The sequence below is a fragment of the Colossoma macropomum genome, unplaced genomic scaffold, assembly GCF_904425465.1.
Source record: "Colossoma macropomum unplaced genomic scaffold, Colossoma_macropomum, whole genome shotgun sequence".
NCBI classification, from domain to species: domain Eukaryota; kingdom Metazoa; phylum Chordata; class Actinopteri; order Characiformes; family Serrasalmidae; genus Colossoma; species Colossoma macropomum.
In genome coordinates this window covers 17,280,063-17,424,241 of record NW_023494796.1, presented here as the reverse complement: position 1 = coordinate 17,424,241, position 144,179 = coordinate 17,280,063, and the positions used below count along the sequence as shown (strand labels likewise).

The window sequence follows — 144,179 nt, the reverse complement described above, 5'->3', positions numbered from 1 at the left end:
TCAAAAAAGCATTTGAAAATGCATTGCACGTTCGGCTTTGTTTCCATTAGACGTGTTAACAGATGAATCTTAATTAAATAAAGATGTTTAGTTTTTATCATTTCTTTTTTTTAGGTTTTTCTTCTATCCCTAACGTCTCTCTGTTCAGAGAGTGATTCAGACACAGCAAATGTAGTTAATCAGAAGTTTGCTTCTTCAGTTGCTACAAGGCTAATCTAGCGAACTAGTAATATAAACTCATAGCAGACCAGTTAGCATTGTTGTGATGGAAAGAATCGTCACAGATTAGAGACGAAAATAGGTCATCACATACAGCCTGCTAAATTCAGCCCACTTGCTTTAGGGTTAGTTCACATGGCCGTCTTTCTGTTAGCAAACTGTTAGCAAACTGCATGTTTTTAAATAATCACATATTTGCCTCCAGTTACATTAAATTGTTAGGAAATCTTCAACAGATCCACTTATGTCGTTTCTGACACTGTATGACATACAGTTATCTATACAAATGGACAAAAGGCGGCCATTTTCAGGCCTGAATTTGGTCAAGCAGAGAGAGAAACCATGTAAGCAAGTTTATTTTGAGATTACATAACTCGATGATGGGAAAAGCGGACATAATTCCACTGTTGTGATGTATTAATGATTGTCGCCAGTAAACTGAAGTAAGCTGAAGGGCAAAGCTCTCATTGATGCAAGCAATGCTGGATGAAAGCACCAAATGTTTCTCGACAAAAATATCAAGCTCAACCAGGTCAACCAGCATGATCATGCGTGGAGGCCAGCTAAACCAGCACCAGATCAGCATAAACCATTGCATAAACCAGCTGGTGCAGTTTTGTTCTGTTTTGTTTTCAACAGAAAAGCTGGCTGCCAGCTACTAGTAGTTTTTAGCTTTGTTACAGACATCTGTCCATTTTCATAGACAACAACATGCTGTTGTCACTATATTAGCAAGTCTATTTGAGGTTACTTAACAACTGGTTGAGATAAACGTGTGTTGATTTAACCATGAAGTTTACACGATGGTAATTGGTGAGGTACAAGCTTCCATTTTGTTAGCTACATTAGCCTTGTAGCTTCAGTGCAAAACTATAGAAGCTAACTTCAGATACCAAACATGTCTTAGCTGATTGACTACCTTTGGGGTGAAAGGAAAAATTTATGAAAAAGATTTTGGTTTTCACCCAACTATTTCTTTAAACACTTTCAAATCATGACTTAGCCTAATGCAGATTAATGGCTGATTGGCTAAACTATAAAGCAAAACATGAACTCTTTGTCAAGAAAGATCTGTTGGACCTTTCTTGTTCATCTAACAGGGATGAATCTGAAATGCTCAGAGAAATATGTGCTCAAGGTGCTCTTGACTGTCTATAAGCTAAGGGGCCAGTGACTCTGGTGCTCTGATAAGAGAAGAGGTGAAATATAGTTCATACAGTAAGCTTAACCTTTCCATGACACCAGGGAATGTACACCTTTACATGTCTAAATATTTGCATAGCAAAAAGAGCATTACACTCTCCGAACGACCTCGCACCCCACGTAAAGGGAAAACAGCTAAACAGTATACCTACCAGTACTTGGTAACTAGTGTAGATGTACACTATATAGACAAAAGTGTTGGGACACACCTCCTAATGGATTAATTCAGGTGTTTCAGCCACACCCTTTGCTAACAGGTGGATACAATGAAGCACATAGCCTTGCAGTTTCGATAGACAAACACTGGAAGTAGGATGGGTCATACTGATGAGCTCAGTGCCTTTAAACATGCCTCTGTTATAGGGTGCTACCTCTGCCTCAGTCTGTGAAATTTCTGTCCTGCTAGATCTGCAACTGTAAGTGATATCATTGTGAAATGGAAATATCTAGGAGCAACATCAGCTTAGCCACAAAGCAGTAGACCACACAAACTCACAGAGTGGGGCTGCTGAGTGCCAGGAGAACGTTACCTGCCTGACAACATTGCGCCAACTGTAAAGTTTGGTGGAGGAGGGATAATGCTATGGGGTTGTTTTTCAGGGGTTGGCCTAGGCCAGGGGTTGGCAACCCAAATGTTAAGCAGAGCCATTTTGTTCTTTCAGCAAAAATCAAACCACCTTGGGAGCCACAACACTTTGTCCATTTTACCATCTTGGCTGTAAATATGTCTCAGTATGTGCTAATGTGCTGGTATAGGCTAACTAATTTAATATACGGAACAAAACGCAGATGTACTTTGCTCTGCTTTAAGTTTTAGCTCAGCTATAGCTGCTTTTCCCAGATCTCCAGCAGGAAACTTTTCCAAAAGTAGAATAGTTTCTTGTAAAATGTCTCTCAATGTTCATTTTTTTTATGAGGCTGAGGTTAACTTCTCAGTTCCATCTTAAATGGTGCCTAAGGCACTATACTGCTGCACCACTTACAGGTGGAACAGGCAAATTTAAACCAGAAGCTGACTTAAGCTTCATGACGTTTTAGTATTAGATTTTTAGTTTCTTGTTGCAGATTAAACATATAAATGCAAATAAGTTCATTCGTCTCTAAAATTATCAGCTTAAGTCTTTTTCCTTACCTTTTCGTTAGCTACTAGCTAGGCAAGATTGTCTGCGTTGCTATGGTGACTAGCAGTCTGCACGCCAACCTTCAGGGTTAAAGATATAAAATACATTAATTCCAACGTTTAAGACCTAAAAATCGAATTTTGCTGTGGAGTCGCAACAGGACTGTAAAAGAGCCATATGTTGGCCTAGGCCTCTTAGCTACCCCTGGCCTAGGCCTCTTAGCTACCCGTGGACAATTGTATGCTTCCAACTTTGTGGGAACAGTTTGGGGAAGGCCCTCTTCTATTCCATATTAACACATAATTTAAGATGACTAAAGATTATATCATTCAATGTGAGTGTTGAAACACCTCGCAGAGTGTTTACTCTGCGGAACATTTAACCCCATCATAACCCATAAGTAAGTCCCAACTTTGGGCTTGTTTGATTAACTAGAAAGTGAAGTGCCTGATTTGGACATGAGCTGTAAATCCAGATGGTACCAAATTGAGTCAGAATTCTACCCTTATCTACCAATTTTGCTTCTAAATTTAAATTTCAGGTTTCACAAACATCAAAATCTTGTTTAAATCAATACGAATTTGCAAATGCTTCTGTGAGAGTGAGAGAGCGAGAGATATTGCTGCATCTAAAAGCTGCCAGGTTACAATGACCCCAGACTGTGCATTCAGTGGTTAAGCTAACATTATTTGTGCTGCTTTATCAGTAAGTTTTATTTGTTTTTGTGGCTCATTAGTTGATCAGTCGAGGATGATCCGTGGACCTATATGCCAGAGTCGCTTGTTACCTCTTATAAGTATGTTTAAAGTTTATGTGTAAATCTTTATTTACTGTATTGGACCTTGTTCTCCTTTCATGACCTGACCTCTGAGGTCACAGGCCACTTGCAAGGTGGGCCAAATAGATTCATTTATTTTTCTTTTGTCTGTACTTTTTCATCCAGTTGTTGATTCTCACTCAGGATTATGAGAGATGCATGACAGCAATATAGTATACCATAGTGTGATGCTATGCTATGCTTGGTTCATTACACAAAGCTTTTCACAGTTGAGTAGTGACAGTAGTGACACCTGGTGGCTAAATGCATGAAGTGGAGCTATTAATTCACTGTAAATGTTGCAGTGGGGCTTTAGGCTAAAATGGTCCTCCTCTGTCATTTCTAGTGCTCGGGTTAGTTGTTTTAATTGTATACCTAGATACTGGACCTAAGTGGGCTTTGTAAAAAGTGACGTCAGAGTTTAACCCCTCAAAATCCCAGGCTTTTAACATCCTAAGGATTATTATTCAGTAACTACAGGGACTTCAGTCCAAACTGGTTGACCTATTCTTAGGTTATAGAAATGTGTAATAAAACAAGGTGTTTTGATGTACATCGTAGAGCAATGCAACTTACTTGAATTTCTTCACAGTTATGGTGATGGGAACCAGAGGGTGTGACTTCTACAGTGCAAATATAGCCAGTTTACTAACTAACCAAAGCCACCAGTGAACCTGAGGTTTTATATAGAGTCTTGATAGTAAAATAGTGGATCTGTAACCTTTCTTTGGGGACTATTTTGCCCTACAATGCCCTGTATGTACCTCTCTGTCATGAAATAAGTTTAGAATACGTGTTTTAAGTTAAAACCATATGTCAAAACTTTTGTACAACAATGCCTCGGACACCAAGCAGTGTATTTGTAAACCATTTCATGTAATAACTTGCTGTCAGGAAACTTTGAGAGGCATTAAACTCTTCAGATGTCTGGTTCCTATCATCACCACTGTGACCGGTTGGAGCCCATCAAACCACTTTGAATGACTTGAAATGACTTGAAAGGGTGTATAAACTGGACACGTTGATAAATGTTGATTGTTCCTGACATCTTGTGGTTAACCTCTGCTATTGCAAGTTGTATCTTTTTCTCCATGCAAATCAGTTGCTCTGGCTGCTGAGCAGAGACCAGGTTTGTCGTTTCTGCTCAAATAGTTAATACAAGGTTTGGGACAGAATGAATGCTGGTCCAACATGAGATGGTAGTTTACAGCTTGGATTGTATGTTAGCAAAGAGCAATCATTGACAATGATCACATGACTATTAATAGTGTAGTTACACAATAACATTACATATAATCAAGTTTCATATGGATTACAGTAGCACAGCTTATATAAGTACACTTCCTCAGTTTTTACTCATGGAATGATGTATCTTTTGACATCATATATGTAATAGGGTGATGGTCATGACATGTGCTGTTCATTCTGATTGTAACATGAGGTGTGTAATTAGCTACATCATCAGAATATATACACAGCATCTACTGACTTTCATAACATTCAGCCGGCTGTAGGCCCACGCTTGTGTTGTGACATTGAAAGCTAACCAAAGTTCTGGCTTTAAACCATTCGGTAATGTTTAGCCTCCTGATACAATCTGAAAAGTCCTGTTGGAAAAATAGCAGTTTGCCTTAATACATGTGTAATTACATAAGCATGTGGTACTATAATTTATTAAGATACAAAAAATTACATGAGTAAAACTGAAGATTTTGTATTTACCTGTATATTTACAAAAGCAATACCACTGTAATCCATCTGTAACAGTGAATACATAACCAGTAGTTACGTTGTTGTTACATGTATTGTTAATATGTAACTACACAGGTATTAAGGACACTTAATATCATATCCTTTTTTCTGAATTTAAATGGTACAAACATAAATAATTAAAGATATTGTTGCTAAATAAGCTGCAACGGTCTCATGCAGGATTGCATATCCTGTCTTGATGGCCCTTTTACAAACTTTCAGTTTCTTTCGGAGGACCACAGTAGATAAGCCTCGGGGCTTCACTGTGTTTTAACTTGTTGATAGATGAAAGGACAGTGTTCATGCAATTATGTATAATTTATTTAATTTAATCTATTTAAAGGAATGGTTTTGTGAAAAAAATGGATATACATAGTTTCTTCCTTACCCCAGATATAGTCGATCAACTTGACCTTTTTAGTGTACAAGTTTTTGCTTCTTTAGTTCAGTGCTGGTTATACGAGGCTAACATTGCTAACACTAGAAGTTAGTAGTCACCAAAAAGGTTTCTATGAATACATCCCCAGAACTCCCCTCAACCCGCTCAAAACAATGCACAAAAACACAACAGTCTGTGGTTGATTATTCTATGCATCAGTCAAATGGCCTTTCCTGTCAGAGTAGGCGATTCTTGGCCATATTAAGTGACAAAATGAGCCGGAATCTCTGATAATAGGCAAAAGTCTGGCCTGCAAGACTAACAACAAAGGACTTTAACTTGATTCAGTTGTGTGTGTCAGTTTTACAGTACTGTGTGAAAGTCTGAGACCACCCTTCATTTAATTTTGTGTCAAATCAGCTATTAAGTATGTTACACATTTTCAGAGAAGATTAGATATAAGACTGGCACATGGAAGAGGAAAGTTAAAGTGAAAAAGCAGGAGTTTTCAGAACTGCAGTTTTAAAAAAGAATTAAAAGGCACTCGTAATAACTGTGCAAGACCTGTTAGACCACCAAAATTGTCCCCCTCAGATAAACAGCACTTAAAGCTTTCATCTTTGAGAGAGAGGAGAAAATCAAGGTGCTTCAGATCAGAACAAATCTACAGGTGTTTCTGTCCATCTGAAAGTCTGAAAGGATGTGTGGCTATCAAGAAGACATCACTGAGAAAAGGAGAGAAACACAAAAAGTACATTTGCGAAAAAAAACAAAGAAGCTGCTGGTGTTCTCAAACAATGGACTGACCACCCCAGAGTCCAGACCTGAATGTGTTTTGGATTACTTTGATTGTAAGAAACAGAAAATGCAACCAACTTCTAAGACTGAACTTTGGAGGTGTGGGAAAATATCGAACCCAGTCCCTTCTTGCTTTGAGGCGATGTAATTGTACAGTGTGTTTTGATTTTTTTTCTATGACACTGTAAAAGGAATAATTCTACTGTGACTGGAAAATAGATAAGTGAAAGGTGGTCTCTGGTGTTTCACAGTGTTCCTTATTAATAAAATATATTGTAAATTTACAAAATGCCTGTCTTTGTGTTGACTTTTGGAAATGTTTATGCTGAGGTGATAGATTTTATGATCGTTTTCACTGTTCAAAGTAATTTAATTCACATTCTTATTTCTATTCAGGCAGCTTGAGCTGGGTGTGGGCCAACATCAGGAGGTGTCTGTTCTTTTCTTTGTGCTGATCCGCATTGAACAACAGTGATTCAAAAAAGAGACTGTTGGCTCAAATCCATGACCACATAGAGGAGCATGACCACTGCAAAGGCCAGTACTGCCCCACTCTTTCATACAATTGCATACACACACACACGCATACTATCTAAGGATTTTACAAGAAAAAAAGCTTCTTTTTTTTTCTCTCATTCTTTTTGTCTGAATAGCAAAGAGAAAATGTTTGTGCCGTGTTGTAAACCTATACAGCCTCCTCACAGTACACAGTCTCAAACTCATTCACAGTTGGCCAGATCAGTCCACCCTCCAATTCACTGACCAATAACAGAAGAAAAAACCTTCTGTCTTTTTGCAAATAGTCATACGCAGACCAGCACTTCATATTTTTCTGCTCTCTCTCTCTCTCTTTCTCTCTCTCTCTCTCTCTCTCTCTCTTTCTCTCTCTCTCCTTGTTTTCACATTCATTTTATCAGCTCCACTTACCATAACATATAGGACCGCTTTGTAGTTCTACAATAACAGACTGTGGTCCATCTGTTTCTCTGCATACTTTGTTAGCCCCCTTTTACCCTGTTCTTCAATGGTCAGCACCCATAGAGACAGGACCACCACAGAGCTTGCATTATTTGGGTGGTGGATCATTCTCAGCATTGCAGTGACACTGAAGTGGTGGTGAAGTGTTGGTGTTTGTTGCACCGATATAAGTGGACCAGACACAGCAGTATATATGTGTATATATGTGTATATACATATGTACATATATATACACATATGCAAAGCTCCAAGTTTGTCTTGCACTTGTGGACGTACACTGTACATGTACAAAGTATGTCCTTTGAATAACTTTCCTGTGTCATCTAAATGACCAATGTATTTCTCCAAAATTCTGGCTTTACAGTGAAAACTGGGCAGTCCTACTCATGGGTAACACTTACATAAGTATCCTCCTCACCAATCACAAGGCTGATTTCCCTGGTATGTTAAGTGGTTTCAAACATATACTGTATGTTCTGACATTGTATACAGTGTATATATGTATATAAATGTATATAATGCATAATTTAAGCAGGGTTTGCTGTGCTACAGGTTAGTAAAGACTTGTTGCTAAACCTTTACTAACCTTGTCTTTGTTAATACAAAATTTCTGTTAGTCCTCCTCTAGCCCTTCTCCAGTCGTCAGTTTCTGACCACAGAGTTGCTCTTGGCTGGATATTCTTGGGTGGTGGGCCGCTCTCTACTTGGCATTGACACTGACGTGTAAAAAATTCCAGCAACACCACTGTGTCTGATACACTTATACCAGCACCATCACAGACACTACCATACGACTACAGTGTCAGCATTGCTGCTGTGCTGTGAATGATCCATCACAGATAATATCTGGACAACATTGGTGCTGTGGTCAGAAACTGACCAGTGATTAATGGTTTAGAGCCATGATTACCGACCCAGGTGCTAGAGATGTGCCCTCCTGCAGAGTACAGTTCCAGCCCCAATCTGCCAAAACTGCTCCAGGTATTTCAACTTCTTGAGAGGTCATTGATTGGCTGATCAGATGCATTAGTTTTAGGTGGGTATGTTAGATGTAGATTGGAACCATTGGAACTAATCTCTGCAGGACAGTGGATGTCCAGGAGGAGGCTTGTTGAGCACTGGTTTAGTGAGAGCTGATAAATTGTGCAGGAACAGATGTCTTGCATTGTGTAATCGTAGATCTATATAGTGGAGACATAAAGGGGATGAAGCATATAAATTGATTTCTCTTTTTTTGTGACATCACAAAGAACAGAGAGTAAACTTTAAGCTCTGAGTAAGTTTGGCTGGGAAAACAACAATGGTAGACTTCAGTAAACTCGAGTTTTGAACTCCAGCCTGTCCATGTTCCCTTGCAGTCTCTATCTTTCTGCCAAAGACTGTGGTGGTGATCCACGCCAAAGTAACTTTACTATGGTGTTAGCTTGGAGAGATCATTTGGACAGGGATATCAGAGACTTTCAGTGGTCATTCTGATAAGCAAAACCTCACATAAAAAAATCCAGTAAATGCTATTATTTTACATAGATTATATGTTTTTATGCAGATACATATTTCAGTAGTGAATTCTCTTAGTGTTATTAAATGACTAGCTTTGTCCATTTTTATGGGGTATACGATCCCTGTTGAGGGGTACCTAGGTTTTCAAAAGGTTGTAATGCAAATAAGAATGATGATTTGAAATAATGTATTAAAGACTGAGCAGATAGTCAAATATTGTGCCAATTTGTGTGACAGTGCTAGCTTAAAAGTCATGCAAATGTACACCTTTGACATGTTTAAAGCATTTGTTTTGGCCAAAAGATGTTGAATATGTGGTTTTAACAATTGTTCAAAAATATGACGGTGAAAAGTTTGTGTAAAAGCTGCTCCTCTGAGCAAAGATACGTATATGAACATGAGGCTGAGTATGCAGAATATTTAATTGTTAAATGCTGTGATGTTATGACTCTTGGTAATCATATAGACAGTGTTTCCTCAGAATATCCTGTCTTCTGTTTGAGTCCTCAGGCTTTGAATGGCTGGTTCATGATTCTTCTGACTTTCTCCATCCATTTTGTTGCTGGCCGTCCTCTTCCTATTTTATGTAACTGCTTTCCAATGAATTGGTTTATCTCATAATGTGTCTAAAATAGAGCACTTCACTTTAGTTATGTAGACTTTGAGTGAGAAGTGAGGCTCGACTTGCTGAAGGATCCATGTCTTGTCTACTTTGTCATCCAAGGTACTCTCTCTCTTTGCCAGCACCAGTTCAAATTAGTCAGTGTTTGTCCGCTTCTTGACCAGCTTTCACATCCATAAAGAACCACAGAGAAGACAATTTGAAGACCTTTTCATCCTCATTCTGTCAAGTGCCAATTTGTGTTGTATTTCTTGACTGCTGGATCTGTTTATGTTAATAATTGATTCAAGTAATCAGCAGCTGTCTACCATGTCAGTGGTAAAGTGGTCTTTACTGGTGTCATAACCTTTGTTTTCATCGTATTAAGCTGAAGTTCTATCTTTAACTTATAAGGGCCTTCAGATCTTCTTGACTTTCCACTATGAGTATTGCGTCGTCTATAAATCAAAGGTGAACATTAGAGAGATATATTGAAGGAAGCTTTGGTCTGTTGGGTTAACAAAGTCCTTTAGCCTATGTTTAGCCTTTAGCATAGCAGTCCGCGAGCTGCTTCTGTGTCCTCTGGCACTGCCTTCAGCATGGCTTCTGTGAGCCAGCTGCATTAGACAACGCCGTGGTCCAAGGTCTGGTGTTTGCATTCAGCCAGGAATCAAGAACTGGTGCTTGTAGCATAAAGGATTGTAATATTCACCAAACTACATTAGTGTCTGACGCACAGAGATGTAAGCGATACTGCATGGGAAGCACATAAGAGACAAAAAACTTGAGAAATTTGGAAGTAAACACTTTTAGCACCATTTTTTGCCAAGTCTGAGAAGCTTCTGTATGCTTATGCGAACCCTCCACATGTTATTTATATATTTATATACTGTTCAGTTCTGTTTTTACTAATTATAATAGTAGTATATATGTAATATATATTCTAACAAGTAGATCAGTCCCTGGTATTGGCATATCCCGACTGGCTTCAAAGCTGGCTACCATTAGCAATCGCTAGCTAAATAGCAGCTTCTAACCTGAAAAAGCCTACATTTTAGATGAACAGTTAGCAATATTGCCATTTTTTAACTAATATTCTGCTATTCACTTAAGAGGTCTAAAGGCTCCTTTAAATACAGTCTTAAAAAAGATGGTTCTTTAAGGGTGCTTTATTAAAGCAAATTGTTCTATATAGAACCAATAACACTCTTTTCATGATCAAGGGGTTCTTTGAATCATTAAAGAGTTCCTCAGATTGATGGAGAATGTGCTATAAATGTTTCTATATAGAACCTTTTTGAAAAGGGTTCTATAAAGCACCAAAAATTGTTCGTCTATTGTTACAGTGTGAAGCCTTTACGAAAAGGGTTCTATACAGAACCATAGAAAACACACTGTGCATCAATCTGAAGAGTTCTTTCACCATGCAAAGGGTTCTTTGAGTGTTCATGGTTTTATATAGAACCATTTTCTATTCTAAAGAACCCTTGAAGAACCTGTGAAGGCCTCAAAGCCAAGTGAATAAACCCTGTACACAGCTTCATGTTGAGCTTGAGCACATGGGGAAAACACATATTTTGATTGTTTTCCCAGCAATACTGATGTAGATAGAACCTCCTAACACCAACGTAGCTGTTTTTAAAAATGAACATTTACTATTTAAACCTTGTACAATTGTTTGTTCCTTGCCACAGCATCAATAATCAGCTCTAATTTGCATAACTCATGTGCACTCATATTTGATAAAGATATTTGATAGAAGTTCATGAGCCCATGACATATTGATTATCTACTTGAGTTCTTTTTTTTTTTATTATCCTGTGTACAATATAAGTGATGTCTCTTGTTCCTCTCTCTTTTCTAAATCCTGTTTACACATTTGTCACTCTTTTATTGTAAGTTGCAGGATATGCTTAAAGTGTCATCAAATGAGCTGTTCTATAATAGCAAAACCCTCGGAGGTTTTTTTTTCTTACAGTAAAAAATCTAATCATATAAAAGCTGGTAAGGTGTTTTGATGTGCATAGTATAGACTTGCACATTCTTTGGGCAGTGATTAGGCAAACTCACGCGTTCTACCGTGACTGTAAATCCTCTTTACTTTGTCACTGCCAGTAAAATGAATAGTGACAAATGACTCAGGGCCATCAAACATTGAAATTGTACCAGAGTCCGTCTGTGAGTGTGACTGTGTGACCTGTGGGTGGGTGGTTTGTGTGTGTACTTGTGTGCTTTAGAGGACATTTGTTGTTCTCTCTGAGAGAAGAAACATGTGTAATCATTAACTCAGACTTCAGTAAAGAACAGCTTGTAAGCTTGTGTAGCAATAATGCAGAGTATTGAGCAAAGTCATTGTAAACTGCTTTGGGACAATTTAAGTGCGTTAAGTCCAATTTCAGTGGTGCACCTTTAAAGTGGTAGTTAGGTAATAAATAAATAAAAAATAAATAATCGAATAAATGAATAAATGAATGAATGAATGAATGAATGAATTAATGTACACAATGTTCCCCTGATCCCAAAACAGCCAAGCTATGTTTAATGCTTTGCTTCATCAGTTTTGCACTGGAGTCACAAAGTTAATGTGGCTAACAAGTACTAGAATCTTCTAGCCCAACCAATTAGCACTGTACTAACTGCATACATAGATAATCACACCCTTGCCTCAAACTGTGATGAGTTATGAAGTCATAGACTTGCTTATGTGGTTTCACATGACACTTTGTGACATATCTATAAAAATGGACAGACATATGTAGCATAGCTAAAAGCTGTAGCAGCAGCTTGATTTTTTTTGATGACAATATTTTATACAGTCTCAGAAACCACACTGTGAATCTAATCGAACTGTCTAACTGAAGAAGGACAATGCAAAATACATATAGTTTTGTTGGGTAAATTGTCTGGGTTTGATTTGATTGGTCAAGACCATGTAAAAATAAAGGTGTCAATAAAATAAATAAAGGGTTCTTCGGAGTGATGCCGTAGAAGAACCACTTTTAGTTCTCTGAAGAACCTTTCAACCTTTCTTTAAAGAGTAAATGGAATGCATGAATGTGGAGCACCGTATATACATAATATAAAGGTTCTGCAGCAGTTGAGTTTAGTTTTTTCTAGAAATGTGCGCCCAAGAGCCACTATGTCATTTGTTCATGTATGTAGGCCCCATCACCTAAATGATGTTTTGAAGTGACCTTAACATCAGGGTAATATCAGGGTCTCTTGGGTCATTTTCTGCTGAGTCTATGGGTTAATTTTTTGTTGAAGTTTTGGTAAGGACTATGAGTCATGCTGTGAGTAAGAGGGCGGTCTTTTTTTGTTGCAGTTTGTGATGGAATGGTGTGTTTGCATAGCGAACCGTTATCTCCATCCCTGCACAGGACCTTGATCGGATAAATATCCTGCAGGAGCAGTGGTCACTCACACTAAAGGAGCACCACCGTGACTGCCGGATCAAAATGATCACTTTCTCGCAAACGGTCGCCTCTGTTCTGTTTCTGTGTGCGTTAACAACAGCGGTAAGCAATAACTTCTATTGAAAAAAAGTGTTGCTTTTTACTTGTTCGATGTATGGTTCTATGTAAAAGTTTGAACGCTTCCAGTTCAATTAGATTTTCTCAGTGAAAATAAGTTAACGCTTGATCTACAGGGAAAACACTTAAATATGGCATTTTATTACAAATATTATTGCACAGTTTCTGTATATTTAAGGAGTTTAACATGAATGAATACAGAAACAATTAAATATAAAATGTGCTGAACCTTTTACACAGTTTAAACACTATGTTTTATCTTTCTTCCAATATGGTAAAACTTATTTTATTTTAAAACTTCTTTTTAGTTAATTAACAAAACATGTCATTTGATCAGGGGTGCCTAAAGTTTTGCATACGACTGTAGATTAGGTTCACATGCATCCAATAATTGTATTGATGTAATATTGTAATATATTTAATTCATGTGAACATTTAAAAGGTATACATTTGGAATATATATATATATATATAGTGATTGTGTAATTAGAACTAGGGATCCACTGATATGGGAACTGGGGGCTGATGCTGATATGATATTTTTCATGTACATTTCTGTACTGATACTGATAGATAAACATTTATAAAATGTAGAAATTGGGATTAAATCCACAAATAGATCAGTGTTGCAGAGGAATGTAACATTTATTTTTCTATGATTATAAATATGTCAAAATCAATAAAATGCACATCCTTTAGCACAAGTAGTTTAGCGTCACCTAATCTTTCTGTTTTTTTTTCCAGAGTACAATAAACGCATCATTAAATGTTGGTTTGAAATGTTGGTCAAATCTAAACATCTGTCCAATGCTGATCATTTTTAAGTGATTAGTCACTGACACTGATATGATTTTGATATGCAGGTGCATCCCAAATCGAAGATAACATTTTGTTATCAAATTATTCTTAAGTCTGAATACGCTTGAATGTCCTTAGTGAAGATTTTTATCATTTTATGTTATACAGCAAAGGGGAGACTACTCATTACCTCCAGAGGCCTGTACCCCAAGTGATGGCTTCGTAAGTACAAGTATATTACAGTTACAACCAATTAATTGCCATTCGCTTTTTATGATATGCATATTTATGCTATTTATGTTACAGATGATTTCAACTATATAAAGCCAGTTACTTTGCAGATGAATGTACAAAACAATTTAGTATGCTAGTCCTGTGCAACCTCACAGTTTTAATGTAATGAGTATTAAGCTAGCACACTGTATATAAAAATAAAGAAATGTCCAGAATGATGGATGGAGCTGTAGATGTTTCCAAAATGACAGAGAAAACTGGATAATATTGAGAATTAAGTTCTAATAAAATTAAAATCCAAAATATGTTTGGATCCAACATTAATCATATTTTAAAACTGGTGATCAGATCATAGACAGTCTTGATAATTGATAATTACAGTTGATTATTTTATCATTGAATATCTTGTAACATGCAATAAAGCACCTAAAGTTATATGCTATCTAGTATATAGTATTTAAATCTGCGTTAAATTAGTTATTATTGAACATAGAATAACAAAAAATAGTATATAATGAGTGATTTTAAGCTTTTAACAATGCTGAAAGCAAATGCCCTGAAACCTCAAACTCTTCAAGCAATGCTAAGATGATTCTGGCTTTTCCTTCAGGGCAAATACTGTCCCACCACATGCGGGGTAGCAGATTATCTTCAAAAGTACAAACCTGGGGTGGTGAAGGACCTGAACGATATGGAAGAGCTTCTGCTGGATATTGCCAACCTCACTAAAGGAGCTCAGGACAGGGTGGTCTACCTCAGAGACTCTGAGACACAGGCTCAAAAGGTCACGCCAGGTACACCTTGTCCTCCATATCTCTGTTCCACAGAATATACAGGAAACTGGCCACGTAGGTTTAGTGGAATGTCCAGTCTGAGGGTTTACTGTATGAAATGTATTGGCTTCAGAATTCTAGAGTTATTTTGTGAAGTTTCTGTATAGTGTTAATAATTGCATTAATATGGAGGAGCTGATTTGAAAGCATGATCGCTACCTATCTCAGAACAGAGAGCAGATGTGTTTGACTAGTGGCTAGAATATAGTTAGTGCTTATATAGTGAAGTACATTCAAATAAATCCACTCTGTTTCTTTCTGTAAATGAATCTCTCCCAGATACACACATTCAGAAATCGAGAAGCATGCTGGATGACGTGGTTCGCTTTGAGAAAAGCATTCTAGCTCAGGAGGAGCAAATATAGTAAGTATCTTGCTGTACATTTGCATAGAAGTGTGACACGAAATTTAAAATTGATGATAGATGCTTTTTAAAGCAATCCAAACTGAATTACCTAATACACATGCAGTGTTTGCTATCCATTTAAAAAAAAAACATTTTTAGTTATAACTTAGAAATGATAATAATTATTATGAATTTTAATATGTTGGTGACAACAGGTGACAACATTTTGCAGTTTTAGCTCACTTTTAACATGCAGTCCACATTATTTGTTTTTACTTATTTATTTAATGTAATTTATGTACTTGAGGGTAACTAGTTGTTAGCTTCAGTGTGACAGTCTTTTTATTTGCAATGTTGAAGGCTCACTTTGTGTGCTTTTCTCACATTTTTATTTATTCCTTTATTCATTCAGTATCCTGCAGTCCACCCTGGCAGCCAACGACAAGCGAATGCTGGAGCTGAAACAGCTGGCTCTTCAGCTGGACCAGAAGTGCAAGATGCCATGCAAGGACACGGTGGAGATCCAGCCCATCACAGGCAAAGGTAGCGAAAACATCCAGCTTGTTTAGTTCAACTCGTTAGCTACGCTGTAAAAAACAGAGGTTGCTAAATGCTTCTTGAATGAACATATGGTTCTAGTCTTTAATTGTTTAATTATGTGAAGGTACTTTGAAGAGGTTCTTCACAAAATGGTTCTCTAAAGAGCCATCCACTGGAAACTAAAAGTGGTTCTTCTATGGCCCCTAAGAACATTTTCAGCACTTTCATTTCTTAAGAGTGTATGACACGTATCACTTTTCTTACTCAGACTGCCAGGATGTTGCAAACAAGGGTGGCAAAGTCAGTGGCCTGTACTACGTCCAGCCTGCTAGAGCGCCCTCACCCTTCCTTGTCTATTGTGAGATTGATAGCTTCGGCCGTGGATGGACAGTGCTGCAGAGGGTATGGAGAGCACTTTCATTGAAAATATGAACGCTTTAAAAATTCTGATTGGAAATTTGTCCAGGTAGACACAAAAATTTGCAAGCTGATGTGGCCACAATAATAGAAACATGTTTAATATTTACACATTATATTTACAAATAACCGCGTACTTCAGTACATTGATAAGAATATTGCTGCTGTGGTGATTGTGGTGGTCCCTGCCTGCCAAGCTGGTCTGCCCTGATGTCATCCAATCAGGTTATTTCCTTAAGCAATAGACTCTGAGACCTTGTTTCATAAAGTTGCATTAGGAAACTTCAACCAATGGAACAACATCTGTAATTCCAGGAGGACCAGCCCAGCAGGGGGGGCTACCATGATCACCACATCATCACATTAGCAATCACAGTGGTTTGATTTGATGCAGTTATTTTGCTGTCTGATTGAACCGGTTTGTTGAAGGGAAAAAGAAAAGAATGTTCTCCAAGGCAAGTGGCCACTCTGTAGCTAAAGGCTCTGCACTTCTACTGGTCAAAATGTGAAAATCTCAGCTGCCCTTTTCATCGTAGGAACATTTTCTGATAAATCGACCAATAGAAATGGCCCAGAATTACTTGCAATAAAATCCTATGACTGTTAAGACAGTTTTGTTATGACAGTGCAGGTCCATGAGCCAACTTTCCGTGTGTTTTCCAGAGACGTGATGGCTCCGTCAGCTTCAACAGAGACTGGGCTCCGTACAAAGAAGGCTTCGGCTATCTCTCACCTGACGACAGCACTGAGTTCTGGCTGGGCAATGAGAAGATACACCTGCTGTCCGTTCAGTCTTCTGTCCCCTACGTGCTCAGGATAGAGATGGTGGACTGGGAAGGCATGAAAAAGTAAGGCGTCATGGGAAATGTGGTTATATGACTGACAAAGAGCTGCTAGTTCACTTTGTCAGGCTTTCTAGATAGCATTACATTGTATTGGGATTTGGTCTCGAAGCTCAACTTCAATGAACTTCATGGGGAATTCCACAGATTTCACAAAATGTCTGCATAATTCAGTGGTTGAGATGTAAACAAAGTCATTTAGGGTGTTTTGATGTGAAGCGATTCATTCTAGAGAAACTTACAAACTCAGATTTCTTTACAGTGCTAGTGATAGGAACCAGAGGTCATAATGTGTACAACACAAATGTAGCCATTTTATTTACTGTCAAAAACAACCAGTGAACCTACACGTCTTCTGAGAGTTTATATGTAATATTGATGGCGGTAAAATAGTGGTAAAAGTTAGGAGCGATCTTTTCCGTCTCTTAAGGTTACCATTTTACAGATAAAAATGTTTGTTATGACGGTGATGTATCAGTTATAGTAGGATTCAGAAGCCATGCAGGACTTTTCATCAATGCAAACAAACCTCTGAAAATGAGAATAAATCAATTACAAATGGACATCAATGCCCATAAATGGATGCTTATACAATTATAGAGCCTTTGTTATCATTACATACCTAATGAATCTTTTAATGTTTCTCATTTCCACAGATATGCTGACTACGCAATGTTCAAAGTAGGCCCAGAGGCAGACAAGTACCGTCTGACTTACGCATATTATTTCGGAGGTGATGCTGGAGATGCTTTCGATGGGTTTGACTTTGGTGACGACGCAAGCGACAAGGTCCACACTTCCCATAATGGCATGCAGTTCAGTACAGCTGACCAAGACAATGACAAGTACCATGGAAACTGCGCTAAGCAGGACGGCTCTGGGTGGTGGATGAACCGTTGCCATGCTGCCCACCTGAATGGAAAATATTACAAGGGTAAGAATTCGCAAAGACGTCTAGTGACGAGAACTTTAGAAATGAAAATGGAAGTTTTGAAATTGAGTCAAGTGGTCCGATGGCTCCCATTGCTCGTAAGCAGAAAGTCCTACACGAGAGTCCTTCCTTCAAACAAGTTCCCATAGCAAGCAGTTAGCTTTAGCTAAGACATACTTTGTTAGCCTGCTAAGTATCTCGGATATAAAAGTAGATGTTAAAGAGAATGAATTTGAAGTTTCAATTGCTGAATTAATTTGATATATTCATTCAAACCTTTTAACGAAAGGCTTGAATCCTGTTTGAATATCCACCTCGTTTTCCACATTATTCCATATGATGATTTCACATTATATTGTCTGAAATTCAGAGCTCAAAGTCAGGACTCAAAGCCCATCTATTCTCATTTTTATGAATAGTATTGCTCTTTTTTACAGGCACATTTATTTTTCTATATATTTGTCATCACTATCATTAATGCTAATTTTAGAAATGCGCAGCATGTCATGAAGCTGGCTTGTAACTATCGTTTAGCAAGTTGGAGATTCCCCACAAGGGGCAACATTAGCGGTCAAAACTCCTTAATATCCTTAATATCTTTTATGTATGTGTAAAGCACTTTGAACTGCCTCAGTGTACACCCTTTAAAATGTTTCTTCAAGGGTTCTTCAGTGAAGGCAATGGTCATATATAGAACCGTGAGCACGTTTGAAAGCATTAATACTACAAGTCATTTTGGAACCCTTTTTGCTAAAAGTGGTACAAAAGGTGATATAAATAAAATAGCCTTGTCCTGCCTATATGCTAAACTAGTCTGCTAGCTTTCTTGCATTATTAGCAAGTAAGTAATATCTCTAATACTTAGTAGGTAAGTGATGTCTTCTCTTAATGCTCCACAGGTGGTAAGTACACCGCGAAGGACGCTGGTCAGCACGGTTTCGACAACGGTATCATCTGGGCCACGTGGCACACCCGCTGGTACTCTTTGAAGCAGACCACCATGAAGATCATTCCTATCAACAGAATCACAGCTGGTGGCCAGCAGGGCGGTGTCGACAGCTTCGGCAAAGGAGACTTCCCGAGCCCTTAGACACACAACAGTTTCTCCTCTGAATTCATGGTTTTGATGGAAAAACCATTGGTGAATTAAAGGTGTAAAACATCTGTGACAGTTTTACTGTCAGTGTCTGTGTTTCGCATCTCTAATCTGATGCAGAGTTTTACATGAATTCTATTTTTTGGATCATAGATATTCCAGAAGTCATGTGTCTTGTATTACAGGTCACATGACCTTGTTTTACCCAGTCGCACAATGGCTAGCTAAAGTTTTCTCACTGGAAATTTGTTAGTTGATCAAACTATTCAGTTTTCAAATTGTTTAGTTTATTAAGGTGCTCAAATAACCACAAATAAACCCTTCCACCTTTTGTAATGAAAGAGTTGTGTGTGTTTGTACTACGTTAATGGACAACATACAGTCATACAGTAATAACTTTAGGTTCATGGGTCATTCAAACGCATGACGGTCTAAAAGAAAAGAATATGTATTTCATTAGAAATTGATGAAATCAAGGTTTTTTGGGCATTAAAAAACTAGCACAAAGAAATGGCTTTTTTCCTTATGTATATAAAAAATCCTTTGCTTGCTGATCTGTTGAATCCAGTGTCAGAGACATGCCATGTATGTGTGCTTGTTTGATGACGTGTTTGTCCTGCCAGTCCTGTGTGGGTGTATTTGCTTCTGCATGGGTGGTCAATAAGTCAACATTGCCACACTTTTCTCTGATAGTATGTTACCATGAGATGGTCCAGGCCATGGATCTGACCCTGATGTTCAACATCGGGGGAGGATTTCTTAATCACAGCCTAGACTTGGGCCGACCCACCGATCAATAGACAGTTAACACTGAGTCAGCAGTTTTAAGGCAGAATCACAGACAACATGCCTCCAAAGTGTCCCTGCTTGCATTCAATTGCAGGAACTTCAGTCCAAATGCAGCGTATTTACACACTTTTCACCATCACCCCAAATGAAGGTTGCTTCTTTAGTTTGGCTCTGGAGCTACCAGGCTAAAGTAGCTGACAAGTAATGCAAGCTTGCAGCTGCAAAGTTAACATTGCACAAATTGCATGCCTAAATATAATAACCTCAAACAACACTGAGTTGTTATTTAATCTGATTCTACAACTTAAGACCAGTTTTGTAGGTTCAGTGGTGCATCTTTAAAGGTATATTTAGTCAAGCAGCCAAGACATGTTTGGTTCTTTGGTTTTCTAATGGAGCTATGAGGCTAATTTCGCTGGTAAACAAGCTGTAAACAATGTTAGCAAAGTCTGAATTTTATCAGTACTTTTGCTCATTTTATAGGTAAAAGTATATCATATACGGTCAAAAAACACATAAACAAGTTACTTAGAGAGGAAGTCTAAGCATTCAGTTTGCACAATGCTAAATAATGATTAAAACCCTCCATCAGTTATTAGCTACATTGGTCTTGTAGCTCCAGTGCAAACATATCTTGGCTGACTGACTAAATATTGTTTTAATGGTGCACTGCAGAACCTACAACTGTGGACTCTAATTGTATATTCAGATCAACAACTCAGTGTGGTTTGAACCAAGTGCAGGATTATTTAGGTGTGAAATTTGCGCAATAGTAACCAAGCAACTATAAGCTTACGTTACTTGTTAGCTACTTTAGCCTTGTAGCTCCAGAACAAAACTAAAGAAAGCAGGGTAGTTCAGCAGGGTAGTTCATTCCACACTGCTCTAACATAGGAGCAATCTTCACAGTATGGTGAGTTTTACAAAACGTTAATAATTGATCTTCTGAAATTTTTGACCAACAGTTTGACTGTAACCTGTTTGTGCTTGGATATTTTATAAAACAACATTTCTTAGACTGATGGAACTTGGAAAAATGGAACTTAGAAAAATGACCATAACAAATAAAAAGGAATAAAAAAATATATTTATTACCCCACTAGGTGGCACAATTTCACGTGTTTTGATCTCTTCCTTAATAATGACATATCAGTCCCTAAAAACACAGCATTGATTTGAAATGGTGTTCTTCATACCTGTTTGTTTATAAATCGATGTCAGTGCTACATGTCAAATGAGTCCCTTTGTTTAGTTTCTGTTCATTCAATAACATGTAAGTACAAGAATAATGGCAGGACGTAGTTACTGGCAGGAACTAGTTACCAGAGATGGCACGATACCACTTGAGTATTTGCCAGTACCGATGATTTTTCTTTAAAAGCTACTTGCCTTTAAATTGAGCTATTTATGAGCTAAATACACAGCTAACATCACATCACACAATGTGAATGGGGCTATTTCAGGCTAGAATTCCTACAGATTTGGATCAGATTCATTCTTTTTTTCTTTTGATATCCCATCCAGCATTTTTTTGTTGATAATGACCTGATACCAATACCCATCAATACCAATGTGTCATCTGTACTCATTACTATACAAAGGTTTGGCCACCACTCATCACATTACTGTTGATTTTTTAAGTGAAAATCATTAATCATTAATATAATCAATTTATCATTAATATATAGCATTTAATAAACTGAAAATATAACATAAAATGTGGCATGTGCAAAAGTTTCTCTAATATGATCAATTCCGGCTCTAAAAAGAAATTGTGCTCTAAAATGTGCAAAAAAAACACCATATTCACAAGGGTATTCCAGCCTATAACTAGCATTTAATATGTTATTTATGGTGTTATGCAGTATCCTGTAGTGCAACACTGCATGTCTCAGCCTCATCAGTTTGACGGAATTCACAATTTTGTATTCTTTTTGTGTTTTCAGCCATCATGTTCTCTCATTAAATTACCCAATAAAGAAATGCCGACTGCTCATGTAGCCAATGATGTAGATGCTAATAAATACACACATGATATTCAGCTTCAGCAGTTTAATGGCAATCTGTCTTCCTTCTTCATTGGCCAGCCAGCAGAAAAAAAAACTTTTTTCTCCCACCTTCAAGACGCATCATCAGAAGGGATTTTCTACTCTTTAAACTGGAAAATCTTGCTCTAGGGACTACTGCGGCTCCACTGTAGGAAGCAAGCAGGCATGTTTACAACAAGTGATGAAATGGTTACATTAATCACTTTGGCCAAAGTGTCCTTTTAAGTTTGTTCTCTCTCTGTTTTCTGTGTTTGCTCATTTGCAAGTTTAAAAAATGAACAATATATACGGTAGAATAAATGTTAGGTTGTTCATGAAAGTAGAAATTAATCCCTGTAGGTCAATAAGGACACTATAATGAGTTTACAAAAAGTATAAAACTACCAAAACAAAAAAAGGTACAGTTATTTTACAGCTGTTGATTTGTGTGTTACGGCCCTTGGCTGAACACTGACTGGTCACTCTTGACAGCTGGATTAACTTTCTCCGCTTGTGCCCTAGGGATTAGCTCTCAATCCCACCTTTAATCTCTTCACTAAAGGCCTATGTTTTCTGAGCTCTGATTGTAGAAGCTCAGTGTTCATGCTGGAGGAGGATGTCTCTGTCCAGAATGTAACCTCTGGATGTAAAACTAACCTGACTAGCCCAAGTTTTACATTGTTTTATTGTTTTGGAATACGTCTGTCTTGCTTCAGCGGTGAGTGCTGATCATGACACTAATTGAGGAGGGACCTTCATGCTCAGTCACTGTTCTCAGGTAAACTGAAGGTTGTTGTTTTTGCTGTCTTCCAACCTCTCGTTATCTGTTAAAATTAAACAGGCCGTGCCTTTAAGACTGATATATGTAAAGGAGCTCTCTTCTGATTGGCAGATTTTGTTGTCTTTTGTTCAGAAAGCACTTCATGCTTTCAGAACACTCTTTACTTTAGTATGAATGGGAGGAGCTAAACTGATTTAGGCTGAATAGGTGGATATATGTAAACTTATCATGATGTTGCTGGGCAACCATATTTTATTGTTAATGAACTGCTTGGTGGACAAGCTTTAAAGAATGAGCCAAAAACCCATTCAGCCTATGAGAGATTGTAGTGTGCTATTGTTCAGACAGGTTTTTGTCAAAATATCTACATTTGGAATGCATAATTCATTTAAATTGTATATGTCTGTGAAAGGTTAGACAAGTCTGGGTGTAGTTTTTATGTATTAGAGATGGGATTTTTTTCTTCTTAGGAATATAGTGTTGTTAGATTTTTAGGAATAAAATTGATTGACAGGCTTCAGCTGTTTTATGATTGCTAGCTAGCCCAGTTAGCGTTGTAACCAACCCCAATATCTACTGTAGCATGGCTGAAGTTACTCCAAGGGATTTGCAGAGAACATTTACCCTGTTGCCATTTCCATGATCACAGACTGGCCGCTTCTTTAAGTTCACTTCCTTGTTTCTACACTCATTGTCCAATTTATGGGCTCCACTGACCTTAAACGTGCACTCTGTAGATCTACAATTACAGACTGTAGTCCATCTGCATACTTTGTTACCCCCTTTAATTCTGTTTTTCAATGGTCAAGACCCCCACAGGACCAGACAGAGCAGGTATTATTTGCGTGGTGGATCATTCTCAGCACTGCGGTAACACTGATGTGGTGGTGGCGTTTTAGTGTGTGTTGCGCTGGTATGAGTGGATCAGACAGAGCAGTGCTGCTACAACGGTAGAATGACACATTTGTGGGTGGAGCATGGATACATCAATTGTTTATTGCTTAACCATGGAAAGTCAGTGTGCAAAATACCCCCTGGTATTCGGGGGGTCCCATGTTGGCTGGCTGCTAACTCCCTCAGTGGCAACGACAGTAGCTTCAGTGGCAACAAAATGTTTAACAATTATTCTTTTGGAAGTGCTCTTTTCTAGATTGGTAATGCAATTTTCTTTGGTTTGATAAATAACTGTAACTCTATTCATTGATCTCTTGGGAAATTTTTCAGATTTACTAATATGCTGCAGCATATTGTAAAGTTTTTCAGAGGTATCCCGGGCATAGTTACAGTTGCTAGGCTAAGAAGGACCAATTGGGTGAGCAAATTTACTACAGCAAAACATCATGAGTTTATTTTCAGCGATTCAGCATCCTGAACCCCCTGGGATTCCCTGTATTTCACACCTTGGGTAAAATCACTGTAATACATCATCTTGGGTGTCTTATTGCTTTATTTACTAATTATACAAGCAAAACAAGTGAAAGTTAGCATCGACACATCACCTCCACTGCAGTGTCCATTGAAGGCTGCTAGCCGGATTAGAGTTGAGGTCAGAAGTGGCTGGTGATTAGAGTTAAGAAGCTAACTGCAGATTTGTAGAGTGGGTGAAAGTTCTTCTTCTCAGAAAAGACCCAGCTGTTGATACACTGACTGTCTGCCCCTGATTAATGTCAACACATACGCATGTGCACACAATATACTGCATACCTTGACCAAAAAAAAATAGCAGAACATTAAGCTTTTAAAGGTCATAACAAAAAATCATTAAACAAATAGAGAAAGTAACTTAATATGGGAGATTTTTTTTTCTTTTGATTTCTTTAAATGTTGAAGTTTTGTGTGTAAATTTCCAGACGCTTTACAGAAAGACGAATCAGTATTTTCCACTCAGCACTGATGGCTTCAAGCAGTTGAAAAACATTGCTGAGCCAGTTTGTATTTAATGTGAGACCAAATATTGTCTACAGGGTTTAAATCTGGACTCTGACCAGACCAAAACCATCAGAAAAAAAACATTATATTTTGGGCTTGGCCATTTTTTTTTGCCCAGGAGTGTCCACTCTCTGGACTCAAGTCAGTCGTACATACATCATTGCATGTACATGCACTGGCCACTTTAACATAAAACTACCTTATAGATATAGGTAACTTCACTGAATGTGTTTGGGATTACTTCAGAAAATGCTAAACTAATTTTTAAGACTGAATTTTGGAGATGTCGAAAAATATCCCTGCAGATTTTTTTTGAGAAACTGAAGGAGGGTTTCCTTTAAAGAATGGAAGCTGTAATAAAGGTAAAGAGTGGACACACTAAATACTGAAGTATCTGATATTATATTTAGTCATTGAGGCTTCTGTATAATTTTCTGGCAAATATATGTCAATATATGTTAATATCTGAGGCTGAAAAATGCATATCTTGTACTTAATGGCTGTTCTGACAGGAAAGGAAATAAATGAATGGTTATTCTAGAACCTTTGATCGGTACTGTATGCACAATTTATCAGCCAGTCTCCAAACCTTTCATTGTTGGTTTCTGACCACAGGACTTCTGTTGTACAGATATTATTTGTGTAGTGGATTATTCTCATCCTATTATACCTGGACATCAGTCCTGTCATCAGAAACTGACCGTTGATGAAGGACTAGAGGATGGCAAAAAATAATTGCTCCAACAGATTGGCTACAGCCTCTTAACTGCACATGAGCAAGGTGCAGCTACAGTGGGTTTCTAATAAAGTGGCCTGCTGGTTAATTGCCTCTGTGCTGTCTTTTGTATTTACTGCAACTGTCTACATTTTCAGATTTCTCAGTGATGAAACTGGATTCTGAGAAGGATCTTCTGTCAAATACTTGACATCATAACACTTCAACGTTTCATGACATTGGAATCAACATGGGGTAAGAAGAAAACTTTTTATTTACAGAAGGCTTTTTAACCCTGAAGGGATGTGGTGCATTTTTAGGTAAATATCTGTTGTGCACCAGATGCTGTCAGACGAGCACCAGATAGTATGTGGTGCACACTAGATTGCATGGTGTACATCTCACATGCTAAACATGCTAAATTTTGCTTTTCAATAATGAAGTTGATATATTAATAAGAAATCCTTTTTATTTATTTTTATGGATTGAGCTTGGTAGATAGATAGAACTGTATTGAATTAATGGTGTTTGCTTCTGTTTACAATTAACCCCACCTGTGGAGGAAGTCTGAGAGGTTTTTTTGGACTTTTGGATCTTATCTTTACTTCCACAGTTCCCCTTGACTGCCATTTCCTAATGACATTGCAGACAGTAGATATTGAGAGCTGGAAACAGTTTGATATCTATTTCTAGCCTTCCCATGCTCTGTTGGCATCAATTAGCTTCATTTTCAGATCCTCAGCCAGCTGCTCAGAGGGGTCCATGGTTGCTGAGTGTGAGCACAATGTTTGAGAAGTCAGTCTTGAAGTGAGACTTCAAGGGCGTTCAAAGTTTTATATATATATATATATATATATATATATATATATATATATGTGTGTGTGTGTGTGTGTGTGTGTGTGTATACATAGTACAGCTCTCTTGATTAATAAAGAAGTTAGTGTTTCAGCCTGGATGTGTTTTGAATGCGCTCATTTACATCTATCACATCTATCACATCTATTACATCAACACTGTTTAATTTCAAGGGATGAAGTTGTGTAAAAATGAATTACAACTGTTTTTGGTATATAAATCCACATAAATATCAGGGAAAAATAATTCAGTTTTGTTGTTGTTAAAAGTTCTCAGTGTAACACTTGCTTATGTGAAACTAGTAAGGAGCGAAAGAAAGAAAGAAAAGGACAGAATAACACTCGGTGCCGTCATGCGTGCTGCAAATGCTTCATTTCCAGTCCAGCAAGCTTCTCAAAGGCTGGAAATGCGACTCCTTTATGTGATTATCCTTGCCAATAATGAAAATGGGTGTGAGTGGGGGGGGTACAGGCTGCACCCGCTGCTAGTTTTCTGTCAGTATCAAAGAAAATCCGGATTTAAAAAGGAATGCAAATAACTTTTCTTCTTGTTTCGTTTCCCCTCCTCTGAGGGTTTTCATGCGGCTGATGCATAATGGATTGTCGGCATGGCAACCATCTCCCCAAGGTTAGGGGGCAGGCCACTGAAGAGTTGCCATGGTAACTGGGAGATCAACCCCCCCACACTCAAATTTGTCCAGGGACCTTAGGTGCCCAATCAAGTCTAAAGGCACAGATTTGATCACTTCATATTTGACAGTATAGGTGCCCCTAGTTCTACTGTACTGAGATAATATAGTGAATTTACACTGATATACAGTGTTGCATGAACGGTGTTAAATTATGCGGAAAGTGGAATTAACATTTACAGTATTTATAGTGTTAAACTACACTAACATATAGTTAGTATTGAGGTTTTAAGTAACTTTTACATTTACAGTGTTACAATTATAGACCAATCAGAACAAAACCTCCGACATGTTTCCTCATCGTACAATTGAATTGTTGGGCATGAATTATTGTGGTGACCTAAACTCCTGAATTAAAGGGGAATTCCACCAATTTTTCAAAATTACTGAATAATTCAGTCCTTGAAATGTAAGCTGATTCATTCAGAGTGGTATGACATAAAATGGTTAATTTTAGAGAAACTTACAGACTCTGATCTCTTTACAGTGGTGGTGATAGGAACCAGGGGTCACAATGTCTACAACACAAACATAGCCATTTTATTTAAAATCCACCAGTTAACCTGCACATTCTATTCTAAGTTTTTAGATGTAATGCTGATGATGGTAAAATAGTCATAATTCTGAAAAAATAAGTCTTCTTTGCAGACTATTTTGCCTCACAACGCCCTGCGTGTACACTTCTGTCATGAATGGATTAAAATAAGTGGATTAAAATACAGTTCATGCCAAAACTTTATTACAAAAATATCAAACGATGTGTCAGATATCAGGCAGCGTATGTCTAGCCATTTCATGTAATAACTTTCTGTGAGGGAGCTTTTAGAGGTGGACGGCTGGATCCCATTAGCATCACTGTAGACAATTCTGACACAGCGAGTTTTTCTAGAACGGAGCATTTCAGACTCTGAATGACTCTGTTTACATCTTAACCATTCAATTATGTAGAATTTGTGAAAGATTGGTGGATCTCCCCTTTAAGTTTATGTTAGGCTACTGTTTACTTCGGATATGTAGCTCACTTTGGCAAGTTGGTAACAGAATAATAGTCATTGTTCTATAATAATGTCTCCCTGTTTTATTTTTGTTTTAGTTTATTTCACAATTTACATAATTCATATAAATAATTCACAAAATCTGCCTCAATCAATGTTTGAAAGCCGCCGGGAATCGCTTTCTGTTTTCCACCCGCATTTCGACAAAACAAGCTTCTCTGCGCTCGGATTGGCTGGTGATATCCCGCCACTTGCACTAGGATTGGCTAATTTAGAGGACTGCTTGTGAGCTGGAACTACTAGCCAATCGTAGTGCGGTGGCGGGATGCGATCAGCCAATCGTAGTGCGGTGGCGGGATGCGATCAGCCAATCAGAGTGCATGGGAGGCGGGATTAGTCGGAAAACGGGTGGGAAAAACACAACTAAACCCGTCCGCGTGCAGTGGAGCAAACCAAGTTGCCTGCAGGGACAGGGGCCGGGCATCAGAGCCCGGTAACGCCGACAGCTGATCACGCACATCACAGCTTTGGGTTCTCAGGAAAACAGTAAGTGATAATTTTAGACTTTATCGTCTTATTTCTACGATGACATTTGAAGAAGATGAAGATGGTTCTTATTTAAGATATCCTTTACAGACAAATTGTTACCTATATTGGTCTGAGTACAGGTGCAGTAGTTTGGGCTGCGTTCAAAGCCTGCTGTACACACTATAGTAGTGAATGTGCTACCTAGGAATGGTGGAGACTATTTAGGACGGTCCTATGCGATTTTGGACGCAGCCAAGGAGTTGCCATACTCCTCTAGTGTTGAGTTGACCTACACTGTTGAAGCTGAGGACTTGATAATAATTAAATACTACAGACTTCGGCTTTGTATGTGTGAATTCAATGCTGTAGATGTTTGTTCAACACTGTTTCAGCCTAATTGTAGGTGTTAATTCAACACCGTGTTAAAGGGGCACTCCGGCCAAAATAAAAAATATAACCATCGACATCTTCTGTAAACATGGTAACTTACCTCGAACAGTCTAGGAGAGCCCCCTTCTGATGATGTATCGTGAAGGTGGCAGGAACTTTTAAAAAAAAGTACAACTGATTTGATTTTTTTTTTTTTTATTTCGTTAGCTGGTGAATGCAGAAGGAAGCCAGATAGCTGCAGCATTACAGTTTGAAAGCTAAATTGGAGCCATGTAACTATTAAATGTTTTAAAATCTTCATTACAGTGGAGAAAATGAAATACAGGATCACCATTTTCTTAAATATTTTGTTTGACAACTGAGGTTTTAATTCATGTCTTGTTGCTTTAAACACTGGAGATTTTGGTGTGATTATCTTCATACTTAGCATATATTCAGAACCCTTGTGCTTGACTTGATGTATTTATAGTGCTGAGTGGCCTAGATATTCTCTTATCATCAGCTCTTGATGTAGGCTGTCCTTTGAATTGGAACCTGTGTAATGTTGCTTGTGGAAATATTACAGTGTGGACATGTAATATCAGTACTCCGGTAACTCAGTGTTTTAGTCACAGATTGAAAATCAGCTTGTTTTAGTGCAAACTTGGATTTCTAACTGTGCATAGCAAGTATATACATAAGATATAATCACTTTTATCACCCCGGCTTGGAAAATGTCTCTTAATGCATAAATGGTTTTGCTATACAAAAAGGTATGGAAGTAGTTTTATTGATAAAGTCATCAAATGGGAATGTAAAAAGTGATGTGAGAATGACACTGTCCAGTGTGTCCAATAGCAGTGTACTCATTTAGATTGCAGTTTGCAGACCCATCTCAGATTGCAGTTTGATTGTTGCCTGCTGTTGCCATATGGCAACGATGATATTTTATCTTGTTATATAAAACCTCTAGCATATAAACAGGTTTTAATTATAAAAAAGTAATTGTAACTTCCCACAAATTGTGTTTACAGGTTTTTTTCTTGGAGTTGTTTTATAAATATTGAATTGTACACACAATTTTAAAGGACTAAATGCTAGACTTCCACATGTGATGTGTGTGTGTGTGGAAAAATAAGGTACTGACTACCAGGAGGAAGGCATTCAATCGTAGGGGTAAAAGCATACAGATTTACACATAAAGCCTTCAGTTTCACAAAAGAAGTGATAAAAAGTGACTATTGTGTTGTAGTCAGGCGAAAATTCAAAGAACGTTATTGTTGCCGTATGGCAACAGCATTAAATAAAAATTCTAATGGTTCAGTGTTGCACCGATACCAATACTACATCAGTATCCACGCTGATACTGGCATTTAAATACAGTGTGGCTATCGGCAATACAGAATACACATACCAGGAAGCAAATTCTGATGTGCGTGCGCAGCAGTAGATGGAGTTCAGCTGAAGCAAACAACGTGTCGTGATCATGGCTTAAGGCTAGAATCCTAAACAAGACTGTTAATTATAGGCAACACATGTTTGGTTACTTCTGACTGGTCTAAGTAAATTTATAGGCACCTATCGAGTAGGTTAGATAGATTTAGTGTCGATGTTGGTACTCGGCATAAGCAAAACACTGAGGACCAGGTATTGGTACCGGTATATAAAGGGGAAGAGTGGTATCAGTGCATCCCTAAAACAGTTTAAAAATCACCATATAGCTTTTCATAGCCTTTTTAAAATGTAGCAGTGCTGATTTGCTGATCCACTTTGTACGTTCCAACTTGGTCGCAAACTTAAGAGAAACTAAATATCTTGATATGTATCATGTATTGTGAAGTATCATGATGTTTGCCATATCACCCACCCGTTCATGGCTACCATTCATGCTATTCATATAGAGGACGTTAGATATGAGCGCACGATTGGTAAGGAGATCATTATGAGTGTAATCTAATGTAATGGACGTGATCTATCAGGTTCATCGTAGGACTATCAGAACTGACGTCTCTAATGAAAAACACGTCTATGAAACCGCCCACCAGGCTGTAATTTGCTGACTCACTCTAGGGAATTGTCTTGATCTATTCAAACAATGATTGCCTGTGTCACTGACTTGATGAATTAGGCAGCATCTCCAGACATTCCTGACAGATGTTCCTTGATGTTCCTTGACCTTGAAGAACATCATGACCTGTAATTGTCTTCTGCTGACCTATCATGAATAATTCCCTTCAAATGCTTAAATCAAAGAATCAAACATACACAATTTTGTCCTTACAGCAAATGCAGTCGATCAGACACGTTTGGGGTTTGACGTTTGCTTCTTTAGTTTAATGCTGTAGCTGTAAGGTTAATGTAGCAAAAGAAGCCAATTTTAAGCACCAAACGTTACTTGGCTGATCGGCTACGTTAGGGGAAGGGCAAAGTTATGAAAACTATTGCTTTAAAGACAAATTCCACCAAAATTCAATGCATAATTGAATGGTTGAGATGTAAACAGAGTCTTCAGAGTGGTTTGGTGACAAATGGTTTGTTGGTGAAAGGAACTGGGGTCAAGATATTAACAACACAATATAGCCATTTTATTTCACATTTGCTATATGTTTCTGAGAGGGAGATTTTAGAGACACTAAACTCTTCAGACATTTGGTTCCCATCACCACCGGTATGTTTCTCTGGAAACACTCAAATTAATGACTTTGTTTACACCTCAGTGATTGTATTATGCAGAAATTTAGAAAAATAAGTGGAATTCCTCATTAAGATTGGTATTTGGATAAGCGGTGGTGGTCTGCAGCATGACCTATTCAGAGCCTTTAAAATGGCTGAACGCACCATTTAACATGTCATCAGGTTGGCGTGTTGATGGGGGACGCTGTATGTGGTAATTGATTTTGTTTTGGCGGGGGGCCTGGTGGCTTTTAAGGTTAAGTGTATGTAAATTGAGATTGGGCCATTATAAATGATGAGTTTGACCTGAATGTTGTAGGCCCATTAATACCTCACGTGCCTGTCTGGTCTGGTTTCATGTTTCAGACCAGAAGAAGGGTTTAAAGAACTACTCCTATGTTTTCAATGTAATTTCTAAATTTAATGTACCGTTAGCGTTAAACCTTACATTTTTCATATGGCTTTTATTGTTGACATTGTTTGATATGGTCCTTCATCTTGATAACAGCATTCAGCAGAAGCTCTGACATCTTAATACTGTACTGTGCAAAACTCTCCCATTACAGCATCAAATATTCACCATACACTGCTAGTCAGCTTCTATAAATAACCATATAAAAGCATAGCATAGTGCAGCTTCCAGAGCTGCTTTAAAAATGCAGTGGATGCGTCCTTAAGGCTGTTTTCTTCTTTACATAAGAACCCACCCAGTGGCATTGGGCCCACTCTTGTAAATCTTCCTGTACTTTCTCTGCAGAATCGGAAGTGCATTAGTAATGCATGCGGTGCAGTGTTTTACACTGCAGCGTAAGAGGAAGGAAAGCACTTAGCAGCTTAGGCTTGGTGGATCTATATGGAAGAGAAGTAGCTAAATGATCATGCCGCTTTTTTCACTGATCACTATGAAAGGGCACATCATGGAAAAATTCACTCACTTTTTTCTTTTTAGTACAGTTTAAAAATAATTTTGTGGTGTGTTACCTTTCACTCCTTAATCCATACCGTCCATACATGGCATTTAAGCTGCAAAAATGTCATGTGTTGAATTAATTGTTTTAGTTACGTCACAAAAAAACAACACGTTTAGATACTCTGGCCTACAGTAGTTTAGCTTCATCCATTCAGAGTTAAGTTATAAGAAGTCTTTCAGCCCAGACTGCTTTCTGAACAAGGCACAGTACAGGACAGCCATAACAGCGCTCATCTACAGTGCTGTGCAGACGTCAGAGACCACCCACCATCCAGGTTGTTACCAGTGTAAAGTTCAAAAGCCACTGTCTGCCATGGCATAGGTAGATCTGTGAAGGCACCATTAACACTGAAACATACATGTTTTGGAGCAACATATGCTGCCTTCTAGACAACATCCTCTTCAGGGGGCCTCCATACTTATTTCAGCATGACAACGCCAAACCACATTCTGCATGTGTTACAACAGCAGCAACTGCCTGCAGTCCAGACCTGTCTCCAATTGAAAACGTGTGGCACAGCCTGTATAGCAAAGTATGACAATGAAGGTCCCATGCAGTTGTATAGCTGAAGGCTTGTATAATGGAAGAATGGCAAAAAATTCTGCTTTCAAAACTTCAGTGGTGGCTTCAGGAAAGGAAACATTATACAGTGGTAAACATGCTCCTGTCCCAACTTTTTTGGAATTAACTTTGTATTCCATAATCAAATTCCTAAAAAAATTAACTAAGTAGTACTACAATAACTGAATCGAACGTTGAGATTGATGCATTGAATAATTTCCTAAAGAATTGTATGTATGTGTGTGTGTGTGTGTGTGTGTGTGTGTGTGTGTGTGTGTGTGTGTGTATGAAATGCTTGCACATGTTGGAGTTGTAGTCACTCTGCAGTTGACGATGCAGCATGAATGGTTGTTTAGGCTTTGCAAACTATTGCTCATTCTTATTGATTTACTATAGGCTGCAAACGCTTGTGACCTGTTGAGCCCAGAGGCCTTGAGGCTAAGCAGGCACGTGGTTTCTAGTAACCAGTGATGTGATATGAATCAATAGGCAGTTAATTTGATTGGTTGGCACCCTTCCAGTCAAAGAGCGGATGTGCAGGACTCCTGATGACCAACCAATGCCCGAATCTGTCAATAATCTGTATATGGCTGTAACTTTCCCATGCTGACTTTTTGGCTTTACAGCCATGGGTCTGAAACTTTTCAGTGGTGTTCTTTCTGCACCGACCACGAGAGGGTGCTGAAGTTTTACTCAGTGCTGGATATTCTGCTCTATAATCTACAGTCTAGCTCTTTATGTAAATTGACATACTAGGCTTCTATAAAGTGCAATTCCACCAACTTTTGACATATTTTTGAGTTTTTCAGTATAATTCAGTAAACAGAGTCATTCAGAGTGATTTGGTGTGAAATGGTTCATTGTAGAGACTCAGAATTCTTTATAGTGGTGGTGATAGGAACCAGGGGTTGCAATGTCTACAACACAAATATAGCCATACTATTTACTATCCAAAACCACCAGTTAGCCCTCACAGGTCTTCTGAGTTTTATATGGAATGTTGATGGTAAAATAGTTTTAAATCTGAAACAATATATTTTCTTTGCAGACTATTTTGCCTCAAAATGTCCTGCAAGGGCCCCTCCACCATGAATGTGTTTAAAAATGTGTTTTAGGTCAGAAAGGTTTGAGGGTTTTAGGTCTTGGGCATCAGGCAGAGTATTTGTAACAGTTTTGTGCAAAAGCTATATGTATAGTAGCTTTTAGAGGCATTAAACAAAGCCATTAAAAAGGTGAGGACCTCTTAAATCTAGTGGATGTATCTTATATCTCAGTTTGGGTTTGTTGTATGAACAATCTAAGATTATTTGACTTATTTCTATCTTTTCATAGTTTTCATAGTTTTATCTTATGAAATTGCCAGATAATTTTGCTTTTTTCAAGAAATAGTGCTTCAAATATGAACATATCTGCCAGCAGAATAAGACAATTTCACTGCATGAAATTACTTAAAGTAAGTCAAAAATTATAGAAATAAATAATCTTAGTACTTTCATAGAACATTCTTCTTAAAATGGAAGTTTGGAGAAGCTTTTAGTATGTTTTAGTAAGATTCATGTATGTTCACTGGTGGTTTTGCAGAGTAAAAAAAATGTTTGCATTGTAGACATTGTGACTTCTGGTTCCTATCACCACCACTGTAAAGAAATCTGAGTCTGTACATTTCTCTACAATAAGCCATTTCACATTAAACCACTCTGGATGACTTTTTTTATGCCAAACTGATTGACTTTAGAAAATTTAGAAAAGTTAGTGGAATTCTCTTTAAAGTTATATACATTATATTTTTTCATTCAGTGATTATCAGCATTTCTAAATGTGGCACAACAGTTATTCTTGTCTGTTTGGTCCATAATCTCCATGGCACACAAGCAAAGTTCCTCTTATTCTCTTCACATCAGCCTAGGAAAAAGTTATTAATCTCTCTCTCTCTCTCTCTCTCTCTCTCTGTCTCTGTCTCTCTCTCTCTCTGTCTCTCTCTCTCTCTGTCTCTCTCTCTCTCTCTCTCTCTCTCTCTCTCTCTCTCATTTCCTTAACTATTCTCTCAGTCATCATGCATGCACAATCACAAGAACAGTACACTAAGCTTCTAGAGGAACAGGACGTTTGGGAAGGAAATCCTTCATCAGCTGTAAAACAAGCAAAGTGCTTCTGAAGCTTTCATAGGTGTATCAGTTTATACTCAAATTACAAGATGTAAAAAAGCAGCGCCTTCATTCCAGGAGGCTTCAACGTTGCAAGAGTTTCTTCTTCTGTATGTTTTCATTGCTTCCAAAGCATTAACGGTGATGCCATTAAAGGGCCTATAATTTACATTTATGTTGCATTTTATTGTTTTATCTACCAAATCAATTATTTGTCAACCTCTCTATATCATTTAGATTTATACAGACTCCATAGAACACCCAGCATTACAGGGTGACTCACAGCAGTGCATGCACCATATTTCTCCTCATTAATTCTACTTTCAGTTTTAACAAGAAAATCTTACATAGTGCTGCTTTAACTAAACCTGTAGATATTCTGTAACTAGTACATTTGGGATGTGTGTGTCACGTCTGTAGAATATTAGTGGAGCCTCCTTTAAAAAACAACCATCCTGGAGGATTCTGAAGTTTGTCATTATTTGTGAGATTAAGACCCCCATGGGCCCCTGAGTGCTCTAAGGCCCACGTAACCTCCTACTATCACTAGAGGCATCCACAATTCATGCGTGCACGCGTACACGTTATGAACATCGACTGCAACTGGTATGTTGTAATAGTAAATTAAGAATGGCCCAAACAGTCCTGGGTCCTGGGTTAAATCATATTGCCATGGTGAGCATTAAAAAGTTTATGGACCTTTTATCTTACCTTTGATGACTTTGTGTGTTAAGTAACACATTTGCTTTGACAGTTTCAGTGAAAGATCATGGTTAAGTACCAAATTTGCAAACCACTTATGCAGGAACTTTTTAACACAATCTTTGTTTTTGGCTAACACATACCCTTCCCTGTCAGTATGTGAAGTGATAGTGTGCTGCTAAAGTTTTGCTGAGGTAAGAGCTGTGTTATGTAGCACATTGCTGTGAGTGCTTGTCAGTAAATCATGTAACTTTTCCTGATTAGATATGTTTTTGCTCTACCAGCATGGCTGTACTGGTAGACAAGCATACCAGCATCCAAAAGACAACATATCCTGGTTTGCCAGAGATCAGCATAATAACTATCCAATGCTGCTGACCATCATACCAGCATCCAAAACATGACATATGCTGGTTTTGGTGGTGACCGGCATACTAACTTCCATTGCTACAGACAAACTGGTTTTACTAGTAGGTAAGCTGGTCACCGGCAAAACCAGCATATGTGGTGTTCTGGATGCTAGTATGCTGTTCATATCATATTATAAACCAGCACCAGACCCTAATAAACCAGCTTACACAAGCATGGTACATGTTGGTATATTCTGTTTTTTCAGCAGGGATATATACTTCCATTGCTGCTGACCAGCATCCAAAACACATGTCCTGGTTTTGCTGGTGACCAGCCACGCTGGTCGATGCTGGTTTTTCTAGCAGGTTAAAGATCTCTTGATCCAAACTGATTGGATTGTGTTCCTGAAGGAAATCTGAAAGCTGTAAATCTCTCTCTTTCCTTCTCTCCACTTCCTGTTTCTCTGATGATGGTGCCCTTCGGGGATTCCTGCGTCACTGAATCACTGTTTACAATGCACGCAACTCTGGGCCTGTATCTCAGCAGTCTGCTAACAGGCTGAGGGCGGCTTGAGCTTTGGGCTCAAGAAGAGGGAATTGTCTTTTAAAGAGTTTGTTGTTCACTGTTATTGCCTTGTAATGATGCTAGTTCTTGTAATATGGTTAGGTTTGACAGAAAGATCAGTCATTTGCTCTTTATTTCATTGTTTTCAGTATTGTTCCTCTGTTTGTGTCTGTATGTACGTAAAGCTCCAGAGGCCTGATGATAACTCCAGGACGATTATTCAGTTTCCCACACTGCCTCAGTATGACTCAGCAAATCTTGTCTGTTTGATAATGCTGAGGGATTTGAATCAGAACACTGCTTCTGTAGTTCACCCAGCTCACCGTTTAAACAAGTGTCAAGCATTGTCATCATTGTGAAGAGAAGCTACATGTCACTGTTTTATCTTTTCTTGAGATGCTGGAGACTCTGGAAAAGAGCAGAGACTTGCAAGTGGCCCTAAAGACTAAGTTAAAGGGACATTCCAGACTAAAACTTGTATTTAAAATGTTAGTTTTTATGTTATGCAATGTTCAGTAGAGCAGCGTTCTGTATCCCTCATTTAACAGAATTTGCGGTTTTGTGTTTTCTTCCATCAGTGTTTTCTCACTACAATACCCAGCATGCATGCAAACCTCCAATCCCCTACAGTGATAATGAAATCAAGTGATGTACCACTAACGTAGAGGCTCATAAATACAGATGTGATATTTAGCTTCCTAGCAGTAACATTTAACTACCTAGCCTTCTTTGTGCATTAGCCTTAGAAGGGTGTTTCCTAGTCTTTTAACCAGAAAATCTCGCTCTCAAGACACCACTGTATGAGGCAAGTAGACATGTTTGACAAATGTAGCTATGTTTATGTTTTTCATTTTGGTCGGAATGGCTGTTGAAGAGGCCTAAATCATGAATAACTGAATTTTCTAACAAAAGATTTCGATGTGTAATGTAAATATTGTTAAAGTTGTGAAATGTAGCATTCACCCCCCCCAGGTCATGCAGCCCATATATGGAAGCCAAAACAGCCTGTTTTGAAATGTGTTTGTGATGTCACAACCACATGACTCAGCCTACAGCAGTTTAGCCTCACCCATTCGCTCACTGAAGTGATATGAAGTGTTGTTACTGCAGACAGTCTGCAGCAAAGTTATTGGACTGGATTAAACGTACTGTTCCTAGATGCAAATGTGTCATTTCAGTTTTTCAAGGATCCAGACCTCTGAAAGGAGTGGCTAAAGTTTATTTTGACTCGTGAAGCCAGTCAGGACAGAGGTCATTTACATATACTAGTCTTAAAGGCCCAGCAGCAAAAACAATAGTCTGTTTAATTCTAAGCGATAAAGATAGATTAGATAATAAGTTACGACTGATTTTGGTACATAAACACAAACATTAAAAGTGGCTATAAAATAAAAGGATTTTAAATGTTGCACATCTGAATGACTTCCAGATTTTATTGGGTTATAAACACAAAATCTTGAAACAAACATTTTTTTTTATTCAAATTCCAAAAGCAACTGACAGTGAAACATTTAGAACCTTCATCATGTAAGCACTTGCTGAAGTAGCCAGTTGGTAGGCAAAGTATACAGGGTTCAAATTGATAAAGAATTGTTTGCATTGCAATCAGAAGGAGTTATTTGGATATGATTTTTATGCTTTTAAGGCCTGTATTGGATATGAAAAATGTTTAATTTAATTGTCCATCAGATATAACCCTGGACTACATATATTCAGTTCTTGCGATGAGCCCCCAGCACACTTTGTATTGACTTAATTAAAAGCCAGACAGAAATGGTCAGGATTATCTCATCTGATTATTTCAAGACGTCTGGCGCTTAACCACAGACAGCCCAAGTAATCATGCATGAGGTAACCTGCTAAGACAAAAACACACAGTTTTCTTCCATGTCTTTCTGTTTGGTTTGTTTTTATGTGATTATACATCATTGTAGATGTTGGCATCCTTCTGTAGAGCTGCTCCAGCGACGTAGCTGTGGGGGTGCCTGGATTCCCAATTAGAATCGAGGCCTCCCAGATTTCTGCATTCTGCATCCTTGGTTCCGTGCCACTATTGGTCGTGTATCGTCACAGTTTATACACCAGCTCGACAATATGGACCAGAATGATGTTTCTTTTTTCAACACCAACATGTAAACACAGCATTACCCTGCTTGTTAGGCCTGTGGTTAATCAGCTTTTGTCACTGCGGTATTCTGTTAGTTGTTATAGTAACTAGGCAGTTGATTGTGAGGTCAGCAATCATGTGCTGTGTTTACAGTTTCAAGTTTTACCTCTCAGGCTATGGTAGCTATAATGATGTAGGCTAGTTGGTGGTGATCAACCTTACTGTGGTAGTGTTTTTGGGACATAATGCTTCCAAGCTGCACCCACCTGCCTATCGGGGCCCCCCTAAAACGAAATTCCGGCATCGCCACTGAACTGCTCATATAATAGCAGGCCTGTCTGGGAAGTAAACTGGAGGATCTGTTATATAATGTCAGTAGGGAACTCTCAGTGCCTTCAAGGCCTTCAGGGAAGGCCTAATTATTTCTGTGAAAAAAACAGATGTCTCTAAATTTTAGTTCATATTATTTAATAAAATGTCACTGTTCAAGAAAATAAGTATCTCCAAAATTGCAGCTTTACAGGAGAAGGCAAAACGTCCTTTGCTTCTAATGTAAGTTAACACAGAAAGATTTTATTCTAAGCTATTTTGAAGCATTTCTGTTTTAATCATGAAATTTGCACACAATGTAAAGAGCAGCTGCTGTGATCAAATGATGTACAAAAATGACAAATGAAAAAATAGAGATACTTGTTATTTTTCTTTGAGGACAGCAATGACAGTCATGATACTTGTATTTAAATACTGATACTGATAAATACAGATTTTGAGTTAATCAATAGTAATCAAATTCACCATCATTTTGCATTTCATCATTTATTAGGAAGTAATACAAAATGTTACACTTGACATGTGTTACTCAAGAACACATTGTTTCTGTTTTACAAAACAGCCATAAGAATTTTGCAGAAATGTGGGACGTATGCATGGCCAAAAATATTCAGACACCCCTTCTGATTAGTGAATTCAGTTAGTTTGAGGTGCATGCCTAGAAAAGCATTGCCAATAGGGGCAGCTACACATGAGCCTAAGGTCACCATGTGCAGTGCCAAGCGTTGGTTAGAGGGGAGTAAAACCAGTGGAACTGCATTCTCTGGAGTGATGGAGCTCCACCGAGTATGGGAGCTATATACACCTGTATGTATGTGCGTGTGTGTGTGTGTGTGTGCGTATATGTGTATGTATATGTGTATATATATGTGTATGTATGTGTATATATATATTATATATATATAGTTTTCTGTTAATCCCCTTGATTTCAGAAGAAACGGTGGATGAGCAGGTGTCTACAAACATTTAGACATATGGAGCAGGTTTGCTTCACATCATAAGCATTCTTGTTTCATTATTTACAACTGTTCAGAATTACCATCCCTCCATTGTGGTGCATTTCAGGTCACCCTGCCTGTTCTGACACAGGTCGAAATTCGTATCAACACGGCCCCGCCCAAACCCTCAGAGACGCCCCGTGATTGGACAGATTTAGGCGACTTCAGGAAGCCCCTCCCCCTCGGCGCTCGAGCTTTTTGACAGCTCGTATGTTGGCGTAGAGACGAGCCGTTAGGCAAAGAGTTAGTGACGGGCTTTCTGGTTTTATTTGCTTCTTTTTTTAAAAGAGAAGAGGATGAAAGCAGTCATGGAGTTCACGTAAGTGTTTAAAAACGTTTTAAGAAAAAACTGGGGAAAGGGAGAGCGACGGAGGGGAGCGCTGAGGCTGAGGCTGGCGTCAGGTTTGACCGTTTGATTGTTTGAAGATGGACGCATTTCAGCTTTTTTTGCCCTTAGAGTGTTTTGCTTGAAAGTGACAGTGCAAGTCGTTAATTCGCTGTTTTTCCCTGAGCTTTAACAACAGAATGTGTACGTTATGTCTTCAGTTTGTCCCCATGGATCCTGTTTTATGCAACAGGCTCTTTCGCTCCGACAACTTTGGGGCTAAAGAGATGAAACGGCCCGTTAGTGTGTCGTTTGGATGTCATAGAGAACAGGAGAGCGAGTGTCTTGGGCAGATGTTTCAGAGTGTGGATTTAAAGAGGAATTCTACTGGTCTTTCAGTATAATTCAATTACTGAGGTGTAAACAAAGTCATTCAGAGGGGTCTGATGTAAAATGGTTCATTGTAGAGAAACTTATTGACTCAGATTTCTTTACAGTGGTGGTGAATGGAACCAGGGGTCACAATTGGATCACAAATATAGCTAATTGGCTATTTTATTTACTACCCAAAACCACCAGTGAACAAACACAAGTCTTCTGAGTTTTTACATAGAGGTAAATCTGGAAAAATGAACTTTCTTTGGGGACTACTTTGCCTAAAAACGACCTACATGTACCCCTCCAACATGAATGGCCTTTTAAAAATAGATGTTTTAGGCCAAGTCCTTTCCTTAAAACTTGAGTCAATGTCTTCGATGTGAGGCAGCATATTCTTAATCATATAATGTAATTTTCTTAATTTAATGGTTCATGTATTAGATATATTTGTAGTGCACATACAGATGTGTCTGTAAGTATGGGTTGTATGTATGTATGGGTTTCAGCCTGCATCACCATCTACTACCACATTCACAGCAATCATCACATGCAGTTCATCTTCTTGATATCCTTATATGACCTTCTTAGTAAATGGCTACCACTCCTCAAGTTAGTAAGAGTGGAACAATTTTAGTACAGTATAGATACTTAAAACTGTTTTGCCCTCACAGCATCTTTCATTTACTGCCTTTCCCCGAAAATGGTGAAACATGAAGAAATTTAAACAGTAACCTAATTGTTGTTAAAGTCAGGGTAAATTGGAAATTGCAGTGCATCTTTCTTCCGTACTGTGGTGTGTTTCTCAGTGATATGTTGCATTAGTAAGGGTCCCCGAGCTACCTGAGCATTTTCTCTTCATGATAGGTGAGGGAGGTAAAATGTGACAGTATTTGTTAATATTATTTTTCTGTGCCTGTTGTTGCACTGTGACATTATAAAACCTCAGAAGAAGTTTTAGATGCGAGTGTAAGCCACTACACCTGTATCAAAGACCAGAATTTTGTCCTTTACATGGTATAGTATGACAGCTCATGCTTGACATGGCCAGGGATATGAGCTAATGACCAAAAAGGTCCATTTTGATTGATGCTTGATCAAGTTGACCTTGATGCATAGTGTCAGATAATGAGTTTTGCATATATATCATTGTGCTTTTGTGACATTTCAGTTTTGGGTGATTGAAAATGGAGACATGCTATGTAAGGTTTTACATTAGGTAGTTCAGGTATTGTATCGTTTACAGCTCAGTTGCCTTGTTTTGCAAGATTGCTGTTTTGCACAAGGACATTCTACTTTACGATCTTTTGTTTTGCTTTTGTTTCTCTGAGCCAGTCCACTAGGTAGTATATAATTAGAGCTGTGCAGAATCTGGTCTCGCAGGGCCAGATGTGATATTGTAATGAGAGTACATGTCTGGAGACTTGTTAAACTTATGGTGTTGGATTGCTGTGAGAGCCACTGCAAACAAGGGTATGCTCCATTTAACTAGCGAAACGCTTTCATTGACTAATAGAACTGTTGTTTACTGTGTGTATTGTGTTTTTTGTACACATGACATACATCTCTGTACTTTACTGGATTTTTTGGGGGTGGTTTTCTGCAGTGCTAACTTACATTACATCCATGGGCTAATGACAGGCTTACTGTCCATTGGACAGTGTTGATGAGCGCCTTTTCTGAGCTCTGCCTTCGTAAGGCTTTGAATTTGTTTAGAAAATTCACATTCAGTTTGTTCCCACCCTAATAAGTCTACCTTTCCACCCACATTTAGCCCAGACTCATCATTGTGCCCAGACGTTGCTGTTATGAGATCACAAATGTTTCCTTGAAACTATGCAGAATCAAGAGATTAACAAATAAAGTGTTGATCAATCTGACAGTTTTTCCTTTTGCCAAAATATAATCAGCCACGACATGTTTGGTGTCTGAAGTTTGCTTCATTATTTTTGCATCTGAGCTACAACGATATAACAAGTCATCCAAAAATACATAGGATTCCATTACTTGTTAGCTACGTTAGCCTTGTAGTTCCAGTGCAAAACTAAAAAATGCCAATTTTGGACACCAATCTACATTTGGAGCGAAAAGAATCAACAACATTTAATCTAAGAGATTTTTTTTTTTAGCCATTGCTTTAACCCTTTAAAATCCCAGGCTTAATATATACTAAGGCCTATTATTCAGTAACTACAGGGACTCCAAAGGAAACTGGTTGAGCTATTCTTAGGTTATAAAAGCATGTGGGCCCTGGCCTTTTGAAGTGTTAAAGCATTTTAGGGTCTAAAATCTTTAGCATTGTTTTTAAATTAGTCGTAATTCATTTTAACTCCACACCCTTGTCCATGGCCTTTTGAGTGTGGTTAGAAAGGAGTCCCCCAGTTTCAGTGAGCACTGCATGCCCCACGTCCTGGTGTGCGAGTGGAGGTTATCAGTAAGTCCAGACTGCAGTCTGACGCCCATGCAAGGAAAATTTAGTGCTCAGATATGACAAAGTGTGTGCGTGTGTGGTCGCACTGTTCATGACGTTAATCTTGAAGACAGTAATGGGGATCTCAGACGTACTCCCCAGGGGCTGACCATAAATCAAACCAGCATTTAAATTCAATATATATTCTGTAAATAAAACACATTTATAATATCCGGACACTTTGCTTCATATTTTGTTCTTGAATACATTGCCATTATTTAGCTAAGTTATTTATTATTTCTTATTTTCTCCTCCAGAGAGGCTGGAATAGATGCACTTGTAGCTGCAAAATATTGCAGGATGAATTCCATACTCTGTCATCAGTGTGTCTTTTCATAGTTACCCAGGAAGCAGATAGGCCCACTAGCCTGATTTACATACATGACGGAAGGAAAGCAGGCAGGGACACATAGTATTTTTAGTTCTTCTGAAATGAATGTGTCTATAACTCGTACTTCTCTCTTTTAATACTGTCCCATTAGTTTTTAGACTGGTATTAACATGTGGGTTGGGACGTTGCATGTAACTCCAGTTAATGCTGGTGGACCTTTTCTACAATATTTAGCAGCAAATATATTACTTTTCTGAATGGGATCAGTTTGACCAATAACTAGATTGGTGAGTGATTCAGTCTGTCATTTAACTCTTCTTTTGGACATCTACTATGCTCATACCTGTTCAATAATTTTGCTGCAGTTTCATTATGGATATTCTGCTCATGTTACAGTAGATTCAGCAGCAGCTTGGCAGCGTATCGCTGTAGCTGTGAAAGGACAGCATGCATGCATTTACTCTAATGGCCTTCTCCAGTGAAAGCTGTAGGCCTAGTGCATATCGGACATGTGTCAGAAAGTAGCGGTACAGCTGTGCTGCATTAGTGAATGTCTGCTTTACTGTCCTGATTGGACTCCCTGTTAAGACCAGGGTGAGGTCATAGGATCAGCTAATGACCTCACCACCAATGGAATTCTGTTTCTATGGTAACATAGCCTGGCTACTGTTGCATCATCATTACGCTTATCTTGCTGTGTGCTGTAATAGTGGTGACTTATGACTTGTCTTTGTTAGCTATGCTGCAACTATAGAAACAGGAAATCTGTTCTATTTTGATTATGTGGTGACAATACTGTGCCACATTTTATGAAATGTACTTTCACTTTGAGTCACTAGATGTTTTTCTCTGGGGTTTCAGGCTGCTTTTGCTGTTAATGTCCAGCTTTCTCTGTTTTTCTTTGTGTTACTCTCCAGTGCTCACATGCACTTCACATGCACTTTACAGTTGTAAATCCACCTTATGCACATATTTAACATCTTGTTGTGGCTGCTACTCATACCAATAACTAATAATATGATCTGTAATGCATACACTGTATGTCCAAAAGTTTGTAGACCAATCTAATAGACTCATTCAGTGTTTCTTCTGAAATCAATAGTATTAATAGGGACTTTGTCTCACCTTTGCTGCAAGAACAGTCTATACTCTGCTGGGAAGGATTTACACTAGATGTTGGAACATTGTTATGAGGATTAGTGAGGTCAGCTACTGATGTTGGATAGTCAGTTCTGGATCACAAACTCATCCCAAAAGTATTTGATTGTGTTCCGTAACTCCAAAGAACACGGTTCCTCTGCTTCACATCCCAATGCTGGGAGGCTTTGTACCCCTTATCCAAAAGTTAGCATTAAGAATGGTGATCATAGACTCATAGAATGCTAAACTATAGTTGTAATCAGCTGTAATCCCATTAACAGATTGGAAAATGTAATTTTTATTGGATAATATATCAGCTATTAACCTTTTAACTAATCAAACTCTCTATTTGAGTCTTGGCTCTTTTCAGCGTTTTCAGCATGCTTATGCTTCCTTATGCTCTTAGGGAGGTTTTCCCTGCCACTGTTGCTCTTGGCTTGTTCATTAGGGGCCTAGACTGTAGCCCTTTTAAAGCTGCTTTGGGACAATATAAAAAAGCACTGTACAAACAGAAGTCAATTATAAGCTTTCCTGAGTTGATTAAAAGGGAAGGGGGAAGGGCAGACAGCAAGGGGTCAAGAGACAGCGCCACAACCATGTTGTGTGATTTAGCGAACATGATGGGGGTTGGGTGGATGGTAAAGGTTAAGCATGCATGGAAGAGAGAAAGAGAGAGATAGAGTTCACTCATCAGTCTCTTTTTTTGCTAATATGAGCTCGTCCCTGTCATCATAAAAACCACTGGTGTCTTTAATTCGGCAGCCTGATGGGCGCTTTTGTTCACATGACTGGGTTCAGGTCGTCACATAAAAGTGTCCAGTGTGCCCTGGATTACTTTTACTTATTTGGTTAAAATTATTTTTTTCTGGCTAAATTAGCCAAAAAAATCACTACATGTTCTTCAGATGGCCAAAACAACAATTTTGTCTTTTAAATGAAACAATCTAAGAAAATAAACATATTCAATCAATTTTGATTTTCCAGTTGGCTTTTAGGTTGCAGTGTGTATGGCAGTGAGATTACCTTTAAGAATGAATGAGAAGTTTATGTTTTTACTATATTCTTTAATTTATTAAATGAATAAACACATAAACATAGTAATATTTAAGGATTTAACCATTTCAAGACAGTACTAGTACAAAATTAAAAAAATGAACATTTCAATGAAATTAATGAATGAATGTAAAATTGCATAGCAATCTTGGTTTCTTCCAAAGTTCTCTCATTTATCGTGTTTCATGGGAACCACTGTCAATGACCAGAACTGCATCCTGTCAAACTGAAGTGGGCAGGTGGGAGGAGGGGCTTATGCTACACTTACCCATGTTTAAATGACTGGGCTTTTTTCTTTCGCTTAGAAAGTTGCTTTAAAAACAGGGGTTGCAATTTTGGGGTTTCATTTGTTTGAACTCAGTAAAGTTCAGTTTATCTGGGCCAAACTAATGTGGCGTACAATCAGAGCTCTGTAGATGTGTTTTTTAACACAAACATATCAAAAATCAAATTGGAACCTTAGAATTGAAAAACATATCATACCTGAAAAGATGAATATCCTTTCACGCTATGCAATTTGAATAATACCAAAGTTCTCTCATTTTGAAAGAAATGTGAAACATTAGACCAAATAAGGGAGGCCTGAATACTGTTTGAGCAGTGTTGTAAGAGTTCGGCAGGTTATGTTTCTACAATTGCAACTGATTAAGCTGTTTTTTTTTCTGTATGGGAGTGGATGAATTGTTGACTTAAACGTAGCATTTTCCATAAAGTGTAGTTTCCATTGGTTTCAGAGTGGGAAGACAAAAATGTTAGTCATTTGCCTGACACATTATGCTAATTATGGTGATTTTCATGGCCAATTACAGCACAGGAACCACTGCTGTTGCCTGGAAACAGTGTGTAAGCCGTCTGTCCTCCTACTTGTCACTCAGCTGAAGGAGTTTAAATGGTTATTCCGTCATCTTTGAGTGACAGGGTGTATTTTTTATGCTGTTGCTAAATATATGTTTGAAGTGGACAGGTTCCTTTTTAGCCCTATGCTTATGCTCAAGGCATGTCAAAGAGTGATGGATAAGTGAGGTTAGATGTTCAATGCTTGATTCATTTCATCTGTTAGGGAGTTGCTTCCTTGTACAGACACTGCGTGTGTTTTGTAGGCCTGCACGAGTCTCCACTCTGACTATAAGATCAGAGTTGGATCCAAACCAACAAAACCGCGCCAACAAGGGAAGAAGCTCAGCCAAACCATCTGAAGTGTTTGTGGGTGCACGTGAACGCATGTGTCAGTGTATTTCTGTCTTCTTCACTAAATTGGTTCTTCATGCATTAGAATTCTGTCAGCTGTTACTATGTATTTTACAGTGAGGAGTCAGGGTGGATGATTATAGTGTTATTCATTATGGAGAGTCTACTGAGTTACAGTTTTACAGTGCGCACAGTTTAAACAGGTTCAACGGAGTAGTACTAGTCTACTGGGAGTTGCACAAGACGGTCTGTAAACACTGCCTGTTATCACCTACTCTTTGTGTGCTTTTTGTCCTGTGCGTGTTCCATTATGTCTTCTCTGAAAAGGTATATGTCAAACAATAACTGTTCATTCATGCTAACGCCTAATGATTTAATGTAAAAAAAAAAAAAGTGGGTGCTATGCACATTGACCTGACCAATCTATTAATTAGTCAATAACATGGGTCAATATTGAGGCCCACTGATACTTCGGTATCTACTGTGCATACAGTACAATACAGTACTGTGCAAAAGTCAATGAAAATGGCCTTTAGTACAGGTTATTCATTTTCACACTATATGGCCACAAGTATATGGACACACCTCCATTGTTAACAGCTGTATAAAATCAAGCATATAGCCTTGCAATCTCTGTAGACAAACATTGTCTGTAGAATGGATCATACTGAAGAGCTTAGCGACATGTCATGGGATGCCATCTGTCAGGTTGTTGAAATTTCTGTCTTGCTAGATGTACCCCGGTCAACTGTAAGTGCTATTGTTATGAAATGGATGCATCCAGGAGCAACCAGCTTGATGTCCAACAAACCTATATAGGTGTCCACATACCTTTGGCCACATACTGTATTTCTGAAGAGATTAGATAGATATAAGGTAATCTGACTGCACAAGGTAGTGCAAAGTCAAAGTAAAATCATTGAAAAAAGGTGAAAATGGGACTGACAACCATACAAGACCTGGTAGACTAGCAAAGCTGTTGCTGATTTAGGATCAGCATCTCTCACAGTTAATGGTGTAATATTAAAACATGTGTTACTATTTTAATAATAAATTCACGCATTGGTCCTGAGACTTGTGCAATTCTGTGTAATTTCATGTCCAACTTGAAATTTCTCACGCATTTTTACCAAACTACCCACCAATTAATCTGAACGCTGATAATTTTTCCTACTGCTGCTAAAATTCCACTAATTAAAAGCAAGATAAGAGAAAAAAAGAGGGTAGAAAAAACAACTTCAGGAAACACACAACAAACGGATGATAACTAAAGGAAAACTGAACATGAAGAATAACTGATATAGCTGATGATTACACACAGCAGCACAGTTTATGCAGCAAAATGAACACGGTTCTTTCTTACATACAAGCTCAACAATAACCAGTGCTAAAAGCAGGCTCTTCTTATCTATTTTCACTGTGTGGTTAGCTTTGAGATCCGTGCCTATCAAATACAACCAGGCGAAGAAAGAGACAGTGCTGCACCCAGCTGCGGTGCCAAGACTGCTGTCGTGGATGAGCACGACAAATTTGCAGGTGGGCTGAACCTCTCACACAACTTCACTCTTGCAAAGTTCCTGGACCTCTTTCGCACTCTAAACTTTCGTTTCCCCTTCATGTTTGCTTACACAGATTCTGCCGTATTAGGCACTCAATGGAAAAGGATATAGAGATATATTCACTGAGGCGTTTGCTAAGCGTCATTCAAACACTGCCTTTAATCCACATATCAGTCCTCCCTACAAATATCTTCAAAATTTTGACGTCCTCACTGCTAATACTTCTCCTACCAGCATAATGAGAAGCTCTTTAGCACCGGAACTAGCTTGGCATTTAAGGTTGTGTTGGTGGCTCCGAAGAAAGTAATGCTTAGCAAAACCCTCACAGTTATAGTTATTTGTAAAACAGAATTATTGATTGGTCGATGTTAAAAAGGAATTTCGATTGTTATATTTTTGTTATTTATTTATTCATAAAACTTTTACATGAAAATTACTTTTGAGCATCAATAGGTGGGCCAACGATAAAAGTTGGTGGGCTTAGGCCCAATCATACCGTCACCGCTGGCTGTCCCACAGGTTACCATTACTCATTTTGAATTGGTCTATATTCTTTATTCTCTGTAATTATACAGTATTCTGCCTTCATTAGAGCAGGCTGACCAGCTTAGGGAAAAACTAACAATATTTCATTGCTGAACAACTTACCAAAGTTTATTTCTTTGTTGAAGGCTTAAATGTTGTCACACTTTATCAAGTCATTGAATGTGACCGAATATTATTTGACATGTGAGTACATTAAAAAATGGACATGCAGACCTTGCAAGAAGCCTTAATGCCTCCCTGTGTGACTAGAGGGAACTTGAACATGCCTCCACCTCAGTCAACGTCTGTTTATTGGCCTTGCAGCCTCTTGGCAGTAACAGTAGACAGCGTATGACACCCAAACAGTCCCCCCTCTGCCCCCACCTTTCACCTTTCTTGTTTATGTTTTTGTCGCAGTAGTCCAGTGGACAGCTGTGGTCAGGTCCTGAGTCATCATAACACTACACTGGTCAGAGCTGTTGTCTGTGGCCCGTGTGGGCCATTGCCAGGGCAGATATACCAGGCCAGGTCTGATTGAAACCGCTGAGCTCAGGATTCTGGAAAGACCTGGGCAGTTAGCATAGTGGAACAGCGCAGTTAGGGTAGTGGAACTTAACATAGCATAACAAGCCTGCTGGGACGACTGGCAGTGATGTAATGCTTGGCTGATCTAGTGTATGAGAGGAAAACAAGCTGGTGTGAAGCATCTGTCTTTTCAGTGAAGACAAGTGAGTATATGCTATATTAACTGTGCTGCTTAAATGTGTAATGTTGTTTTCATATGAAAATTGAAATGTATGGTTCAGTTACATGTCTGTTTCAGGGTAAATTAAGTCCTTAATTTTTCCATGTAACGTAGTAATATTCCAGACAGAAAATATGATTTAAGCCCTAAGTTTGTTGGAAATCATCTGGTTTTATCGTATTTTAACTTGTCATACTACAATTACAATATATAATCTATACTTACTGCCATATCGTGCAGTTATAGTAAGTAGGCATGTAACTATACAACACATCATATTGTATTGTATTGAATTGTTTTGCATCATGTCATACTGTATTGTCTTGTATGGTTGTATTGTGATTATCATGTTAACTCATGGCTAATGTGTTAGCTTGGGGCTAGTGTGATTAGCTTGTGGGTAGTAGTAGTTTGGGACACTAATATTTCAAACATTGTACTTTTATGGTGCTGAATGTCTGACGAAATGAAAATGGAAACATGACGCACAATATGAGCCACTCTTTATTTTTGTTTTTTATAAAATGTGTAGAATCGAGACCCCATTGTATAGATTATGTACATATCATTTGTATCAAATGAATTTCATGAATTGTTACACCCTAATAGCATGTTTGTAGGTCTAACAATTAAGACATACCGTAATTTCTATGACCGTTTTGGTTTATTCCTGTGCACATACAGTCAAAATGGTGCTCCTGTCTTTTATTCCTTTGTATTCTCTGCTCATCCATATTCTGACCACAGGGCAGGCTGCAATGTGAGTGTAGTTAATGTTCATTTGGGCTTCATACAGATATGAGTCAGTGAGTTGGAGAAACAGGCTAAATGAGCAGCTCTTTCCAGTTCACTTGGCTGTCCTGCCTGGAGGGAACCTGTTGCTGAGTCTGCCTTTTCTGTCTCCTGTCTCTGAATTAATCCTTCTCTTAAGTCTGTGCTTTGGTAGGAAACTGCTTGAACTGTGGTACAGTTCGTTTGAGGTGACAACGCAGTATGGACCAGAGAGGTCTGTACGGACCAAAGGCAGAATAAAAATCCTTCCTCTCTGCGTGCCTTCCTTTGTTTGACATGGGTGGGTTTTATCATCTCTGAATTGGTTATACTATTTCAGAAAATCACAAGATAATGCAAGACATGCATAAAACCCACAAGTGAAGTCAAGAGCCAGAGTACAGCATGGTGACAAAAGTCTGGTGGATATTATCCTTGTTATTGTCGCCAAATATACGTCAAGTAATCTGCTCAATCAGTTGTGACTGTTTATCCAAGGAGAAAAAGAAGTACGTAGTCCTGTCTTAGATGAGTTCAGTGCATGTTGTGAAGATGCCTGTCTACTCTTACATACTTCTAAGACTAAAGAGATGTCATTTGATTTTAGGAGAGTGTACTTACCTTGTTTGACCACCATTAAAGGTCAGCCTATTGAGTCAGTCACTAATTACAAGTATCTTGGGGTTGTCCTAAACCACAGGTTCTCATCCTTGGTCCTGGCCTGCAAATGTTTGCTTTTCCCAACTCCCAACAAACCTACTTCAACTCATGAAGGGTTTGTTAATAAGCTGATTTTTTTTTTGGATCAGGTGTTTTGGTAGCAGAAAAACACTAAAACGTGCAGGGCAAGGGTAGGGAACCCTTGTCCTAGAAGTTAAGCTGAAAAGGGATCAATGTACAGAATTTATTAAAGGAAAGGGGCAGCAAAGGCTTTATTTTCTCAAAAAGCTGACTTCCTTTAACCATATGTCAGACTATATGTAAGATGTTTTACAGTGCTTTTATTGAGTGTTTTAACCTTCTGTATTACTTGCTGGTTGGAAAATATGTAAATTGTAGCAAAAAAAAATGTTGACCGCTTTGAGCAAATTTTTGGACAACCATATCACTAGTTTAGACAATATTCATAAGTCTAGATCTCATAGCAAAGCAGTGAAAATGTTTCTGATCCAAGAAATCCACGTTCCGCATCTGATGGCTGTTATCGCAACCCATCTTTTTGTACCAACAGGGCAATGTTCTGATTCGTACCACAGGCTAGCGCTATGTATGCGCTTTATTCTGTCCTGCGGGTTTGGATAGAGCAGACAGGCTCACCTCTGAAGTTGATATTAATTCATTGTTTACATGTGACTTGTCTCAATGTGTTTTGTTGTGTTGTGTTGCTAAACAAAATTCGAAAAAATGAACTGGGGAAAAAAACTATTTCCCAATAAAGTTCTTACTGCTCATCAGGAATCACTACTAAAAAACAATGTTTTATTTCCTGCTTTGGTGCAAATCAGGGGAACGAAACCATAGATGTTAAATGCCCCCCAGTAAGTCCTGGATTTGCAGATTAGCTTTTGACATTCAAGCAGTAAATATTTACCCCTGCAGTGTGCACACACTCATTAACCTCAGTGATTGTGGGCTGGAAATTTGAACACATTATATGCTTTTTATTATGTTATCTGATTTGGCAGCAACCTTAGACAATTTAATTTGCCCTTGATTAAAGCAGCCCGTAACTGACCGCTTAATATTCAGCATCCTTGCCAACCGGCAAGCTTTGAATTTGCATAATTGCGCACACACATTTGTTCTTGCTCATTTGGCGTAAGCGTCTGCTTTTCTCCCTGTTTTGCGCTCGTTCTCTTTCTCTGTACCCTTGTGAAAAAAAAATTGCATTTAGGTGTGCATTTGTATTTAACATGAAAAATACATACTTTTAAGGCTTACAGTTGAAACATACTTTATTACATACTAAATGTATGATTTTGGAACAACTTATGATGACTTAAATGTATTTAAATTGTCATTAAGCTATGATTATATATGCATTTACTTGTGCTGTTGAGTGTTTTCTTCAAACAGCTAAAATAATACAGCTTATTTGGAATATTAAAGCAATAAGCCACAAGAGGCCGTGGGTTACTGCTATTTTATCACAGGAAGTGTGTTCTTAAGGCATGACGGAGAATTTCTAAACTTTCATAGCTAGCATAGCTACTATTTAGGGAGAGTGGAGCCGTTTGGGATTCAGCCTGAGTTTAACGGTACTTCTGGCTGAAACACAAACATTTGAAGCGTGTAATCCTTTCAAGTGACATTTTTAAGACTTTATACTGCCGTTTTACAGTTAGTCATAACGCAAGTGCTTTAATTCAAGCCTGTGATATTATTGATGGAGTTGTTTGGGCTGTTAGCTAGCTAGGTTATCTTTTAGCCTGTTAGCTAGCCGACCAGCCCAGTTCTAGTTAAAAACAAAAGTCACCAGCCCCTCAGTTTAAACAAAAAACGGGCTCTTACTTCATCAGTATGCTCGGTGGTCCATGTGAGCAGCATTAAAGTCAAAGATTATTCCATTCACGGCAGAAGGGTTTTTCGTGCTGTAGCGCAGTAATACAGAGTTCAGTTGTTGTGAGGCGGTCATAGGTGTGGTATGTCGTGGATTTTGGCTTCGAACACAGCTCAACCAATCAGATTTTAGGACCAGAACTATCCGTTTTAAAAATGATACATATCTCACTGGATGTACTTGAAAAGCGCAAATAAGATGCATTTCAATGCATTTCAAATTTTCATTATCACGAAATGCACTTAGCTGTCTTCAACAAATAAAATGTGCATTTACTCTTATGAAGTATTGTTGAGTGATGATAAATGATGAGTACATCTATGCTTACAGATGCTTTTCTGTTCTAAATTGGACTTGTGATGCAATGAAGTTAACTTAAGCAATTGTTAAGACACAAATTCTGCCACACTTAAAACATATTTTTAAATGACTACACTTAAGTAGACGGTGCAACTAAAATGTTAAGACATTGCTTCAAAATATACTTCTGAATAATACACTTAAGTTGATGATAATTTAAATATACGTTTGTTTAAGAAAGTGTAGATTTGTATTTCCATAAAGTATGTGGAATAAAAAAACATGCTTTTAGTATTCTGTATATACTACTAAGTATACTATTGATGTACATAAGTATGTTTATTTTTTGGAAGGGTATCTGTCTTTTGCTCTCATTTTCTAGCCCTTCCTCGCTCTTATTCTCTCTCCCTCCTGCCTACTTGCTGTGCAGTGACTCAGCACTGATGATGCATGCTGACAAAAGCAGTTGCCTGCCCCCCTCTCTCTCTCTCTCTCTTTCTCTCTCTCTCTCTCTCTCTCTCTGTCTCGTCTCTGTCTCCTGTCTCTCTCCCACCCCCCCCCACCCCTCAATATTGCTCTCATCTAATCTTGTTCTCTCTCGTCTCATTGGCCGCAATGCTGACCCATGCTGCATCGCAAATCCCAAAATGCTTTGCAGCTGCAGTGCCAAGAGTCAGTTAGAGAGTTAGCATTTAAGAGATGGGGTCTTTGAATGGGTGGCCAAGTGAGACTGCAAAAAAGTAACCGAGAGAGAGTAAGATTGAAAGGAAGACAGAGGGAGATTTAAAAGAAAGAGAGAGAGAGAGGCAGTGGGTGGGGGTGCGAAATCAGAGCAGGAAGGAGGCAGAGAAAGTGAATGAGAGAGAGAGAGACAAAAAGAGAGGAGAATGGTATTAATGAGGACTTGAGGGGAGAGGCTTAGCCGAAGTGATTTGATCCGCTCCTGTTCATTCACTAATCCCTGTGTGGAGTGTTAGTTGGATATGAGTCGTCATCTCTTTTCTGGCTTAGTCTCAGCGCTCAAATCTCTGCACTGCTACACACAGAGAGCTGGAGCATCACTAGGTGTCAACATGTGGGCTGGGCATTGCTGAGGATGACCGGTTAATGGTAGGAATTTTGTGAATGTCACCTTTTCATCATTTGCTTTGCACTGAAGTAGGTGATGTGACATTCTCTAGATGTGCATCTTGCTTAAACACATTCATCTGTAGCTTTATATATCTGTCATAGTCATGTATAGCATAGACATGGACAAATATCATAGTTTGGCCTTTATATATATTCATTTTTCTGACATGTATAGTCTGAGTCTAATGTGTGGTCATACAGAGTATTTCATACAGAGGATTTTCTTGCATGTATTGTATCTTTTATTCTGACATGTTTAGTCTAACTCATATATATATATATATATATATATATATATATATATATATATATATATATATATATATATATATATATAAAACGTAATGTATTTTCTGCTTTATTCATGTAAACTTTGATTTCGTCCACTTAGTCTGTCTTTGCATGGCTGTACTAACTAATTTAGTGATTTGATTGTTTTCAGTTGGGACTCTATGAATGTGCATAACATATTCTGTTTGATGTCACTGTAGCATAAAGCAGCAGTCATTTACATGGCACCGGCTGTCTTACATAAATATTATGTAACAGATCTCGGCAGAGGCAGCATGAGCAATATGAGGGTGACTTGGCTTCCACGTCACTGCAGATTTTTCTGACTTTTAGAATTTTTTTTTTTAAATATTCTAGACAGGGCTGTCATGATTAATCAGTTAAAAACTGACTGCTTGGTTATTAAAATTGTCTATTACATTTTACCCTCTCAGTGAACTGTCGATTTGAAATTCTCCTACTGGTCTTTTTTTTTACAGTATGAACCAAGTAAATGAATGAACACACCCATTCACTATGCAAAAGCCAGAGACCCCCCCCCCCTTTTAAATGTAATCTCCTTTCAAAACAGTCATTAAGTACAGGTTATCCATTTTTCATCAAACCTGTAGTTCAAAAAATTATGAAAATCTGTAGAGAAAATTAGCCTCCTAACAATCACCTGAAAGACCCTGGTAGACCACCAAAACTGTTCCCATCAGACAAACAGTTTTTTTCTTTGAGAGAGAGGAGAAAATCAATCTGCTTCAGATATTAAAAAAAAATCAACAGCCGTCCTTCCACAGTGAGGAGGTCACTCAAAAGAGGCTACTGTTCTTCTCACAATCCCAGTAATTTTAGGATTACTGGGATTGTGAGAAGCAGAAAATGCAACCAACTTCTTAGACTGAACTTTGGAGGAAAAATATAAGCAAGTCCCCAAAAAGAATGGAAGCTGTAATAAAGGCAAAAAATATTATATATAGTTTTTGAGGCTTCTGTGTTATTTTTGGTTAAATATGTTTTCTAAAGCTGAAAAATTCATAATTTGTGCTTAATGGCTGTTTTAACTGGAAACTTTCAAGCAAATGGATTGCAGTGGTACAGTTACGTCTGTATGACTATCCACAATATTCTGATTACTGCTGCAAACATATTATTAACATAACTCTAGTGTTTCCATTAGGTGATGGAGGCACTGAGTTGATCCGCAGTGAGAGTGTGCAGAACCAGGAACTCCGAAGTGTGGCTTGACGTCATGTGATGTTTGCATAGGCATTGGCTAGAATTTAGCCACCCAAACAAGCTGCCTAGTGCGACAGCTCTTAAACCACCTGGTGAACAATATTATGTAACAGAATTGCATAAGATTCTTAAAAATGCTGTTCTTCACATATTGCTTTTAGAGTTTGGGTCTGTTTTTTATGTTTTGCTTAAATTCAAAGGCATGGATATAGTTCTGCTATATTAAAGCAGGTCACCTTCCATCTCTAAGTAAATGCCAGTTCACTGCAGGTATCCATCACGCCCATTTCAATGCATTTGCACTGTAGACATCAAATCAGTGATGCTGCAAATTCACTAATTAAGTAAATTCACTTCCCAGTTCTCTTAAGGACATGATTTTAAAGAGAATAAAGAGGCCTGTATTCCTCACTATGCCTAGACTTGAGACAAATAATTTTGTTTTCTCCTTGTCTTTCTTAAAAAAGCTTGATTTTGTGCACAAAAGGTTATAAATCATTGTACTCATAGCTTTCCATAGCCTTTTAAAGAGAGTACAGATTTGCTCCCACATTTTGACAGTCCAACTTCTCAAGCCTCAGAGAAGCTAAATATCGCGATACATATATTATACTGAGAGAATGTCTTCAAGTATTGTGATTTATCAGTCATGTTTATTGTCAAGTTCATGAAGCACAGCTGAAAGAAGATCCGTTCTCCTTGTTCTATAAATTTAGTGGAAAAGAGCCAGGCAGGTCGTTTCCCACTGAATCAGAATCAGGCCCTGCCTCTCATTCCTTCATGTCTGTCGCTCTGGATCATATGTCTCTGACCCCCTTTCCTTGCTTTATCTGCGTTGCTATGGCGATATGGTCTCCTTCTCTGGTTGAATTATGTTCCAGTTCATTTGAATGGAATGACGGATGCCCTCAGGGCCAGGAACTCTGTACTGTTTTCAGAGGCTTTCGCTGATCCAGAGAGTCTCGACCTGGCCTATATAAGCGTGCGGTGCTCTGTCAAGTTCCCTATGTCTCAGGCTTTGTCTGTTTAACAGTGAGGATGTCAGTCTGGACGACTCAGAAGCTGAATTTTTGCCAACATTCTTAGCCTTTAGATGTCATGTCATCATAGTTGTTTTGCTGTACTATTTAAATGCAATTATGTAATTACATATGTAAATATATAGTGAGTTACGCAATGATTTACAATTACATTCATTTTTTATTTATGTATCAATAGCTTTGAGGCTGCACTTCTGACTTATGTTTGTTTTGATGTCAATAAATTACAAAAACGTAACAAAAAGATATTTTTCTTTCCGCAAAACTGTATGCACATTAGTAACTTTTCATCAAATTTATTTCAAATCTGCTTACAAACATAATTGTTTTAGAATGTGTTAGAATTAATTCCAGCAGAATTTCTCATCTTGTTTCAAAGAGCTGGGCAGTATAACAATATTAATCTATTAATCTTTATTGTGATAAACTGCCTCACAATATGTCACAATATGCTTTTCTGAGAATATCGTGGATATCGCCAGTGTTTAAAACCATTTCCCAACTGCATATTTGATTACGAAGTGAGCACAATTAGTCCTGTTTAATTAGATTTAGTGAAATGTTGAATTAAAGTAATTGTATTATAGGAATTATGACTTACTTGCATATCAATTTTTGATAATATTTTTTTAAATGTGGCACTACTTTGTCTGTTCCAACTTATTACATATCAGAAAAACTAAATATTGTATCATATTGTGTGTATCGTTAAAACTTTTTGATACTACATTTTTGCCGTATCGCCCACCTCTAGCTATGAGTGATAAATCATTTTGAATTACACCATGTTTTAGTTTCTTCTTAGATCTAAAGACATCTTTGATTTAAAGATGCAGGGTTACTGCTTCAGGGAATTGATTAAGACATTGATTTTTCTGCCTAGTATTTTCTTTATGGCATAGAATCTTAAGAAGTACTATCTTAAGAGTAATGCTGCTGAATTCAGACGAATTATAGCCTAAATACTGTGAAAAAGACAGGAATATGTTGATTCCTTGTGGCAGTAGCACTGCATCTTGATTTTCTGCATTCTCAGGCTGGATGAGGTTGTATTTTAGTTGCATTTTAGCCACCATGCTTAAAGATGCAGGATACTGCAATGAGAAAATCAATATAAGCATTTTTCTCCATAGTGTATGGGCTATGCTAAATACCTTGAATTTCGTTAGCCTTACCCATTAAAATGTTGAAAAGAATTGGTCTGGCTAAAAAATCAATTTCAGTTGAATTAAGATACTAAAGTCTTGCGGACATTGCTGTTTTTCATGCAAACCAGGTCTTCGTCACTATAACTCATGATTATTATGAAAACAAAGGCATTTATTCTGTAAGAATTATTGATTCGTTTTTTCCATAACAATGAAGCTATGCTTGTATTAGATGAAGGCTCAATGTGGGTATGATTCATGCTTGTAGCTTGCATGAGGGTGGGGAATATGACTGTTGACTGTCAGAAAAATGCTTTTGTAATATTTAAAGCGAGCAAGGTGGTATTCTGTAGCTCAAGGTCAGCAATATCCACCTACTGACAGAGCGAATGACTCATCCTTTCTAACATGTCTGGCTGAGACAGTGAGAGAGGGGACTCTAGAGGTTTGAGGTGCTCCAGGCCTACAGTTATCCTTATTTCAGCATTAATTAAATAAATGTCAGAAATAATTGTCAGATTAATAAGTAGATATAATACAGCCCTAACTATATCACACATTACTCTCTGAAAAACTCAGACCAGGTAATGACTACCCCAGAACATGTTGGTTTAAATGGCTTTATACGGGCTTTATCTGAGTTTAAAAACTCTTGGACTGTCTGTTGGTTGGCTGTCACTGAGGTTGTACAGGGTAGTGGATAATACCACTGCCCTCCTCATGGTAGAAGGACGTTTGATTTTTCATCCAGACAAGCACACCACTCTACACCAACATGAGTCCATGGGCAACACTTCTGATGTTATATTCGCCAACCTCTGTAACATGATTACACTGTAAGTCTGCCGAATGAGTAAATGGTAAAGTACTGTTGCTGTTTGAGGGTTTGTATCCGATAATATTGTAAACTTGCATGCAGAAAAGTGACATATGGAATTGTGTGATTGATCCACAGTTCAGATGTGTGAAAGCAAATCAGAGACAATGAGCCCTTCATTCAGACAAGCCCAGAATCAGTCTTGGGTGTGGGCTCAAGTGTGAAAATGCCCTTAATGTTCATTCTATGAAATGTACAGATAAAGTCAGATTCCCCTCAAGGGGGCGCTGTTAGCACTCCAGCAATTCTGCATCTTTGAGTGTGTGGAAATCCGCTCCAGCAGTAATGCTTGCCTGATTGGAATCATACATTTCAAAGCGAGGAGGAAAATGGTTTATCTAAAGTTTAGACTCACTGTTATTTAAGATGTGGTATTTAATGCGAACAGCATATTTATTGAAAGGTTTAAAGTAGAGTGTGTGTGTGTGGTGTGTGTGGTGTGTGTGTGTGTGGTGTGTGTGTGTATAGGCTAAAGATAGCAAAGACAATAGGAACAGAGGGGGGCGCTTCATCTTATTAATCCAGAACAGTCTTATGGGAGGACTTCACAGGCAAACTGTAATATCCCTAATTATTGCTGTCTTTATGTGTGACATTGCAGCCCAAACTGAACAACTTTTGGCCATTTTGTACATTTTGTACTACAATTTCCTCTACCTTACACAACCTTAACCTGCGTTGCAGTTGCAGGACTACACTTGTGCAGATGACTTGGGCAGTGGGGAAATGTTCGATATTGCACATACCTTGTAGTTTGAACAGCTCAGGAATAACTGACTAACTGATGAATAACTCAGTACAACTTCCATGAGCCTTTGGACTCAAAATATTGAATGGACATATACACACATAAACACGGAGGTCTACTGAATGTGTGCACCTGTGATCTTTTTTGTATTCATGTAGGTTTAATTTCTCATAGCATGTACATCATTATTGTCACATTGCACAGCACTGCCTTTGAGGGTTCATTATTTACATTGTGAGCACGCTAGGGTACTAAAATGTACTTGGGCAGAAGAGGGGGGGTAGCAGTGCATCTTACCATCATTTTATCACAATGCAAACCTCTTAACTCTTAGAATAGACATTCTATTAATTATGTCTAACACAACTGCATTGTTTTAATACCACACTAGCACTTCTCCTGCCTCCCTACTCTACTCTAGTGTTACTAGCAAGTTGTGCAACAACGTAATTATAGTCATGATTGTTCCTCATTTGAATTTTATTCAAAATATCGTGAGAATGCTGAATTGTGAACCCAGTATCGTTGATCAAATTGTAGGCAGAGTGTACCGTCACACCCCTACTGGACAGCTCTCATTTTTCTGACCATGCCTTTAAATGTTGTCTTCACTTTTAGGCAACCTTGGTCTACTTTTATAGATGGAGAGTATATCATCACGCCTTTCTCAGTCGTGTGTAGGAAGAGATTTAGGTACTGTTCCCACAAGATTACTGCCTTCCATAACAATAAATGTAAGCTGGAATCTTCACTTTCAGTTTTTACGACTGCCTAAATCCACACCATAGCCATTTATTCTTTGTCCAAAGACTCTGAAAGTCTGTTTTTAGAAATTGCTGGTATTGGGCACTGTGGCATTAACGTGACGTGTGCGCACGCACACATTTAAAGCTGCACAGTCCTGCTCCGGTCAGCACTGAGTGTGGACTGGCTCTAAGGGTCAGCACTCTGCTCTGTAAAAGAATAGCCTCTTCCTTTCTTCTCTTACACTGAATGATTTACTGCTGTGAAGGCTGTTTTCTGCTTTCCTCTGGCAACATCTCTCGAGTGCTGTAGCCTCCTTTGCTTAAAAGCTTAGCTGTACAAGACTTTTTCAAATGTATTTTTATGATACTTATGCTACTGCAAGGGAATCTAACTGCCCTTTTGCTGTCAACTTTATGAGGCCTCTTCGAAATCCTGAAAAATCGGTACTGAACATGTATATGGGTCTGTATAGAGAATCTCATGATCTTAAATGTATTGTATGTGACTGACAGATAAAAATCCCACTCTTTAAGCTAACTTTAACGCGTGAATTATTGAGACACTGGCTTCTTCAACAGAGACAAATAATCCCCATTATTCCTCTAGATTGACAGTACAGCCGCAGTGATGTGTAGTCTTTTGTTCTGTTAGTTTCTGCACATCAGCAGCTGAACTATTTGCTGAGCATTCCTAGAGAGCATTTGATATTTTACCTCTTTGATCTCCTTCCAGTTGCCCTCAGTCTGTTCTTCTGTAGTTGTTATTCAGCACCATCCAACAAGAGTTAGACCTATTTAAAGTGCAGTAAATAAAGGCTAACAACAGCAATTAGTCAAATGCCATGTTAATTGATAGCGGCTAGTTGTCATTGATCGTTAGCCAAATTAGTAGTTTTGGTCAAACTGTTCCTTGGCAAGTTCAAAATCACTGCAGTTCCAGACTGGATCCCAGTAGAGGGCAGTGCCGGATCACGCTCCTTCATCTGCGCCATGGCCTGAATTTGACCCTTCTAGTCTCTCTAATTCCTTCTTACTACAGCATGGCCTAACCAGTGTGCGCAGAAAAGGCCAGAGAGTCATTGAATAGAGGCTTGAAAGACAACAAGCTTAATTTGGGGGCCTCTAGGCCTAAGTACCTTAGGGAAGACCGTGAAGATGGCAGTCTAGTTTTTGAAGTATCATACTGCAAAAAGTTGTTTTGGTGTAGTGGCAGTACTGTCAATACTTCCTATCCTGATCCTTTAGCAAATTCATCTTTGCATGAATATGTGTTTTCTTTAACTGGTAATGTTGTCTTAAATGTGTATTTAAAGCTGAAAAAAGTGAAAATAATTATAACCCAGGTATATGGATGGAGAGATGGGTCTAAACTTTGGTTGTTTTAATCATTTAACAATCATAATTGGTCTTTAAACAGCTATTCTTTACAACAAAAGCTTGATAAATAAGCACATAAAGGCATAGATTGGACAGTTTGGTTAAAGCTAATGCAGACCTAATCTAGTAAATATTTAATATACTTTTACCGATATCTGAATTTTGGCATTTTCACTGTTGAAATCACAAAGATATATTTTTATCAGGTTAGCCTTTATATTATTTGGTTACAGATTGATTAAAACATCAGTACTGTTGTCCATCTCTAGCTGGCGATGTGTATGTCTACATGCAGTGAAGTGGATACATCTTGTACTCATAGAAATCACCACTGACACCTGCTGGCCTTCTGTGGGCCAAAATATTTTTAAATAGAACTTTTATTTTTGTCTGTGGTTGCATGGCTGTGTCTTATGATGTGTTTTACAACAATAACTCCATCTCTCTCTCTCTCTCTCTCTCTCTCTCTCTCTCTCTCTCTCTCTCTCTTTCTCTTTCTCTCTCTCTCTGTGCAGGCTGCAGGCAAAGAGAGAGCGTGAGAGCTGTGCAAGAGCTTTAGGATGGCCAGTGAAAGCTCTACCATTCCAAGCCCTGTGGTGCGTCAGATCGACAAGCAGTTCCTGATCTGTAGCATATGCCTGGATCGCTACGACAACCCCAAGGTCCTCCCTTGCCTCCACACCTTCTGTGAAAGGTATGAGCTTTCCTTACCTTGGAATACACTAAGGTTGCCAGTTTATCTGGTACCTTCTTCCTGTACTTTTTGGCCACTTTAGCAGGACACCAATTATGTAGGTTCACATTGTAAGGTTTATAGTTATTCACTGTAGCATATCTGTTGCTGCATGATTGATCAGCCATCATCTACCCCATCTGTCAATTGAAAAAGACCGCCATAAGACTACCACTGACCATATATATCGTACTCGAGAGGTGGATCATTCTCAATACAGCAGTACTACCAGCCTGGTGATATTGGCATATGTTGCACTGGTACAAGAGAATTAGCTGCAGAAGCATATTAGTATTTATAAAAACGTAGATGTTTGACATCATAGTTCGTCATAAGGAGCTTCAAGGAAAGTATTAAAGTATTAAAGCATTAAAACAAAGTCATTCAGAGTGGTTTGGTGTGAAATGGTTGGTTGTAGAGAACTACACTCATTTCGACTAATTTTTTTACAGTGGTGGTGATAGGAACCAGGCATCACAATGTCTACAACACAAATATAGCCATTTTATTTACTGTCCAAAACCACCAGTGAACCTAAACTTGCCTTCTGAGTTTTTATATGCAGTGTTTTTAATGGTAAAATAGCAGTAAATCATGTAAGGTTTGGTACTGTTTACCTCTCCGCCATAAATAAATATTTTAATGTAAATAACAAAATATATGTTTTAGGCTATGTTTGTATAAGTTTGTTATCTCAAACCTACTGTAAAACAATGTCTCGGACATCAAGCAGTGTGTTCTTTATTTCAAGTTTTAACTTTCTGTGAGGGAACTTTTAGAGGCATTAAACATTTTGTGTACGGTTCTTATCACCACCACTGTGAACATTTCTAACTCTCCAAGTTTACTAGAACGGAGCACATCAAACCACTCTGAATGACATTGTTTACATCCTAATGACTGAATGATGCAGAGATTTATAATAGTAAGTGTAACTTATGTTTAAGATAATTGACAGATTTTAAAACGTGTTAAGTTCATAAATTTGAAAGGTGTTTATTATAGAAGAGATGTATTCAGGCCAACTTCTATGTCAAATATATTTGTTTTTTTAAGAAGTGAACGGATCAGATCATTGACCCATCAGTGTCCTTTCTTGCTGCAGGAGATAATTTGTGCTGTATTTGTTTATGTGGTCTACATTATGCTGTGCTGTTGTTCAGGTGCCTGCAGAACTACATCCCGGCCCACAGCCTGACGCTGTCGTGCCCTGTGTGCCGCCAGACATCCATCCTGCCAGAGAAAGGCGTGGCGGCCCTGCAGAGCAACTTCTTCATCACCAACCTGATGGAGGTGCTGAAGAGGAGCCCGGACAGCGGCCGAGGAGACGAGCACGCCGGACTGGACTCCATTGATGCCGTGGCCACAGGACAGCCACTCTCTTGCCCCAACCACGGAGGCAATGTATGATGCCTGAAGCTACATGACATGATCCCATTAAAGAAGCTGTTATAGTTTAGGCTTTGAAGATTTTGGAAGTGCAACATGCCCTGTGCGGCAAAGCTAATAGGGACCAAAGTTGGGAAGTATGCTGGTATACAAGTGAATAGCGGTGTAATATTAATCCATGATATCGGTTTTACTATATCATGCACATAGCGATGAACCCAAAAATGGCTTGTAAATACCCCCAAAACAACTTGTAGTTTAGTAGCATAAATAAAAGTAACTTAAATTAAAACAATTAAAACTTTCAAGTTTTAAATTTACACTGAGGAATAGGCCTTCTTTTTCAGTGTTGTTCCACCTTTTTGGATAAAGCACAAATAATGTTAAATTACGCACTAAGGTAGAACACTAAACTTAGTAATAGCAGTTATTTACTAGAAAGTGCATTTTCTGAAGACGATGTAGAGTGATTGTGCAGCTTAAGCAATTCCCAGGAAGTTGCTGTGGTGTTGCTAGGTGGTTTATACGGTATCCCTGTTGTTTGCTAGGATTTTACTAAGTTACTAAGTAGTTTCTATGGTTGGCATATTACTTTGTGGTTGCTGTGGTATTCCAGGTGGTTGCAAGGATGTTTGCTATGTTGCTGGTGGTTGCTAGGGTACTGCTTGGTGGTTGCCATGGTGTCCCAGGTGGTTGCTAGAGTGTGGCTAGTTGGTTGCTACGGCATATCAGGTGGTTGCTAGGGTGTTGCTAGGTGGTTAATAGGTAGCTGCTAGGGTGTTGCTGGGGTATCCCAGGTGGTTGCAATTAATTCACAGGTGGCTGCAGCAGTATTTCAGGTGATTGCTATGGTATCCCAGGGTGTTGCTAGGCTTCTGCTAACCAGTTTCTATAGCACCTCTGGTAGTTGCCAGGGTATTGCTAGTCAGTTGTCATGGCGTTCCACGTGGTTGTTACAGTGTTGCTAATTGGTTGCTATGGTATTACAAGTGGTTACTGGAGTGTTGCTAGGTGGTTAGTAGGTGGTCAACAGGGTATTGCTGTGGTATGCCAGTTGGTTGCTTTTGTGTTGCTAGGTGTCTGCAGTTGTGTCCCAGGTGGTTGCAGTGGTGTTTTAGGGGATTGCTAGGGTCTTGCTACGAGGTTGCCATGGTATTTCGGGTGGTTGCTAAGGTGTTGATAGGTGGTTGGAAGGGCATCCTAGGTGGTTAACTGGGTGTTGCTTATATCTTGGTGATATAAATGTTGAGCACAAATAGGAGACCACCTAGTTTTGCAATTCATTCCTATAGGAAAAAAAATGCTGTCATTTAAAAATAATTGTACAAAAACCATTTTGGGACCAAAACATCTGCATTCCCAATGAGACCAAATATTCCGGAGTTGGATCGGTGTCAAAAATATGTTGAAAACTGCAAGAGTCAGTGGACCAAAAGACGAAGATGACAGTAGTTTTTCTTTCTTCAAAATCAATAAACTCACCCCTCATATGACCTACCACTAATACAAAGCAGTAGTAACTGTTGCAAAGTTACTAGGTCAGTTGTGTGATACCCAAGCATGATGGTTGTGAAAGACCTCAAAATTTACTGTCATTTCAAATACATAATGTCTAGAAATGGCTCGAGAACATACAGTCCAGCAGAATGGTACAAATAATCACTGTTAGCAGATACAAGCTTTAAAAGTTTGACTGTTAAAAACATTGTTATTACAGTTTTACAGAACTCTGTGACACTCTGCAGTTTGTTTCTAAGGTTACGGTTGGGAAAACGCAAGTTTGACTGTGTTGCGTACAGCTTTATCTTTTGGAATGTTCAGTATCTTGTTCCTCTGTACCGTTGCACTCACTGGAGGAATGTTGACATTCCAAACTTTCGCAGTGAGGCCCAGAACATTCAGTATCTCAGCAGTAGTGTAGCTCTACAGTAAGCTGAAGAATTTTTTTTACCATGCCTGGTTCTTCTATATTTGCCTTTTCGTGTTCACACAAGCATGTGAACTAAACTGAAACAGCTTGAGCTTATGGCTGGTGCCTTTGGCAGGTGATGGAGTTTTACTGCCCACCATGTGAGACAGCCATGTGTGAGGAGTGCACTAGCGGAGAGCACGCAGAACATGCTACAGTCCCGCTCAAAGACGTCTTGGAACAGCATAAAGCCTCCCTGCAGGAGCAGCTAGATGCAGTCAAAAAGAGGTAAGCAGTCAACTGAATGGTTGTGGACTCAATAGATTCTTAAGCAGCCAGCATAAAAGTTTCTAATATTAGAAGCAGGTAATAGGACAATATGTTATCATTATCATTATTGTAAATGGACTTTCTTTCCTGGGCACATGGAAAACAGACCAGTTGCATGCCTCTTTAAAAAATACTTTGAATGAATAGTTATAAATTAATTTGAATGAATAGTTATATAATAGAATGCTTAATTCAGAACAATTGTTGAGCCTGCAAACACTAAGAAGTGGTACTACACTGTCAAATTAAAACTGCATAGTAACAAGGAGCTAATTGGAGATTAGCAGATTATGCCATTATATATTATACAGTCATGTCGTCGCTGTCCAGAGAAAAACACGCATTTCCACAATGGTAACTTTTCAACAGAAGGCAAAGATTTTCTGCACTGTTAATATAGGATAATGTAAAGACGTGATTGGAGCATGTTTGTAGGTCCATTCATTATAAAAGGACAGTTCTTGTGTTCAAAAGATGTAGAAAAATAAAAATGGCCAAAAATGGAAATATATTATTATTTTTATTTATTTATTTATTTATTTATTTATTTTTGGGATGCTGACAATATGCAAAAGTTTGGGTGCTCTCAGTGAAACTAATTATCAGTTATCACTCTGAACATAAACATAAAATGTGGCCTGTGCAAAAGTTATGGCAAATTTAGTGTTTTATTTTTTCCCCCCACTATATTTAACCTCAGGCACACATTTTCTAAACCGCTTATCCTTCTGGTTTGTGGGGTGCTGGAGCCTATCCCAGCGTTCATTGGGCGAAAGGCAGGATACACCCTGGACAGGTCGCCAGTCCATCACAGACAAGACAGACATATACATTCACACACACGTTCACACCTAGGGGCAATTTAGCATGTTTAGCTGCCCTGACTGCATGTCTTTGGACTGTGGGAGGAAACCAGCCGAGGAACCGAACTCAGGCCGCCCCTAAACTTGGACAATAAAAAGATATTGTAAATATTGCAATGTTACTTTTTGCCATGTAAGCCATCCCTACTGAATATGTTCAAAAGGATCTAGAGATTATAGAGTGCTACCACAGAGAATATGAAGTGAAAATATTAAATGAAAAACAGTATATATAGTATTTTCTCTGTGAAAATCATAGAAGCATGGTATGGCATTGTTTGATGCCCATTATGTAAAATACACGGGTCACTAAAAGGAAAATAAACCATAACTTTTTGGCTTTTTATTGCGAAAGGTTGTAGAAAAGAAAACAGAAAACAATATAACTGATAATCCAAAACAAGGGAGGACTGGTTAATATATGGCTTTTCTTTGGAGGTGATCAAGTGTCTATTTAAATAAGTTAGGTATTCAAAATTAATTAATTGAAATTGGAATTGGAATTAATTTTGTACTGGTATGAATTTGCATGGCAGTGTTCTCAAAAATAAAGGTCCTTTATTGTTTAATGACTACAGCCAAAAGGTTGAACAGTTTCAGCATAGTTACTGGAGGAATCAGATTACCAGACTGTGCCACATTGGCCCCATCTAGGGTACAGTTGTGAGTACTGATGTCTTTTTGCCACATCTTGAATAGATTATATTGCTACTAAGTGTATATCAAACTTTAAACAGAGAGAGAGAGAGAGATGGAGTAAAAGCAGGAGAGGAAGAACAAGTCATTGTCTCATTGTCTCTTTTGACCTTTCCAGACTTCCGGAGATCGATTCTGCCTTGCAGGTGCTATCTGAGATCCTGCAGCAGCTGACCAATCAGAAGAGCACAATTGAGGAAGACATTCACGCCACCTTTGATGAGCTGCAGAAGACACTCAATGTGCGCAAGAGCGTCCTGCTTATGGAGCTGGAGGTCAACTATGGGCTCAAACAGAAAGTGAGTATATCTAGTTTAGCCCTGCAGAGACTGGCTTTGGCTGAAAAGGTTCAAACCAGTTTCTGTTATAGATGTGCCTACAGTGATAAACAACTCTCATTCCCAGCATGTTGGACGCCATGCATTGTGCCTTTTTGTGTTTGGATGCTGAAACAGGTCTGACTCCACTCATCAGCTAATAATAAAATCTTTAAAGTGAGGTCAGAAGTTTCTCGGTATCTTGTAGGCTAAAAGCGAGAACCACTGGCATGAGTAAAAAACATCAGAAACTTGGGCTGCACAGGCTTCAAGAGCCCCATAACTGCTCTTTTTTTTTCTGTGAGCATTCTGACCAATCACAGGTTAAGATATGCATTTCTGTAGGACTTTAGATGAATCAAGATATTCATGTAATCCACCAAAAGTAAATTATTCTGACTAAAATAAACCAGACCCTCTTTAATCTGCCGATTCACCACTCTGCTTTTAATAGATTTATAGATGTACTATAATTGCAATATGTAGCAATATAATCACAGTACTGTATTATTATACAGCCTTACAAAAAACTGTCAGGAAAAAGCAGAAAAGGCTTGTGGCTTAGAGGTCTGTTGCACATTTGCTCACACATTTCCATCTTGCACACTCTCTCTCAAAATTTGAGGGATAAAATTTGTGTTTCAGGGAGATTTTGGGTCCAGGGAGATTTTTCACATATCACTTCAGGCTCGGGTTTGTTTTCAAATGAATGATTTTTCTTTACTTAGTAGATTTGTGTTGTTTTTTTTAACTCATGCATTTCTCTTGCACACTCTCTTTCTGACACTCTGTCTCTTTCTTCCTATACAACAGAAGTAGAAGACTATTTTTTCACACACAACATTGGGCTTGAAGTTGTTTTCTAATGAGCGATTCATTGTAGGAATATGTCTACATAAATTTTGCACACTCATGCATTTTGTCTCTTGTGCTCTCTCTAACTTTCTCTCGCTCTCTTTCTCTCTCAGAAAAATATTGGGTTTCGAGTCGGAACCGTTTTTTTAAAATACATTGGACTTGGGTTTGTTTTCTGTTCTAATGAGCATTTTTCAGTAGATTTTTAAAGTTATATTATATTCATACCTAAACATATTTTTGTAATAATTTATATCCATACATTTTAGCCTCTTTGCCTTTTCACTCCTGTACGCTCTCTCTCTACAAAGTGTTGAGTTTTGGGCTGTGTTCGGTATGGTGTTTCACATTCAGTTTGTTTTCAAGTGGTCAGGTTTTTATAATGTGATTGTTTTTATTGCAAGGAATGTGACTAGTTAAATTTACACACTCTCATGTATTTTCTGTCTCGCATGCTTTCTATATGCATTTTAGTGCATTTTGTGTAAAAAAAACTTTGTGTGCAAAAAAAAATACCTTGTTAATGGTCTTGCTAACTTCGCAATGGACAAAATAAATAGAAAACTCCATAAAGGGGAGCTGTTTAAAATTGCAGATGAGTCAGGTAAGTCTTCATTGTGGAAGCATGTCCGTATCATGTCCTTGCAGAAGACCTCTAGTGGGACTTGATTTCTATTTTTCAGTACTTTATATTGCTGTTGGGTAATTAAAATGTACAAAATGCACAAATAGTTACTGCAAATGTTTAGAAGAGTAGATCAGTGTAGTTTACATACTACAGAGTTTTTCATGACGTCCCTTTGTTCTGCTTTAAATGTTTATACAGCCTCCACCTTGGATCCTCCCACAGTCTGACACTGCCATCCGGCACTAGTAGATGATTAAACATGTCATGCAACTACGCAGCACAGGCTACCATGTGGCTCAAACTGGAGCCCTGGCAACGTAGGTTGTGTCACATGGGAATGATTCACCTGGAAAGCCAGCCCAACAGCCACACGCGAAGCAGTCTGGCCTCAGGCTGTACACTGAAGACACAGACAACAGGACTAGTGATATAGCTTGAGTAGAATTTGTTCTGAGTTGGTTTTGATGGATGAGCACAGCAATGAGGAGCTGGAGGTGAGGTGGCTGGGAGCTGTTGTGATATATAAGATTTGAACTGATATCATCTACAGGATCTGATGTCTTTTGGGCCATTTTGGCAATTAAGCTTAAACAAAGAAGTAATCTGAGGCTTTTACAAAGGGGATTTATTCATATGAACTTAACAAATAACAAATAACTTAACAAGTAACAAATCTTGCATAGCCTTTTAAAGCTTCCAGAATACTTCACTGGAAAAAGATAAAGTGGGAAGCCTTTAACACTTTTAGTTAGCCGGCCAATTACTGCTGATTTGTATTTATTAGTATTGTGTCCATACTGCGAGTTATTGCCTGATCAGGTATGATAACAAGACATGCATTCAATGTATGTTACTTATTATTAGTGGAGAAAGTGTCTGTCAAACTAAAAGCCTCAGTTGTGTGGAAAGACTAAAGATAACATTGAGGCAGAAGGCGTCGAACTGTAAGTAAACAAGCCGTCATATCAGTCATATTTCTTATGCAGGCTAGAAATGGTGGCAGTCTTGGTTACGTAAATCATGACTGTATGTGAGATTTATTATAGCAGACTACATAGTCAAGGACAGCAGTGTTCAAAAATACTTTCATTGATTCCAGGAAAGTGCCTTTGTTGGATAATTACTGTTCATGTTTCGAGCTATTCTACATAGTTTTTGACATTTGTATGTGTAGTGTGTGTATTTCTGACCAGCTCATGTGTTGCAGGTAAGGGAGGGTATTTTGTAGTTGTGTAAGTGATGTCTGGTGGTGCATGGGTGCGTGGGCGATATGGCGAAACTCATGCCACATTTAAAAACTGGCATCTAAATCAATGAATACAATGATTTTTATTCACATTTTACATACTGCTCTGCACTGAATCCAATAAACAGAACTCTTTCTAAAGAAATATGCAGTTGGTTGGTTCTGTATGTGCTGATGATATCCACAATATACTCAGGGAAGCATATTATCATGATAATGATAAATATTGTCATATTTCCCACCTCTAGGGAATCTCATGATTCAATTCTATTTAAAAATGTATTCTTAATGCATTTGAATGTATTTTGCTTTTTTTATTTTGCCAACTTTGTTTTTTCCCTGTATTTGTCATTAACAAATAATATTAGCTTAGTTAAATTTGCTTTTGAGAGTAAAATACTGTGTTTGATGCATTTTTACAGTTAATTAAGTAAATTCGTAAACTTAATACTTAACACTGAATATTACAGGATAAGCCTATTAGCATATTAGCAATTTGCTGAGGTGGTTGTTAAAACAAATCCACGTTGCTGTTTGCCTTCCGCCCAATGGCTGCTGGTATAGCGCCCTAGAAGGATAAGCGGTTTAGGAAGTGTGTGTGTGTGTGTGTGTGTGTGTGTGTGTGTGTGTGTGTGTTCCCAGGTGATTGCTAAGATATTGCTAGACCATTGCTATGGAATCCTAGGTAGTTGCTAAGGTGTTGCTAGGCCATTGCTGCATTATCCCAGGTGGTTGCTAAGGTGTTGCTAGGCCATTGCTGTAGAATCCCAGGTGGTTGCTAAGGTTGCTAGGCTATTGCTGTGGTTTCCCAGGTGGTTGCTAAGGTATTACTAGGCCATTGCTGTGGAATCCTAGGTGGTTGCTAAGGTGTTGCTAGGCTATTGCTGCGTTATCTATCGTTTGCAAAGTTTTTAAGCCAATTTGAATAAATTATTTTTGCACTACTAATGCAAAATAAAGGTTTCTAAATGGGTCTTCACTTTCACAGAGCCATACACGGAAGAAACTTAAATTGTTATAGAACCCGTGTGGAGGCTCTTAACCTGTAAAAGGTTTCTAGTTGGTTTGGTTGGTTTAGGAAACCAAAAGTGTTTTTTCTATGGCACTGCTACAAGGAACTCTTTTGACACTTTTAGTTGTAAGAGTATGAGTTTGCGGGTTCAGGGTATGTTTTGGTTTACTTTAGGTGTTGCAGGTGCAGTCCAGTTTTGCTCCAGAGCAAGAAAAACCTGCTCTGACTGTTTGTGTGTGTGTGTGTGTGTTTGGCTGCTTTCTTTCCTGGCCTGTGCTTTAGGGATCATCTGTTTATATGTAATTTGGAAACACTTTTCAATCATTAGGAATTTGAATTGAGAAACACTATTAAGGGTTTCTTAACTCATTTGCTGATACTTTGGGTATTCTACAACATAAGCTTCACAACTGTCAAAGTGTCTTCCTTGGTATGAAGAACAAGTTGTGTTTAAAAACTGACTTTGCAGTTTTCTGTTCGAAAGTATTGTAAAAAGCACATACTAAACATCTTTTGGCCCAAAGGTTGTTTGAACACCTGAAAGGTTTGAATACAAAGGAGTGTTCACATCACAACAAAGGGATGAAATGTGCAGGCTTTGACATGACTCATAAGCTAGTACTTTTGATAAAGTAATTATATAGGTGTGAACTGTGACTATTAGAACTAGGCCTTCAAAGTGGGCCATAACTGTCAAGACTCAGTGAAAACATGAGGGGAAAAACCCACCTTAACGATAATGCTAACTTATGCCATCATCCCTACAGGATACTAGTACTTTGTTAGTGCTAAGCTAACAGTGATGAACGCATAAACACTTTCTTACAAGTAAGAAAGTTAGCTTAGTTGTCCGTTTCTAACAACCTATTGATTAGGCTTCCGCTCGTATTCACACTCAGTGATGTATCTATAGAAAATGGGTGTAAATACAACCCCATTACCAAAAAAGTTGGGACGTGTGCAGAATGTAAAAAATAGAATGCAATGATGTGCAAATCATGTAAACCATTTTTGTAAAGGAAAATACTACAAAGACAACAAATCAATTTTTTTAAAAAAAAATATATGCACATTTTGAATTTGATGCCAATAACACATTCCAAAAAAGTTGGGATGGGGGCATGTTTACCACTGTGTTTCATCACCTCTTCTTTTAACAACGCGCTGTAAGCGTTTGGGCACTGAGGAGACCGACTGCCGTAGTTTTGAAAGTGAAATGTTTTCCCAGTCTTGTTTTATAGGATTTCAGTCTCCTTTATTGTATTTTTCATTTCATAATGCACCAAATGTTATCAGTGGTGAACGGTCTGGACTGCAGGCAGGTCAGTTTAGCACCTGGACGCTTTAACTACAGAGCCATGCTGCTGTAGTAAGTGCAGAATGTGGTTTGGCATCGTCTTGCAGAAATAAGCAAGGCCTTCCCTGAAGAAGACGTCATCCGGATGGCAGCATATGTTGCCATAACATGTATGTATTGTTCAGCATTAATGGTGCCTTCACAGATGTGCGCTACTTTTTGTAGTTAACTACAAATTCTTGGAGCTAATAGCTGTAGGTGCTGCAGTTTTATGAAATGTAGCTAATAGCTGTAGCGCCTACAATTTTTTGTGTAGCTATATTGATAATTTTCGCTACAGACTTCAGGCAATCCACACAAAATCTGAACCATAGTACACGGTCGTTAACTGGGCTGGTGGCCACTGTGCAATCCTGACTGTTCCGCAGGCAGTTCGAACAAAGAGTCACACGCTGATCACCCCTTACTAGTAGGCTTAGCTCAGGGGTCGGCAACCGTAAATGTTAAGAAGTGCCATTTTGTCCTTTCAATAGAAATGAAACCACCTTGGGAGCTACAACATCTTATGTCCATTTTACCATCTTGGCTCTAAATATGTTTCAGTATATGTTAATATGCTAGTACAGGCTAAAAATATAATATAAATGCAAATGCAGACTTACTTTGCTCTACTTTAAGCTTTAGGTCAGCTATAGGTGCTTTTTTCGCATTTCAGGAAACTTATGAGTTTCTTGTAAAATGTCTCTCAATGTTCGACTTTTTACAAGGCTAAAGTAAGTTTCTCATTCTCTAGCTTCTTGTTCAAATTGTCCTGTTCCACCTTAAATAATGTCTGAGGCACCAGATTGTACTGCTGCGCCATTTAAGGTGTAACGGGGAATTCAAACAAGAAGCTGGAGAATGAGAAGACTTAAGCTTTGTGAGTTGTTGCAGATTAAATGTATGAGGAAACCAGCTGAGCGCTTATAAATGCAAATAAGTCCATTCATCTCCAAATTATCAATGTTCGTCTTAAATCTGTCTCTTTGCCTTTTTGTTGTCTGCATTGGTGTGTGACCAGCAGTCTGCGCGTCAGTCTTCAGTGTTAAAGGTTGGTGAATTAGCAGTTACAAGTTAACTCCAGCGTTTAATACCATTTATTGTGAAAACTGTGTTAGAACTGTGTGTTAATAACCATTTTACAGCAAAAGAGGATTATGTTATTTTACCTAAAACTCTAGTTCTGCTGTGGAACTGCAACAGCTCTGCTGCAGTGGAGAGATTATTCAGACCTGATTTTCACCCCAAACAGAACCAGGGTCACTGATAAGAGTTTTGAGGCTAAAGTGTTGCTGAAGTTTAACAAAGGACTCTGAATGTCATGTCTGTACATTTCTTGCTGAAATGTTTAAATTGGAGAAAATTGTTTGGTTTGTATACAGTTATTTTTGTTAGGAAAAACCTGGAATGATTGACTTTGCCTTTAGTCTATTTTTTTTATGGATATCACAGCTTTGGTTGTGTATGTTTGATTGTTGCTTACACTTGAACTTACTTTTTGGTGATCTTTTTTTACAGCTTTTCAATTGTATGTTTCTTTCTGGCACATGATTAAATGCAGTGTCTTGTTTACACTTTCATTTGAGCTTGTTTGGTGTGTCAGGTGGAGATTCACAATCATTCTGACAATTGCGCTTTGAAAGTGGCTAAAAAGTAGTGCACTACTTTTCAAAAAGTAGCTAAAAAGTAGCCACTACTTTTTTCTGGAAATGTAGCTAAATTGTAGCTAGCTACAAATATTGGGAAAGTTCTAATTTTTCAGTAGCTATCCCAACCGTGCATGTCACCCATGCCATGTGCACTAATGCAGCCCTATACCATCATGAATACTGGCTTCTGAACTGTGCACTGATAACAAACTGAGTGGTCTTTAGTCTGGAGGACAGTGTCCATGATTTCCAAAAATAATTTCAAATGATGATTCGTCAGACCACAGGTCACTTTTCCACTTCCCCTCAGTCCATTTTAAATTAGCTTGGGCCCAGAGAAGGTGGCCGCATTTCTGGATCCTGTTCATAAATGGTTTCTTCTTTGCGTTTTAGAGTTTTAACTTGCATTTGTGGATGCAGCGACAAACTGTTTTCACAGATAGTGGTTTTCAGAAGTGTTCCTGAGCCCATGCATTGATATCCACTACAGAATCATGTCTGTGTTTTAATGCAGTGCCGTCTGAGTGCCCATAGATGACAGCCAGCAAATACTGGTTTCTGGCCTTGTCCCTTGCATATAGAGATTCCTCCAGATTCTCTGTATATTTTAATGTTATTATGTACTGTAGATGAAATTCTCAAATTCTTTGCTATTTTAAATTGAGAAACATTATTCTTGAATTGTTGCACTATTTGATCGTGCAGTCCTTCACAGAGTGGTGAACCCCCCCCTCATATTTACTTCTGAAAAACTCAGCCTCTCTGGGATGCTCTTTTTATATCAAGTCATGTTACTGACCTGTTTCCAATTAACCACCAGGTGTTTGTTTTTTGTTTTTTTTCCACACAACTTTATCAGCCTTTGGTTGCCCCCGTCCCAACTTTTTTGGAAAGTATTGTTAGCCTCAAATTCAAAATGGGCAAATATTTTTCAAAAAAACAATGAAATTCCTCAGTTTCAACATTTGATTTGTTGTCTTTGTACTATTTTCAAGGACATATAAGGTTTAAATAATTTGCACATCATTGCAATTAGTTTTTATTTACATTTTGCACAGCGTCCCAACTTCTTTGGAAATGGGGTTGTACATATTAGTAAGTAAATGTTTTTTGGTGTGCAGGTACTCCAGACGCAGCTGGCCTCTCTGCTACAGGGTCAGGACGGCATGCGCAGCAGCTGCAGTTTCACCGAGCAGGCGCTGAGCCACGGCTCTGAGGCTGAGGTTCTGCTGGTGAAGAAGCAGATGAGCGAGCGCCTTGGTGAACTTGCCAATCAGGATCTGCCGCTGCAGCCCGAGGAGAACGGCCAGCTGGAGTTTCTGGCTGAGACAGAGGGCCTGAGGAAGTCCATCCACAACTTGGGCGCTATTGTCACCACCAATGCTGTCGCTGGAGAAACAGTAGCCACAGGCGAAGGCCTGAGGCACTGCACTGCTGGACGGCCCACCTCCATCACCATAACAACCAAGGATAAGGATGGCGGCCTGTGCCGGACAGGCGGAGCCCTGTTGACCGCTGAGCTGATCGGGGGGGAAGACGGGGCCCCAGCTGGAGATGGAGAACTCGTAGACCACAAGAATGGCACTTACGAGTTCCTGTACACACTGCCTTGCGAGGGACGCTTCACACTCTCCCTAAAACTGTACGGACACCACATCCGCGGGAGCCCATTCAGCATCCGTGCCACCAAAGCTGCTGACCCCTCAGCCAATGCTGATGGGGCCAAAAAGAGGCTGAAGTCACCAGGCAGTGGCCACGTCAAGCAGCGTGCCATTAAACGGCCCGCCAGTATGTACAGCTCAGGCAGGAGGAAGGAAAATCCCATCGAGGATGACCTCATGTTCCGAATAGGTACATACGTGGGCCGTTGGGGGGAAATGGATATTTTGTGCCATTCTACACCAGTTTTCGTATGGAGGTCCTAACCTTAAACATTTGTTGGACATCAGGGATGCAGCAGTTTGTCAAAGTAAATTACTCATCAACAGCATTGTGGAAAAATGTCACTTTACAGCACTCTATAATGTTAATGTCATACAGATGGTCTGATCTCATATTGGAGATAGCTTTTTATTTATTTTATTTTTTTTGACTGACAATTTGCTGGTGTAGATTTTAATAATCAATATACAAGAATACAGAGCAAGACACAAAATAGGCCTTTTTATGAGTACTCCCTCATATATGAACCATGTTTTTGGTTTGTGTTATAGGGACTAAAGGAAGAAATAAGGGAGAATTCACCAATCTGCAGGGAGTGGCAGCTTCCAATTTTGGAAGAGTCTTAATAGCAGACAGTAACAATCAGTGTGTTCAGGTAAGGTAGTGTACATGCCAAGTAGTGAAAAAACAGTGACAATGTACCAATAATTTCTAAATTGTTACCGTTTTACAGTGAAAGAAACAGATGTATTTCATGAGGGTACTAAAGGAATTTTTGTAATTGGTTGACCTCTTGTAGATATTTTCTAATGATGGGCAATTCAGAAGTCGCTTCGGAGTGCGGGGCCGGTCGCCAGGGCAACTTCAGCGGCCCACTGGAGTTGCTGTGCACCCCAGCGGTGACATCATCATTGCAGACTATGATAACAAATGGGTCAGTATTTTCTCCAGTGACGGCAAATTTAAGGTGAGTAATGAAAAAAATAAAATAAAATATCAATAGTATAAGGCAGTTTGAAGTACCTAAAGCATAAAGCCTGGTGATGAATGTTACATTTATGTTAAATGCGTCTATAAAGTTGTATAAGAATAAGAATTTGTAATACATTTAAATATGTTGCTATAAATATATAAGTAAACCTAAAGATTACACATTCAGTTTTTGTTTCTCTCTCTCTCTCTCTCTCTCTCTCTCTCTCTCTCTCTCTCTCTCTCTCTCTCGCTCTCTCTCTCTCAATGTTTGCTTTTGTGTCCCTTTCCCATTGTACCCTCTGTCAGACTAAGATCGGCTCAGGGAAGCTTATGGGTCCAAAAGGTGTGTCGGTTGACCGAAATGGCCACATCATCGTGGTGGACAACAAAGCCTGCTGCGTATTCATCTTTCAGCCAAATGGCAAACTCGTCACCAAGTTTGGCAACCGTGGTAACGGCGACAAACAGTTTGCAGGTATATTCCATGCTGATGTTTACAGGACATTTCCTGACACATGCCCAAGCGAACCTGCACCATTTTATCACTTTATGCAGCCCGTTTTGGCAAAGACAGTTTACAGTAGAGTGGATACTCTCTATAATGGAAAATGTAGAAGCAAAGAGGGGGTGTAGTTAATATACATAATATATATATATATATATATATATATATATATATATATATATATAATATATATATATATATATAATATTCCTCCTTGTTTTGTCCCTTTTTCAGGTCCTCATTTTGCAGCAGTCAACCAGAATAATGAAATCATTGTAACTGATTTCCATAATCATTCTGTGAAGGTATGTGCTTGCGTAAATAATTCTTTAATCCATTGTTTGAAAGCCTTTTGCGTTTTATTATAATTATTAGGAATAATTAAATTGTTTTTAAAGGGCTGTTACCAATAGTACCAAAATAAAACACCTCTCCTAATTATTGTGTTCAGATGTTTCAGCCACACCCATTGCTAAGTGGTGTATTAAATAAGCACAAAGCCATGCACTCTCCATTGACAAACACTGGCAGTAGAATGAAGTATTGGCAGTTATAGGATTGGCAGTCAGTTTGTGAAATTTGTGCCCTGCTAGATCTGCCTCGGTCAACTGTAGGTGCTATTATTGTGTATTGTGTACTATATGTAGAATGTAAGTTTCTTTTAACTTGATGTTTGCAGGTATTTACTCCAGAGGGAGAGTTCTTGCTGAAGTTCGGCTCCAATGGAGAGGGAAATGGCCAATTTAACGCCCCCACTGGAGTTGCAGTGGACGTCAATGGCAATATCATAGTAGCTGACTGGGGCAACAGCAGGATACAGGTTAATAGGCTTTAATGTCCACACACACATCAAATTAGTAGTTTTGTGTCTCTAATTCAGCAGCAAGAGCACTATAATTAGTGTCCCTGTCCATGACTTTAATCCTGAGCCACACTGCATCCTTTATTTGCTGTCTTTCATGCCATGACTCCATGGCTTTCTTGAAAGGTCACATTGAGCATGTTTGTTTGCAGTTTGACCTCTATTGCACTTAAATGAAGTAAGATGGAATGAAAACATACTTGTAGTGTTAAATATTGTTATGATCCGGTCTAGGGTCATATGGGCTCTCTCCCCAGACCTGCTGCCAGTGCAAACACCGGACACTGTTTTAAACAAAACCATCTCACGTTTATTTATATTTTCCTGACAGGCTTAATAGCCAGTTGTTCACTGCTGTGAGGAAACACAGCTTTAGGAACGAGCCTTTGTGTAAAATAACAAACGGAACAACTAACGATTGCAAAACTGACTAACCGGAAATTAAAAGAAACAAAACCAAATGACCCCTTTGAAACCAGGAGTAAAAGGGTAGGCAAAAGAAATGGCACTCGTTCCCTTCTTCCTGCAAAAATTCACAGAATCTAACCATGCAAGCACAGCGAGGCAAAGTGAAGAGTGTCATGCTGGTCTGGACAGGTACTTCCAGGTCTTGTCAGTGAGGAGAGACTCCTGAATGTCTCCACAGTTGGTGGCTTGGCAGCCTGTTATACAGAAGCATGCCCCCTTGTGGCCGTACACAAACCTGCACATCACCATGTGCAGAGGAAAAACACGATATCAACATGATAAAAGCCTAAAAAATTTATGCCCCGTGTTGTAAAACACGCTACTCATTTCCCCCATATTCTAACAGGAAAATGTACACCAATATATATCTGTATGGAACCACCTTGAGGTAATGCCTTATATAGGCTACTACACGTGGTAAAGGCTTATACCTTCCTCAACCAATAATAATAATTTTTTATATGTTTAGTAAATGAATATTATATAAATATGATTATACAATATTTAATTTCAGATTATCTCAGTAAAGTATTTATAATAACCTTATGGATAGTGGTGGGCAGTATAGCAAAAGTATATCACAATATTTCAAGAAAATTTCATGATACAAGATGTCATGATATAAACTTTTCTGGCAGCTGATAAGTTGGAACAGACAAAAAAATGACCAGTAGTGCCATGAAAAACTGTTAAAATCTATTAATACAAAGTAATGTCTCATATGTTGCACAGCACTAGATTCAGTTAAACAGGACTGCTTATGCTTTGCTATACTATTGTAATGTAATTTATCACAATAACCATAAACAATGTCATGTTGCCCAGCCCTGCTTAATGATCTCTTAAAAATAAATACTGTCTATGCATGTCTTTGCTAAGCCTATGTTAAACCTTTATCCAACTGTCTGTGTTCCAGGTGTTTGACGGTAGTGGCTCATTCCTTTCCTACATTAACACCTCAGCTGACCCACTCTATGGCCCGCAGGGACTGGCCCTCACCTCCGATGGCCACGTGGTGGTGGCTGACTCGGGGAACCACTGTTTCAAAGTCTATCGTTATCTCCAATAGGACTGTCCCTGTCCCCTTATCCTTCACTGCCCGAAAAACAGACATTTGCACTCATCTTCCAGGACAGTGACGCCTCTCTCTGTGCCATACAACACCCTCAGGTCACGGCACCTCTTCCCTTGGCACCTGTTCTTTTTGATCACTAAGATTTGAAACAGCCTTTATACTACATGTCCCTTGATTTGGATGGCACACATGGAGGGAGCTGTCAGCATGTGGATGTCTTGAGTTGATCCTGGGAGCTGATACTGAAGGAGTGCTTGGTAGAATGCTGTTTTGGAGTTTTGGAGAAAGGTAAACAAGAGTTTGAGCTTTGAGGCTGATTACTGGTAGAGCCAGTAACATTTTCAGTGATTCTTCGAATAGTTCACATGATCACTGCTCACTGATATGCTTTTGGGAAATTAGTCCCTGACTGTAAAACAGTTCTCCACAAGGGCCAGCCTTGTTTTATTCATTTTACCCACAGAGACCACTCTATGGGCTGGATTTCTGACTACAGATTAAGTCCTGAGGCCTGTCTCACAAAGCGTGTTCAACTAAGTCAGAGTTCCTGAATAAGTTTGTGTTACCGCACCTAACAAATGCAGGCACGGTTAACTCGTTTTATGGTGGTACTTAACAGCTCTGTTCTCTGTTAATCCAAATTTAAGCCCAGTCCCCAAACAGCACACTTGCAGTGGTGCAGTCCACATTGCCTGTGCATGGACAGCTTGACCAATGTCTCATTTTGCCATTTAAAAGGTGGCTCAGGAGCGCCCTTTTACAACCGTATGACCTATTGCTGTACATGCAGAGCCTGCATGATGCACAAGTCTATCCCAACATGCAGAACAAGCACTTTCAAGGTTTCTTGGTCTGCACATTGTTGATGTCACCAAAGTGTGGACTTTGAGTTGGACCTCAGGGCACAGGGCACCTTTGGGACTGGATTAAAGATATTCAAGCTAAAAGAAATTCCTGTGCGCATGCACATGAAAACATGATGTTTATGATGAATAGCCAATCACGTGAAAAGTGGAGCGACTACTTTTCAGGAACAAAAAAATCATACTACATAAATATATAGAAAGTAGCAGCAGAAAGCATTCATTGTCGCTGTGTTAACTATGGTACCTTTTGGCGTTACAATAATTGCTTAATATTTTACATAAAGCAATATCGCATAATTGGCTATTCAGCCCAAATGCAACAAAGAAGAAGCGAAGTGGTTGAAGTTGTGGTTTTCTCGCTTTCTAATGTGTTGCATATATATATATAAACCAGTTTAAAAGTTGATGACTTGCAGCACCTCGCAAAAAAAGTATGACCTGGACAGGAGCAGAGGGTAGACCTCCACTATTAGTTTGGTCCAAGAGCTGTTTACGATTCACAGTCTTGAGCATAATCTGCTCAGAAGAGCCTTTGCTAGATCAGGCTAAGTTTGAAGTTAGCCAGCTAAGCAAGAAATCTGGCTTTGTGAAACAGGCCTCAGTTCTAAAAGTAAGGTGTAATCTCTGTACAAAAACACATTTTACTACTCACCTAATTTAGACAGTCTAAGAGGAACTTGAACACTGTGTTTTGGGGTCATTTAAAAGGATTAAAAAAAATAAAAAAGAAGTATATGATGCACTTAAATACAAGCATAATATTTCGAAGGATGTAACTGCATCTGCACAAAGCAAAATGCACATACAGCGTCACAGGGTCACAGTTGGTTGGGATGATTGTGAACAAAAAAAATCTCTTAACAGTTCTTTGTCATCTTGTCTGTTTCACTGTGTGATCCATAAAAAAGGGCGTGTCTCTGTGATTCAAGCATGTAGGTCTTTGTAATGTTACCCTATAATATGCAACAAGAAAGGGAAGCACTTAATGAAAAATATGTAAAAACTGAAAAAAAGACACTTTTTGGCTCAAGGTGATATTTTTTTATGAGGCCATAAACTCAGTTTGTATTTAATTTATTGAATCTTTTCCCCCCCTTACCGTGTGTTTTTGTCCCTTAGTGCTGGAAGTCTTAATCTTTCAGATCAACCCACTATTATTTTGTAAAATACTGAAGTCTCAGAAACTTTTATCACCAGTTCTTCTTGTTTAATGTGTAATGGCGCAACATCTCAGGCCACTTTTTAGATTCTATTAATATCTAATACAGGACAAAACAGACGTTCATTCATTTCCTTGAAGTGAAACATCTCATCACTGCGGTCATTGTGGCCTACTGCGTTCATTCATGAACATTACATGTGAGGATCAGCCTGTGGCCGTTTTTGTGTACATTTGTGTGTCATTTTCCTTTTGCACACCTAACCATGATGCCAAATGAAACAAAAGTGCCCATAGTGTCGAGTTTTTGTCGTTTTCCAGTGTGCTCATCAGAATAGTTTAGGAAGAATCGTCCTAGTCTCATCTTTTTCTCAACCATATGCTGACAAGCCCCTCCTCCTCCACTACAATTGGCTGGTAGTAGCACGTGCTGCTTCGGCGCGCTGCTTACGATCGTCCTGACGAACTCTTAGCCAATAGACATCTGAGGTTGTGCATTATTTTGGATCCTCTGAATCATGAGATTTTTATGCATTCAAAATATGAATAAAGCTACAAGAAAGCTAACGCTTCTCTACATTAAATAAACATTGTATGAAAGTGTAATACTAGCAAAGCTAGCAAAAATCTTTTACACTTCCAGCTACTCTACATTGTAGCCTGTTACTGCCAAAGCCACACAAAGCTTGCTGGTTTGTGTGGGGTATTTTGATGAGGTTGACAGTTTGATGATGTTAATGTATTAGCTTTCTTGAAACATTCATATTGTAGTATTTATATCACTTAACAACCACATAATTCAGAGGACCCGCTGATGTTTGAGTCAAAATAAACTTAGTACGTGTCAGCTTTGGAAATTCTTTGGAAACGTTCAGAATGCCCCTAATTTTTTTTTAGAGATAAAAAGAGCTGACATCCAGAGTCTATATTAGGGCATGACGACACATCCTCACCATTTTTTTCTAGTGCAGGAGGTGGGGCTTGTTGGAATATGAGATGGGGGGAAAAAAACAATGCTAACTGAGCACCTTTTTGCTCTTTCTGCATAACACATAAGCTTAAATTTTCATTCTCTAGCTTTATGCTTATGTACAGCACTGTCTTAACGTGGTGTCTCTCCATACATTCCAAAACAAAGGGGTTTTTCACCACTTTACAGCAGATACTGCACACACTCTCTTCATTCTGCACAGCGCTCATCTGGCAGATACATGCTACATTTGACAGTGGCAGTTTTTAGCCTGAATGCTTTGGTCATATGGTCACTTTTTCTTTTATCCTTGCTCAACATGATGTACAGCACATGAATAAAAATCATTTGGACAAAAAAGGCCTAAAAAGTGTTTTTAAATGTTTATTTAGGAATTTTTAGAGATTTGAAAATTTTCATTTGAATTAGAGAGCTAAGATTAATAATACAATACATTGAACTTCGCCACTTATTTAACAATGATGTACCTGATTTGATCCACCAGAAAGTTCCTCTAATGGCACCCTCTCACACGATGACAGATCAAACGTAGTTTTACTCTATGTAACATACTAAACTCTTATTTTCTTTAAAATACATATCTATTGAGGTATTTCTGTAACATAGTGCAATGTTTTAGAATACATTTTGAAAACAACATATTACCCTCTTTATTTGTAAACTCTTTTGTCTTTTTGGCCATTGGTCCACCAGAAGCATTGCACTTTGGCCCACCAAGACAAAACGTTTGGGCACCCCTGTAATACATCATCTTTCCTTTGCTATCTGACAAAACAAACTGGCTCCCTCACGCGGCCAAACCATGTTTATGATAACTGAAAACCGTACAAAAGGATGAAGACCAAAAAAAATGATGCACATTCTACACACAAAGGTCTTAGACTCATAGACAGCCAGTTAACAGCAGTCAGTGGTGTATCTACTTTTATTATTGGTCTTTTAGCTTGTTTGCAGTAGGTCTAGTAGTTGGGCAGATCCACGGAGCTGTGTGCCTTTTGCCGTATTAACTGTTTAATGTAGTATTTTTTTTCTTTAAAAAATATTTAACTATTTATTGTTTTGCATAGATTTTAATGGTGACTTACTTGGAGCAATGTATGTGTTATGGCAAAGACCAATTTATCATCCAAATTGTGATAAAAGGACATGACCTTGGCAAATGTTCTCTATTATGCACTGCTAAACTGAAAAATGTAAGCATTTTTAAAAATGCCTTTATTTGAAGACTTACTTATTACTACAGTGTGTCCCTGGGTATGGTGGGTCATCAAGGGATGGTTTCCCAGACTGGGATTAAACCTAGTACATTTTCCTTTCAATGCAAACTTTCCTTTCACAGTGCAAGACTAGGCATAATCCCTATCTGGAAAACTGACACTATACAAGGTGATTCAAAAAGATTCATCCGATTTCAAAATGACTGTTTTCACTTGTAAATCATTACAGAACAATGCAGTAAATTGTAAATGGTTTAAGTGAGCATATAGTTTATTATGTAATTCTACACATGCTCAATATGAACCTTCTTCAGCTGTACGGACAACATCAACCCAATAGTCATTCATCCCATACTGGATTGAGCATGTCGGGTGTCGCTGTACTCATGACTCTTTCAGTGGGATTTCGGAGATCATCCAATGTTGTGGAACCAATAACAAATGCTCTGAGCTGTTGGAGGTTCACAGCCGACAAAAAGTTGGTATGTGATTCGTTCCTAGGCAACTTACGGTTGTAAAAATGTGGCACTTTTAAATCGGATGAATATTTAGTAAAAATAAAATTAATTAATTAAAATGTTTGTACATTTAAAACAAATAAAAGGGGAGGGGCTGATGTAATATTCTTTAAACACAGTCAACAGTCAACAGCCATGCTAACGGTAAAAAATAGCTAATAAGTGTGCAATATATCGCTGTTGTCAGAAGAAAACCTTGCATCTCCAAAATGGTAACTTGAAGTCATTTGTGGTCATTTCTTTTAGTCCATTCATTATGAAATATACACACAATGCAAAGGACAACAGGTATTTTCAGCTTATGTCAAAAACTGAAAAACGTCAAAAATGGAGATGCGAGGTTTTACAACAGCGATAGTATGTTCCTACATTCAATGTACCATGCAATATTTTTAAGCTTTTTTAAGAATCTTAAAAAGGTGTATTTTCCTCTGATGCACCTTGAAGACAAGAAGATCAAAGATGCCGTCATGGTAAGTTACTCTCTGTTTTGTGTACTTTAGCTGGTATGAAACCTTTGTACATCTTAATAAAAGAATTAACACAAATCCTACAGTACGTTGGAGTTACTTAAACTGAAAAATTCAATTTGGTAAGTGGAACTAATAAAATGGACGAGTGTAGCCTTGTCCATTGTAGAGCTGCTGTTCAGGCTTTTAACCACCAGGTGTCGGTAATGTGCACGGATTTAAGCTCAGAAACGAGGATGATTCTATGTTATGGCTGATCAGTGTAAGTATGTCTATAAGGATCTGGAATTGGGTTCTAATGTTTTTGGGACATCAGTTGAATGTATCAGTTAATTTATCTGATACACTGCGTAAATGTTTTCCAAAAACACACGTGATCAGTGACGTTTAAGTTTTTTTTTCCTGTCTACAATCATTGACTGCTTTGAAAACTGATTCAACATAAAGGAACCAGCGCAAGTTGCCAGGCTTTTAAACCAAAACTAAACACTTTCACTTTATCTGAATTAATGTTTCATATATTGAGCCCTCACTTTGACTACGAAAGACCATGTACAGCAAACCTATACGTGAATAAGGTGACGCAAGAGTTCGTCACGAGATTTACTATGAATACCACCAGTAAACATCAGCTCTAAGGTGATATACCATCTTTTTATCATCTTAAAGACCACCAGAACCATTAAGATTACAACCTGATTTTTTGGCTTTCTAATGGGAATTGGATCTTTAGATCCCATTAGGAAACCATCACTTGCATCGGGAATAAGTCCCAGAACACCTGTTAAAGTCATTTACACTTTTTTTCAGGGATTATAACACACCTCTGTCATATTTGTTACTAATTACTTCTATTGCTTAAGAGATTAATTACTTTTAAATCAATAGAAGATTTTTCTATCCTAGAAATCTCCCAAGACATAGTGGATGTAGAGCTGCTGTTCATACTTTAACCACCAGGTGTCATCAATGTGCACTGGTTTTAAAAGCTTCGAGTACTGAACCCTTTCCAAATACAGTTTAAGCAAATCTTCACTGCTTTAGGAAGACATCACTAGTGTTAAGCTTGTTTAATATGTTTTAATGTTATATGCCATGCAATTTGAATTTGTTACAATATATATATAAATATATATAAAATATACATAGTATATTTTATTATAGTATATATTTATAGTATATTGTTGTCATTGGAAGAAACTGAGCTAGTTCAGCTGGAGCAGTAAGACTTGTGTAAAGGCAGTGAATTGAAGTTACTATAAAATAAATCCCACAAGTCAAAATTACTTAATTGTATTGGGTTAGTACAAATATTACATTAGTATATCCAATACACACAGTCATTTTAAGATCAACAAAATGAATGGAGTTATTGCAATTTTACTCCATTTACTTAAATGGAGCACACTGTAATTTAAATACCATCCAGACAAAGAGTAAAACTTTTGTGGTGGTTGCAGAGCAGTTTGGTTCAAACCATGTGACCAGTGCTACATGCATGCGTGTTGCATGCTACAGTAAAACAAGCCCCAAGTTCCAATAACAATCAGACACGTATCCATTACAGAAATCCAAGATCTGCAATGTTTAGCACCATAAGGAAACAACTTCTGTTGTTCAGAAATGATGTCGCCATGTGTCCACTACTCTGGTAACTATTATTAAACAGTAGTGGAAAATGCTTAATTCACTATATAAGCTACTACACTTGAATACTTGTACTTTTACTCACAAAACATTACTCTTTTTACTCTACTTTCATGCATTTGAATTAAATTCATATTAATATGAAATGAAACCTCCCTTGTTTCTGCACAACTACTAATGTACAGTTGTATGCAAACTTTAGTTTTTTTGTATTTTTGATTTTCTAAGTGAAAATACGTTAATATATCCTCAAAAGAGGAAAAATGTAAATATAGCACTTTCCTGCATATTTTAGTTCTCTGTTGAACATAGTGAACAAATTTCACCATGCCATAACTTTTGCACAGGCCACATTTTATGTTTTATTTTTTCCAGCATATAAAGCATTTCCGTTATTTGTAGTGAACTGGTCACCAACCCTGCTCCTGAAGATCTACTTTCCAGTGGACGTTAGTTCAAACCACCATCTGCTGCACCTGATACAGCCAATCAAGCATTTCTGAAGAAGGCAGGGGGCAGCATGTTAGATGCAGACTGATAGCAAACTTAGCAGGAAAGTAGAGCTACAGGAGGAGGGTTGTTTTAATTTATTTTCACTTAGAAAAGCAACAAAACGTATCATTTGGCCAAACTTTTGCATACAACTGTGCATGCCCACTAGTCATTGTACCCCACACCACCAAAGTTTTAGAATGCTCTTAGTGCTGTCTGTTAAAACATTGACTTAGTACCTTTTAATATGCTTGAGTTTTTAAATGTAGACACTTTTTGACTTTCACTTAAGTATAGTTTTACCTCCATACTTCCATTTTAAGTAACCACACCTTCACTAAAGTGCAGTTTATACATTTTAAACCCCAGTTAGAAGTAAGGCTTCCGAAGTATCTGCTACTTCAGTGTCTAGTTACTACCCAGTGGCCTTACAGTTTACATGCCAGAAGAGCAGACTGATAAGCAGAAAATAGTGTTTTACTGGTTACTGGTAACTGACACCAACACTGATAACTGGTGAACTGTGTTGGATCAGTGTACAATGTGGCCCAAAAAATCTGGGAATGTCTCATTTAAACCTGCAAATTAAGAGAACATTTTAGAATTCTGAACATTTTGAAAGGAAAGTTATGCCCAGTTAAATGAAACAATACTGAAGATTCTGCACTATTTCTAGGTCACTACTGACCACGTTAAAGCCCTTGTACAAAAAGGTCAGATTTTAGTCTCATCTCTTCCACTGAAGCTCGTGTTCAGACGACTCTCAGGTGGAGCTGATCAACTCTCAAAGGCTTTTGCACAAACTTGTGGAGTCCAAACTAGCTTGAGTGCACACCAAATATGATGCTGCTAAAGTTTCCCAGAGATTACTGATGAGATGGTTACTGGTTACTCATGAGGGACAAGACTACAGAATTTCAGGTGGTTGTACTGAAGAAATTTAAATGATCATGCAGTTATGTCACAAGATAATATCGTTGCAGATCCATTTGCCCATTTTTGCTCCATTTTCCCATAGCTGCTCACTGACTGCCCCGTTCCCTACCTGGGGTAATGAGCAGAATGGCTGCTGTGTGAGTAAAGTGAATTGAGGGTACACCTGTTAGAACCACTAACTGCTGGACAGACTCTGTTTGGATCCTCTGTTTGGCTAACTGTCTTGAATCACCCACAACTAATCCTCTTCAATGTGAGAACACACATTGTCATGACACATGGTCATACTCAGTCTCACTCAATCTTCATGAGGTTCCAAGAGGCTAACTCTCTGCTCCGAATCCCAGAGTAACATATGGGGACACATGAACAAATCAAAGGTTCACTTGTCCTTGAGAAAGATGCTCATGTTTAAGAGCACCACTGAGTGCTTGTTCTTGATTAGAACCCACCACAGGTGCCCAAGGCGTTCTCTCTCGACTCAGAGGTCACCAACCCTGATCCTGAAGCTCTACTTTCCTGTGGACTGTAGTTCAAAACACAATCTGCTACTATTGCTCCAGCTGATTAACAACTTCAGCAGTCCTTGATGGGCTGCATCAGATGCATGTAGGTGTGGGGAGGGGGCAGCATGTCAGATGTTGACTGGTACTATACAAGAAAGTGGCTCTCCAGGCAGAGGGTTGGTGACCACTGCTTAACTCTTTCCATGGGTCACAGAAACAGAAGACAAGCCCCCAAAAAAAAGAATGGCAAATGTGTGACTTGGTGGCTTTGTGGGAAAAGCTATGCCTCCTGATCAGGAGGTTGCAGGTTCAAATCCTGGCCTTGTCCCATCGTGGGTTGTGCTGTAGAGGCAGTTAAAAAGAAGTGGTGGTGGTGGTGATGATGATGATAGTGTGGAGCCTGAGGAAGGTTAGAAGGTGAGGGTAGTTGAGAGGAAGAGGCAGAAGAGGAACATGAGGAGGTTGGGGTGATGGAAAGGAGAACAGAGAGAGGAAGAAGCTTTAAAAATTTGCTAAGCCTTTGTTTCCAGCTTCATAACCCCCTCTTCTTCTCTCCTCCAAGGTCCAGAGGGCAGACCGGCTTCTTTACACACCCCTTTTCTTGTACCACCCTCCTGCTTCCACCCACCCTCTCTGGGTGGCTTATCAACCGACGTTGCATTTCATGTCACCACAACCATCACCTGGAGTTCCTGGTCAGTGTTTGAACCGACAACCTCCTGATTTTGGAGGCATGGCATCTACCAGTGAGCCACAGGACCTCACAACTACTAACCTTTTTTTTGGACTTTTGTCTTTTTTTTGGGACATCATCACAGTGAACAGATACAAAATCTTGCCTTGATTTGAACCAACAACGTCCTGGTTCAAGAAGCATTAACTTCTACCACTGAGCTACTGGAGCTCATAAGGTTCTCCCTTTTTTTTGGATATTTGTCTTCGAGATTCACAGGTTGTGTGTCTGCTCATTTCTTAGAAGGATTTTATCCGGGGTCACTTGAGGGAGAAATGATTTGTTCTTGATCACAACAGATCACATTTACCCAAAGCAGCCTTTTTACCAGTGTTTTTTAATCTGGCTCCCCTGCACAGGTGCCCCAACACACCTGGTCCAGCTTAAGAAGGGCTCTATTAGCAGTTGATGAGCTGGTGTGTCGAGGCAGGGAGTGGCTGAAGCAGTGAGAGCAGTGGGTCCACAGAAGCAGGTCTAAGGAACACTTCTCTTTGTATTCATGAGAAGGCATTATCTGAGTGTTCAGCTGGCCTAGTCTCAGCCTTGTGAGGCAGGAGGAAGAGGGATGAAGTAGAACAGAGAGTGTGGGTGACAGAACAGTACCCTTATTTCTGGCCCCTGGTGCCTTCCACTCTGTGCTTGGTATCACCAGTCAGCCTTCTTTCCACTTTGTGCATTTGGCATGTTTCAGTTCGACTCTTTGACCCCACTGATGGTGCCAGAGCCACAGATACGAGGATGTAGTGAAAATCGAAGCATCCTAAACTAGGTGGTTTATTTACTTTTTAGAGCTGTCACAGATGACAGTGACATCCCAGATGGCAAATATATACCAGTCCTCTGACTTGATAAGGTCAGCATCCCACTGACCACCCAGATGACTGTCGCGCACACAGGATCTAACTAGATTTTAATCTCCTCAAACAGATTGTAAATGGGCACAGTCTTTTAATGAGTAGGGCTAGTAAATTAGTTGAAAATGTTATTGCTGACACTGTGCTGAATGGGTTACAGCTGCATAACTGGCTTTATTTATAATATTGCTATTAAAATTATTTATTAAACTAATAAACAAAAGGGAAAGAATTGAAGGAAAAATAAGTGGTATTTTGGTTTAATGCTCTGCTTAACCACTGGTGGGCTGCCTAGAAAACATTGGGCAAAAAGCCAGTGGGCTGCCAGGTTTGCCATCAGTGGCCCACCGTCCTCTTGCTATCTGGTATGATGACTATGAGTAAAAACAAACTGTGACTTTAGTTAGATTATTACTGTGCGTTTGTATGAACCTTATTAAAACTTATTTAAAAATATTTTTAAAAAATAGATCGCTAATGTTTACAAGGAAACAGACGTAACCAACATTATGATAAAATTTACAATATGTATCATTTACAAGACATCATAATAAATCATTACCAGCCTTTCCTTTCACAGCAGCTGGTGACAGTAAAACACATGACCAACAGTTACAAAGGCACGCTTGCCTCCACGATGTCTTGCTATTCTAATATCAGCACAAAATGACCACGTTTGTACGTCATACCACTTCAAGCAAGAACTAGTAATCAAACACAGCGCAAAAAAAAGAAGAAAAAAAAACCCTACAAGCCTCGGAGGAGGTGGTGACCAGCCACACCCCACTCTGAGGGTGACCATAGCCCAACATAAAACCCAGACACCCTTGACACAAAACAACACAAGCAACACAAATGTACAACTTAAACTAACAACAACCAACATAAAAGAAAAGAATAACTCCCTTTGTTGGAGGACGTGCGCATACCTTAAGCCTTTGCGTGTGGCTATCTGCCTAGACACACCTCCAGAGTCCCTCGGTACAGCGCCAGCCAATAGCAGGACGCTACAGCATAAAAGTCCAAATCTTCATCTTCTAGTGATTTAAAAGCACGTAATTCGTTTCTAACCGCTATTACTAACACACGCATGACGCAGGTTACGTGATAAATAAACAATGACATCACCTTAGAGGCGATATTTACAGCTGGTATTTAAAGCAAATCTGCTGACAAACTCTTTCATCACTTTATTCACACATAACTCTGTCCTATATACTATTTCACAGTCAAAGTGAGAGCTTCATCTAAACCAAGATGTATGTGTTTGGTTTTGGATTATAAGTATGAAAACTCGTACGCGAAGCGCATTAGTGACACCTGGTGGTTAAAAACGTGAGCTGCAGCTAAAACAGGTGTTCTGATTCCAGATGCTAGTGATAGTTTTCTAATGGGATCTAAAGGTGTTTTACAGGAAACTAGTACTTTCTTAAGTTAACTATTAAGCCAATTCTCATTAGAAAGCAAAACCAGGTTTTAATCCTATTGGTCTTTTCGGGGATGATTTTTTTGGCATTTATAGCAAATCTCCTGGCAGACTCATGCATCACTTTGTTCATATGTAACTCTTTCATGATAAACATGTGGGCTTCATATGTAAAACCTAAATTAGGATATAAGTGTTAGTTATAGGCTTGAAACCATGGTTCTGTTCGTTTCTGGTCAATCAGTTTCCAAAGCTGTCAGCGGCTGAGGGTGGAAAAAACTTTGGACATCACAGTGTTTTTGGAAAACGAAAACCAAGCATCGATACAGTGCTTCAAAGTAAAGTAGTTTTTTGAGCGTAACATCAAAATAAGAACATCACTAGTGAACACTTCAAAGAGATGAAGCCCAACCCTTAACCTGGACCAGGATTCAAACCAACAGTCTACAGATCTCGAAGGCCTGGCTCATCCCCATGAGCTACCTAACTTCAAGGACTCTCATAGTGGAGACATCAATGAAACCCAAAATTTTGTATGTGCACCTTCACACTGACAACTTGCAAAGTTTTGAGTTTGAAGGCTTTATCATGTTGAATTAAAGGAACACAAAAGATGCATGCTTGAAAAAAGACCCTAAGGCCCACCTATTCTCCAGCTGAGAAGGTCTGTCTCATAATTAACACTGCGATGGAAGTAGCTATCCCATCATGGGCAAACTGGACATCCGAGATGGGGAGATTATGGACCAATGGGTCTAAACTGTAATTGGGATTGCTGGGATCATGAGAAGCAGAAAGACTGGACTTTGGTGGTGTGTAAAAATATCCCTGCAGGTTTCTTGGAAAAAGTGAAATTGAGTCTCCTGAAAAAATGAAAGCTGTAACAAAGGTGTCCACAATAAATTACTGGAAAAAATGATTTGGTTGTTAAATATACATATTAATGCTGTAAAATAGTTGGCTGTTTTGACTGGAAATAACATAAAATTAAGAGTGGTCTAAGTACCAATTCATAAAATTTCCTCACTGAATTCCGCTGGGCCGAACTAAGAGCCTCGGGTTCCTGGTGCAGTTCACAGAACCATCAAATCACACTGTTCTGAAGCTTACATTTATATTTGCTATTGTTTGACTAGTTGTGCAGTTAGTGTGCAAACTAATATACAACCATGAAAAAGGCTGCGTTGTAATCCACAAGTGCAGGCGGATGCATCAGTAGCTTCAAATTACATTAAATAAAACTGAACATTTAAGACTGAAGAGTAATGCTGACTCATTCTGTGCTGCTAAATCCAGCAGTAATATTTAAAGCTGAGTGAGAGAACAGAGATGCTGCTGTGTTTTGGGCCAGAGTTGCCATGACAGCTTTACAATAACTACAAATAAGGCGTCCATAAAAGTCACACGGTTTTGAAAAGGATGGGACCGAGGCCACCCACTCACTAGCACGGTCACTACGGAGCCACCAGCATGAGGCTTTTGTTGGCAAGTGTCCTATAAAATGCTCCTTTTCTAAAGCTGATCTGAGACCAGTTTAGGTGCATCTCATTTGGTAAGTAATGTCCAAAAAGGGGGGGGCAAAAATATTTGTAACAACATTGCACTCTCTTGCAATATTTTTACCTTCCCTTGTTTTCTTTCAACAGTTTTGCATTCCTTCACAAACTTTTTATGTTCTCTTGCAAAGGTTTTGCATTCTCTTGCAAAATCCATTGTATTTACAAGGGATCATAAAATCAGTGTAGGGGAAATGCAAAATTATTGTGTGGTAATACAACGTCATTGCCTTTTTTTAAACCATGGTCCCTTAGAGGCTCCTTAGTTAAGGTCAAAACTCACCCAGAGCTATAAAAGTGTGTAGAATAAAGCGCCAGACCTTTGCGTCACTGTTAAAGACAATAAATTTCCTGTCCAAACCAATGAGGAGGGAGAGGGTGATTTTTTTCTATACCATCCAGTCTTCAGCAGTTGCCTGGGTGAAGTGACGCTGCGTACTTCTTTGTTCCTTTGTACGTTTCATTTGTATCATGTTCACAGGCAGACGGAAGGGCTAATGGCTGAAACTGACCTCAAACCAGGGCTAGAAACGGCTACTAAAGTGCAATAAGTTCCATTAAAGGGAGATTAGCTCGGCAGACCTGGTGACTTAACTCAGGGATGCCTGATTGTTTAGGCCTAAAACTAGCATTTAATGTTATTTGTTGATTAATGCAGTACAGTTTTGTGCACTCAGTCTCACTGGTTTGACAGAACTTACGATTTTGTATCCTTTGTGAGTTTTCGTTCATCAGTGTTCTCTCAGTACAATACCCAGCATGCATTACGCAAATTCGTCACACAACCATTGGACACTCCCTGGCATCCTATTCAGCTTCCTAGATGTGACGTTAACTGTCTTGTGCATTCAGCAACTAGAGGGGGATAGGTATTGGGGGTGGGGTAGAATTTAAACAGCACAACTTTGGTTCCTCCCACCTTCAAGACGCATCATCAGAAGGGAGTTTTCTTCATCTTTAACCCAGAAAATGAGAAGACATGTTGAAAACAGATGAAGCAGTCATTACATGTTTCATTTTAGCCAGAGTGCCCCTTTAAGTCCACCTAAATGTTTTCCCTGCTCAGCTGATTCATCCAACCACCTAGCAGTGAACTGAGGCAGAGGTTTAAGAGCTTTGCAAGTCCCCAGAGTCTCGCTGTCTGACTTCACTTAAATGAAAGCCTTCTGTCACAGGATCAATTAAAGAGTCCTCAAGGACATGGGTAGGACCAGAATGAGGAGAATACATTTTGCCTTACTGCACCCACTAAAAACAGACTTCAACTTCTTAAGTTCCTCTCTGTGGTCTGTGGAGTGGAGAGTATGTATTTATATGGTGTAGATAAGAGAGGGGGAATGAAGAATAGGGATGCCTGCTGCACCTTTATGTGCCATCAAAATCAGATTTACGCAATTTTACCCTTACCCCAAATGTGGTCATTCGGTCAAGACGTTTAGTATCCAACATGTGTTTCTTAAAAGCTGAAATCAAAATGGACTTTTTAAGCTTTGCTAGTTTCTCAACACATTAAACACATATTCATTCTACTCATTTGAAATATGAAATTCTTGTATTCCTATAATCTTTTATCAAAGTGGAAGGACTTTTGCCTGTCTTCTGAGTTTTGATTATGTCACCATGCACCAGCAGGTAGGGAAAAATGATATTAACTAATAAGATCATGTTTAACCTCGCACCACCCCACCAATCATCACTCAGTAAGGAGTATGGAAGGAAACTTACTCTAGAGCATGTGTCAGACTCCAGTCCTTGCAGACCAAAACACTGCAGACTTCAGCACACTACTCATTAAACACACCTCATTCGGCTCATCAGCTAATTAATCAGACCTTCATGAACTGAATTCAGAGCATTAGCTGAGGGTAAATGCTAATCTCTGCAGCACTTGTGTCAGACACTAAAGGGCACTCTGGAGTCCAAAATGAGCTGGTTCCTCTGGAGCCTTTGTGCAAAATTGTAGTTTCTATTCATTTTTAAACAGAAAAATGCACTCGTTTTCTCCATGTAGAATGGCATAAAACTATCAGTTTTGAGTGTTTCTGAGTGCTTTTGAATTCTTTAAAAAGAGTGCTTTAAAAAGATTTTTAAACCATGCCTCATGGTGTCAGTGGGTCATGCTCAGAGTCAGTTTAGGAGAGCCTGGCCACTTCATATTTCTCCTGATGTAACAAAAATATGGCTGCAAACCACTAAAGGCCGCTCAGGAGCACGTCCTCAATGAATGGGAGTGAATGGAGCTAAACGGCTAAAGTTTGTGTGGGGTCTTCCTTTAACTTTTTCCCCTTCTTAGCATTTACTGCTACTGAGGTCAAACTGGTAGGCAAACTGATCAGCTTACTGGCTGAATTAAACGGTTCACTCTCGCTGACATCGTGAACGTCAAAAGTGCTTAAAAATGTATTAGCGGTGGTGAAAAATGCCGTTGTGTGTTCAGAAAACTACAATCATTTTGGACTCGGGAGCGCCCCTCGCATTTGACGAACCCGGAAGACATTACTGAGTGGCAATTTCTTCTCGGCCAATAAACTGATCAGCTCGCCAACTGGCTCCAGTAATGCTAGCGTGCTAGTGCCCAAAACTTTTTGCTGCAGAAAAATTAAAGGACACTGGCTTTCTTCAAATTTTTAAGTTAATACTAATCCTTAATAATCCTTCTACTTTCCAAAATGAATGGAAGTCGCTGCATAAATGACAAGAGACATTTCATTGTTTTTAGCCATTTAGCGCCATTCTCTCCCATTCAGTGAGGACTTGCTAATGGGCGCCCTCTAGCGTTTTGCTTTCATGTTTAAAAAGTGGCCAAGCATTTAAACTTACCTTAAAACACAGGCAGTACAAGTATTTCAAATAGACTTGCTTACAGGGCCGCCGAACCACGGTGGCGAGCGGGTATTCACCCCATCACTTTTGAAAGTACTGCGGTGACGCGCTGCTACTTTTGAGCTCAGCACACGAACATAAGAACATCTTTTACTAAACTGCATGAAGTGCTGACCAGCACGAACAGAGTAAAACTGAAACAGAGGCAATCAGAATCTCCATTTCAGCTGGGAGGCGCCTTCAGACCTGCCTTGGTTGGTGCAAACCTGTCAAACTTTTTCTTTAGTTTGGTTTTGACCTGCGACTCCATCCCGAATTCAGGCAGCACCAAACAACTGAACTTCACAAGGAATTAAACACCAGAGCGCGATTTTTTTCCAGAGCACATTTTCGCTGGACTGTCTGCACAACCTGCTACTTTAACATTTCACTCTTTACAAGCGCTCATATCGTTCCTGCACTGCGAGCGCCTGTCAACATCGAGAGACGAGCGATGGAATAATGACAGCAAATTTTTGGCCAAGCATCAGCCTGATCGGTTAAATTTAATTTGTTACTCACAAAGATGATGAGCGTCACTGTTTTCTGTGTTTTTGTTTTCATGGTGGTGAATATGAGAGTAACTGAGCGCTTGCATCTCCGCAAAACTTATGATCAATAAACAAACACCCATGTCTGTAATTTAGTCCACTTTAGCCCTTGCAGACCACCATCCGAACCAAAGGAAAGAGATATAATATCACAAAAAAACAATCTGTGATGTGGTCTTTAGAAAATGAACTGGGTATGAAAACAGCCTGATGTTCTTCAGAGATAATATAGCTATCATCTCTAAAGAAAAACAGGCTGTTTTCATATATACACATACTATCTGAGGCTGCAGCTACTGAAGCAGCATCAAAACAAACACTGACACTGTTCATAATCAGGTTCAGAGGTGGGTAGAGGAGCCTAAATCAATCCTTAAGTAAAAGTATTGATACTAAAATTAAAGCAAAAATACTTTTCCGAAAATAACATGAGTAGAAATACAAAGGAAATGTGGCTAAAATGTTACAGAATAAAAAGATTCATTTACTCACTTTAGTAGAAGTAAATATAATATGATTTGAAAAGAGTTAAAGAAGAGATCCATCAATATTTTACTGAAGTACATGTACTTGAGTAAATGTAATTAGTTACGACCTACCTCTGAATAGGTTTATAAAGACATGTCATTAGTATGACATGAAAGGCAATTTTAGTCAGTGGCCTAATTGCATTTTGTCACTCAGCCAGATGCGTTTTTTTATTTTTTTTATTTTTGGAAACAGTGTGTTATGCCCCACCACTTTTGGAGTTGTGACGCCACCCTTGAAGGTTTCTGGCACTGTATAACATACTATTTACATACATAAAGTCAACAAAAGTATGGACAAAATTCAGGTTTCAAGATGTTGTTTTAGCTATGCAACATATGTCTGTCCATCATAGATACCAACCCTGCCAGAAAAACAGCACCAGCAAAACCAACATATGTTGTGTTTTGGATGCTGGTATGCTGGTCAACCAGCATAATCCTGCTGGGTGACCAACTAAACCAGCACCAGAACAGCATGGAATTCAAGCTAGTCTGTGCTGTTTGCAGAGAGTGAATAACAGTCAGTTTACATCTAGCGCACATACTTACCGTGGCTTATTCGTTTCTTTATATTAAACCTCGAAAAAGAAAGCAAACATTTTCACAGGCTCTAGACTCTATCATTTTAATTGATTAGCTTATATTGATTGTAATTACACAATTCCAAGGGGAGACAAAAAAAAAAATCAGACACAACATTCAAAATAAAAAGTCAAGCAAGAACAGTAAAAAAGAAAACACATAGACGCAGAATCGTGCCAAAATGTTTACCTGGACCAAAAATAACACATAAGAGGGTTATTTGGATCCAACGTCTACAGTAGCCTACTTTAGCGAGGCAAGCTAACTAGAGCTGGAAAAAACAATTCCATTGTGCCAGTCTTCTCCATGTTGCCATGGGTGTTTTTCTAAAGCACGTCAACCGATCATAGAAGCGATGCACACAGACATAAATACATGAGACATTCCAACATAAAGGCATTGTAAGTTGCGACTGAGGTACAACTGCAAAACTGTGGAAAAAGCTTGTGATTCACTCCATAAGTGAGCCACTGAAACAAACGAATCAGAGGTGGCGAAATGTGATCCTAGAGGTAGAAATTAAAGATGTTGCTAGGCCATTCACAATGATAATACTAGGATTTTCATTTTACCACTTAATCAAAAAATATTTTATTTGGAAACTTTTTGAGAGCTTCGAGAAAAATCTTTCCCATTTTGCCAATGGGACCCATCACTGGGATGCATCTGCACATGTTGCTATATATTTTGATATGTATGATTTTAAATGTATTTCCAGTAACAAGCCTTTCTTTTGCAATATGTCTAATTTAATCATTTAATAACTATCACTACTGTCATTCTAAAGAATAACATTTTAAGTACATACTACAAGACTATCTGAAGTGTAGTGTAGACGAGATGAGTTTGTTCAGCCCTCCAGCACCAGGTTTTGCCACTCCTGATATAAACTATGGCTTTACAAAGAAGAATTTAGCAATATATTCACAGAGAAGGACACAAATACAACAGTTACAGCAGCAAAACAGCCTTATACAGCAGCTCAGACCCTGAATTAAAAGGCAAGTTCAAACCATATTCGTAAAGCAATTCAGCAGCTATTGGACATGTCCAGAGTTTCCAATAAAACTTACATGATCACTGAACATTGAACTCCTTCATTTCGACTGCACCAGCAACACTAGTGTGAATTTTCATCTATTGATATAAACGTCTGTTAGTTTGCAATGGTCATTTGTCATCATGCACAGAACACATTTAAAACTTACACTGATTTTTTCAAATTTCTGCATAATTCAATCGTTAGATTCAGAGTGGTTTGATGTGAAATGCTCCATTCTAGAGAGTCAGAATTGCAGCGGTGGTGATAGGAACCAGACATCCAATGGGTTTAATGCCTCTAAAAACTATGGTATTGTGCAAAAGCAGAGACCACCCTTCATTTAATTTCCAGTCAAACCAGCCATTAAAGGCACAGTTTACGATTTCAATCCACTAAACTTTTTGTCAAATTCAGCTAATATCTCCTTACGGTCTGCTAGCTGTCCGTTCTGTGTGCGCTGGGAAAATCTGGTGTTCGTACACAGTCCTAGTTCTGTACATGGGGAAACAAAGAAAGTGTCTCAGACTGAACGACACAACACTATTCCAGCCAGTCAGCGACAGGGGACGTCCATGCCTGTGCACAGGACAGGATGAAGAGGAGGGGCTACGTGCAGAACTCCACACATTGTTAAGAAGAAGAGGTCCATGCCTGTGCACAGGACAGGAGGAAGAGGAGGGGCTACATGCAGAACTCCACACACTGTTAAGAAGAAGAGGCGCCTGAATGTAACTGCTACATCATTAAGGAGGAACAGAACAATTCGAACAGAAGCTGAGGTGCTGGAATGTAACTGCTGCACCATTTAAGGTGGAACAGGAAAACTCAAACAAAATGCTGGCAAAAAGAAGTTGCCTACAGCTTCATCGAGAGTTGAAAGGCATGAAAAGAGATGACTACATATAATTTTTTTGTGCTTTGTGTGTCCATCCTTTGCCTTTATTACATTTTCCATTCTTTTCAGGTGACGTGCTTTCAGTTTTTCAAATAAATCTGCAGGAACATTTTTTCAACACCTCCAAAGTTCAGTCTCAGAAGTTGGTTGCATTTTCTGCTTCTCATGATCCAAATAATCCCAATTACAAATTTACACTGATCAGTCCATAAAACCTTACTCTACATCTCGGGTGTCCAGTTTTCTAGTTCACATTTTATTCAGTTCTTTTTTCAAAACTTCCTTTTCTCAGTGAAGCTTCTTGACTGCTACACATCCTTTCAGACCCATAGCACTGAGTTGTCTTTTCACAGTGGAAGGATGGACAGAAAGACCTCTGGATGTTTTCAGATCTGAATCAAGAGTGATTTTTTCCTCTCTCTCAAAGATGGAAGCTTTAAGTGCTGTTAATCTGATGAGTGTAGTTTTGGTGGTCCACCAGCTGTACCACCTATATCCCATTTTCTTTGTATCTTTTAATCATTTTTTGAACTCCAGGTTTCCTGTTTTTTTCATTCATTTTCCTCTGACCTCCCTCAGAAAGTTATTACATAAAGATAGTTATGAATAAGTTGCCTGATGCCAGCCATTGTTTATGTTCAGTTTTAAAAAAATAAAAAAGCTATACTGTTTAAACTCTGCAACCCTGGGATCTCGTCACCAGACCACATCAAACCATTCTAAATGACTTTTCGTTTACATCTCTGTGACTGAATGATCCAGAAATTTTGGCAAATCAGTGGAATCACCCCATATTGTTGCTGATTATCTGTGACATTTTGATATAAACCTGTAAGATACTATACAGTGTTCATGTACACATTGTACAGGGAGAGAAATCTACAAAACTAGTATCACATTTAGTTCAATATCTCAGTAGATATGGTAGATATAACAAATCAGGCATAAGTGACAACCAGGGAACCATGTTTTAAAAAAACATCAAATATCTAACGTGAGATTGGAGTGTATGAAGGTGCGATGTTTGATGAATGGTATCAAGTGTCAGAAAAGGCCATCAAAAACATCCTTATATGGATGAAGTGCTACTCATAAAATGTGTTGTCAAATGTTGACAGCAGCTAGTGTCTTTTCGGAAACACAAGCTGAGTACGTAGAATTTCAGCTACATGTAAAAGGCTTTAGATACATTCAAACAATACAAGAGGCCTATATGGAGAAAACTGAAAGTTAACTATAGGGGGGATTGCACTCTCTTTCTGCTTGACCTCTTTTATGCATTCTACTTCCACATGGGCTTGAGGGTCCTGCTGGAGATCGGAAAGGATTTCTCAGAGAAACTGCTACCTTTGCGGGACTGCTCCCGCCCAGTCTGTGGCGGGGGCGTGTCACTGCGCTGAGTGCTTTGACTAGGTGCTCGGACGCTCTGAACCCTCCTCAAAGACCCAGCTGGTTTGTCCTCGCCTCGGGTTGAGTGTCCACTACATACGGATTCTGCTTTTCCACCAGATGGTGCCTTCTGGGAGCCACTTCTGGACAATGTGGAGCTCTTTGATGGAGTTCCTGGAGCAGGTTGGACAGGCAAGTCTTTTTTGGTTCTGGAGGAGGAAGCGACAGTGTTGCGAGCAAAGCTTGGCAGGGCTGAGGGGGCTTTTGAGGCATGGGTTGGCGTCTGAGGCATGGTGCCTTCCAAAGTGGCCTGAGCCTGAGCTTGGGCCAAGGCTCTCATGGTAGAGCGACACATCTTTTCCTCATGTGGAGGTTTAGGTAAGTTGCGAATAGGTTTGGCATTCGGCTTCTTGAAGGAAGGCTTGTGTGGAGCGGTGTCTCTTGACCATCGAGAACCTACAGCACTCGGGGTTGTTCCTCTTTGTGCCTTGGCTTGCTCTGGAGGAAGGCTTGAATGGCGAGCAGGTCTTCCTTGTCTTTCGCCCCGTCTTGTGGGCGTGCTCTGGTCACGTAGGGGACGCTTCGGTTCAGTGATCTCATGTCCTAAGGATTTCTCAACTCTCTTAGCATTGCTGACGGACCGACTCAGCTTGGTGATGGGCACTACCTTGCGCAAGTTCTGGGTCTCGGTTGCTGTGAGTGTTCTTGCAGGCCGGCCAATTCGAGTGGCTGCAGATTTAGACAGAGTCTTGGTTTTTAAGTGAGCTGGTTTGGAGCTGCATGTCTGCACTGCCTTCTCGCCCACCTTCCTACCCTCTGCAGTATCACAACTGTCAGTATCTGCCTCGTCAGTAGTGACAGAAGGAGTGACCGACTCTGGGCGCTCTTCAACTGCCTTCCCACCAAGGGGCTCATCAGCTGATGTAGACACTGATGGTTCATTGGTGGACAAAGACTCAAAATTAGAGGAAAGGGAACTAGGATCTCGAAGGAGACTTCGTAAGTTGTTGTCCTGCGATTTTGCATCGAGTCGAGATCCTTCCTTAAAAATAGGTGAACTTTCCAGCTCTGAGCAGTCTAACATGACTGAGCAATCAGTTTCAGTGCAGTCCAGAATGTAAGGGATACATTTCTTGTTGGATAACGATGGGTCAAGAGGCAAAGGTGTGTCACATGTTGTTGAGGAGACAGTGCTGGTGTCTTCTTCCTCCTCTCTCTGAGGTGAAGTTATTTTGCTGTCGTATACTGCACCTGGTTGTGGTGCCTCCTCAGAACTCTTACTAGATGGCGGGGTATCCAGAACAAGCGATTTAGGAAGTTCTCTTTCCTCTAGATCTGTCACAAAAATATCTCCCTGGTTGTCCAGTGGCCTGTAACTGCTATTGTTGTTAGGATTTGTCAACTCTAAGGGCTGAAGCCCAGGCACCAGCATGTGTCTTTCCAGGCTAACGTTCATCTGTCCAACAGCATGACCCTGTGACTTCTGGAACACATTCCTAGTGTGACTTAGTCGTGAAGAAATTATGCCTTCAGAAACAGTTGAATAATTATTATTGTTGTATGCATCATTCTCCATGGTGTAACCTGACATTGAGTATCTAGCTAAGGGGCTAATTGGTTCAGTCTCCGCCTTTGGAGAAGTGGCCAGCTTATCATGATAGAGCTGATTCTGCACCCCCAGCTCTCTGTTATCATCCTGTGAGGCCAGCCAGGGCATGGTCCTTCTCTGGTGAGGGCGACCTGAGCGCGGAAGGCTGCTGAATTTGGCGCTATCAGCTGTGGAAGACCCAGAAAACAGCTCCAGGTAACCACGGAGGTTGCGATCAGCGGTTGTGTGGCGGTAGCGACGGGCACTCGCAGACCGCCCCAGTGGACTGTGGGGGCTGTGAGGTCGGGGCTGCAGCAAGAAGTCCAGGAGGCCCTCCTTGGTAAGGATGTCCACATCATTCTCACTGCTGCTGCGACCAAAACCTCCATTACTGCTTTGCCCCCCATTAGCGGCAGCCCAGGCAAAACGCCTCTCTTCCAACTCACGTAAGCGCCGCTGCCTGGCAGCCTCTTTCAAATCCCTCTCCAGATTATCCTAATAGTTGAAGGAAAGAGACAAGATGAGTTAGAAAGCAAGTCAGTTTTATGAGCACAACATTGAGTTTTTGCACAGCAGATGGTGCGATATCTTCAGTCAGTGCACTGGTCAGTACAGAGCTGATCACAGAAGAAGAAGAAGCCATTTTCTGGCCAAATAAATCTGATGTAAATCTAAATAAAAATGATCACTTAGGGTAATCATAAATCTTTTCTTTTTTCCAGGATGTCCTCTTTTTGGGACCTAAACATGTGTGCAGTTGGGATTTCTAAATTGTTTAAAATGTTGAGGGACTTGGCTTTGCCTTCATGTTGACATTTGCCCCCAGTGTCCTCTTTTTTGAAAACCATAATGTGACCATCCTAAATCACCGCACGTAAACCATAACTTCAATATCCCAACCCAAAGTGAAATCAGTGAGATGCAAATTCTGCATAGTGTGTGAGACCACAACAAGGATCTTGTCTCAGTCAGTAGCATCACCATCTTTGTACCTTCACAGCTTTCTTGAACTTGAGACAGAAGTCTTGGAAGATCCTGAAGCACTCGTCGAGTTTGAAGGTGTCTTTGTCTTCACAGAAGAAATCAATAAGGGCATTGCCCTCTTTACGCAGGTCCAGCCTGCGTCTTTTCAGGTCCTGCAGAGTCTGTGTTGAACTCTAACAGAAAGAAAGCAGAGATAGGCCTTTTATCATAGAAAGATTTACAAAACCTCTGCATGATGTACACAAGTGTTGAACAGTTTAGGAGTCACTTGTCATATCAATGTTTTTTGTTATGTTATATACAATGTTTTGTTATTCAAAATTTCTTTCTTATTCAAGATTTCTGTGAACAAGAAGATATTACAAGATAATGTATTGTAATGATTTGTGAACCCTCAGATCAGCTTTCTCAGTCATTTTAGAATCTTGTTTGTTTTCGATTACAAACATTTCAACAGGGTATACTGAAACAAACTAGTGCCAAATCCAAAGCACACTGTAAAACTACAAAATTGTATCATAAAAATTGGTGTTATAGACAAATATATGATTAATGATATTTAAAATATTTAAAGAATTACAAAGATACAGCCAGTACCCCTACTGGCTAAAATCAGAACTGCAGGTCATTGACAATTGCTTTTGTTGCTTATTATTGATTAACAAAATTCAGAATATGCAGATAGGCATGGGAGATGTCACTATATGAATCTAATCTACATGTAGACATGTTTATATTATTTGAGAGGAATCTGACCTGCAGAAATGGATCCAACTGCGAGAGCAGATCAGCATCGCTCTGAATCTTCTCCTCCAGGGAACGTGTTCTCACATAGAGAGAGGAGAATTCTGCCTCAATGTTTTCCACTGAGATCCTACAAGAATAAAGAGAACAGAGGAAGGTAATGGAATGGGTGTAGCAAAAAGTGAAGCACAAACAGAGAGGACATTGTGCATTAGTGCATTCATTCGAAACAGAGGATATACAAGTGGGAATGTCCAGGCAGTGTTAGAGTTTCCATAGGGAGGAAAATAACTTGACAATGCAGAAAAGATCAACTACTGTAAGCTGTTTTGTGGAGAGGACCTCATAGTGTGAACTTACAATGAAACCACATTGCATTGACTTTGAAAAGGCTTCCCATTTGTTATCATAAAGTGGATGCTAACATCAGCCCCTTTCACACAACCCTTTCATGCGGGAATTTAAAAATAATTGAACAAGAAGGGGTTATGTGTGAGCATGAGCCAGTGTTAGAATCCTGATGCAGAAATTTACTTGCAGGACACCTAGTACAATTCCCACAAAGCTGATGGTAAGCTGAGTGTTTTTACAGTCAAACTTTCAGTTTTTCAGTTGTTTCAAAGGTGTAGCCAGAATTTTATTTGAGAGGAGACCTAGTTACAAGTTGAGGGGGCCAGCTAGCAAGCATTGAGGCCCAGAGAAGTCTATAGTTAAATAGCTAAATTGTTAGAAAACTGCCCACTTCATTACCATAATCAAATGGAAAAATATTTTTGTATATGAAACATAACACACGATTGCTTAGCTAACATTAGTTACCATAACTAAAACTAACAGCAAACCACAGCAGGTAAAGGCTAATTAGCCTTTTACAACACTAGATTCTGATTGTTCTCTCATCTTTTTTTTTTTAACAGTACTGAAATTTGTTTTCTTTACTTGTACTCGCTAACTAGGTAAGTAGATTAAGAAGTAGCATAGCTCAGCTAAGTTCTCACCATCAGCAGAAACAGTGGAGCAAACTAATGTGTTGTTTATATGCTCACTGAACAAAAGTGTCTTGCAATGAAGGAGTTGTTGGCCATGTATGCTGAGGATTTCATATCCTGTTTAAGGGCTGTAAGATTCAATATGCAAAGCTTGAACATTACCTGCAAATCTATGCTAGTAACATAGCAGGTTTGGGCATGAAAGTGTGTGTGTTACCTGGCTGCACTCTGCACATGTGTTAGCTTCTCTGGAAACTTCAAAAGATTCTCATCCTTCTTCTGTGCTTCCTGTTTGAGAAGAACGTATGAAACTAGAGTAAGATGTAAGACTGTACATTTATATAAGTTTATCATACCTGAAACTTTACACTTGTCTCTTCCAGAACTCACTTGTAGACAATTTTCTTGACATGTTTGGTGTCCAAAATTTACTTCTTTGGTCTTAACATATTTTAAATAGATGAAATTTGTAGTAGCAGCAATCTCGAAGGTCGGACTGTCATGATCATGAAAATTTAGCTGCAGATTAATTGCCATATAAATATTAACAATTGTCCTTTTTGTTCATTTTGTGCAACTATTAAAATAGATGCCTAAAATGACCAAATATGCAGGCCAGCTGTCTTGACTCCTTGCTTTTGATACTCAGTGACTCCAAACTGACAGCAGAAACATCTCAAACTCCCTTACCACTTCCCTCTTAATGTGTTATAGCACCAGTCAGAAGTTTGAACTTTCAACTGTTTATGTAAGACCCATGATCTATGATTTAGCTCAAGTCAACTGATGAAAACGCACCTCATTCACATTTTGTTTGTTGTGATGTGAACAGATGAACGTAAAAGCTAATAACTGTGGAAAACAATTGCAGTCAGCTTAAATAATTAAGAAGTGATCAGGTGATAATGTAATAACCGTGACAAGCTTGTCTGAAGCCTTAATTTCATTGCTGCTTTTTCCATTTGTAGAGATAACAGTATGTTCTACAGTGTCAGAATCCACACCAGTGAAGCTCTTTCAGATTAACATCTCAATGTGGTTTGAGGCAGCTGTGTGATGATTTAGGCAAGCAGAACTAACCAAACATGCCTTTGGGATAAGATTGTGAAAATTGAGTAGATCAGATTTTTGGCCCAACGATCACAGTTTTACTGCTAAAATAAATGTCTATAAAGCTTAAATATACCCTCTATGTAAATCTAGGCCCAATTGGAGAAGCACAAATGAGCAAAAAATGAGCTAAAAAACTACCAACTACCAACACTTCTTATACTCTTCCACTCACCAGAGCCACGAAATGGAGGAGGTTCATGCCTGGCTTGTTGGCCTTGGTGTCTGCCAGTGACAGCAGTGAGGACAGCTTGAAGCCCACGGCGTTGCCTGCATAACCGCCCTGCAGAAATCGCACATCTGTCAGCGTCTCGCCAGTGCTTTAAAACCCATTAGCTCTCCTTAGCCATTAATGCTGTCCGGAGCCACAGAGACCGATTAGGAAGAGAGGAATGAGGAAGAGTGCAGGGTATGGAAAGATGGGAGGAGTGGATAAGGAGAGAAAGGGAGATGAGAGAGTGAGAGATGTGAGGGGCAGATGAAAGGAGACAGCAGGAAAGAGAGAAATGAGAAAGAAAATGTAAAAGTAAGGGTTCTTACTGCGTTCATGATGTTTCCAGCTTGGAGCACCAAGTGAAGGATGGCATGGAGTTCTTCACACGTCATTAGCTCTGTCAGTGGGTCAATAGAAATGCAATCAGTAAAGAGAATCTGTCCTATAATACAACACTGTGACCACTTTAAAGGTTTATATAGCTGCTAGAGGCTTACAGGATAAATCGACAGTCGATTAGGTGTCAAGGATGATGATTATGGAAAATATTTACTATTAAAAACAACAGCAGTATATAAGGGCTGGACTTGATATTTAATACAATATATTTATGATGACATTTGAAGATACAAAATTAGACAACACTGTGAACACTCCAGATTCCAGACATGATAAAGGATAAATGACTAAACAGTCCCCTGCAAACTTGGATGAAAACATTAAGAACTGAAAAGTAGTTTTTCAGACTGAAAAAACACTTGTTAGCGATTTCAGTGAGAATGCATACTATCAGGATACCTAACATTTAAGCCCAAATTATTTCGAACAGTGGTAGATAGCTTAACCATTTACAGAAATAATCATTAGCTACAGTCACTTCAGTGTTTCCCCTACCATTAAATAACTAAGGTGGGCCAAACTCAAATGTCTTTTAGGTGGTATCTGCTTATGTTTTGGCCAAAAATGAATTCTCAATGTGCTTTTTTTTTTGTTTGTTTTTTTTTAAGTACACTAAATTTAGATGGCAACCTCCTCACGACCTGATCATTAATATAATAGCTAGTGGCAGAGTCGGGGAGTATCTAGCTATACACACAGGCTTTAATCACAGAATTTATTGGTCCTTAAAAAGAGAAAGTTTTCCTGCAAACTGAAATATTAGTTTGGAGTTCTTATTATTGAAACGTGGTGTTACATCTCTGGATTGAAGATGTAAACTCAATAAAAGATGTGAAACCTAAGTGTTTCATCTTTTCTGTTCTATTGATGAGGAAACTAGTGAGATCTTCCTTCTGGACATTTGTGGACATAAGCAATGAATTTGCTAAAGCAATCTTGAAGCCTTAATAATGAAAAGCAGATCTATTTTGGGCTTTCTTATAGACTTCCAAACAGTCCAAACAGTATTTAGTGTTGGTTTATGAAATGTATACATTTCAACAGGAAGATATGCAAATCATTCATTGGCCTGGGATGACATGTAAAGGAAGTATGCAGTCTCAGAACATAAAACCTGCTGTGTTCACATGTATAGTGTGCTCACTTTTAAGGTTTTCTAGCCTGAATAAAAACAGGTGGAGTGGTTGAAACACTGCACTTGCTACTATCACTTTATTACTAGTAAAGTTGCTAAAGAAGCCACAAAAAATGATCTGAAATGATCATACTCAGATAATTGTAGAAATAATGTCTTTCATTTAGTGGTATAACAGTAACACATTAATAACACATTTAATTATTAACACTACTCATTTTTTTCCAATAGCAGTAACACCATTTTCTTAGTTTTACTCTTTGAACCATTCGCACTTCCAGCATGAAGCCCAGCTGCTCATGCATGACTCCACTATAGTAATCCTCTCTTTCAAATACAGCTTTCCAATGTTGAGAAGTTCCTTTAATGGCTCTGTTAATAAAACTGAACTCATTTCCAGCTAAAGCCATGGTAAATTAGTTTATTCAAGCCTGCATAGGCAATACACAATATCAGGAATATCAGGTTATATCAGTATCAGTGACGTTAGCACTGGAGGACACCTTCAGCAGACTATGCTGGTCAGCTCTCATAGGAGAACCATGGATAAATCAGCCAGCAGTAAACTAACAAAAGCAACAGGTTCCCTCAAAACAAGACGTAATGTAGCAGTAAGAGAACAAGATGGCTAAAATCATGGAGGAGTTAGAACCACTGATTGTATATATGAAATATATGATATATGCACTTATTGGTTGGATCGTGCAGCCACTGCTGCTCTCTGAAATCTGAGAACTGTGTTCATGCTATGGAAATCATTTGATTCAGGTTCCTATTAATGAAACTTAATGAAAATGTGATTATGGAAATATATTTATTACTTGAAATATTATTATTATTATTATTATTATTATTATTAAACAGAATGTTTATTTCTAGAGCACTTTTCATAGTGGTAGCAGCTCAAAGTGTTTTGCAGACAGATGATAAATCTTACCAGTAATATAAGAAACTGAATATTAATTTTAAATGTAAGACATATAAGACAATGACACAGATCAAATAAAAAAGAGGAATATCAAAGAGACAACAATTTTAATTGAACACTAAGTTTTTTAAGTTTTTACACGTTTCTTAAAAGGTAGCACTGAGCTTGACTGATCAATAAAAGGTGGAACAGCACTTTGTATGCAGTCATACTGTAAAGCCACAGTGTTGAACTGCATACTGAAATGGACAAGAAGTCAAATATGTTTTTCAAAAATAAACTTCTTGGAGTCAGAAAATCAGTCCTCAGGAGGAAGGTTAATTGTGCAGCACAGTAAAAAGACCACGGGCCATGGATTTCTGAGACAGAGCTGTATGGCAGAGCTTTAGGAGGGAAAAGGGGTGACTCAGCAAAAGTACACTGTGTGCCTCAGAACTGAGCCCTGCGGAAAATTCACCCTGCTATTTATTGGTCCACTTGTTAAGCTTCAAATTCGCTGAGAGTGGAGGAATGATGTATCAAAGCGTGCGTGTGTGTGTGTGTGTGTGTGTGTGTGTGTGCATGGGAGTTGATATGTGGAAAGTAAATTAGCAGTCTGTCTGCAGTCATCTGTCACAAAGCAAAAAAAAGTTAGAGCTGAAAAAAAATCCAAAAATAAATAGTGAGCTATATATTATTTTGTCCGCTGCAAATCTCAGATAATATGGAAAAAACAGGCAAGTCCAAATTCTCAATAACAGACGGCTTTAGAAATATCTTTTTCCTTGCACAAAAAGCCCATTTCATGGTAAGCTGACTTTTCCTCACTTATATTAAATACAAGAGTTAGGTGATTTAGTATGTGAACACTAAGTTTCAAAACATAATGTTGACTTCCCACTCCATGCAGTCCATATATGGAATTTAAACTGCAAAAGCTGCCCCTTTGGCATTCACCATTTTTGTGATGTCACCAAAAACAAAGCATTTACATACAGCCTCCTATTCAGCAGTTTAGCACCGCCCATTCATACGGAAGTTATAAGTTATAAGCTATATGTTACTGAATGAGTAACAATTCAGGGCAGCCAATCTGAACAAAGCTTATTGTTGGAGAGCAGTCTGGTGCGCTTCATTGCTTACCATGGCTAGGAACCACCTACTTTGACAGGAGTGGGCTGTTTGACAGACAAACAAAATAACCAACCACATACTGTTGTTTTAGCGTGACATGTTTTGAAATGTGATGCTGTGAAACTTCACAAACAAAAAAATCTTGTTATTTATTTACTGTATTTGTTTGTTTGTATTTATTCTAATGATAAATGGCGAGTTGACAAGCAAAATTACGCTTATTGCCAAGATAAATATGCTTAGGTGCATAAGCCGTTTGCACAGTACTGTATATCAGATGCTCCATGTATGTGTGGGCAGAGAGGGTCTGAAGCTGAGACTACCGACAGATGATTGTAACATGCCAGGTTACCACTTCCTATTTATCCGACCACCTCCCCCTCTTCTTATCCTCCATCCACTCACTCATCGCTACACATCTCCTGTACTGTAATCTATCCTCCAATCTTTCCATTCCTCTGAGATGCCGTTGGGGCACAGCACTACGATGTGTATCTGCTTACACTTCTAAATCTGGGTCACCTGTGTGTGATCACAGTGTGTGTTCACTCGGTCTTACCGTCAGTAGCCAGACGTACAACGTTAATCTCCCGACTCATCACTGCACATGACGGGGCAAACTCTTCCTGCAGGACCATGGCCTCGATCCGCACGTCAAAGCTGCAAGGGAAACATGCACCCATGTACACGCAAACATGAATACATTAGCACTGAAATGCTATGAAAGAGCTGTGATGTCACAACCATGAACACATTCACATACAGTGCATGTCCAAAAGTTTGTAGACACCTACTCATCCAGTGTTTCTTCATGAGTATTAAAGAGTTTGTCCCCTTTGCTGCAGTAATAATCTCTACAGTGTGGGTGCTGGAGGTGTCCCCCACTACTGACTGTAGACAGGAGTCCATTCATGTTCGTTTTGGATCACCCACTTTTCACGATCCAACAGATAAAATCATGTCAAACCAAATTTATTTTCCCCCTGAATATCTGGTTTCCTCCTGAAGCATCTCATGAAATGGAAGAAAATGCACTTTCAATCTGATTTCCATTAATGTCACCTCTAAAGAAGCCGAATTTGCTAATAAGCAGGGGTGTCTAGATACCTTTGGACATCCAGTGTATGACAATTCATACAGGCCACAGCAGTTTAGGCCACCAATTTAGGGTGCAGTGATAAGGAGTGCTACAGCAGACAGTCTGCAACAGAGTTATTTAAGTGAAAGACATGGGACAGTGATTAAATGCTGTACTGTTCCTGTCTTTCAGGAAGCAAATTTAGCATTTTGGCCAAAGTGGAACACTGCAAGTAAATCAAAACCTACAGATCAGATCAAGCTCAGTGAATTTCCTGTATTGCAAAGATGTGCTAAATGTCTTAAAAACTGTACAGTGTTTTTTCTTGAGCAAGTTTGTATCACATACAGTCATTATGCTTCTTACCGTGGTACCTGGATCAGCAGGAACATGAAAGAATCTACCAGGGTCAGTTTTGTAGGGTCTCCTTTAAATTCCCTTAGTTTCTTTATCTATATTTTAAGAAAAGGAAACAATAAACTAAATATGCATACAAACTAATAAATCCAGAAGATTATGCAGTTTTTTTTGATTTTATATAAACTAAAAATGCACTGACACGTTTTAGAGAAAGACCTTAAATCGTATTTTTATGCATACATATTATACAAAATATCACCAACCAATCAGTATAACAAGGCTGCACAATACAGACAAAATATGGTACTACAATTACATCATTATATACTGACATTATGGTATGTCTTGCAATATTTATATAAAAAAACATTGATCTGTCATGGATCTGTCAAGACTGACCTGCATTATTTTTAACCAAAATCATTTGTAATTGTTGGATCATGTAAATTCAAACATGGTCCCAACATCTGTGATTGGTGAGGATGTTGACAGCACACAATAAAACATTCAGTGCTAAGTTAGAGGCTCATTTGCATATTGTAGTCTTCCAAAATAATATTACTGACTAACAATACACTGCGCCGCTCTACAGTGCAATAATACTAAATTGGTACACATTGCCATACATGGCATTGCTCTGTACTGTATTTGGAGGACGTCTCACCTCCTCTGCTTCTGGCAGCAGTTTCAGCAGCTCTTTAAGAGGCTCGGCTCCATACTGTTTACTGTTGCCAAGCCGTATATCTTCCACAATGGTGTCGTTAGACCTGGGGGACAGAAAGTTCTGCTTGGTAAACAGCAGACTATTAGCTCAGGCAATATAGATAATCAACCCCAAGACGGAGAGTAATGAGGAAAGCTTGCATATGCTAGAGGTTGCATGCACTTGAATGGTGGTCTAAGGTTGGTGAAACTTTCAGGCAACTTGAGATACTTGAATCTTACATTAAACTAAATTTCACTGCAGTGTACAGTGCATAATGTAAAGTCTCCTGCCACTTGTTGCAACCATCTCAACTTTGTAAATCAGCTTTCATGAAACAGCTAATTAGGTCAAGTGATAAAATTCCAAACAAATTTCATTAACACTGTTGGTGCAAGCATTTTTACCGTTTTTTTTTGTAATGTGTTATCAAGATGTACGTAGCTAGGTTTCTACTGTCTTCACATAAAATGATACAAAGATGTAACATAAGCTAAATTATAAGTCATGAATGACTTTATGTAGCCAGATTGATATAATATAGGATACTAGCTATCCTAGCTGTATTCGATACTAATCTGGTTCAATGTGGAATAATTGAATGTGTTACACAGAAATTGTTTCATGCAACCTACAAACAGCTGCTTGAAGGTTTCACCAAGTAAAGCCAGCCTAAAACCTGACCCCTAGTATTCTAGGATTCTGTGGCTCATATTAATTTCAATGCATCACTATAATAATATAATACTATAATACATTTTAAGAGGTACTTAAAAGGGTTGGCCTTTACCCTGTTATGACTATGTTATGGACAGAGCAATTTAATGAGAAGTTAATATGTAATTTAATGTGCCAGATGGGCTGTTGGAGTGGTATAATATTATACTTGAATGAATGGGCATGAAAATCTGGTGCATAAAAATGCAAATATGTGATAATATCCTCAACACTGTCTGTAGTCACCTGGAGAACTACTGCCTTAATCACCCGTGTTCAGCGTAGCCTTTCAGTTAGAGGAACAACTCAGAGACAAATCTTTTTTTACAGTTTTCCCCTTGTCCCAAATGTAGTTGATCATCCAAGGCATGTCTGTAGTTCTAAGTTTTGAAGCTACAATAATTAATGTTTCTAAATAGTAATGAAAATAGCCTTGTGCAATCAGCATGCCTACATTTTCACGCACATGAAAAGTTGTGAAGTTGTTATATAATCCCATAAAGCCTTGCTTGTGTGGTTTCTGGCACATACTTTAAAAATGGTAGTGGCTAACCATGACTGTAAAAGCTAGGCCTTCTGTTCCAAAACAAACAAAAAAAAACATACCTAGCATTCACAACATAATGCTAATTTCTGGTAGCATCCCTATGAGATTTTAGTAGTATGTTATCACAACATTTGGCAAGTTGTGGTCCTCACAGGTGACCACAAAAGCTTCCACAGCCCACAAGAAGTTTTAACTGATGAATAATTTTTTCTGACTAACCTATTGAGATTGATTAGCAGCTTAGCAGGGCTGCACGCCAGGCTGACAAATGGAGTTCTGGCTCAATTCAATTATTTAGATGCATATTTGCTATGTTCAGTCAGTGTATATTTTGTATCCTATGTTTATACAGTGTATGTGTTGTCTTCATTTGAAAAGACCCATGAGCAAACAGCACAGAATGGTAGTTACTTGTTTTCAGCTGTCATGGGCATAGAGTCCAGTGCATGCTTCTTACTGGTGTATTTTCTTCATTTCAGTTTATGCTTGTTTTTCATGGTTCTCTTAGTTTTCTCAGTGGCCTCTCCACTTGTAGATGGCTCAGTCTCACAATCTGTTCCTTTGAAAGACCCCATTTATCAAAGACGGATGAAGTCCCATATAACTGAATAATGAAATGTTTTACGCAGCCCACAGGTTGAAAACTACTAGTTAGAAACCAAGGGGAAAAAATCCTGACTGATTTCCATTCAATAATTGAACCGTTTTGTTTCCAACCCCAAATTTGAAAATTAAATAATAAATAAGCAGTACTAGAATACTTGCACAGTTTGAATACAATAAACAAACAATTCTATTAAAATACCTCTTAAGACATAAAATAAAATCATCTGTTAAACTAATAAATATTTTTATTTATTATTGTTTTGCCCAGGACACCAAAAATATAATAGGAGTGTCCTGAAATCATAATACTCATTAAGAATGCAAAGATCTATGAATATGCATGGTTATGCAAATAAATGCATGTTAATGCCCCCTTGCTGCATTGTTTCTAAACCCCACTGTAATAGCACATCTGCTACAAATATCAGTCTATATACTATAACAAGCCATCCAAAAGAAGTTAACCATGAAAAAAACACATTTTTGAGTGCAGGGGGTCTTTAAATAAAAATAAACCAAAAATTAAATGCTATTAATTTAATGCATTAAATTAATTCCCTTAAGCCTCAGTTAGCAAGAGTCTCTATAGTTTCCCCACTCTGCTAATTTTCTGTTTTTAAACTTGGATGAACTCTGGAGGCGTGCAAGTCACCTTGGGAACTAATTAGCACATCTCTGCCTCCACAACGTGCGAGAAAGCGAGACCTAAACCTGCTCTGATTACTCACGGGCTCTGACTGATACACTGTCCATTTAACACCTGCTTATATATACACACACACACACACACACTCTTCTGTTTGTAATGGCAGCGGGTATGAACTCTTCTGTTCCACTAGCTTACTCACAAACACATTTCACCCGAATAAGCCCAGCTGAATGGACAGACTGAACCTCAGGAAGAAAACAACATGAACGTAAACCACACAGTAACAATCAGAGTTACTGACCGTTACACAACCGCGTTGGGTTACACCCACAGCAAGGGCATATCACGTTTCTCCACTACGGCACTCAGGAGAATGAGACCAATATGCACAACAGTGGTGTAGCCAGAATTTGACTGGGGGGGGCACAGCTAGCCAGCAATATGCTCCAAAGACATCACTTTTAGTGGTTATTATTATGGTCATTATTATGGTCAACTACTATGCTAGATAGCAAGTAGTGCTGAAAAGTATTTATAAAATTCAATATCACAATCTTTTTCAAATAGTTTGGGCTGCAACTTACAAATTTTTCATTTTTTAATCAAATTAATCAATTATCATCTCTAATATTTGAAGAAAATGAAGCATGTTTCATTTTAATAACTGAATGGGAAAAAAATTGTATATGATAACTGTTATTCATTATTATTTAATAGATTATTACAAATCTAATTTCTTCTTCCTCTGCTTCTTCTTCTTCTTATTATTATTACTAATTAGCTTTTTTACTGTTACATACATTCTATTGATATATTTTTTATTTATGCTTTTTAATGAAATTCAATTGAAAGGTAATGAAAAAACATCACTGATACACAATTATTAAAACAGCAATAAAAATAAAATCATAAAACTGATGTGTCAGTTATTGGAACAATTTTCAAATATTTTAATCATCAAATTTATCACATATGACTAACATTGTGCAGCAGTCCTAATATCAAAGTATCAGATAATATTTAGCATTAATAAAGTTAATGAGCCCATACAAAATACTGCAACTTTATGGCTCACAAAACTGACATTTTTGTTTTACTTTTTGTTTTGTTCTGCTTTCTGAAAAAAAAACATAATGTTTAATAATGACGGTGTAGATGACATATCACCCAGACATATTTAAGCAGCTACAGCATGTGAGAGACCAAATCAAATGTTATCAATAAGAGCACAAAGACAATCTTAAATTCTGCAACATTTTTACTGGCAATATAGCACCATATCGCTGCTGTCTGAATAAAACCTAGTATCTCCATTTTTGTCATTCTTCAGTTTTTGACATGATTTCAAAACGCCTGTTGCCCTTTATATTGCATGCTGCATGTAAATTTCATAAGGAATGGACCAAATGAAACGGCCCAGAATGACTTGGAAAAAAGTGTGGTTCCATTGACTTACATTAAAAGAAAAGTATGTTTTTTCCTTCTCCTGTAAAGTTACCATTTCAGAAATACAAGGTTTTGTCCTGACAGCAGCGAAATACAACAAAGCAGCGTGTTTCTATTTCATGTTTTTTTTTTTTGAACACACTAAAACATCTATTGCTACAACCCTGACACATATACACCCATATTTTATGTGAAAAAAGGTACTTACTTCTTGAACTGTTTGAGGAAAATCCCCACGTTCATCCCTCTCTTAGAATCCAAGATGCTGATCTAAGAAAGAGATCATACAAGTAAATGAAGAGCTATTTTTATAGACTATGTGTTTATTAATAAACATGGCGACCCTATAATGTTGGGACCTTGTACTATGCTTTTTTTAAAGATGCACCTATTCTTTTTTATTTTGTAAAACTGAAAGGAGTTTTGATTACTTTTGGAAGTTGAGGTTAGATTTAGAATGTTCTGATTTATGATTTAGAGGATATATTATTATCATTATTACTATTATTATTATTATTATTAGTAGTAGTAGTAGTAGTAGTAGTAGTTCAAATATTAGATCATTTACATGCAGTACTATGGCCAAAAAATATAACAGTATTTATTTTAGATATTGTGTAAAGATTTCCTAAAATATTGTAATATCATATTTCTGTCATATCACCCACCACTATACAGTACTGAGCAAAAGTTGAAAAAGAAAATTATATTCAAAAAGCTATTTATCTGGGCAGCAAGAATTCATTTTCTCAGAAAAACTAAAGTATTACACTAACTGCTGTTCACGTCATTTACTCAGCATCACAGCTAGGGGACGCTGTCAAAGTATCACTGGCATGTGGGCTAACAGTGAAAGTTCAGATGATGATTCAACTCTCCCTGACATAGAAAATCATTAACAAATATGATGCTGGGTTTGGCTTCCGCACACACTCGCACACCTGGATGACTCATGCGTGTGTGATCCGTGCCACTGACGTAACCCGCGGCTCACGTGACGCGCTGTGGTGTGGAGTCCACACGCGCTGCCGCACAAACAATAGTGCTGGAAGCTTTGTTGAGCTGAGCAGCACTCTCAGTCCCAGGTGACTACTAAGCTAAATAAACCTGAGGGTGCTATAGCAACCACAGAAACCATGACAGGCAAAAACCACAACAGGTCACCTAGATGCCCAAGCACTGGCTGATGAGTTTGTGTTTGGCATGCTTCTATAAAATCTGTGTAAGCTTTCAGCTGTGGCTCCATTTCTATCTGTAATAAATAAAGTACTGTGAAAGTGTTATCTTATACCTAATTTTTGTTTAAATTGGAAATGTCCCCTGACTTTTGAACAATACTGTATGTCTAATCTTATATAATACATACATAGATATAGAAATATAGAAATAACCAAATATGAAAATGCATTCTAAGGAAACAAGTAAAATGTACAGTAGTCAAGGAGGAATAATAACATTACCATAATACAGAATATAGAATCTATATATAATATATAGATAATATAGAATCTAATAACACTTTCGGCTTACATTCAAGTCTCTTTTGAAGACTTTGCGTGATTGTATTTTGCATAGATAAGTTTCATGTTTTGTGTAAACTAGTACACAGCTTATGCATCAAAACTAGACATGTATTATTTTAAATGGAAATGTATTATTTTAAATATTTTAATTAAAAATGAAAGATCCTGCTAGCACTTCCTGTGAATAGTGCACACATAGTACATAAGTGAACTATAAAATTTTACATGCTATATATATATAATTCCCTATACAGGCTAGCAGCCTAAGTCTTTAGGAGACATTTCATTGTTACATGTACAAGAGGTTATGCAGCTATGATTTATGAGTTTGTAGTTATGAGTTTATATGAATAAGAATTATTTTACATAAATATTGATATTACAATGATAATGAAGACAGGGCTCTACACAGTCGATTATTTTTCATGTGAATGAATTTGTTTCCCTGCGTAAACTGACGTAAACGTTTCCTGGCGTAAACAGCAACGTTGTCAGATGTCTGTCACTGCGCTCATGCTCGATTTATTTTATTTTTCACACGACAAGAGAAGCGTTAGAGTTCAAGTTCGCCTCCATAAGCTAGACACAAGCGAAGCATCAATGCACCCTCGCTCAGCACTTACACTCTTACTGGAGAAACTCACCAGGCGAACTGACCACTTTCCTCATGCTAGCAAAACAAAAGAAACACAGCTCTCTCTGTTTGACTGATTTTAACAGCTTCTGCAGGTAAAACGAGCACAACATTCACCATGAGAGTGAAGCTGTCTTGTTCGCCAGCTGCATATAGGAATTTGTTGGAACGCGTCAGAACGTAACTGCTGCACCATTCAAGGTGGAACGGAAACTTCAAATAAGAAGATGCTGATGAAAAAAAGTCAACTTCAGCTTCATACATTCACCATCATTTTGCTGTCTTTTCTGTAAACTGTTCAGGTTGGTCGTTTTGGTTTCTGCTGTTGTCTAAATGTAATTCAAAATAGCGGTTGTTTTTAGTTGGCTGAGCTAGTCTTTATTTTAACCCTGTGCACCCAATGTTCCCAAAAATCATCAAAAATTGTCTTTTTATTATTTTTTACAAAATACATTTTTTTTTCCAAAGTTCCAAAATACATTTTTTTTGTATTTAAGTTCAGTAGTACTTCTAAAAGTTGTTTTATGTGTAGTGCACTACTCTTTATTTATACAGTATAGCCATCATGGTTATCTGTGTACCATGGATTTAGTATTTGCGTTGGAAGGGTAAACAAAAACTGACTTGAGTGTGAAGACTTAAGATTTACTTGTTACTTGCAACTTGGTGACTTGTTCCCACCTCTGTTCATAGGTAAGCAACCCATTCCACATTTATTTTTTTTGTGCTGTTGTCGCAGTTGTGCTGTCCATTTTATCTCAGCAGAATCGTCTTTGTGGAGAGGTGTGAACAGTTTTCACACCAGGGGGTCTCACCCCCCTTTCCCCTCTCATTGCTCACTAGCAGCTCAACAACACAGAGAGCCAGCAATGTCCTAATTAATCTACAATTGGAGGATTATTTGATTATAATAATTAAAAATATCTTAGCCAATTTCCATCCTGCCAGCTATGTGATCTGAGGTCATTTATACATGAGTGGCTGATTAAACTTTATGTGCCAACTCTAACTTTCATATCAATACGTAACACCTGACACAACATGGAAGTGAGATTATCACATCTAAGTGATGATTCATAAAGTAAAGACACAAAACTTTGTAGTAGTGGTTATAATGGCTTTTAAATAGATCAATAAATGATCTAAATAGATAAAAAGCCTTTATCATTACACATTTATATGTTAACATTGGCTGGGGCATTTTTGGCAGGGGTGTCTCAGTGGCTGTAATAACTGCTCTGTTGGGCTACCATAGTTGCCTCTATGATTCTAACCCAAGTGTAGTTCATTTTATGAAGAGACTGTGGGAAATACTGCCCTTTAAAATATTCTCATCGCCACTGGGCCTAATTCTTAATTGTATAGCTGCATATGTATCTGGTCAATATATGCTATTAAATGATTCTTCACATACACAATAAAAAACACAGCATCAGCACTATTATTTATGAGAGTATCCTCAAACCCTTGAGACTGATATAATAACTGTTATGGCCCAGAAATAACTCTAATAGACCTGCTTCTATAGACGTCTGAGACCCCAGAGTACCAAAGTCCTTTTGGATTACCTACAAGCTAAGAATCAGTGTCAAACTGTTCACAGCGCTGAAACTGGCTGTGACAGACAGTCTGGCACTTGGGCTTTAATGGTCTAGGAAATGTGTCTTTTTGGGTTTACATACATACTTATTTAGACAGAAGGTGTCTGATTCTTCATCATATAGCCAGTGAACATCTTTCTTTTGAGTTCTAAATGACCGTCCTAGTTCTATTCTAAACAATATTGAATTTGTTCATCATTGCTCATTCATACCACAGTCAGGAGCTTTTGAGCCAAATATCCCAAGCTTGTACATGAAATGCTAGATTATAGATCTATGATAGATCTATCACAAATAATACTCTATTCTATAATTAATTCTTTATAAAGTGCACCGTAAAGGAATAGGTGAAAATCAAATGTATACAATGCTCCCCTAACCCCAAAAGTGGTCAGCCAAGACGTTTGGTATCAAGTTCAATCATGGTTAAATGATCACACACTTGCCTTGAACCACTCTGACCTGTTAAGCGATCTTAAATAGAGTTGGACAGCCACATACCTCTTGCCAATTTTGGACATATATCATGGCAGACTTGCCTTATTAACAACATTTTCCTACAAGCTCACCAAATTCAATCAATCTCATAGGGACTCACCTCATCTTTGCTTTCTTTGAAGGAGGCTCTAGATCTCCCTGACCTGGGATGCCCGGTGGGCACATGTGTCCGCACTTCCTCCTGCTGGCCAAACAGCTCTTCTACAGTCCTCACGTCGATCTGGTATTGCTGCTGCCTGACCGCCAGAGTCCATATGTTGGGCTTGCCACGGACCTTCTCCTCTGGAATGGGCTTCCAATAGAAGCTGCGGACCCTTCGCTTTTTGCGGGAGGCATTTGGTTGTCCCGCCTGGCTCGGGGCTTGAGGTGGAGGTGGAGGAGGTGGTGGAGGAGGTGGAGGGGCAGGTGGAGGTCCAAGTGCAGGGTCTGGATGAGAACGGTGGGCATGGTTGGGGTCTGGATCTTGGGATCTAGGAGGATCTGGAAGGGGCGGAGGGTTGGGTAGAGGAGGAGTGGGACTCTCTCTTGCTGGGTTCATGGCAGTCGTCCCACTGGCCATGGTGGGTGTCACAGAAGCCACAGAGGGTGGCAGGGGTGGAGCTTGTCTGGGCCGGCCAGGGTTTATGGTGGGCTTTAAGACCCTCTTAAAGATGTGGTTTAACAAACTAACTGATTGAGGGTAGCATTTTATTCTACTTTTAGGATGTCTTGGTCAGGGAGGGGCAGTTTTATTTGAACGTACGGATATTCAAGCTCATCTTAGTATTCATTTACTTAACTGAGTGTTTGAATAAGGCCTGTACAGTTTCAAAAAATTAAATAAATATTACCTTGTAAGTTTTAAACAGTATTTTTGTCTTTGCAGAAGACAATGAAAAGTCAGAATACGTCAGGAAGCAAGCAGCAGATATCACAAAATTTTGAACTAAATTATAACAAATCTGTACAAGCTGTGTAATTCTGAATTATCATTTTCTCGACAATGTGTTGCATTCTGTACGCCCAAAACACAAAGATAAATAATAACTTAACTGAATACTATTCTATTATTCGCTCAGGTCATAAGGTAGTTTCTTAATCTGAATATACACTGGATGACACAGCCATGAACGACATGAGGTATGTGGTTGCGCCCTTTCCTGTCAACTGGCTCTGGAATTAGCCACAGGTTAATTCCAAAGTCCCCTCACATTTCAGCCCATCTGCCACGACTTTTGCTGGCTCGACCCACAATGCTCCGTTGCTTCTTCCTGGCTTCCGCCAACCGTAGAGAGGTCAAAGGCCAGGGCCCCGGAGCTGCAGGAGGGACGAAAGCACAGGCAGAAAATTGAATTATTCCAGTGCAATCATGCGAGGAATCCCAGTATGATCAAAATTAGGGGAAAGAAAGTAGGGAAAGACATCAAAAGTGACCCAGCTGTGCAGTCAAGGAAAAGGCCACAGTAGGAGAAGGCCAAGCGCTATTGTTTAGCTGAAGTCATTCAAGTTAAACTGCAATGTGTGAAAGAACGCCACCGACAGATAAGTCGGATCTCTACTCATCAAAATTTACAAACTTCCCAGGGATTCTGCTTGACGCAAACACCACAATTTGATGTCAGAAATCATCAGTATTTTCTTTCACAGAACATTAATTACACATTACATAATGTCTGGTTAAATCCTGTCAAATGACCAAGGGCAGCATAAAAGAAAGGCAGCTGTTAATTTCAGCTCAAAGACATTTATATAACTGATCATTTTCTGGTAATCTTTCCTGTCTTGCCCAAAAAGACGACAACCATAGAAAGCTGTGGTGATTTTGTGATGCAAGATGCAAGTATTTATATATCAATACAGTACTGTGTAAAAGTCATCAGAGACCACCACTGAAGTAGCCATAAAGCATGAGGAATTTTTGCAGAGTACATTATGAAGAAGAAAATGCATGTGAAAGGGAAAAGTCAAAGGAAAATACTTCTGACAACTATGCAGGACCTGATTGACCAGATCGCTATTTGGAAGGTTTTTAATGCTTTCTGCAGACTCATCTGCTGGTCAGCTGCTCTCAAAACAATGATCAAATCAGATTTGGTTCTTTGTTAAAGTTATGAAATCAGCATAGAAACCTTCATACTGGCTAACACAGTCAAAGGACAGTTTTCAAACTGTCTTCAAAACCAGAGTGAAAGAATTTAGAAGATATACAGAAAATGGGGCTCCTTACAGCCCTTGAAGACCTGGTAGACCACCAAAACTGCTCCCATCAGATAAACATCACTTTTATCAGTGAGAAAGAAGAGAAGCTCAGCTCTACTCTTGCTTCAGATCTGATAAAAGTCCACAGCCGTCCTTCCACTGTGAGAACACAGCTCAGCACTATGGGTCTGAAAGGATGTGCAGCTGCCAAGAAGCTCTCACTGAGAAAAGCAAAAAAGAAAAAATAAAGAAAAAAAAACTTGCAAAAAACACCAAAACTGGACATCTGAGGTGTGGAGTAAGGTTTATGGAGTGCTAAGTCAAAACATGTTTGGGATTAGTTGGATGGTGAGAAGCAGGAAGTGCAACCGACATCTAAGACTGAACTTTGGAGGTGTGGAAAAATATCCCTGCAGATTTCTTTAAAAAAACTGAAAGTGAGTCTCCTGAAAATAATGGAAGCTGTAATAAAGGCATACAGCGGACACACGAAAACACTAATCAATTCAATACCACATTTAGCTGCTGAGGCTTCTGTAATTATAAGTTTATGCAAATATATATTTTCTCCTTTTTTCCCTGATGCTGACAAATGTATAACACAAATGCAGTATTTTTGACAAGCGGACATCATCATCTAGGTACTTTGCACATGGGACATTCGTAACCTATGCTCACAGGCCTCATTTGAATATGCAAATGTGTCACCTCACACCATCCTCGGGCTATAGCGACGTTGTCAGGGAGACATGACACCGACCAATCAGTGCAGCTGATGCACATTCAGAGCTCCACACATGTTCAGCTCCAACAAAGACTGTATGACACAAAAGTGACTAAACAAAGACATAATGACTGGACATTGTGTCTATTTTGTACTTTATATATCTAAGACCTTCAGAGAATCTAAAGTAGGGCCCACTAATCTCATAATACCTTTGTAATCTAGCAATATCAGCCCAAGCCATTCAGAAGGAAAGCAGTAAGATTGTATCTAAAGCTGTGCTCTATTTGCTTTGCTGTATTTCTCTTATTTACATCCTATTTTGTATAGCCTTATCACATTCACTTAAGCCACTTGTATATCATAACACTGCAAAAATGATATCTAAGCAAACATCTTAAATCAAGCTGAGATGTTGTAAGAATATTGTAATATTATTTAACCCGATAACCTTGTTTTAAGAAGTACAATGATCTACCAACGGAATAAGACACATAAAAACAGTTTATACAACCATTTCAAAGTGTGAAATATTAGATATACTGACTAGGTTACAACCCCATTACCAAAAAAGTTGGGATGATGTGCAGAATGTAAATGTGTGGCATGCGCCCACCTCCCGGGCCCCAACGATGACGGTCACGAGAGCCGGCAGGAAGGCGGGGCCCGAACACCCAGCGGTGACGAACCTTGGCCAGGACGGCAGGGAGAGAGGCACGAGTGGGGAGGGGGCGAAGCGCAAAGCCCGAGCTCCGCCGAGGGACGTGAGTCACGCGAGTGACGGCGGGAGGAGGAGGACGAGGCCGATGGTGCCGGCCACGAGGGAAAAAAAGGACTGAAAAGTCTAGCTAGCTTCAGCCAACCTGAAAACCTGAAAAGTGGCCAGCTTAGCGCAGCGTTGGTTGTGTTTGCTTTGTGTTTATTTGGGTGTGTGTGAATTAAAGGGACGAATCACAGTGGTAAACATGCCCTCGTCCCAACTTTTTTGGAACGTGTTGTTGGCATCAAATTCAAAACGGCCACATAATTTTCAAAAAACAATAACATTTTTCAGTTTCAACGTTTGTAAACTATATGTTGTCTTTGTAGTATTTGCCTTTAAAATGTGGTCTACATGATTTGCATAACACTGCATTCTATTTTTATATACATCCTGCACAGCATCCCAACTTTTTTGGAAAATGGGGTTGTAGATATCATTTTGCAGTGTAAACCCCTCTGTGTTCCTTTCTCAGCTCAAGTGAAGTTCAACTGCAATACATTCAACATAAAGATAAATGGTTAAACAGTAACTAATGCCAAGTGATGTTAAGTAGGCCTGTAACATCACATTGGTTTTGGTGCTTTCATGCTTTCACTTTTCTGTTCCCTACAACTGTAGATACAATCGTAACAGGGATCGTAACTAACGAGCCGGCCTTAATGTCCATATCATAACTGAAAGAACGAAAGCCGCAGTCCTCTAACCAACCCTGCATGCATTGCCACTGTGAAGGCTGGGCCTCGTCCACTCAGCTCCTTTTGATGCGGAAGCCTTTGTGTCAGTGACAATGAGTGACGAAAGGCTCCGGTAGTAAGGCACTGCGTTTCATCTTACACAGAGCTGTCACTGCTGATATATGCTCTTTTCTGCTCCTCTCCTGTGTTATCAGTCACAGTAGAAAAGACGAGATAGTCTGGCACTCACGTCCCGCCCAAACTGAAAAGAAAAGCAGCCATCGCAAAAAGGGAGAATATGTTATACCTTTCGGCGTTCCAGAAATTACAATACTGTTATATGGAGGGCTTTTTTTTTTTGGACTAAAATAATTGAATAAATAAATAAACAAATAAATGACAATAAATAAATAATAGTGAACCTAAAGTGAATATAAGCAATTAAATGTGACATTTATTTAATTTCCTAAGTCTGTAAGTTTTTATTGAATTAATTATATATGACGCTATAGGCAACGTGAAATGGTCACTTCTGCCCATCAAGTCTACTGTTTATGTCTAAATCATTATGGCCAGAGCTAAATGTAACTAATGCAAAGCTAGCTGAGTAAATGAACCAGCTACGAGAAATTAAGCTTAATAGTTACACAACAATGCTGGTAATGGACAGGGACAGGCTACCTAACTAGTTCTGTGGTAATGCAACAGAGGCAACTGGCATCACCAACATGCACTGCTTGAACAAAGGCCTACAAGCCCTGGCTATCACTATAGCCTAGCTACTGTCTACGTTCCTTCAGCATAGGGTTCTACATTTATTATAAAACACATTTTGATAGGCATTAGGTTTTATTTAAGCTAAATGGCTCGGCGTGCAGTAAGATGCCACACTTTTAGCTTAACTTCCTTAGTTGTGCGCTGTAGCTATGAAGCTAATATAGCTAACAAGTAATGGAGGCTTTTATTCAACAGGTTAGCACTATGTAAGTTATCTTGTGACTGCCTGAAACCACTTAAAGTTGTTAAGCAATGTCATACAGACTTGCTTATGTGTTCAACACTGTAGGACTACATGTTGCCTATAAACGTGGACAAAAAAGTATGCTGCAAAGCTAAATATAGTAGCCGTTCATTTTAGCTTGAGTTTTGCCTGTACTTTTGCCCATTTTTACACAGAGTCAGAATACATGTTACAGGAGGTCATGATGAATTAGATTTTTGGGCATACCACTGCTTTAAAAATGGTCTTCCTGAGGTTTTTGAGAAAATACAGGATCATTCTGGAACTTCCCAGGTGACGGATAAGCATCTGCTAACTAGACTCCAGAAAAATCGCTTTGTACTCCGTGACCAGGCAGCTCATTTGATCCAGCAGGTTTTTACTTATTAAAGCCTCTGATGTCACGAGGAGCCTCCGGTTCCATACTGCCTGTGATGAGTTTGCCGTCGCCCACAATAATTAATTTATAGACTGGTGAGGACGAATCTCACCTTTTGGCACGAATCTGGCCTTAGACTAAGTTAAACTATACAGGCGTTCTGCTTGGTTTCTGATTGTAGATTATAATGATCAATTTGAGTAATGATGGAATTATAGCCGTGTGTACGTACACAAGAATGAAAACAGAACATAGTTTCATATTCATGATATCACATTCCTCCGCTGCCTTGTCAAGAATTGTAATGGAGCTCAATTTAAAACCACTGAAATGAGTTAGAGTGATCCAGAGCTGATCATCCATCATCAGTACCTAATCTCACTAATGCTCTTGTGGCTGAATGCAATCAAATCCTCACAACAAATGTTCCAACATCTACTGTGAAGCCTTGCCAGAAGAGTAAATTCCCTATTAATGCCCTTAAATTCAGGAGAAACACTGCATGAGCAGGTGTCTGAAAAACATACAGGGGCAGATTTACTAATGTCGTACGCCATTACAAACTTCATTTGGTGATAAAAAGTGGCTGTTGTGATTTACTAAATAGGCGCAACAGTCCGTTAGCATCCATAATAAAAGCAAAGGTGCGGTTGCTGTTCTCTTCTCATAGAACTTTCTAGAAGTTTCCTTTCAAAGCACAAAATACTGGGAGGATACAGTAAATACTGACTGTGAGCTGTTTAACCTGTGAAAAGCCTGTATTGTTTTTGGCACTAGCACAGCTGCCATTGTTTGTGCTCAGAGTGAAAAGAGAAAGTTCTTCAACCACGTTTATTTAATTTGAAGGGAAAAACATGTTACACTGACATATTACTGTTAACGTGAAAAAAGGTAAAACTAAAACCAAATCGTTTTAGAAAAACAACTGCTATTTTCTAAAACTCTGGGTATATTGCATAACAACATCAAAGAGCAGGTTTTACCTAAATAATGATTTGACAGTTTGAATTAAAGAAATATTAAAGAATATATTAAAACCCTTTGGCTTTGCAATATCTGCTTTACTAAAGCTACTTCTCACTTCGTTATTTCTTCTCTACGTGCTGTGGTTTATATGTGCACATGGCAGAAATGCTACAGCCATTGTTTTACTGCACGTAGCTAAGAGGCTATGCTCAAATCACATAATTCCCAAAAGACCTGAGCACATTCAGTGAAATTAAATAAGGTTTTTACAGTTTTACACGGCTTGCAAATGCATTCAGTTCAGCTCAACCCACAGCTGAAAATGACTATGTTTCAAAACAGAAAGTTAAAGTTAAAATAATCTCTTATTTTCTCCCATTTCTGACATTATGTCAAAATAAGGTCTTATTTTCTCAAAAGAATAACCTATGTTGAAATAATCATACTTTCCTGACAAGTAATAAATAATGTTTTGACTTATTAAGTTAAAACTTATTAAAAATGTATTAAGTTAAAATATATATAAAACTATGTCAAAACATTGCTAAATGTTTTACGTCTTCATTTCTACAAGGCTGAAGTTGAACTTCTTATTTGGCAGATTTTTGTTTAAATGTTCCATTAAACAAATGGAGTAGCAACTACATCCTGGCACCTGTACAGGCACCTGAATGTAATCACTTTTTAAGGTGGAATGGGAAATTCAAATAAGAAGCCAACTTCAGCTTCAGCTTCTCAAATCATTTGACTCTGACCATCAGACATTGCTGGAACGCTTCAGTACTAGCTGGTCCATGGCTTGTTGCATACATAAACCCCAAGAAAGGTGTCTGATGCAGCCATGGTGGATGACTTACGCATATATTTTGTTCAGTAATATAACCATATCGTGTTACTATTACTAATACGTTTGATGTCATAACAGCTTAGTGTACTGTAGTTAGTCGTCATGACGTCAACCATTGGTCATTAACATTAAAACATTGGTCATGCCAACTAACTGTAAGAGTAACATGTCACTGTTATTTTTCTGGACATAATTTTTCATGACAACGTGACATCTTCATAACGTGTTTATGGCATTCTATGTAGCAGGAGTTCAAGTAAAGTGTTACTAAAGGGTCTTTATTTTCAACCTAATGACCCAGTTCAAACCTGAAACAGAGAGATAAAAGTTTTCCTTTCACACTAAAAGCATGTGAGCCACATGTGCCTATAGTGCGCTGCTCATATTTTAATTAAGAAGTTGTGCCTGTGTTCATCTGCATGGAATTTCCTAGTAAACAACCTGGCCACTAAATTGGCCACCCCCAGCAGCACGAAGTGACAACAGACTGTCTTTAATTAGCGCTTTTCTTAGTAAATCTGCCCCATAGTGCATTTTCACCCTATTGGAATCGTTGCTGACAAGCTCCTTGTACATCTTGTACTTGGCAAATAAAAGGCTTCAGATTCAGACAGGAGAGAGTTAACACCAAGGCACACTCCACAGCCCCTCAGCATCGTCTTCGCTGCAATGTCACACGCTCCTTGGAGACACACTCCTTATCGCTGTCTCACTAAGCAGAAGCCCACCATTACTGAGCCCAGCCTGATTAAATTAGCTCACATTATGAAGCCACTTCTACAGCAAAAGCTGATATCAAATGGAAGTTTAAAAAGCAGTTCAAAGCAAGTGAATTTGATACTTTAATCACCAGCCACATGCAAACCACTATAGTGCTAGTTTGGGCCATGTAGCTAGTGAGTCTCTGTGTAGGTTTAAGCATTGTTACTTTTAACTGAAATTGTTCATGTGAGTTAGTCAACACACTGGGTATTGAAGAACAAAGCAGGTTGAACAGGGAAAAAAAGTGCTGTAAAAAAATCTCCTAGTGTGGCCAGTTTTCCTTTTTGTACATTTATAAACATGTTGTTGGTCTGCCATTTAAAAAATGGTGTTTTGATGCTAATTTGTAGCCAGCCATGCTTAAAATGTGCATTCAAGGGGACACATACAGTGGAATGAAAGCTTCCAATTAAGATATGAAAACTAGTTTTTGGGTGTGCTGTATGATACTACATTATTTATGGTTCATAGTCTTCATAATTCAACAATTGAGATGTAAACAAAGCCATTCAGAGTGGTTTGATGTGAAGTGGTTCACTGTAGAGAAACCTATAGACTCAGATTTCTTTACAGTGGTGGTGAGGGGAACTAGAAGTTTTTTCTAGCCTTACAAAGCCCTGCATGTATGGTCAAGACATTTAAAACTATTGTAAAACAATGCCTCAGACGTCAGCCACCATATTAACAAACCATTGTGTCATAACTTACACCAAACCACTCTGAAGGGCTTTGTTTACATACTAACAATTTAATTATCTGGAATTTTAAAAAGAAATGATAATTTCCCTTAATTAAATGAGCATTTCAATAGTCATAACTGATTTTACTGCAGAATGTTTAAGGATGCTGTCATATCCTCTAGGAGGTCAATCAAATCAGATCATAAACCAATACTGAATACATTAGTGTCACATTATGCACATAGCATTAATAGCCTTACCTAAACAATGTGGCTGTATCATCTATGAAAACAAAACAACTGAACTGGAGAGGGACGGTATTGACCAAAACTCAACATTACTCAAATCAGATCGGGGCAAAAGAAATGGCTCAGGACAATCATAGTTGTTTACTTGTTAACCCATTTAAGGTTTGTTTTGTTTTCTTTTTTCAACTTTAAGTTGAAATCCAGGTCTTAGTCTGTCCTCAGGACTGTCGTACCTCGAAGACATGTGATATGGAATAGCACTATGTCTATGTAATAAAATGTATATTAGATTTCGTGAATGAAACTATAACCCCATTAATTATGGTAAGTTGGCAGGGTCTACAGGTGGGAGGATCGAGACGTAGCCTGAGGAAACAGACTTGTGTGAATGAAGCTAAAAGTAATGAGCGGTGAATTCACTGAGACATTGAGAAGTCCATCTTCTGTACAAAGGCCATTGTTCCACACACATTGTTAGTTTAAATGACAGGTGTGCCTGACCATTTTCCCATCTTCCTGCTGCCATTCTGTCTCATCTACATATAACCATGCACTTACGGAGGAAATCCGTCTCATAACCCCAGCAAGGCCCAACAGATAATATTTGGCCGATATTAAGGTTCAGTGTGTTCATGATATCCGTAAACAAGTATTTATATTACATTATGATGAACATATACCTCAAATATAAGGAGAATCACTCATTTCTGAGTTTTTCCTTTTGCTTCATGCTCTTATGAAGCCACAGAGAATGCTAAGCTAACAACTTTCCCTTATTACAGCAATACAAACTGAACAGGAACACAAAACATGATCATGGTCAAAATCACAAAAAATACAATTTAGCATGAAGATAGGCCATTATGCAAAGGGAACTGAAACAATAAGCACAATAAGAGATTTATTGTGCTTATTGAAATGACAAAATGGCTAAGAATTCTGCAAAGTTCAGCCCCAGCTTCACAAGATTTATACTATTTATGACTTTCTGAAGATTAAGAAATGTGATAACTGAGAACTCACTGCTGACAATCATATCAGTCTGTAAAGCAATGGTTAACTAAAACTACTGGAGTCTGTTTCATTTTTGACCTAATATTTATCAGTTATTAAAAAATTAAGCCCTTTAAATCATCATCTGTGACAAAATTTTCCTATCGGTCAGGCCCGGACTTCCAGTACCGAGGCCGTAATTTGTGCCTTGAGAAACTTGGCAAGACTTGGCTGACTGCCCCCAACCCCCAAAAACAGCAGCAGTGTATCATTTGCTGCCTTAAGGGGAAAAATTTAGTGGTGTCTGCCCCTCTCCCACACAATGGATTAGTCTTTGGGTTTTTAGGACTGGCACTCTGTCAAAAAAACAATAGGACTGGGGTGAGGGTGCTTCTGCTCAGTAACAAAGAGCTAGAATCAGAGTCATGTGACTGAGCTGAATAAATCATGTGAGAGAAGCTAAGAGGAGGCTGAATCTCCTACTGTTAAGGCAGTTACTGGCAGTCACTGGCCTGCATTTAAACAAATGAATCTAACTTAGGTGCGTTTCCTTGTACTTACAAAAGAATTGACTGTCTGTTGTAATTGACTGTATGCTACAGACCAGATATATGCTACAGTTACATTCAGCTTTAGCAGCATGTCTTCCTAATCAACAAATCTCCCCTTAAAAAAGATGGAACCTCTGCTAAAACTACTGGCATTAGTGCTGTAAAATGCTAATTTACTCGATTCTACTTGGTTTCTTACCTGTTCTGTCTTTAAGGGAGGTGCAGTGTGGTGTACAGGCACAGTTACATGCTAAATTTAAAGTGAAACTAAAAGGTGTTGGAGCTTTAAAATGTAAATGTACTTCTTTCCATCTTGTGTCTGTGTTACTGCATTTTACATGCTGTCGCTTTATAAAGCACAGATCTGGAAAAAGGCTCTAAAATTTCAGTGATGGAACGAACTCACCACACCACATACATGTTTATCTTTTAATCTAAGCTTATTATTTATTAACTAGAAAATTAGCGTATCAGCTTGCCACAAAAAACAATGCATACTCGTGCAGACTTGCATACCGACAGTATGACTTAATGTCAACTATAGAAATGAACAAAACTTCAGCACTATGAGCAGCCACTTCACAAAGCGAGACTGATCTTGGATCATATTCCTCTGTATTTGAGTACTGGTGATGTATTTTTACAGAAACAGCTTGGGCTATTTGGGTGACTACTGAGTTGTAGTGTGTTAGCAACATTAACCTCACCACTCCAGTTCAAAACTAAAGAAGCACAATTTGGATTCCAAACGTGTCTCGACTGATCGACAAGCAAAACTGTAAATTAGATTCTTTACATCAGCATTACTTCCACAGCTCTAATACAGTGTGATTGCTATGGGCGATTATTTTGTACTAAGACTGTACTCAAAGAGGCCTAGCAAAGGGTTCACAAACACATGCATACGCACTCGCACACACGTCTGCTTTACTTAGCCACTGGTCACCTGTTCACGTTTTTCGGCCTACATTCCAACAAATTAATCAAACTTCCTTAAGACAATCTCATGAAAAATGCTTGTGTTTTTTTGCTTCTTAAGAGCTTCTTTGCTGAATCTCAACAGAACAAAACAACTGACTGAAATTAAACTCCAACTGGCCTGCATCAAATCTGCCCGGACTGAGGTTACCTTTGTTTACCTCAATGAATCGTTCAGCGTCTGCAGGTTTGGCTTAGAATCATCAATTAATCCTCAAAAAACTTCAGCTGCGTTCATTCTGCTAAGTGCCCGACCTCTATGTAAAAAAACCTCCGCACAAATAAGGCTAGAGTCGGTTCAACTCACATCATGCTTTATCAAGTGCAGCTGTCAAGACATGGCTGCCTCTCGGCTACTGTGGCAACCAAACGCTGGGGATACAATGGGTAGCAATATCTCTGATAAACTGCAATCTGAAATTGAGACCTTTAGGGATTGGAGCAAACAGAGCAGAGGACACAGACAGAAGATACAAAAGATGGCTACAGGGTGACAGATGGTAATACAGCGCATTCATTTTCAGTTGGCAGACTCACTCTTGCATGCAACTCTCACAAATGAATGCATCAGTTTTTTAGCCATGCCTTACATACATGAGTATATGTATTTTGCATACATGTGTTTTTACTTTATTAATGGGCTAACCACTATGTGTGGATGTATTGTATGTAGGGCTGCACGATACAGGCATAAAATGTGATGTTTGAAAAGGTTGCTGGATATTGTGATCAATGAATTGTGATTAAAAGTAATATATATAGTAATATATATAGTATTCCTCACATTTGAAAGCATTTTAAAGGCTAGGAGTGAAGACAGCAGTTTTTAAGCTGTGCACGTGTGCTTTGTCCTTGGCATTATAGCAGAGTGGTTAACTCACTCACTCTTCATGCAGCACACTGTGGTTTGAGAACTGGCTAAGCAAGCCACTGCTCTCATATTAGACACAGCTTCTAAAGCTAGTTCTAATATTGCCACTCTGGCATTGCAGATGAGTAATGTAACTTGATCTGTCTTACTACGTCAAAAACTAATAAGTCATTACAATGAGATATTATTCTGAAATAATTACTTCCTTTCTTTTTTTTGACATAGTAACTCAAAATCTTAAGAAAAGACATCTTTATTTCAAGACATTAAGTCAATGTTTTTGACATACTGCTGACAAACTAAAAAAGAAGAGAATATAGGTGATTTTGTTTCTCTTTTTTGTTTCTGGCAAGAGTATGTCAAAAATATTGACTTAATATCTCAAATGATTTTCTTAAAATATTAACTTAATATATCTTAAAGAATACACATTTTCTAGAAAATACTGACATATGAAACATCTCAACATATTGACTTAGCATATCAAAATAATGACTCATTTTCTTAAGATTTTAAGATGCTATGTCGATATAATTAGTTATTAAATTTCAAGAAAGAACACAGTCATCTATAGTGCTGCTAAATTCAGTAAACAGGATTAAATTATGCATCTCTTTGTAATGAAACATGCAGATGGTCAGTTTTCTTTAAGTACTGACGATATCCATGATATGCTGTGAAAAACATAGTAATGTAATTTATTATGATAATGATAAAATATAATTTTATTGCCCTCCCCTAATATCAGTTACTACAAAGTTTTCATACTGGTCAGGCCTTACTTGTCAGGGCTTGTATGTATCAAAAAATAATAATAATTTTTAAGCCTAACTCTAAACCTAACCCTAACCACAGTAACCAAAAAAAGTTTGCCCTGTAGCTTTTCTAACAAAGTACTTTACCTTTTCAGGGCCATTTTGTTGACCTACCTGTAAAATCTCTATCATATTGGTTTCATATTGGTTGGGCATAACTTGTGTGGACATTTATATTCTCTAATTCTCCCACAAAGCCAGGACATTTTTATCTTAAAAATGTATGAAAACATATGCACCAATATGCAAACACTCACAAAATATATTGCCATCTGTCATGGGTCGAGACTTATGCAACTCTATCCTCACCCTTCAAACCAAAATCACCTCCTGTGGTATCCGTTTGCCACCTCTGCCTTCCTTGTTGCGAGCGAAGCTTGATATATAATATGTCTGGTAGGCACAGCCAAAGGCACTAAACCCGACACAGTAGACAAGTAATCCTCTGCTGCTGAACGCTCGGTGTGACCAATGTCGAACACGACCAAAACAAAAGGGCTTTATTAGTGAGATCCTGTTAGACTTGAGGAAACACAAAAAGATTAGGAAATGCTTAAGGAGATTGGGGCATTAATGTCTCAGCACTGCTTACACTTCACATTCAACACTAGCACACTTTGTCGAGCACACAGAAACACAAGCTCTTTAGTCAGTCAATCTGTTTTTGTGACCCAAATGAAAGACGGGCCAGGTGAGTGACCCAAAGGGGGATGTTAGGGAGATTTGCTTCTCTTTACTGACCTGAGATGAGCTCTATTTCTTACCTACACAAGATTTGAAGGCCTTCTGGTGTTCCTAGAGCAGCAATAAAACAACGTTTTGCCAACCTGGGGGTTCAGATGATTTGTTCAGGAGTTCAGAGGATTTAAGAACGAGCTCATTAAATTTTCTTTCAATCCATATCAGAAGAAACTTAATAATCAGTTTGCAAAGCATAATATGCTGCAAGCAATGCAGATGAGTTATGGATATGTACACTCTCCAAAAAGGTGCCAAAAAAGGATTCTTTGGATGACATAGAAAAACCACTTTTGGTTGCTTGAAGAACCTTCCAATGCAATGCCTTTATGGAACCATTGCTGTAAATGAGACGTTCAAGATTATTTTTAAAGTTTAAAGAACATTAACATTACATTATGGTTTGACATCAGTTTTTGCTTAGGACCTCGATCCAAGCCAAGAACCTCTAAAGAGCCTTTATATTTTGGTGTATACAATCATTAGGTTAGTTCTAAGGAGGTTAAATAAATGTCCCTGCCTGGCCTTTACAGGATGGTGCTACACTAATATCAGAGTTCTATTTATTACGCAGGCAAGATTTGAGGGCCTTCAGGTAAAGAACATTGTTCCTAGACTAGTAACGAAATGACCTTTAGCCTTCACAGAAAACCTTGGGACATGTTTTTTGGGAGTAAGTTCAAAAGATTCAGGACCAGGTTATGTAAGTTCCTTCCAATCAATGCAATATGTTGTGCCCAAAGCACAGGACATTCCAAGCGATGCAGATCCATTATGTGTGTTTCTGGACAGGAGGTTAATTCTGAGCAGGTTTAATAAATGTCCTTGCCTGGCCTTGACAAGACACTTCTAGGCTAAAGATGAAAAAGCCTCTGATTACTGATTTGAGTCGTGTTTCTTACCTAGGCATGATTTAAACCCCTGGAGCAGAAGAAACTTGCTTCTAGACCAGCAATGAGCCACAACCTTTAGCCTACATTGGGACATGAACCCCCTGGTGTCATTTGGGGGTAAATTCAGAATATTTGAGACCAGGCTTATGTAAGTTTCTTCCGACCCATGCAATATTCAATACCCGAAGCGCAACATGTTCCGAGCAATGCAAATGCATTATGAATGTGTACATTCCTGGACAGTAGGTTAGTACTAGGTAGTTTAAATAACAATCCTGGCCTGGTTACAAGATGATGCTACACTAAAGGCAAAAATAGGGACACAAAAAACACTCTGCAAGAGTCGACTGGGGACAGCGAGGGGAAAAGAGCTATCTTTGGGTAAAGACGCCTTGTATAACAGCATAGAATTAATACAGTGTGACCAAAAGTAAAAAGAACTGATCTAGACTTGGATTTCTCTCTGTACAGCTCTGCAGGTCAGCTGCTCTCAAAACAATGATCAAATCAGATTTCGTTCTTTGTTAAACTTGAAATCAGCGCAGGAACCTTCATACTAGGGCCTGGCCAAAATACCAGCCAACACAGTCAAACGGTCTCGAAAACTGGAGTTAAAATATTAAAAGATATACAGAAAATGAGACAATCCTGCAAGACCTGGAAGCCCACCAAAACTGTCATCATCAAAACTTTCACCTTTGAGAGAGAGGAGAAAATCAAACTCCACTTTTGCTTCAGATCTGAAAAAATCCACAGGTACATATATATCTGAAATTATAATAAAGTTGTTGAGGTTTCTGTGTGATTTTCTGTTAAACATGTTTTTTACTGATAATAAACAACAAATAAGTAGTGATACGTGTTAAATTAGCTAAAACCTGTTCCATTCCCCAGAAGACACTACAGCCCAGCCACCTCCATTTTGCTGAGCCAACAACACGACACAAATGTGTCTATTCTTATCCACCATCTGTCACAATTTGTTTCCTTTCAAGGATACAACCTTGTTTCTCCTCTCGTTTATATGATAACGATGGCCAAACATTTTCAGTTATGCTGTGTGTTTTAGGGATCCACTGAAAAAGTACAGGTAATAAAATCAGGACCACCAGAAGAGGAAAGAAAGTCATCATAATTATGTCAGGGTATCATTCAAAATTTCTCAATACTGATACCATGACTTTGATAATGATTCCTAAGTGATATCTTGGTTCAATACCTTCTTTTAATTAACAAACTGAAAGTGGTTGTGGCTTAAACCAGAAATGAGTGCAAGTTGGGTTTATTTACAAGGGAATTCCAATGTATGTTCACAATCTCTACATTATTAAGTTGTTAAGACGTAAACAAAATTATTCAGAGTGGTTTGGTGTGAAATGCTCCGTTCTAGAGACACTTACTGAGTCAGAATTGTTCACAGTGGTGGTGATATGAACCAGACATCTGTTCTACGCCTCTAAAAGCTTCCTCAAGGACAGTTAACACATGAAATTGTTACTAATATGCTACCTGAGACTTTGTTTTACAATAGTTTTGAGGCGTTGTAAGGCAAAATGGTCATTTAATAACATATTTTTTCAGATTTACCACTATTTTACCATTATCGACATTACATTTAAATACTCATGTGTGGGTTCACTCATTGTTTTGGATGGGTACATTTGTGACAGTGGATTTTGACTGGGCTGTGAACTGGGACACTTTTCATGGTAAGAGTGCATTTTCACTGGGCCATGAGCCGGGACAATTTTCACAGTGGCAATGGAGTTTGACTAGTCCATGAGCCGGGACACTTTTCACAGCAGTAGCATAGTTTAACTGGGCCGTGAGCCGTGTTTTAGTATGATTCAGAACTATTTTTCCAAATACACTGAATAGACAAATGTGAAAAGAATAATTATTCACACAGAACAGGAACCAACATTTTTATATGAAATTAGCTAGAAAATATTATTTTGGCCAAAAAAAACGGCATGGCACATGATTTACTGATTTTGCATGATTTACTGAACTTTTATTCACTGAACTGTTTGCTGAACTACTACTGCTATAAATCTAACTAATTATAACATTCCAAAATCAAAGCAGATGAATTATCACCTTCAGAGCAACATCATAATGCATCCATGCATTTTTATAATGTGCATGTATTAAGGTTACCATCACACAGCTGCTTTCCAAGGCAGCTACAAACCGGCAGCTCCTCTCAGCCAGGTGCTGATGACATGCTGGGGGGTTTTTGCCTAATGGGAGTTGGCCTGTTGCTGCACAAGCAACAGTTTGGCCACATCAAAGTGTTCTGAGCGAACAAAAGATATGGAGATGGGAAGGTGAATACAGTGCCCTGTGTTTGTATGGAACTGGAACAGTCATTACCAATTAACTCAAGCCGTATCTGCAGCTTCTCAGCTCCACAACATCTCACCACCGTTCACACCCATCCAAGGTGATGACAACTTAAATGAAACACTTTTTTTTTATCTAAAGTTCTTTTATGCCTGCTTTGGCTAGCAAAGATGGCTCTATACTGAAAAAAGTGGTGCATTCAATTTTTATTTTATTATTATTTTATTTAAATATGTACATCAACCCACTCGACTGGAATTTATTACATCAACACAATTTTATCTTTCAGTTTACTTGCCCTATTTGGCAGGAGTTGCGATAATATATTGTATTCATGAGGAAATAATGTACAATTGAATGAATCACTGTCGGAGAGCACTGCTTTTGCACATTATTGATTGTATGGCGGAGTGACAGCATGCTTCTTTCTCTGATGGTTGTAGTGGATCTGTTTCAGCAGCTGTGGGACAGCATGCTTGACCCAAATATGGCTCTTAATGAGCCAGCGAGATGGTGACAGAAAGAATGAGCAAGAATAAAGTAGGATGCTGCAACTATTATTTCTATAATCGGTTAATCTTTCAACTCTTCAGTCAATCGACTGCTTCTGCCATTCACTTTTACTTTGCCCCATCCCAGCACCAAACCATCCACAATTCACAGAAGTAGTGAATTCACATCAGTCATTTCAGTCTTTTACATTTATACTGCTATACTCTCCAAGTGTTATTACATCATTGCATTTTTAATTACACAGTGAGTCAACAATTGTATTTATATTCAAACAGGTTTGATTCTGTACATTCTGCTCTGTAAATACAATCTGTAAATACATTTGAGGATGTACTTCCCCATTTGTTTCACTGCCAACAAATAAAAAAAAGTAAAAATTATTTTTACATCATTTTTCTTGAATTTGAATACTTGAACTCTGCTACATAACACTGACATAACCATGTTATGGCAGATGTCATATGCTGTTATTGTCATAAGAGATGTCATAATGCTTGATGTCATGATGACTAGAGTGTTAGCCATCATGTAAAGTGATTTTTCTTTCTGTAAAAAAAAAGCAAGACTATGTACAACTAGAAGTTTGCGAATGAACTCTAAGTTGGTTTGACAAAGCTGTTGCTATGACATCACAAGTGTCATATATATCACATATATATATAGTGTAAGGTTTTTTGGTTCTAGCTTGAACTATTCTTCCTGTTTCTGTGAACTATGAGTGAGAAATAGTTTTTTGAATAACACCATGCTTTTGTCGACAACTGCGTAACTGTAACTTTTAAGGGTTAAAGGTCCAATCAGCAACAGTGCCACAGCTGCCAAAGAATCTTGAGTTTGCAGATACAGTGTAAAGATCATAAACGTTCTAGGACCATACAGTTAACCTTATGTACTGAGTGTCTTATGCCTCTGAACTCTCAGAAAAAACTGTGTTAAACAGTCACTGGAGTAGTACCCCTCATGTCACTGTGGTGGTACCTTCAAAAGCTATGTCCTCAGCACCTTTAGTTAGGGAACATTGTTGTATCATATTCAACTGTAATTATATTTTGTAAGTTGTTTTCACTTCACTCACCCTGTCTTGTTATTGTACTGTTCTCTTTTAAAACATTAGGTTATAAAAAGGAACAAATATGTACATTAAACATATTTAAGATACACAGTTGGACCTTTGAGGGCACATTTACACTGTTGGTACCTTCACAAACGAAAGCATACTTGCACAGTATCTTTTTTTTCTGACAGTGTGTGGTACCAAAGCCTGACGAACGTTCTTGCTGCAGTTGCTGACCAGGGCCTTTACAATAAAGTCAGCTCCTCTCCTCTGTCCTTTACTTGGCATACTTTCAGCACTATGGCTACATACTTGCCCCTTATGGCTGCTTGAGGGTAATAGAAAAGCATTTCAGCTGAATCAGTGCTGCTGGGTAGTGGACGACTGCCAGCACATGACTGCTAGTTTGTTACAGCCTGGTGTTCCACATCGATCCTTCATGATCATTAGAGGAGGTAAATCTAACAGCAAAAACAGGGGCTGACGGCCCGACCACAGGCATGTGTGACTGGGCAGTAGATTATCTCACTGCAACCCAGAGAGGTTCTAGAAGGAGCATCTGAAACCTAAGTGTTGAGGAACCAAAGCAGTATACAGGAAAGTGTTCAGTTCAATCAAGCCCTTCAAGAGTTAGATCAGATGTAGTAATATGTGTTGAACAGTCACTGGTTTTAAAGATATATTTGATTTTGAGCGCTCAGTTTCCAAATGTAATCCAGACCATCAACATCATTAAATGCATTTGGGATTACTTGGATCGTGAGAAGCAGAAAATACAGCCAAATTCTAAGACTGAACTTCGGAGGTGTGGAAAAATATCCCTGCAGATTTCTTTGAAAAACTGAAAGCAGCTGTAATAAAAGCATTAAATATATGTTTTGTACTAATTTTCCTGACACTGAGAAATAAACAACTTGAATATAATTGAAGGCTGGTCTCTGACTTTTGCACAATGCTGTATACACACCATTATTATATACATTTCATTGTATACTTCATTGAGTATGACTGCTTTTTAAACATATTCAATATGAACAATATGAGGATAATTTCAAAAGTCATGTTATTTTGATATCAGCTAATATCATGATGGTAAATCTCCTATTTGGTAGTGGAACATGAAGAAAAATCTTCAGTACTGTAGTTCTGAGACCTATCAAGACTCAGAATGTCACGCATCTACACTCACAAAAATAAAGCTTCCTAAGTGGTTCTTTTGACATCTCTAAATAGGATTCTTTAAAGAACCATCTATTGGCAGATTCCTCAGGGAACCAAAGATGGCTCTTCTATGACACTGCTCTGAAGAAAGCTTTTGGGTTCCCGAACGTGGAGATATATGAAATCAAGGGATGAGATCAGAATTCTCAAAGGGCTCCAAGTTCCTGGAGGTCAGAATCAATATGGCGTAAGTGCAGGAAAAGGCATCGAGCCAAGAAACACAGCACACCAACCACATACTGTATCATAGCTCTCACACGCTGATATAGAATCTCGGCCATCTGCTTCTCCTCTATAATTTGTGGTGAAGTACAGTATGACGAGTTCAACATCTGTCAGCACACAAGATGGGACACAGTAGGTTACATCTGAAATACCTTCTACTTTTTAGCAGTGCTTTTACATCAGAATGTATTATTTGATCTTTTTTCTACCTACTTTTCTCATTTGTTATATTACTCTATTATAATGAAATAGATTCTTCCCATTCTAAACACTGATTTGCCACATTTGAAACTGCTGATATAAACACGACTGCGCTCGCTAGTTAAATTCTGTATCAATGAGCCAAGATATTAAAAACCACTGTGATGTGAAATTGCTTGGCATTAAATTGCTTGACAACCACAGTCATAGTCTACTGTTAACAAACTACACTGATTTGCGGAATAAGTGTTTCTTGCAATTACTATTACAATTAAATAAAAGGATTTATTAAACCTTAGTGTTTATCACTTTGCATTTTGTTGCTGCCTAATAACACTTAACTACTGTAAAGTCACTGTAATGCGTGGCCTGTTGTGGCTTATTGCTTTTTGCAAACCTTCCTTCACTTCTTCATTAACATATGATTATATATTATTACCTTTGATTGTTGTTTAGTAGTTTTAAATTCTTTAAGTTTATAATTAACTTCTAATATTTACAGGGCTGTCAAAGTTAACATTATAATTAATGCAACAAATTATTAATGCTAACATTACATAGTGCTATATGCTGCTAGGACGGTAACCGAGCCTTCTCATTTAAATACAACTTTCAAATGGCTTTTTAAAGTACATTCAGCACCTTCAGCAGATGAAAACAAGGTATTCAGAATTTATGATCTATTTAAGGCCTTAATTGAGGTAGTAATAAGCTAAATATATTCAAAATCATTATTTATAGGGCACTTTCTATTGGGAGGTGTCTGTCCCAAACCCCTAAATTTACCCTTGCATAAGTAAATCTTACACTTTTTTATCATTAAAGATCTTTTTGATTTCTTTTAAAGTGAAGTAGAAAGTTTTAGATTTATCATAAGTTTAATTTTTAAATCAAAAAAACATTATTGAAAGAAATGCTGTCCCAAGTTTTCATGCACCTACTGAGAAAAAAGAGTATTCATCCAGAGGCGGAGCCTTATTTTAGCCACACCCCTGCATTTTAGAGCAGGAAAGGAGAGTGCATCCCTGTCCCTCATGGCCACATTGTGAGCAGTTAGAGCCTATTGTTTTAGTAAGTAAATGTAACCCAAAGTCTGAAAATCAGTGTTAACAGTAAGAATTGTCACTAACGAAACACAGATTTTCTGCAGTTACGTAAATTTTTTTGTGATTTAACAAAGTTTATGATTTTATGTGTGTACAGATTTGTTTGCTAGTCATGTTCTGGCTAGCATTTTTGAGTTCTGCTCAAAACTATCTAAAATTGTCACTACCGAAACAGTCACTACTGAAACATTTGGTAAAGTTTCAGTAGTGTTATGACTGCAATTAAATTCAAAACCTAAAAGAATTAATCACGTTTTCTTATTTAAAATTATTTGAGCCTCCTAATTTAACATCTTTTTTACATGTTTTATGTTCTTAAAACTTGGCAAAAATGTAATATCACAATATATATGATACATGACATATCAGGATATTGATTTTTTCTGGCATCTGATCAGACAAAGTGGTGCCACATTTAAAAATATGATTTAAAAAATGATGAATCTGATCAGCTGTATTTACACACTGTGCTGCACTAAATCCCATTTAACAAGACTGATTATGCCATTTTTGTATTGACGAAACCCATAGCGTACTCAGAGAAGCACATTGTTACATACTGTGACATCATTTATCACAACAACAATAATTATTGGCTAATTGTATTCATATTTATCATATCATATAAATCGCATTGCCCAGCCCTGCAGTAAAGCTTTGAATGAGTTCTTTGTACAATAGATTCGATAGATTGTTTTCAAAGTAATCAATCTAACCCTACAGTGTAACAAACTGATTAAGAAAAAATAAATCTTCTGAATCACAAGTCTTTAAACAAACCTACAGTGATTACATAAGTGTTCCATTATAAACCTGCGGGACTGTCAGGTTCATTACACAGTCCACAGCACTGTGATACAGCACGGCTGCCGCACTGTGCTGATACAGACAGTTTGGAAGATTACGCTAATGCAAATGTTCTTTTCCCAAGTGTCAGCCATTGACTTTTCATATCGACTTCGCCTCGTCCTCAGAGGCGGCAGGTGTGAGGAAACTTCAGATGAAGCTGCTTAGATCAGCGGTGGCAGCACAGCAAAGAATCTGTCACATTCATTATGCATGTAAAATGAATGTCATATCAACCTTTTGACTCCATTTCTGTTTTTTATTGAATTATTTTTTACATAATTTGTCCTTTACACTCTGTGAAAACTAGATGATGAATGGACCAATAAAAATGGCCCATAACTACTTGGAGTAACATTTCAAGGAGCACTCC

At 38.5% G+C, this 144,179-nt stretch overlaps 3 protein-coding genes across 6 annotated transcripts; 2 read left to right on the top strand and 1 right to left on the bottom strand.

The window, feature by feature from the left end:
* The first annotated feature begins 12,623 nt into the window (after positions 1 to 12,623).
* On the top strand, positions 12,624 to 19,445 carry fgg (fibrinogen gamma chain). The gene is made up of 9 exons (XM_036582992.1): positions 12,624 to 12,886; positions 13,868 to 13,921; positions 14,544 to 14,727; positions 15,046 to 15,130; positions 15,525 to 15,655; positions 15,921 to 16,054; positions 16,733 to 16,917; positions 17,568 to 17,845; positions 18,742 to 19,445. The coding sequence occupies exons 1-9, from the start codon at positions 12,827 to 12,829 to the stop codon at positions 18,930 to 18,932; spliced, it is 1,302 nt and encodes a 433-aa protein (XP_036438885.1). The 5' UTR covers positions 12,624 to 12,826; the 3' UTR covers positions 18,933 to 19,445.
* An 8,742-nt stretch (positions 19,446 to 28,187) lies between these two features.
* Positions 28,188 to 80,812, top strand: trim2a (tripartite motif containing 2a). 4 transcript variants are annotated; one of them, XM_036582989.1, is made up of 12 exons: positions 28,188 to 28,263; positions 62,455 to 62,633; positions 63,836 to 64,076; positions 66,107 to 66,258; positions 67,978 to 68,158; positions 76,024 to 76,753; positions 77,116 to 77,219; positions 77,364 to 77,531; positions 77,843 to 78,011; positions 78,276 to 78,346; positions 78,721 to 78,861; positions 80,288 to 80,812. In XM_036582989.1, the coding sequence occupies exons 2-12, from the start codon at positions 62,500 to 62,502 to the stop codon at positions 80,438 to 80,440; spliced, it is 2,244 nt and encodes a 747-aa protein (XP_036438882.1). In that variant the 5' UTR covers positions 28,188 to 28,263; positions 62,455 to 62,499; the 3' UTR covers positions 80,441 to 80,812. The 4 variants fall into 4 exon arrangements, with proteins under 4 accessions (XP_036438882.1, XP_036438881.1, XP_036438880.1 ...); XM_036582988.1 differs by lacking the exon at positions 28,188 to 28,263 and adding an exon at positions 40,207 to 40,334; XM_036582987.1 differs by lacking the exon at positions 28,188 to 28,263 and adding an exon at positions 49,018 to 49,709.
* A 19,974-nt stretch (positions 80,813 to 100,786) lies between these two features.
* Positions 100,787 to 122,248, bottom strand: fhdc1 (FH2 domain containing 1). The gene is made up of 11 exons (XM_036582986.1): positions 121,335 to 122,248; positions 117,187 to 117,248; positions 112,975 to 113,077; positions 112,317 to 112,402; positions 111,432 to 111,532; positions 107,624 to 107,694; positions 107,259 to 107,366; positions 106,191 to 106,261; positions 104,997 to 105,114; positions 104,249 to 104,413; positions 100,787 to 103,751 (listed from the first exon to the last, which is right to left on the bottom strand). Exons 1-11 carry the CDS (start codon positions 121,791 to 121,793, stop codon positions 101,562 to 101,564), a joined length of 3,534 nt encoding a protein of 1,177 aa, XP_036438879.1. The 5' UTR covers positions 121,794 to 122,248; the 3' UTR covers positions 100,787 to 101,561.
* Positions 122,249 to 144,179: the final 21,931 nt, after the last annotated feature.

Coding starts and splice junctions, on each gene's coding strand:
- fgg (XM_036582992.1), top strand. CDS start 12,827: ATGATCACTTTCTCGCAAACGGTCGCCTCTGTTCTGTTTCTGTGTGCG. Junction 14,728..15,045: donor GGCTCAAAAGGTCACGCCAG/GTACACCTTGTC, acceptor AATCTCTCCCAG/ATACACACATTCAGAAATCG. Junction 17,846..18,741: donor GAATGGAAAATATTACAAGG/GTAAGAATTCGC, acceptor AATGCTCCACAG/GTGGTAAGTACACCGCGAAG.
- trim2a (XM_036582989.1), top strand. CDS start 62,500: ATGGCCAGTGAAAGCTCTACCATTCCAAGCCCTGTGGTGCGTCAGATC. Junction 76,754..77,115: donor TGACCTCATGTTCCGAATAG/GTACATACGTGG, acceptor TTTGTGTTATAG/GGACTAAAGGAAGAAATAAG. Junction 77,220..77,363: donor GTAACAATCAGTGTGTTCAG/GTAAGGTAGTGT, acceptor GACCTCTTGTAG/ATATTTTCTAATGATGGGCA.
- fhdc1 (XM_036582986.1), bottom strand. CDS start 121,793: ATGGCCAGTGGGACGACTGCCATGAACCCAGCAAGAGAGAGTCCCACT. Junction 106,262..107,258: donor TCCTCCATTTCGTGGCTCTG/GTGAGTGGAAGA, acceptor CTTCTCAAACAG/GAAGCACAGAAGAAGGATGA. Junction 103,752..104,248: donor AGTTCAAGAAAGCTGTGAAG/GTACAAAGATGG, acceptor TTCAACTATTAG/GATAATCTGGAGAGGGATTT.